The sequence below is a fragment of the Dermacentor albipictus genome, chromosome 8 (genome assembly GCF_038994185.2).
Source record: "Dermacentor albipictus isolate Rhodes 1998 colony chromosome 8, USDA_Dalb.pri_finalv2, whole genome shotgun sequence".
Lineage (NCBI taxonomy): Eukaryota > Metazoa > Arthropoda > Arachnida > Ixodida > Ixodidae > Dermacentor > Dermacentor albipictus.
The window spans coordinates 116,839,246-116,961,141 of record NC_091828.1 but is presented as its reverse complement, the minus strand read 5'-3'; the positions used below and the strand labels follow the sequence as shown (position 1 = coordinate 116,961,141).

Below are 121,896 nucleotides of genomic sequence, written 5' to 3'. Positions count from 1 at the left end.
TGCCTCTTCACTAACTACCTTGTTACACACTATTTCATTTAACATATTTTCGGTTTCTTTCACATCTTTGATTACTTTTTTCCCCTTGTGTTTCAATATCGTACTACCCCCCGGTTCGTAGCCTGTCCCCCGGAGTGTTTTTGCCCCTAAATAAGGGATCATCATCATCACAAACTTCCTACAGGTTATCGTCACGATTTTCTTCGGGTAATTCCAGTAGTGGGTAAGTGTTACAGGTTAGGAACAAGAAGACCGCGTCTCCTGGCCGATGCGGCCGATTGATCACACGTCTCGGTCAGCGACCCACCTCAACGCGACGACATTCAAGAGGGATACCGACACTGCAGCAACCGTTGGCGTCTCTCCGCTGGAGCAACAGCGCAACCTCTCAACATGGGTAAGCCTGCGCTTTTTCACGTTTGGAAACTAACCCCCGTATTCAGAAATGCGTCTTAACTTGAAGCTCATGCTTGACATTATATAACCGACGCCTGGTGCGAACGTGCCGAAGACGCTCATTGCGTTTCTTTTGGTGCTTCCACGACAGGCGTCATTTAAATCACGCCAAGCATGGGCTTCAAGTTAAGACGCATTTTTGAATACGGGGCTAAGTGTCCACGGAGCAAGTGTGGTACTGCCGCCATTCTGGCTGCCTTGGAAAGAATGTGAGAGAAGTCACGCGGTTCAACTTCGGAACGCGCACACGAACAATTATTGAGCTTTTTGTGGTGAAGTATAGCGCTGAGCTCGTAGCTCCTAGCGAATTGCGATCGCCGGAAGGCGTGCGTACATATAATGCATCCGAAGAGCGTCTTTACTATCTGGATATGTTGTCACGTGCTTGCACACTCTCCATCGTTCTCATTACTGCGCTGTACTTTTCACGCAAAGGACCAAATAAATTAAACGGAGAAATACGTGTCCCACAGGTTTGCGCGTTCCGTTTATTTCTGTCCTTCGCGTGAAAAGTACCGCGCAATTGCAAGAACGTTGTCGTACCAACTAGCTCAATTTAAAGCATCATTTATAGTTTCCATGGATACCATCTGCCGCCTTCATGCATGAGCCTCGAGGATGCTTTGTTTCTGTTATGCACACTTTTATTCGAGTTTGGAATGGCATTGCATAAAATCGTACCCTGGCTTACAATTAAATGTAGCCGAGAGTAGCCCGCAGTGCATCCACAGTATTTGTTCTCGTCGCTCTTGTCATTATCGTCCTCCTTGAACTTACTTGGGCTTCCAAAAACTGCGTCGTTGCAAATCAGCGAGACTTTAGGTGGGCCGAATGGCAATGCATGTGGTCACAGCAATGTGGTCACAGTAGCCTAATCGTTTCGTTGAGGAAAACACGCACTTATTTTTGCCGTTCCGCGACCATCGTCGTGTTTGTGCGTGCATCTGGCATGGAACAGACCGTGTCATGGATCTACGCGTAACTCAGACAAAAGCACAGTGCTAAAGTGTTTCTTGATGGTCACTTCTCGCAGTGCCTTTAGCTCAGCCGTATAGCGTAATCTCGAACTTCTTCAACAGGGCCTGACAGCGTTCTGGAGGTGAACTAAATCGGTGCGCCAAAGCAGCGATGGGCCTTAAAACCTATGGGAGAACAAGTACGTAACTGCGAAAATGTCTGCCTCTCCAATGTCTGCCGAAGCTGCCGACTATCCCTTGGTTGGAGCTTAACTACCACTTTGGCAAAGGCACCGACGAAGCCTTCATACGTTGTTTTAAGAAACTGACGTCACTGCGACTCCAAAGTTCGTTTCTTTCTTTTTCATGTTTTTTTATAAATGATTAGCTTGTGCACGCGTCCGTTCACATGATATTCTGACGACCTTCATCGCCATGTCACCATGAGGACTACGTCGTAGTAGTTTTACAGTGAACTGTAAAGATTGCACTATGAGCAAGGCACCACGCAAGACCAGAGAAGCCGTGCCCTTATCTGAACAATAAAGTCGTGCGCATGGTAAAATACCCATAACGTTAATTACCATCTCTGGGAATTTCACCACACGCTCGACGTTATTGGTCAAATGAAATTCCCGTAGAATTAGTGACTATTCCCGCAAATTATTAACAACCCAGACCAGCGTATACGTTACAGAAACGAGGTGGAATTACGATTTCAGCAAGATGGTAAAACGGGCTACAACTGGTTGGCATTCATCTTGCGAACTTTTTTGAAGGGCAACGCAAAGACAAAATAAAGAGAAATGACAGGCATGCGTTGCTCCACATGTGCGATCACTTTTTTCGCGTAATGTGTGAAGCCTGTTCCATAAATATCTCAATTGCGAACAAGCGCCTTGTCCTGTCGTTTCGCTTCAAAAAGTTCTCCAGATGAGCGATGATTTCGTCCCATCATAAGAGGACGACAGAGTGTCTCGAAATACGAAAGAAATGTTGGTTTCGAACTTGTCGTCTTCACACGGCAACAGTTCCCGTCTTCACGACAGCAATCGTGTCTTTGTGAGCAAAATACAGTATAAATTTTGTTAGACTTTACGCCAAGGACAATATAGCCTATGTTGACAAAATTTTCAAGCGCTTCCCTCATTTTATGTATGTATGTATGTATGTATGTATGTATGTATGTATGTATGTATGTATGTATGTATGTATGTATGTATGTATGTATGTATGTATGTATGTATGTATGTATGTATGTATGTATGTATGTATGTATGTATGTATGTATGTATGTATGTATGTATGTATAGTTAAGGCATTGGAGCGCAAACAAATCCACGTATAACAGGACAAGAAAGGGAAAGATTGGCATCCACCCGAATTGTAACACGAAGCTACAAAGGAAACCCATATGGGCTTCTCAGAGAGAATACCTCGCAGTTGAAGAAACATTCGTCCTGGCTCGTACCCATACAGGCTGCTCAGAAAGAAAACCTCGCAGTTGAAGAAAATTGGTCCTGGTCGGGACCAGGACGAATTTTTCACCAACTGTGAGGTTTTCGTTCTGAGAAACTTGTATGGGTTTCATTTGTAGCTTCGTGCTACAGTTCGGGTGGACGACAATCTTTCCCTTTCATGTACTTTTCCCCACCTTGTGGGCTTCCGCAGAACGGATTTGCAAAGACAGCACAAGCGTTTGTCCTGCACTGGTCTCTTTGTGTTCTTGTGCGCTCTTCAGTACCATGATTAAACACGATCAATGTAATCATTGTAACGTCTCAACTTTCTTTTGCAGACGAGGAATCAAGTTCAACTCCCCAAGGTGATTCTGATCTTTCCTTTTTTTTAAAAAAAAACGCTAAAGCACATCGTGCTCAACTGCAATGCATTTGAAATCCCAGTTGCGCCCAGTCCCTTTGAGCAATAGTGCTTGTTAGATAAAGTACTAGAATACAAAAGTCGGCCGACCGAAGCCAAGCAAAGGCTCGATAGGCAGTCGCCGCCAGCTCGAAGCATGAAAACGCAGTCAATAAGAAGCTGACAAAATTGTGGTGCTAAGCACAGTAAACGCAAAAATGTTGCTTTTCTTTCTCAGCTTACAGACCATTTGAAAAGAACAACTCTGCAGGAAAATTCAAAAAGGAGAGGAATGTAATAATCGCGAATATGACTCTAGTAAATGGAAATGTTACCGTACACTTCCGCACCTGGTATTTCTTTCCCTGTTGAAATTTCAAACCTAATTCACAAACTTTTATTCAAGGCGCAAACCACGGTCGTGCTAATATGCGCTTATTCCGATATAAAAATGTCTGACGGACATTTTTATCCGAGGTATCCGCTCATTCATGTTTATAAGGACACGACAGCGACGTTTGCATTTCGGTTCAACATTTGTTGTAAATAAAGTTCTGGGCAGCTTTCCAATAATCGCCCAATTAAAACAAAAAAAGGCATTCACAACATCTGAACTCACTCATAAAAACAACATCAAGATTCTGTAAACAGCACCGACGCGTCTGTTGCAATATATGACAGCCAATATTCGTACATGTACGACACAAAATCTGAAACACAAAGTTAATTTGTTACCAGACTTTCGCGAGGCGCTCAAAAATGGTGTATCCCTTGCGCGCAAGCTCTAGAAATTAATGTATCACTGTTGTCCATTTTAAAACAATTTTGACAGCTATGTGTTCAACAACTGCCGCATTTGTTGTTTGCATAGGTGGTTGATATCGAGCGCTACAGTTCGTGCTTCAATTTCTTTTTTCCTTCATTTATTATTTTACACAATTATTGTAAAAATGTCGAGCATCTAACAAGCTGTCAACAGTGGACTACACTCGCAACACTATGCGTATTTCAGCTTTCCGGCTTGAGAGGAAGCATCATTTCAGGGTCAACTAGGAGTTCGGTAATAAAGTGCTTTTAAAACGCAGAAATAGTGTTATGAGACAACCACTCAACTGGTCGTAAACTTGTGGGCGCTTTAAAGGCAGGGGTGAGAAAAGACTTGACAGGTGAGACGCTCACTTAGAACCGGTGTTTATTGGAAAGTTGTTAACGAAGGCAGTTGACAACTATTATGAACCACTCAACAGATTTGAATAAAGTTTGTTGCGTTTATGCGCTTACGAGACAAAATTGATTTCTATTGACCACGACACCTTTCATTTAGGGCATCGAGTTTTTATGAAAATTGTCAAACATCGGCAATATAAACAAAACTTAACCACGAAGTTTACAAATGAAGAAGTTTGCACCAAAAACAGATACCACAGTTCTGTAAACTGCATCGGTTCGAATATTTGAAGTGGAAGAATGTAATACATAAGATTACAACTCACGTGACATTGTTACAACGTTTACGAGAGTTTGCAAACTTCTACTCGCACGTTACATAATGATACTCTTCAAGGTGGCTTGCATTGCATCAACTTCGTCCGCTTTGAATGCACGAGTAGTTGGCGGTTGCGGAATTGTGACATTTGTCATCTACTGCTGAGTTACATAGTTGTGAACTTGATACTAGAGATTTTTTAATGTTTTCTAATTTTACAACATTTTCGTAAATCAATCGACGGCCTCAATTAAATATGTAGTTGCCACAGTCGGTAGGTCCTAACATTTTTTTAATGCCGTATATTTTATCGTATTTGGTGCACTGGAAGCCAGGCAAAACGGTTTCAATCCCGTGGGTTTAGATAGGGCGCACGAGGAAGGGCTTCCTCTCAAATTCAACAAATTCCATTCAGATAGCTTCGACAGCTGACGCGGGAGAACACTCATACCTTTCGCATGCATCTTAATGAAGAAATCGAAATCAATTCTTGAAGCACAAATCCATTTCAGAGTGGATGAATGTGGTAAATCTTTTCTTTTTTTATGTTTTGCACGTTATCCAAACAGGAGCCCATCGTGGACCGCCGGACGTTGACTGTAAGGCAGGGCTGACCACGACTTCATCGTAACATTAGTCGGTGCTGCATTTCTTTACCTAATCGTATTTCTTTTTTTTTTTCAGTGGATAGACCCAGGCGGTAAGGACACGTTGATACTTAGGCGTTTCGAAAATAACCTCGATGGCTGCCCTTGTTACCTATGGGCTGTCTAATAAATGCACAATCTAAAGAAAAGAGAAGTAGTATATATTGAAGCATAACAATTTGAGAGCTTAAGTGGGAAATCTAAACAAAATAGTTGACCAACACCGGGAAGCAGGCCCGTTGGTGGTGAATCGTTCACGTTTGGCTTAGGGGGACAAGGCTAGACGTCGTACATACTCATATAGAACGGTAACGGCGATTGCTCTAGAATACACTGTAGGCATGTCGACCAGTGAAGGTAACGCAACTCGCTCTTCTAAACTTAAAGCAAGACCGCGCGTTAGCGGTTTAAAGAAAACAAACTTGTGGGGAGCACGCGCCTCCATTTCCTCCCGCGTACCCGCGGCGACCCGTTCGCACGTGGCGACGGGTCGTGCCGGCGTAGACAGGGGAGAGAGCCACTACGCGACCTCCGTTTTTTCGTCGCTCCGATGACGCGCGTACTCCCCTTCTCCTACGCGGCTCACGGGAAAGGGAAACGTATGCGGCGGGCGAGGAGGACTTCCCCTCGCAACAAGGTAAAAAGGCATAAAAGCGCGCGACCGAGGGAGACTCCCTCTCTTGGGACGCCGACGCCTTGAACTGCCTGGACAGCACCTGCCGCATCCCGTGAGTGACCTCGTTTGTCTGACCCACCCAGACAACGAGGCAAGCCTTTTACTACTTTTACTGAGAGGACGTCCCTCTGCGAGTGTTTGATATTGCTAATAGCAATAAACGTTGTTACCGTTGACACCGCTGTTTGCCTTATTCGTCCGAACCCGGCGTAGCCGCGATTCCCGCGCTACGGGTTGGGAGTACCACGGAGCGACTGCGTGGGGCTAGATCCGGAGCTCGCCTTCAGCCCTAGCCGCACGCAGAGTGGAACCCCCACAAACTAAAGCAAACAAATTGTGCGACGCTACGAAACGAAGTTAAAATAAACGCTACAGATGCACACGCTATAGAGAGTTTGGGTTATGTTCTAGGAAGTGCGAGAAGCAACTCTTTGAAACACGAACACGCATTTCGAATTCGTGCAGTCGCCAGGGCTGGCACCACCTGCTGCACTACGCCGTCGTCGCTGTGGTTCTCCTGTGCTGCATAGTACTCGCCTTGGCCCTGTTAACAGGTGAGAAATATTCGGAGCGTTTTTATACTCAGAGCCGCGGAATGCCGTAGTAAACTAGGAGATGGAGACACGCCACGCGGGCAACCTTTGGAGGCCATATCTACGGGTGCAACCGTAGACCTTCGCGTTTTCTCTCGAAATACTCGGTACAACACGTGACCTTACGCTACGCAGCATCGCCGCGGTGCGTTTGGTTGGCGGTAGGGTTTAATCGATGGGCACTTGTTCGGGCGCTTTGCTAAGCGCTCGATGCACATTTTCGAGAGGTAAGCTTGCGAAAATTCAGTATTTTCTTTCAACGCAGAGATACCGATTTTTCTTTTTTTTTTAACGTATGTGACTGCGGCAGCCGCAATTTGCTGTCGCTCTCGTCTTTTCCGAAGAACGCGTGCCGAGATGGGTAAGACTGGCGGCAAACCCTAAAGCCTACGGTTACAAGATCACGGGTGGGGCCATTTATAACCATTATTTTTTTTTGCCTTCAACTGCACCGCCGTCACGCCTCAAATTAATTTAATTATGGGGTTTTACGTGCCAAAACCACTTTCTGATTATGAGGCACGCCTTAGTGGAGGACTCCGAAAATTTCTACCACCTGGGGTTCTTTAACGTGCACCTAAATCTAAGTAACGGGTGTTTTCGAATTTTGCCCCCATCGAAATGCGGCCGCCGTGGCCAGGATTCGATCCCGCGATCTCGTGCACAGTAGCCCAACGCCATAGCCACTGAGCAACCGCGGCGGGTGCGTCACGCCTCCTTGCGAGCTTTTCATCCTTCCATACATTCTCAGCGCATAAGGTCACGTGGTCCATTCTTTCCTCTTAACCAAAGCGTGCGCACGAGCGCGCATCTCTACATATAAGGTAGCGGAAGTGATCCCTAAAAGTGGTGCAGAGAAACTTGGGCAAATTGGTGTACATTCACGCTCGAACAACAGCGCTAACGCAGACTAGTACGAAGGAAACAAGCCTGGCTCGCAACACGGGAGCGCTCGTACTCGTTGTGAACCCTCCTACCTCGCGTCTTCGTCCTTGCCTCTGTTAACGCTGGTGCTTGTCTAGTGGGAAGCAGTCACGTGACTTCACTCGTAGGGCATCCGCTGGGAACGCGACAGCTGCGCTGTTGTTCTTCCTTTCCCAGCACTATATATATATATATATATATATATATATATATATATATATATATATATATATATATATATATATATATATATATATATATATATATATAACAATGGCTGATCATGGGAAACAATGGCTGATCAGGCTGATCTTTAATTCAGGTGACAAGAAAGTAGCCGTGTCTAGACCAAAGCGTCAGAGCACACCGGACGACCACCAACCCCCTGATATCCCTGGCCACGCACCGACGTCCACGGACAGCTCAGGAGCGACAAATTCCGATGCTTCGACACCGACCACTGCCGACTCGGACTCTACAAGTGTTTGGACTAATCCTCACAAGTTCTAGCGTTAATTAGTGCACGCCAGCACGCCGTTGTTAGTTGAGAAAGTATACGAGTGGGTTTCTACGCCACCCTTCATAAAAAATAAGCATAAAATGTACATATTCTCTATAAAATTGGTGTAAAGTGTGTTTCCTGTAAAATCGGTGTATATGCCTTATAAAATCAGTATAAGTGTGCAAATCGGTGTAAGTGTGTAAAGTGCCTCATTATGCACTTGTTTTCGTGATATGTTGTCTGGAAAGGAGAATTGTCGTTCACCTTACTGTACCACAAAGTTACTAAAAAAAAAAAACACCGATACGGGTCTTCAAGAAACGAAACCTTCCAGTTCAAAAAAAAAAAAATCGAAATGGGAATTAAGAGACATAACCAACGTCTCTTTCGAAGTGGTCTCTCTCACATCTGAGCTAAGCAATGAGGCTAACAGTTTACGGAACGAGGCCGAAACAATCGGCAACTCTAAGCACAGGGACATTGAACATTACAAGTAAGTTCAAATGAGTTTTTCTCCAAATGCGAAACCTTCTGAGGAACCCGCGCGGGTTTCCTGTGCAGCTTCCTGCTATAGTCGTGTGGGCGACAATTTTTCCTTTGATGAACCTTCGTTCAACTTGCGGAATTTCACAAAACTGATGTACTGTCTACGCGTATATGATGTGTATTGATGAAAGGCATGCAAGTTTAATTAACTCGTTTGACCTACTGTAACCTCCGGACTTACAAGCAGGTTGAGAGTAGGTAGTTTGAAGTAAATAATCATTAAAGCATGCAAGTCCATCGCTGATAGTGCTGTCTACATACGTTATCTGAAATTCAAGAGATTAAATAAAAGCCCTGTGTTGACATACTACGTGGAGTGCCTAAATAAGGTTTTGTGGAGGACCTTCGCACCTGCTTGGGATTGGGCTCCGCCCACTTCGCTCAGTGTTGGAATTATAACGGATATTCCACTAGATTGAGTGGATTGTTCATTAGTGTAAGGAAGAAATATGTATACATATGCTTGACGCGTGACATGCTTCTAGCTTAATTCGGCTGAAGTTTTCTTAGCTGATCTTTGGCGAAAAAAAAACTAAAAGAGCCATGGTGGCGAGCCTTCAAGGTCGCACGTAATTTGTCTCCACCCATTACCCCTTCTCTCGTTCTTTTTGTTAACTATTTTTTAGCTTAACAAACCTCCTCTAATATAGGTTTAAGGGTTAACCCCTTGGTTTTAAAGGAGTTTGGCTGTATTAGTAAGTTACGGTGCCGTACTAATAAAACACGCCACCTTTACCCTTTAGAACAGAGCTTATCAGCCAAAAAAACACGGCAATAACGCCTGTTGGATAACAAAGCGACCATTATATTCCCACACCGTCTCAACTTGACGCCAGGGATTTGGAAGGTGTTTAATCAGACTTCGTAAAACATGTCTAAAATGCGAAATACCTTGTATTGTAAAAAAGCCCAATGACAGAACTTAGCAAGCTAATAAATAAGTAAAAATAATAATAAACAAACTGATAAAATGAAAAGGTTAGCGTTCTATTCAGTATATGAGGGCACAACCACGCTTTAAATGAATAAATATGAGAGCTTTATGAAGGAATTTTGTATGAGAGAGAAGAAAAATTTTGCGCTGAAATTGCCGCACTTCTATCGGGGCTGAAGTAACAGGAAGTACGGTGGAGGACGAGGAGGAGGAGGAAAAATAACTTTATTTAGGTCCCGTACAAGGTGTTCCCACTTGCCCGGCTAGTCCCACGTTGGGACCGGAAGGTCAAGCCTCCTAGCCCTATCACGGGCATACTGAACAGCCAGGACTTGAGGGATATGATCGTGGGATTTATTCATTACTTAAAGCCTATTCCGGGAAATGCCAGGGCCGAGCTACCCTCGATACAAAGTACGTAGCGGTTGCATTCCCTTCCTTTGCATAGGATAATCTCCTGCTGCTCATGCTGCTCGCAATATAGACTTTTCTGAAACTGAGACGCGTTGCAGAACACTCGGGGTCCTTTCTATCACAATGCACCTCAACGTTCACATAAGCGTCGACGTCATGACGTGGACGATAACGCTGAAAAAAAGAAAGCGTGCCTTGAGTAGTACATATTCCAGACGGCGACTTGAAGCGCTTCGCAGCATGGCCTGAGAGATTCGCGGTATCGTGCGCGAAAAAAATTAACTAACGCTAGCAGTTTATATACTGCTATACTTTGGAGAGCCGTCGATGCCGTCGAGATGCGACGCAGTCCCAGCGCATGACGGCCACCAAGGAACATTGGGCAGTCTTCATCATCATCATCAGCCTGGTTACGCCCACTGCAGGGCAAAGGCCTCTCCCATACTTCTCCAACAACCCCGGTCATGTACTAATTGTGGCCATGCCGTGCCTGCAAACTTCTTAATCTCATCCGCCCACCTAACTTTCTGCCGCCCCCTGCTACGCTTCCCTTCCCTTGGGATCCAGTCCGTAACCCTTAATGACCATCGGTTATCTTCCCTCCTCATTACATGTCCTGCCCATGCCCATTTCTTTTTCTTGATTTCAACTAAGATGTCATTAACTCGCGTTTGTTCCCTCACCCAATCTGCTCTTTTGTGATCCCTTAACGTTACACCCATCGTTCTTCTTTTTATAGCTCGTTGCGTCGTCCTCAGTTTGAGTAGAACCCTTTTCGTAAGCCTCCAGGTTTCTGCCCCGTAGGTGAGTACTGGTAAGACACAGCTATTATATACTTTTCTTATGACATCCTTAAATAAACGTGAACAAAATTGCATATGCCAACCAGCCGCGGTGGCTCAGCGGCTATCGTGTGGCGCTGCAAAGCACGACGTTGCCGGGATGAAACTCAGGTCGCGGCGCTCCCGCATTTCGATGGGGGTCGAAATGCAAGAACGCCGTATATCCAAAATCAAACATTGGCTACCCAAAATCACATTCTTTGGGGGTGCGAGGGCTTACCCCCTCCCAGGTCGCTCCTGCCAGCTCCTTCACAACAGACGTGGGAGGAACTGCTCAGAACGCCAGATGAAAAAGTACAAAAAGCCCTCGTTGCCTGGGCCGAAAGGGTCGCTCCTCGTGAGAGGCCATCCTAGGACTCGGGCCTGCCAGATAACTGAGCAGAATGTCAATAAAGTTGATACCACCGCCACCGCATGTCCCGTGCCTTGGGGGCACAGTAAGGATCCAAATTACTCCACAATTCGTAGATGAAATATGTGGCGTAAAGCGACGATAGGATAAGTTAATTAACCTAGTTACTTATGCTAATCATTCAATTAGGGATTTGGATTTCGCGTAAAAGAAGTAATGGCTACCTTATCGACTTTTTTTTTAGAACATGGGTTAGAATTGTGCCATCTATATACCATTGGCAGTTCTTGAAGAAATCGGTGAAGCCAAAAAAGAAAGTCACCTTGTATAATTCTGTACTGCCTAAAATAGAGATCAGTGACTGGAACACATTTATTTATTTATTTTATTAATTTATTTATACATACTGCAGCTCCTTTATGGGACTATTGCAAAAGTGGGTTAGACAAAAAGAAGTCGTACAAAAAACAAGTAAACAATAACATATTAAAAATTCACAAGAAATAAGACAGATGACACAAATGAAACTCAAAATTATCACATGACGCTCCGCATACAGGTACCACCACTGCGAGCAAAAAAAAAAAGCGATTCGGCGGTGACATACGTTCCTCCTCGCCACAAAAGAGGCCAAGTTGATGAGTTTATCAACCGAGAAATACAATGAGTACCTATAAATAACGAAATAGCTGGTCGAAGGTTGTATCATCGACTTGTACAATAGTCACTGAAGTGGGTATAGCCCGAGCCATATACATTGGAGTTCGATAATCGTAGACGACGCATTTTCAGAAGCGATTGTTGTGGTCGTTGCCTCAAATCGCGGCCCGTACCCAGGAGGGAGATCGGCTACCTTGTTAACGCTTGGCTACGCTGATTCTCTATTTCTCTTTAATTATCCTCTACCTTAGCTCCACAATTATCCATTATAAAATATACAAAAATTAATATTTCACTACAAAATTTTAAAATTTTAGTTCAGAAAAGGCAGAGAGACAAGTGAAAGACTTACGCGAAATTCTGAGGTCCATTTTACCGCACTTCTTTCCTATCCGTTAATTTTTTTCTTTAACATTTCGTTTCACTTCTTCCTTGGCAAGACTGACTATTACGCATTACGCATTAAGTATTACGCATTCCTTCATCTCAATTGAGGACGAGTTATTTATTTTTGTTTAACTTGTTCTTATCGTAATACCGCCCGATTCTAGGCCTATCCCCCACCGTGGGTATGTTCCACTTTCCTAGGCAATCATCGTCACCGTCACCAACGTTAGCATCATCAAGAACAAGCAAGGCCGCAACCAACAACGCTTCCAAAACGATACATCGTGTTGATCCCAGTCAGTCATCCTCCTCCAACACTGCGACCGATTAAAAAAGGATCCACCCCAACACTGGCAAGAATTAGTGGCTCGCCTCTGAAAAACAGGGTAACGTCTCAGTATGGGTAAGCCGGCGCTTTTAGTGTTGTAGTTACCATAGGCTCATTCCATTGTCGACATTCCGGGTTCATGGCACCAAGTTAACCAAATCAAGTTATTAAGAGAGGTTTACGAAAAAGTGTCGCATAGAGCAAGGCAACACTGAAACCCAAACAAGTGCCAACTTTACTAAATTAGCATAAAGCGTAGCACTGCAATAAATGACCGGGAACACTGACGTGGACTGTATTAAGAAGACACTAAATAGTAGCAATATATCAGCTTATAGTGATAAAATACTCTTTCAAAAAAGTATTTGCCATAAGTTTGCCTTAATATGTGGTCTACCGGAAGATAAAACAAAGGAGACAATCTTCTTTAAAAAAAATCGCACGGTAACCACAGAGCCAGTGTGTCAATGTGACGAACGTCATGGATTTCAAACAATATATATATATATATATATATATATATATATATATATGGATTTCAAACAATATATATATATATATATATATATATATATATATATATATATATATATATATATATATTGTTTGAAATCCATGACGTTCGTCACATTGACACACTGGCTCTGTGGTTACCGTGCGATTTTTATATATACATATATATATATATATATATATATATATATATATATATATATATACATATATACATATATATATATATATATATATATATATATATATATATATATATATATATATATATATATATATATATATATATATATATATATTCGTATATGGGCCACAGCGGACCAGTAAGTGTTCTCGGAACTTGCAACGTTCAGTCTTTTAATTTTTTTTAGAATGCAATGTAGTCCATTTGTACCGACAAGATATTTACTAGGCCGGAGCCGTCACTAACATTACAGAATGCGGCCATCGAAATTAATTACGTCACGGTCAGCGGTTACGGGAACTTCAATGCGGTGCAGTCACCTGTCTCTCGTTTTTTTGCGTCCTTTTCTTTTCGTTCACCGTGCCTTTTTTCACAGTAAGAGTGGCTTCTTTGGTACTGTAGAAAGTTTACATGCCAATACAGCTCAAACACTTTTTCCCTTTAGTACATCAAGACAAGCATCTCGATTGTGACCCGCCGTGGTTGCTCAGTGGCTATGGTGTTGGGCTGCTGAGCACAAGGTCGCGGGATCGAATCCCGGCCACGGCGGCCGCATTTTGATGAGGGCGAAATGCGAAAACACCCGTGTACTTGGATTTAGGTGCACGTTAAAGAACCCCAGGTGGTCGAAATTTCCGGAGTCCTCCACTACGGCGTGCCTCATAATCAGAAAGTGGTTTTGGCACGTAAAACCCCATAATTTTTTAATCTCGATTGTGCAGGGAGCTATACAGCTGAGTACCTATATTGCTGCAGAGACCGACACTCGATACAACTTCCATGCGAAGCTCACTCAGCAAGAAACTTAAGAAAATGTTTTTTTTTATATTTCAATCGGTCATCCACAACAAAATTTTGCTGTCGCATCGATGACGTCGCTCGTTAACCTGACTTGGTTTTGTTGGTGCTGTCTGTAATGACTGAAGTCTTCCAGTGAAAATTCACTGTAACAGCTACTAAAAAAGAAAGAGGCAAAACACTCCACTGTTGAGAACTCAAGACACTGTCCTAACAGAGGCGCTCGAGAAAGGATTGCCCCGGAGTTTGTACCGATGAAGCAAATGTAATGTACGGGCAAGATAACTTGCTTTTCAGTCGGCTCCATGAAGATAACACATACACATTAAATGTTCACGCCGCAGCCTTGATCTCGTGGCATGTCGGTGGGTAATAATATTCCTTCTTCCATCAGCAATACAAGCCGCACACTGTGTCGTATCGCTGATGAAAGAAGTAATAGCATCAACTGACGTGAATGCCATGAGAACGAGGCTGTGGCCCGAACATCTATCATTATGTGTTATGTTTTTTTTAAATTTAACTATAAAAACATTGTGTAACGTTTATTGCTTGGAGAGTTGGTTGAATACTAGGGACGTATGCTCCCTTCTTCTTAAATACTTGTTTCCTCGTCAGACTAATAGGCATGCCAAAGAAATTCCTGCCACTATGAAAGTGACGTTAACCAAAAGATACGACAGACGTCGTTTTTTTTTTAATAGGCCTCACGATTAGGAAAGGCTCCTCTGGCTGGTAGGCAACTTCGCGAGCCGTAGAAAATATCGCAAAGGGTTTACTGTTACGGGCGTGATATGCGGGAGTTCGTAATATCAGACACAAGCGAACACGCGCCAATTAACCCTTTTGTTCACCCGCTGCATCAAGAAGCGCGTGTCAGCGTTCATTCGGCCGTCGTCTGCCCGAGCCCGAGGAGTCGATGGAGTGTATTTATCCCGAATACTCCCCACGCCCGTTCTGGCATTATACACGGTGAAGTGGGCTTTGGGATGAAATGACATTATTGTCACATTCACTGCCACAAAAGAGTTACACATTCACGAAGTTCAGATAAACACATTCGAAGTAGTAGCTTAGCGCAAATAAAACCACGGACACAAGGAAGACAGACAAGGACAAGCGCTTGTCCTTGTCTGTCTTCCTTGTGTCCGTGGTTTTATTTGCGCTAAGCTACTACTTCAAATATGGACGACCAACTAGCCCAACAGTCAACTCTTCAGATAAACTCACACTGGCCGATGAAAGCCAGCACGTCTATACAAAACAAGACGGGATGACAAAACATTCGTCCCAATCAAAGACTGAAAAATGTAATGAATAAACGCAAGCACGCGTTTATTCTCACGATAACGTCTTTTTATTTTATTCTGCAGGCGAGCGACCGAGCTCAGGACAGCCCGAAGGTAATTTGTTTTATTTGTTACTTTTGATTTGAAACGTCTTTAAAGAACGGACTAAGGGCGGTTCCTTGCTGAAACTAACGTAACAAAAACTTCTTATATTATTATCGCTTATACCTTTGCAACCATGCTACCTGCGCACCCTGCTTTGGTGCTGTTGTGTAGAGGAAAGAAGCCATATTGGCTGATCGCGAATGTGTCACGTGCGCAGAATGCGTCTTTGTGACGCCATGCGTGACGTCATTAGAGCTAAATCTAGTCTCGCGCGCCACGTTCCTACAGAGGCGTAGCTCGACAGCACGCTTGTTCATCCGCGCAGGAGTCACCGACTTTGAGAGCACGCTATGCCATAGATATGGGTATGATTTATCAAATTGAAATTGGTGCTCATCAGGAGTTCTAAGGCCTACAACTGTGCGATGTGTTGCAAAAACTGCACGCTTTTGCACTATTTAAAAAAGTGAAGCCGGTTTTACCAAATGTTATTTTTATTTATTTATTTATTCATTCATTTATTTATTTATTATACCTCAAAGGCCCCAGAGATGGGGTATTACATGAGGGATGGGCTTTAACAAAACAGTGATTCGAGAGCAGCCTTGAAGTGATGAGTGTCGGAGTGGTGCGTGATGTCGGCAGTCAGACCGTTCCAGTCCCTGGCGGTTTTCACAAAAAATGATCGTAGATGAGAGGTAGTCCGCGCCGGTGGAGGTTACACGGCTTTGCTGTGGTTAATGCGGCTGGACTGACGATGAGCTGGTAATACAGCTGAAATGTGGAGTGGTGAATGATAGAATTTGTGAAAAAGACACAGTGTAGAAATAAGACGTCGCGATTCTAGATTAGCAAGACCGGCACGGGATTTTAGTTCAGACACGCTTGCATGATAAGAATATTCAGAGTAGGTAAACCGGGCTGCACTGTTTTGGTTTTGAATTGAAACAAAAGTTCGGGAGATTTGGCGCTCCCGACGGGGTCGAGTCGAGCCCCCAAATATTGGCTCAGAAGTAGCGACCGTTTGGCTAGATTTGGGGCTGTCGGCAACCCGTTACAGACCTCCGCCGCCGTGACTCCCATCTATCGCCCCCTTTTCCACTTCCTTTCACGCGGCGCGGCGCACTTACGTGGAGAAGCTGTTCAGTCTTGAGCGCTGTGCCTTTCGTGAAAATCCCCGAGTTGATTATTTATTTATTTATTTATTTGTTTGTTTACGATACTTTCAAGGCCCGAAGGCATTACAGAAAGGAGTGGGTGAACGTAATACATTTGTACAATATACAAAGACATATTCAACGTGGCGTTTCATGAATGCTGGTTTTGAAGGCGTCGGTGTATACAGGATGGCTGCAACGGTGGCGGGAAGGTGGTTCCAATCTTTGCTCGTGCTAGGGATGAATGCATTACTACAAAGTTTAGTACGGCACACGAACTTTGAAACTGTGATGTCACTTCGCGCTTCTTGCTGGCTACTTGCCCCCTGTGGGGCGCCACGCGTGGGACGCGAAGGTTTCACGCTTGTGACTTCGTCTGTCTGTTGGGCTGAGTGACTCCTTCGAGAAAAATTGCATGTTTTCTTTTTCTTTTTTTTAATGCCTTAGCAGTAGGAGTGTTAAAGTGGGGAAAAAAAGTGTGTACGCATGTGAAGTGTGTCATGTGATAGAGGTAGAAGGGGCTGCTGAGCTTAGAAGAGCATATACATATATATATATATATATATATATTGGAACTGACGGTCGGCTGCTATACGGACCGCCGTCAATTGAACTTCTCTCCTCAAAAGAAGCAGGACGGATGTCGAGTGATCTGCTGAACAACGCAGTGCAATATGGTTAAGGCTGTTTAATTCGTGGATCCGGGACCTCAAAGAGGAGGGACACAATGAACTTCAAGAAGGGGGCACCAGCGAAACACAAAGGACGCGCACACAAGTAAAATGCGTCTTCACCGTGTCTAACACCTTCAACCTTTGGTATAAAGTTTGTAAAAACAGGGATAAGGTTGGGATAAGGTCCCTCAGAAAGGCTGGCCAACGTTTCGATAGGAGGACCTATCTTCGTGACGAAGATAGGTCCTCCAACCGAAACGTTGGCCAGCCTTTCTGGCGCATCTTATCCCAACCTTATCCCTGTTTACAAACTTTATACCACAGTGTGCTATTCCATCAGCCCCTTTCTTGATTTTGGACCTTCAACCTTTAAACCTTTGTGTTTCGATGGTACCCCCTTTTTCAAGTTCATCATGCCCCAACTGGCCCTAGAGCTTGCGCTAGCGCGACATAATGCCCTCGCATTTTTCTCGCATTTACCGCTAAATCATACCAGAATTAAATTTTTTTATTCTCAGCAGGATTCTCGCGATGCCGGAATCTAGTGAGGGCTTATCTGAAGTACGCACCACATTTCATAGAAAAGCGTGCAGGTGCCTCTCTCATTTCCTGTAATTTTTGTTCCTCCGCAGAAGGCACCGAACGTAAGCAGGCTGACGGCCATTCTATTTTGCTTTTTTTTTGCATTTTGCATACGCCGAGCTAATATTTTCCTGTGTTTTTTTTTCTTTTTCAGCGTATAGACCTGCGCGGTGAGTGTGCAGCGGCCAGTGAGACAGTTTATTTAAATTTTTAATTTTATATATACTGTCAGCCTCACACAGGCCATTACAGGGAGTAGACGTTTAGGTACACACAGGAGTACAATTTACAATGAATCCAACTATACATCAGTAATGACAACCGATACAACAGCATCCGACACAACAGACAACAGTTGAACAGCAAACAGTTGAAGATAAACTCCTGTTACGTTCCGGCTGCCTTACTTTGTGAAGCAACTGCCGCAACCACGTGCAGAAAACAGACAAGGAAGCCCGCAAAAGCACGGAGGAAATTAACTGTTACGCTTAAGTTAAATGTATAAGTAATAAGGCAGCGGGAAATGAAAGGGGACGAAAAGGCAACTTGCCAAGTGCGGAAGCCTAACCCACCACTTGGGCATTGTGTGCGAGGCGCTTAACCAATTAGTTTCCGGAATTAACTTCCTCGAGTATCTTTGTATGTGTGCGCGCGCGCGCGCGTGAGAGAGAGAGAGAGAGAGAGAAGAAACTTTATTGCTCAGTTAATCGGAGTTATGGCAGGTCTGGGTGGGGCCCTCAGTCCAGGGCTCCACTGGCTCTTGCGGCTCGCTGAGCTTGGTCCAGGAGGGCCAACTGGCTCCCGTGATCCTCGCTTGCGATAAGTGCCTCCCACTGCCGTACGAAGTCTGTGACGCGCGAGGTTTGCGACGGGAGTGTTGGCCGCCGCTGTTCGCAGGCCATGCCGGCGGAAACGTGACGCCGAAGTTGTCTTTATTAACTCCTAAATAACTCCTAAATAACACGTTATAATAAATTATAACGGATGCTAACAAACAATAATAACCATAATCTTCATCATGCGGTAAATATTATCTTGCCGTTTTATTCACGTCCTCGAAATGTACCCCGCTTTCCTTAGTCATCCACATTTCGGTGCAATATACTTCCAAAACTATTTGTAACTTCTTTCACCGTTCCCATGGCATGACACTCATGCGGCTATATAGTTTCAGAAGTCAAATTTCCCTTAAATTTTTGCGTTCTGCCTTGGAATGGGGGCGCCGCTGCAGGGATTCGAACACCCGACCTCGTGCTCCGTATATCCGCTAGTATATCGGCTGTGAAGTAATTAATTCAAAAGTTATTTAGCTAATTTTCTATAGTTTATTTCGCAGTTCGATTTCTTGCTCAAGAATAATGTCCGCCGCTTCGACTATTCCAACTCAAGGACTATATATAATTGCGCTATCTGCCAAAGGCAATAAAACCATTCTGCAAGATTTGAAGAAAACAAAAGAAAGAAAACGGCACCCCGCACATACGCTTATATTTGCAATTTTGTGGATAATAGGTTATGTAGCCGGAGAAAGAAGGGGCAGATAAACCTCGGATGAATTATGCATTACATGCCGAAAATAACGTCAGAGCTGTCCTTAGAGGGTTACAACTGCCCGCTCACACGAAGTGCAGCTCGTACCTCCTCGAAACACACAAGCGCGCGTCTCAACTCTGTGCAGTCAAAGTAAGTGGCGCCGTCTGCTGTACTACCTCGCCGTCGCTGCGGTTCTCGTGTACTGCGCAGTACTCCTCGTGGCCAGAATCAGCACACGTAAGAAATTTGAACAGTTATTTCTCGGTGCGTAAACGAGAGAAAAAGACACCCTCTTGATATACTGTGGTCTTGCATAAGTCGTGGCACAATACACCCTTTCAACTGTATACATAGTATGCACGTGACGTCACATCCGCTGCTGTCATCTGCTTCCGCTACCTTCCGCCATCTTGGGGTACCTTATCAACAGGCGCACGCATAGGCCTATAGGTATAGTGAACTAGCCCCTTTCTAGAACACCATACTATAGGTTCCCCAACATGGCGCTGCCATAAACCGGAAGTCGCGAAGTATCGTTGAATGACGTACGTGCCCATACTATGTATATCCGTCTGCTGCTTAGGTGGCGTTTAGTGGCGTTCCACATTTGACGCCACGGACGCGAGTGGCACTGCCTAACACTCCTCTTCAGTCCTCCATATTCTTTTCGTCCATGTCGTAGGGTGCGTTCCAATACTCGCCGTATAGATGAGAAAACAGACAGCAAAGTGAGCAGCGATAATCTTTAGTCTGCTTCCAATTCTGACCAAACCGGCAGGCAAGAGAACTTCGTAAAGATAGTGTCGAAGTCAAGTAAAAATCCAGTAACCTACACAAGTACCCCGCCGGATACTGTGCAGCACAAACAAGGTTACGGCTGATCAAGCTACCTTAAAAGCCTGCAGGGTGGTCGCTTGCACACCAGAAAAGACAGTAACAGTTTACTACGACTTCGCGTACAAGCCGCGTGTTTTTTTCATAGGTAAACTCCACGTGTTGAAATATGATGACAATATTGTGAAACTTCTTTTTATCGATACACATTGGCGTGATGTCCCAAAGGCGTCGTCCCAGTTTGTCGAAGTAGCTTCAATGCTAGGAAGAATCGGAAGACAACTGAAGTCAGTGACAAACCGAAGAAGACAGTGAAAAATAGACACCGCTGCCTAACTCCCAATCTGTGTGCATGCGCCAGCCAATAACGATTGCTCGATTCCGTGACTAGATCAAGGAGTCGAACCTCATTATGTACCCATGGGCGTTTCTCGGGAACTATTTCTTTTTAAGCGCGGAGGCGCAGAAGGTCGGTGGAGTACGGTTTTTCGGGCGGGACCTGCACGGAATTCTAAGGTTTCACATCATGCCCAGTCTCCCCGCGGAAAAAAAAAAGTTTTGTGCAGCTATTTCGGCATAGCACAGTGCCGACTGTCTGTCGCAGGAGTGGGAAGTACAATGACGTTGCGAAGATCAGAATAAGATATAATGAAAAAAAGAAGTTTACGACGAATGCAAGGAGTTCAGCAGGCGATGAAGACTGGACATGGCCGGTTAAAGCGTTACGAGAAAGTCGCGTCTATGAGTGTAGTACAGGGTGTGAAATGCATATTTGTAACGTGGTTAACTAAACGCAGTCCAAAATGGCGTTGTCGGAGTGTCCGAAGTCGAAGCGTGTATACCTTTTTCTGACGACGCCATTTTGATCAGCCTTCTGTTCATCGTGTTCCTAATATGAATCTACTTCCCTGCCAGAGGAGACGTCGTCTAATTTTATTCGATGCGAAGTGCGTTTTACCAGCGCTTTCCATTCGACGAGATTAACGGTACTTTTCATTCCACGCCCTGCTCATATTATTTTTTAGTTTTCTTTTTTCGCTGCGCTGCTCCCAACAAGCAAATAGAGGCAATGGCTGTTTGGACCAATGTTAATTGCAGGTGAAAAGAACGTAGCCATGGCCAGAAGAGAAACTACAACAACCATGGTTTCAACGGCTGCTCCTGCACTCACAGACTCAGCGGCAAATGTTTCCACGAGAACATTAACAAGTAACGTTCCATCGTTCTTTGGTGCAAGTCAGCAGGGCGTTGTAAGCGGGGGGAATACATGCGACTTCGGCCAATTCAGAGCAAGAGGATTGAGAGAACTTGAAAGAAAAAAGAAGACGGCTTCGAATTTGATCGGCCAACTAAATGCACGTTGCATTGTGCTGAAGTAACTCGCGTGCGATATCACGACCACCATCATTATCGCAATATTCATCAAAATTTACCATAACCTCCGCCTTGCGCCAGCTCACATCCTATGCCCGCAAATGTGCCGATTTCATTGCAGGCCTATAGTTTGCCGTCCATCAGCTCAAACTACACGTTCTCTAGAGAAGGCGATGGAGGCACGTAGAAAGGAACTTAATTTTGCCGTTTACTGGCGGTGATTAAATCTATCAAATGTGGGTCCAGGTTGCATCTGATTACGTGGTATTGATCGCGATAATTCAAGCACTGCGAATGGTGACGCGTCCCTAGCTTGTACAGTTTCACTGTCTAGTGACGTAGGCTAAGCTCACAGAGGCCAACAATCGGTTTTCCCTGTCGCTTCTATGTCTGTCCAGGTTTGCAAAGCGACGATTCGACATTATCTTCGGCATCAGCGTCAAGCCTTCGACAAGGACGAGGCGGAAAACGCGCCCTTCAAGCGCTACATCGAGTTTAACAAATTTATGAGTTCTCACCGTATATATGGCTGCTTGCGAGTGTCACAACAGGGAACTCGCGTGTGCCATTGCGCGACAGCCACTCAGGACGATTGACGGCGTCTTGCTCTTGTACATAAGTATAAACAGCAGCTGTTTATCTCTGCAATTAACGGCACCTGCCTTGGACATCATACTTAATATCGCGCTTTAAATGAATTTTTATTGCAGTAGCAATTATTAAGGACTCTCAAGGTGCCTTTCTGCAGTCGTCGCCGTCATGTTCCGTGCGAAGTACCAGGGCGATAACATCGTCGCCGCGTGCCATATGCTGCACGTGCGAGTGAGACCTTGCGAGGTGTTGGGCTGCTGAGCACGAGGTCGCGGGATCGAATCCCGGCCACGGCCGCCGCATTTCGATGGGGGCGAAATGCGAAAACACCCGTGTGCTTAGATTTAGGTGCACGTTGAAGAAACCCCAGGTGGTCAAAATTTCCGGAGTCCCCCACTACGGCGTGCCTCATAATCAGAAAGTGGTTTTGGCACGTAAAACCCCAAATATTGTTATTACCTTGCGAGGGTGAACAGACGATGGTGGCTCACCCTCGCACACGTTGTGCCGACCAACATAGGGACTTCGTTACAGTGTACTAGAATAGGTATGTAACTTCGTTACGAGCTGCATGCGATCGTGTCGCAAGCCATGGCCTCCGAGATCCGCCGCGACGGGCGCGGGGGCAAATCTCGGAGGCCATGCGCAAGCGCAACCGGTCTCGGGATTCGACGGCAGAGCGAGCCATGCCTGCCGACTCCTAGCCAACGGCGGCTGCCAACGGAACCGACACTACGGAGGCGGCCTTGCGGAAACATTATATTGTCGTCGTACGTTGTGCAGACCAACATAGGGACTTCATTACGAGCTGCATGCGACCGTGTCACAAGACATGGCCTCCGAGATCCACCGCGACGCGCGCGGGGGTAAATCTCGGACGCCATAAGTTGCGCAGCTTTCCGAGCCTCCGTGCAGGGGCGCCGGTTGCGGGCGGAGATAGGCGCCGCTCGCTCATTCGTACCGTGCCTCCCGAATCGTCGCATGCGGCAATACGGAACAGACATGCCGTACGACGGATGGCACGCAAAATCTCTATAGGTATCTCCTTGATTTTCTTGTGTAGAATTAAAGTAGCTCTAAAACCTCGTAGATATTCTAACGCGAAAGACGAGTCAGTAAGACGAGAAACTATTTACAGATTATATTTACAACAACGGTTGCAGCACTGACCGGTTAGATTCACACCGCGAGATCGACCTATAGGTGGCAGCACCGTCGCCCCGTTAGTGTGGATGCGTCGCCCGTGCGGTGTGTGGAAGTGTAGGGAGCTACTGTTTTCATTTCGCGATTCTGTGCCCCGTGCCCGCAGAAAACGCTTAATTTACCATCGTGAGATTTTGTTCGGTTCCGCAATGCAGCACATATCTCACAGAGCCAGGGATAAGCTTTCACTACTATCCCGTTGACGCGGCACGTCGCTGAGAATGACTCGTCAGGCTTCGGAACGGCAAGGAGCCTTCCAAGTATGCGATGGTGTGTAGTAAGCACTTCGACGATGGTGCGTTCAAGCGTTCGCTGACGAAAAAGGATGGCGAGTAGTCCAATATGATATCAAGTTTGGGAATCCTAATCGGCAATCTGGGCATTAATGTTTGCTGCATGCGTAGTTGCTGTGCGTGTGAAGATCGTTGCAGTCCGCGAAAGTTCGTGTCGGCGTGGCCTGGGATGCCAGTATATATGAGTTGCCTGTGCTTTTATATACTTCCACAAGTAAATTAACCGTGTGTCCACGCATGCAATTTATTTTATAAACTTCATGCGCCGCCTGCGCAGTGAATTCAAGGTTCGCGCTCAGCTGCGAGTCCGTTTAAACGACCGTCACCGAGCGTGACTAGTTGTCACGTTTTCCGTTGTCTTTCCTCAGCCACGGGAACTGTTCTCTGTGTTCAGAAGTGTAAATACGAGCACCGAAACACGGCAAGTGTGTACGCGTGATCTCGTACAGATTAAACAGTGTCGTTTCGCGAGCCAACAGCGGATGGTCCATTAAGCGATGAACGAACATGCGCGAGCGAATTTATTGCTACTGCTCATAATTATATATATTTTTCTCTCTTTTATAGGGGGGCGAAAAAAATTGAAGCCCGATGCACTGCATTCAAGCACCACTGCAAATTCAAGTGCCTACATGCGAAAGTAATTAAAGGGATCTAATGATTATGATAGGTTATAAAGCGACTCGAAAACATTTTACAATGGTAGTAACACTCTGAAACTAACTCGCGATTACGTAGGTCTGGCTAAAAACAAAAATTGATAAAGCAACATAAGTTCTCTAAATTTATCGCATAACGTAAACACATCGCAAATCAGCGAGTCAGCTTAGTGTGATGTAATGTAAACAAATCGCGATACGCGCCGAGACCAACTACATCCGAACAACTTGAGGCAATACTTTACCCTGCAGGGCATGTGCAGTTCAATTCTGCTATTTTTGTCTCGTCGGTCAAATTCAGGTCGACTCGGTGTGGGTCTTTACTGAGCGCGGACGACTGCAGCACGAATGCGATAACGTGCACAGGACCGTCAGAGCAGCAGGTGGAAGCGACGGCACTACACTCAATGATGTGGCCCGCCGCAACGACTTGGTCGCCTTCGACGAGGCACCTGACACCGTCCCTAACATGGTTGAGAATTGTGCTTAGAGGCAAGGGTGCTGTAAAACGGAAAAAGAACGCATGTTAACCTCACAACACGTTGAAAGGAGACGACCGCACATGGTGTGGTCGCGTTAAGCAATTGCTTTTCGCATCAGTACACTAAAAACGTACAGCGATTTACTTTGCGAATTTCCGTTACAAAAATGAAAGAATAACAGGTTGAGAGGTTACTAACCATCGAACAAACCGTCCTCGTCAACATCCATCGTGATTTCGCGAACTACGATCGCTGCACACTGCGGCTGGAGCGGCGACGGGCCACCGGCATCCACACTTCGGAGCTTCGTCACCTCGCCGCTAGGAGCCGACTCTGTTCGATCTCGAGGCGCAAAATTATTACAATATGTTTTTTGTACCAATCTCCTGACGTCAAATTTTCGTAACTGCCGAAGCAAGCATCGGGCGGTCACCCGCAGGGTTGTCTCAACAGACCAATCAAACGCTTTCTACGTTCATGGGCCACTTAATTGGCTCACAAGAGGACAGGAGCACGCTCAAGTGTAGAGGCATTCCATGGGGCCGAGCCACTGCAGTGAAAATCGATAACCGGGTGAAGAGGGTGGTGCTGGCATCTGCGATTGGTCCGCTTTCCCTTACTTAGCTTGCGGTGGCTCGTCGACAATCGCGGCGGCATGTAACGGAAGCTTAAGAATGACGCCGAAACGGATCTTCAGCAAAAAAAAAAAAAAGAGTTGGCAGAACGAGTTTGTAAACGTGTCGAAAGTGCTCGAAAGCGTTACATGGCCACGCAAAAAGATTGTATTACACGCAAATAAACCCATGCTCTCAAGCAGGTGCCAGTAGCCAGTGCCTGAGCGATCGGCGGCAGCAATCTTTTATTCCTTTCGGAGCGGGGCAGCCTGCGGGTATTCAGAAGTCAGTTTTGTTTGGCATATTAATGTATGTTACTGAAGTACTATAGCGCCAAACAGACGACACAAGAAGAAGAGACACGGACGAGCGCTTTCCGTGTGCTCGTCCGTCTGTCTTCTTTTTGTGTCCGTGTCTCTTGTGCCGTCTGTTTGGCGCTATAGTACTTCAGTAATATGCACCAACTAGCCCAACAAAATGTTCTACTGGAATATTAATTTATCTTTAACGCGTACATGTCACTTTGACGCGTTGAGTTTTCGCTGTTTTGTGACGTCGCGTGAGGCAGCTGAAGTGGATGCAGCCCGAAAACTTTTGACCAATAGCCGAGAGCCAATGGCCAAAAGGCGAATCTATTTTTCGGTCAAATCATGCATAATCAGTGTGTACACGCCATATCTGATTGAGAGCTATCGCGGTTTTCGTGACGTCGAGTCACAGGCAGGTGAAGTGGGGATGGTCCAAAAACTTTTTTTGACCGATCGCGGAGGGCTGATTGCAGAATTGCAATAGAAAATTTTGTAATAGTTTTACGTTATAGCGCCCCATGTGTGCATGGGTGCATCACAAGCTGGTAGTTAAGGCCGGAGAACGTCCGCAGCGAAACCACGCCGAGCGACGACATCGCACGCGCCGGCACTGCTTCGCCGTAGCCTTGCCTCACCGCGCCGTACCGGGGCCGCGCATGCGCAGATGAGCATCCGAGCCATGACGTCACCACGGGGGTATAAACGCAGCTCCACTCCACCGCCGCGCTGACAGAACAGCCGTCTCCGACGGGGAGAGATGGGGCGACAAAAGAGTCACTCCCGACACTCGAGAACGGATGCGACTTCGGTCCAATCCCAAATATCGCACCGGTGAAGCGGCGGCGAAACGTCAACGGGTTGCACATGATCCGACCAAGAATAACCTAGGTGGGGCCACCAGCTTCGCTATTGGCCCAGTCTTCGCGCCACAGTGCGGAGCTTCCCCATATTTATTTTTCAACGCTGTCTAAAAGGAATGCGTTGCTCGCAACTCTTGTGTACCGGAGCGGTCCGTATAACATCAAGCTTTACTAGTTTTTTGCAAGCAATATAAAGGACAGTGGTGCATGGCCTGAACGTATGCGAACAGCACCTTTAGAGTGTCGCCGTATACGTTACAAAGCGGTGACTGTACGCAGGCAAACAGGTGCGCTGATGGCGTTCCGATCATTATAAGCTGTTATCACTCTTCAGCGCTTTTTTCTTCCGCGTCGACCAGTTATGAACTGTGATCAAGCTTACTCGGGTGGCGGCACCGCCGCACCTTGAAAGCGATCTGCGATGCCGACAAGAGTGCCGACTGCTGATAGCTTCGTGCGCTATGTTCTCGCAGCTTACGGAGTCGAGGGAGAGCGTCCGCTAGCTCAGCACCATGTAGGCGGAGCCAAGGTCGACAGAAAAGAGAGAGCGAACGCCGGCTTTGGCGCTACTTTTATTTCATTTACAGATTTTACGGGCGTCCCCTTCTGGTTGGCTTGCAAAATATTGATGAGCGCAGCGGCGTCGATTCCAATCCTGATGCGTCACCGGGGTCACTGCTTCCCTGTATCATCAGCTCGACGGGGGATTTACCTACGATGAAGAATATCACAGTTCGCCGAAGACGCTGTGCCGCGGTTGCCTGTTAATAAAAGAGCGGAGGCATACTGTCACAAAGTTTTTCTTTTTTTTTAAGATTGGACTGGAACTAGCGCCTACGGTTCTACCTTGAGTACACTGGCTGTAGGATAGCACATCTTCCTAAAGTTGCCCATTGGATGAGATCTTCACACAAATGCCCATTTTTGCTTCTGCAGTACCCTGTCACTCTCTTCTCGCATGCTTCGTACAAAGACTCTCCTCTCACTAATTATACTAGTGCGGAACGAACATCCCTCAGCGTAGGCTCCACTTTAAGTGGACATTCTTGCCACTGCTATACACTAAACACTCACTTCATAATGCACAATTCCTGTTACGTGAGACACCTTAATCTTGTCTGAAGTTCCACTAATTGCAAAATTTCAGTAGAAATATTCCCATTAGTGAAAGTTACGTGGAAAAGACTGCTGGTGGGATGCCGCTGCTGTCTTACCAAATAGATGGCACAATTATTGAACAACATTGCCGCCACTTTGCTACCCTTACTCAACCAACCAAGGTGCAACCTGCTGACCTCGTTCAATATGAAATTAGTAAAAAAAAATTGTACCTAAATATCATCACTGCAAACAATGTCACCTATAGCCAATTTTTTTCAGTAAAGCTAACCATTCTTTCTAACTTTTCTATGCCTAATTGCAAGAAGCGGGTGGGACACTTTAAATATCTTAAGAGTTCAATAAATTCGGGTTAGACGACTATTCAGTTTCGAAGGCGAATCACACATCAGACACCAACTATTTGTATTCGTATTCGAAAACACGCTATTCTGTAGTCTCGAATATCGAAAATAACCAAGCATTTGGCAACAACCGATTGTTTAAATATGATAACTATTGTTCATCTGCTAAAAAATATGTGCCAGAAATTATCAGTAATAAGGCAACAGCAAAGTTTTTCGTCATGTTTTCCTTGCAACGGGCTTTTTTACGCGTCGCTAGGACGTACAGTCGCAGACAGAATATTACGGACCATGAAATCTAAGAAAAAGCTGAATATCTCCGCAACCTCACAACGCAATCTGGTATTTGCATTTTGGACCTTGACTAGAATATGCTAACAACGTTGTCGTGGGCAGTTTTACTGGTTACTGCTACAGGCTGCTCGGGAATTGAACATTTTCGGAGATCTCGTGGTCCATATTATTCTGTCTGCGACTGTACATGTCATTCAGCACATTGCTTTCCCCCACCGCTTTTAATATATTTTTTCTGCGATTCGCAGGCAGGCACCAAAGGTGTTGAGCGGCTACTGTTGCAGGTTTGTGAATGACAGTTTGATTTATTTCCGAACTGAAGCATTAACCTTGATAATCGGCTGCCTTTCTTGCACCATGTCTGTGAAGGCGCAGTGCCTGAATACACTCAGTATTCCCACTAAAATTATATGCACCTGCATTTTACTATTCGATATTTGATAATGAAACAGGAAAACTTGTAGCATTTAATTAATCGGCCCCTCCACGAAGGGTATGCTTCCCATAGATTCCAAGATGTGCATTCGATCTATGGCTCAGCTAAGACCCTCATCTTAATACGGCACATGTCGCAATTGGAACAGTTTGCGACGGAGTAGTTCCTCGAGGAATACGAGGTGGAGCATTAAAAGGACGCGCTTGACCGGCAGACGAGATTTTTGACGTTCGCGGATTGTGTTCACCGCTGTCGGTGAACTTGGAGACCAATGGCGCAAATGACCATTCCACCGATTCCGCAGGCACATTCAGTCTTCACGTTTGTAAATTGTGGACACGTAAATATGCCGTCTGCACGGTTTAAGAACGCACTCCCTGAAAAAAAAGACTAATTTGCATTTTACGTATTATATACTAAAAATCGGAAACAGAACGGAGCACCGATAGCAGCATTTTATGATGTCATGCGACACGTGGCAAGCGACTGTTTGAGACTCAATAAGTATGACTTGGCTACTTCACCGTCTGACATGATAGCATTGGATTGTAATTTTGACTATTCGAGAAAATAAAAACCCCTTTCCAAGCGTTTCTACCACTCATAGACCGGCCACGGCATCCACCGTTTGCGCGCGTCGGCGCATTCTCGGGGGCCCTGGAGCGGTACACGCCCGGTTCCATGCAATACCTCCAGATGGCACTCGCCTCCGCCGCATCGCGCCTCACGTAAGAGGCCGCGTTTCTACCAGAGAGCCTAGCGTTCGCGATGCATAGCGTTCGCGGCCAGCATTTCCCGGCAAACATTCGGTTACATGAGGTGCGAATTCAGAAGCGGTTCTTCTATTATACAGTTGCTAAATTAACAGGCGCTACTTGAACATTCCCAATATAAGAAATAGTATACGCCCTCGATGTTTTCTGCTTTTTGGGCTTATGTTAGGAATCACAAAATTACTGGACCGTTTCTCACGTCTTCTTTAATGTTCTCGAATTCGAACACAATGTCAGAAAGACGAGCAAAGTCACTTGGATTAAATGCTCTGTATAGCCACAATACGTGCTTCAATCTCTGGAAATAAAAGCCACCCATGCAGGAAATTCTGTCGTGTAGCCGTGCACTTTATTAAGCACTCTTTACCTGGTTATTAGCAGTTTTTTTTCGTTGGCTAACCCATACAAAACTGTGTCGCTACTATGATATAATCAGGCTGCTGGTACTAATGTTTGAAAATGAAAATACGACACTTGTTTGGGCAGCAATAATGTTGGGAGAGGACCTAAAACTACCTAATGCGCTTGCGAGACTTCGGATAATAGTGATGCATTATTTTTACCAGCCTGCAAAGTACCACATAGCGCTCGCTGAAATGTCAGAGCTGGTAAATGGGTTATGCAAGAGTAAATGTCGTTTGTTCCCCTATTTGACTGGAATTCTGGGCCTTTGACGAGGACCACCTATCGAAACATAGGCCAGCCTTTCCGAGGCACCTTATCCCTGTTTATAGCCTTTATAACACAATGTGCTATTCCATCTGACGGCCCCTCAATTATTTTGGACTATCAATTTCAACAGACATCTGAAACTCTCAACGTCTGAAACAGATGTCTGAAACGTTCCGCAACCATGGGCATCGATCTCCCCAGTCTGGTTTCCTGGAGTTATCTCTGCCTTTGTCAAGCTCCTGTCACTGGCAGCCAGAAATCAAAACATATGTTGCGACACTAGATGCCGCAGTATGAAGCGTTGCGATGTAGAAACCGTGCGTAAACACGACTGCACTAGTACAACACAACAGCACCAGCACACTGGTACCGATGTCCAAGAAATACACTCCACTGAGCCTGTGAGAATTCTCGTATAGATATCGTAAAGATTGCTTAGAACCAGAACCTTGCACACTATTTTATGCTCCTCAATTGAATAAAATTGAGCATATAAAAGTGAATGTGGCATTTGGGAAACTTATTGAAGCATGAAGAAGGCTAATATTCAAAAAGAAGGAAGAGTTACATATATCTTTCACTCCTATTGATGCAAAACGCATTCGTTTAAAAAAAAAACACACAATGGCTCTCCAGTGGATAGTTGTGGGTCAAAAAAAAAAAAAATAGGATGTTAGTTTTACACCAACCACCACAAGAACAATTTTGGAAGGTACTCTGTAAAAGAAGCTACGTTCTTGTGGTGGTTGCTGTCAAATATTGTTTTCATTCTTTGCATGCCAATAAGTCCATGTTAGCTTACCTTTGCAAACTGAACGCAGACCGCACACTGCTGAGCAAAAACCATCATATCTGGATGCTGGGAAGACACCATCTCTGCATCAAATTCAGAACAGCGCACACTCCTCAAGAATGTCAGTATGAGCCTGAAATGAAACCCAAGTGCAATTGTTCTGTCTTAGATTTTAAATGAATTTTGTCATTCACCACACAAAAAAAGCGATGCATGCAACAGTCCTCGATTACAGGGACTTTCAGCTAACTTCAGCCAAAGTTCAAAAATGTGGCGATACCCTCTAAGACGACGCGACCAAACGCATGTTGCTCACTTTTGTATGTAGTGCGTGACGCTATCTTGTTTTTTGCTTAATAAGATAATAACGATTAGTTAATCAACTTCTGAAGCAACGAAGCTAGGAAAAAACAATTCACATTAGAAAGTTGCAAAGAAGTTTGCAAGACATCCGAATAAACAGTTTGTCTTTCTATCTATTAGGTGTTGTTCTGCTTAATGCACATGCCCGCAAAATAATATACCACGTGACGTGCCCGATTTAGTGGTGTGAATATTTGGAGGCACTGCAAACGAACATAGTACGTAGTAGGGTGTGCTACCGCTTAACAGGCGACAGGGCAGTGACACAGGCATTGGCTGTGCGATTTACGCCACCCATGTGCTTCCCTCGCGGCTGTTCATGAGGGTGATGAGCAGATGCAGTGGCAGAACACCCGAAAAAGGCTATGTTCGTTTGTGCGCTGAACGTCTGGCAACATACCTTTTTAGTGGAATGATAGTACAATAGAAAGTAGTGCAGTGCAACCAATACTCGACGAGTTGTAACCACTGAAGATCGAGTTAGTCTATTTGCCATCTTAGAATACGAGAATATTGCAACCACTAAGCCACAAAGAGCGCTTCCATAATTAGGTCATGTTGAAAAGGAGACAATGCGAGCTATGTAAGACTCACGGTATAAAATTGTTTCAGGGCCATCCAATGTATTTAGTGTTAGGCTTCTTGCTGCGGCTTCTTGTAGCCGTTTCATTTGTGGAATAACATCACCGTATTTGTTCATGGACTGCTGTTCCTGGGTGCTCCAAAAATATTTTGTTTGAGGCGCAGCATCTCTGCTTCCGGCCCCCACCCCTGACAGTTCGGTCATTTTCTTTTCAATCACGCTCGCATCTCAGAGAATTATGTTTACCTCTATTTCATGGTGAAGAGCCTGTGCGGACCTTCCTGGTTGATGTCCTCTAAAATGTCGATGAGCTCATGGGCGCGTTTCCAGTCTTGACGCGTGACTAGTGTGACGCTTCGCCGCAGCATCCCGCTCGGCCAGTGCTTTCTACAATACACACAAACAAGTTTGTGAGGTCTAAGCGGTAATTCGGGACTTGCTTAAGCATTCCAAAATGGTTTTTGCATTAAATGACGTGGACAAAAAAAAAAGGAGACAGGATATTGTTTTCATTCTTTGCATGCCAATAAGTCCATGTTAGCTTACCTTTGCAAACTGAACGCAGACCGCACACTGCTGAGCAAAAACCATCATATCTGGATGCTGGGAAGACACCATCTCTGCATCAAATTCAGAACAGCGCACACTCCTCAAGAATGTCAGTATGAGCCTGACATTCTTGAACTGAACTAGTATGCATGCGCGCATTCAGAGCGCACTGTTCTGCAGTAAGCGATTTCTTTGTACGAAAACGAGAGGAAAGGCATGCTTGCATAATCTATATGGGTGTGTACAAAATATATTTCTCGTTTGCTGGCTATCAGGATCAATTGTTTGTCAACCCATGCTATAGCTATGTTTGTTCATCAACAGTTCTTCATTTGTTGGCCTTCCTGGGTTCCTTAGCTAACTCTACAGTAGTTCATAAAAGCGGTTCCTATGGCGTGTTGTTGAAATTTTGTGTAGTACAAATAAAAAATATGAATTCAACTGAATAGCCCGAATGCCCAAATATCAATCAGCATTTTAACGCGACAGCGTTAAGGGACCCCATGTCGCAGAAAATCCTGCGTTGGCGTCCATCGTAAAATACGCAGAAAAATCGTAAAGTAGGATTTATTGTATTTTATATTTATTGTATTATTATAGGATTATACAGTATCGTATTGTGCACAACGTACAGATAACATAGCGTCAAAATGTAGTTTGAATATACGAGAAAACAATTGTTATATGAAAACAACACAAAAAAAAAACACAAACGCCTTTTCTAGCATTTCTACCATTTTAGAGGGGCCATGGCCTTCCAGATTTTTGAAAGGCTATAAAGCAGCACGCCCGGTTCCTTGCAACATCGCCTTAGCCGCATTTCCACCAGCAAGGTCGCCTTCGTGCAGAACCTTTGCCGCCAGCGTTTCGCGGTAAACATTACGGTTGCATAGGCCGCATTTGCCGGGAAGCAGAAGAAGCACTCAGTGATCTTTGAATGCTTTCGCGTTCCACTTTTAAAGGCTTAGCTTAAGCGTCCTCCAAATTATATTTCTTTATTTTGAACAAATGTCCAACTATTGGACCTTAAGTCATGTTCCTACAAGAAAAGGGTTTCTTAAGGTTTAATTCCTTGCATAAAGCATTCTCGACATAAAGAGTGTCCCGATGAGGCTAGAATGGCCTCTAAAAGAGGGGTGTCGCATCGTGCAAAATAGACGTCCGCTGTAGCAGACACTAACCGATGGTGACGACAGGGAAACAGAGATGACGAGTGCACAACCAATGCAGGTGAATGACTGCCACTGCTCTGGGAGTATGCCTGCTTCCACTGGTGAAGTGGCTGCACAAACAAATTTGGTGCTGGTTGCTTTTTGCGATATGTGCAATATGCGAGTTCAGTTAGCCCCTATGTAATTACGAAATTTTAGTTCAGGCTAGTGGATGAAGCAGTTCATACGGGAGCTCTTGAAGGCTGTTACAGCGTTAAACCGAGGCAGCACAACACGCAACACACTTAAGTTTGTGAGAAACAAGGTGTTTTAGGTACAGTGCGCCACCTTTCACACTGGCCATGCCCTCCTTCACATGACAGCGCAACACGCAACTTTTATGAGTAATACATTCAATGTAATGTTGAATTACGTGACGCATACTCTTATACTAATACTAATAATATACTAATATTAAAATATAATTATAATATAATACTACTACTATAATATAATATACTACTATTATAATATACAATATAATAAATAATATACTAGTAAGCACTAATTTTCGGTAGCGAATGCGAACAGCAAGGAAACGTTATCTTTCCCCGGAGTCCATACTTTTGCCCGAATTTTAAGCTATTTGAATATCCCACATAAATTCGCATCTATCAAATTCGCATAGCCAGTTGAGCCAAGTAACATGCAGGAGGCCTACTTGCCGATAGTCGTCCGATGACAGGCAAAGCCGTGGTTGTAGAAGGCTCAGCAAGCTCCTTGACAGGTTCACAAGAAGCCTTAAAATTGCTGGTGGCAATCAACTTTCTGAAAATTTGCCTGCTCGACTTTTTGCGGACGGTACCTGTAACGGATGCATAAAAACCATAGGTTGCCATAAATAACAACCAAGCGAACCTACAGCTGACACGAAGGCACTTAAAGAAAACCCCGAGTACCGCTGTGCCAGACTATGCTACGGCCCTGTATTTGATAAGGATCACATGTCGAAGCTTTCACAACTTCGCTTTTAACACAATCCCGTTAAACCATGACCTACGTGCACGTCCCTCCACTCCGACTAAACCATATTTTCCCTTTGCTTGTTCCCCCTCCCTCAACACACCACACAAAGAGCAATATTTTTCTGGAAGGCGTAGAAGAAGCAATTGTATGCTATAATATAAATTTTAGGAATCTGTTTCAGGCATTCCTGGTACTGAAAAAGGCCACACCAGGCAGCAGCTATCTTGTTGCTCTGGAAATTCATCAAACGAGGCTCAAGCACTTCCAGTCACCGAAAACCTACAGAGCTTTTTGTTGATAAACACCATTTTGTACATCCATGAATAACTGCACTGCATTCAGTGGTCATGCTTCCAGTATACTTTCATAGGAACGTAACTATGATATTTGATCAAATTTTCTATTGCATTTTGTCAATACAATAAATAGGTGCCCTAGCTCATTTCCGAGAGCGGATGTGATATTTAACTAAACAACTGTAACTGACACTAAAAAAAAGTGCACCTGACACCATAATGCAAAGGGCTCTTCGTGGAGGACATCAGCAAACGGGTTTAGAGGCATCCGACCGATTGTAATGCATTGCGTATGTAGATTAGGACACGTAGAGTTGCCGATCTGCACGTAAACACTCTTTCCATGCAGACAAGCATACAGATGAGAAAAATGAAGGTCGAAATTTGAATTTCGCGCCGAAACCCCGACGCCGGGGTGCCACTGTGACGTCAGAGAATGTTTTTGTTGTTTTTTTTTACACTGGGGCCGTGATGGCTGAGTAAAGATTCCCGGCCTGTGCCGCTATATATTGAGGTAGGCCCTAGAAGATGCCATCAAAAGGCAAAAGGTATTTCGCTCTAAAGCTTTTTTCTGGTTTACCATGCATCTTATCGTGGTTAGAGTGGTGTTTTTGGTTTTGTAGAAAGGCAATTTACCGATGCAGAAATAATTTTTCTCTTTAGTTTCCCTTTAAGGAATATCTCGTTTGGACAATTGAACGATTACTGGTGCAATGTCTCAAAACTATCAGCTTGAAGACGTCAATATTACCGTTATTGTCAACATCAACAGTGTATATAGTTATGCCTAATGCAGAACCAATGTATCTCTCAGCCATCTCAGTTACTCTTGGCTTGGGCCACCTGACCTCACCTTACGCCTTCAAATTTCCCAGCTTCTCCAACCAATCAGCTCACTGAACTTCTCTTCACACATCCTTAATACCCCACCGCTGATACCACCAACCCATCTTCTGCCCGTTTGCTCCTTGTATCTTTGACAGTGCAGCACGTTACTAGTGAGACAATATGAAGATTTTCTCCTTATGTTTCAGTATGACATTACTTGTATCATGCATGCTGTATACTTGTTACTTGCTGTACTGTTACTTGTATCATGTGCTGTATACTAACCGTTGGGGGTCACCAATGATGCGGAGACAACTGCAACCCTCGCTGACGAGCAAATGACTGCGCACCTTCGCAGCATGCGACTGACTGGACCGCTTCCACCAACGTATACAATCCGTACAAGGACAGCAACGTCGATGTTACCGAGAAACGCTGTCTGCACACAGAATTCAGTGAAAAAAAGGGAAACATTGTCATCCACGCGAGTATAGCACCAAGCTGTAAAGTATTTAATTTTCAATGCTTATAAGAAAGAATGCAACAGTTTCACAGCATGACCAGTACTGAGAAATCAGGTGCTAGTTGCCTCGGTTAAGCTTAAAACATGTCTGTTCAAGGAACATCGAAACAATGAGCACTGCGGGTTATTTTTATAAACACTGTACTTATTGGCGATTTTGTCATATCAGCAAAAACACAGAAAAACACAAGGACTGCTTGTAATTGAAAAGCGTGAGGAAACCTTACTGCATAAGCAATCCGAACGTACCATTAAAACTTTCCAACTAATTGAGACTCGTACACTGAATGGACCAGAAAATGTCAGAGAGTACTGCTTGGTGTTGTTCAAAAGCCACAAAAACATAACTGAGACTGCAGCTGACTCAGTGCAAAGTTGAGAAGCATGGAATTTCATTCTGTTTTTGCTTGAAGTAAATTATCGAGATGGGGGTCTCACTCTTAAAATAAAAACAACAAAAATTTGCAGCTAACAGATATAAAAAAGTTATCTCCAGTTAAGAGCTGTTTCCTTTACATACGAAATGAGAAGTACCACCAGTGCAGAGTGCCTTTTCTTTTTTCTGTTTAACTGCCCGGCTAATTCAATGGAGGCTGAGCACGAATGGGATTATGCCCACATTGCCCACGGAGTGAATCAATTTTCATTTATTTAGTGAGAAGATTAGGTATTTTCAAATGAACACGCCATTTTCGGGCGCCGAAATGATCCGGAAATGTCAAGCCATGCGCACTTGTCAGTCTCGTGATGTTATGCACAGCTAACACCGAAAGGTCTGACCAAGCTTTTCAGCTCGCATTTCTTCCTGCCTGCCAAGACTGACGTTATTGTAGCACTGGTGCTTCTGAAACAAGTATTTTTACAGATTTAAGATTATCACGCAATAAGGTACGACGCAAGGAAAACGAATCAATGCACGCTGCTTTTGCTGCTTGCATTCTGAGCAACACCGACCCGAAAAAGATGTTCACATCCGCTCTTTTTCGAGGGAACACACTGCGAGCTCGTCACCTATGTTGTAGCAACAGTGTGGAAAGCAGAATTTCTGACAACCACATTTGTGACGTGAAGATTATATTCACAAACAAAAATCTGTAAACTTGTTGCTACTTTACCGCCGAAGTCCCCAGAATAAAATACCGCCGGACATCCAAAGCTGCACAGTGACTTCCTGCGAAGACAAGTATGTTAGATGGCATGGAGAGTACAGGCAATAAGAATTCCGGCATATCACAGCATAGCACATACCATTGAATGTTTTCGCAGATACCGTGGTTCGCAGGCATTAGACGTCTTTCAACAACGCAGCCATTCTCGCTGAAGCGGTAGTGGTTTGAATCAAACAGGGTTGTTATTTCCTTTAGTAAATCTGGCTTTAATCGAAAAACGTCACTGACAAGTTACGAGGCAGCGAAGTCAATGCAACACTCCATCAGACTGGCTAAGATCAAGCCCAGGAAAAGTCAGGACAAGGTCCAGCCTGCCTCCCAAACAATCCTTTTTTCCTTCTTTTTTTTGCCTGTCACTACGATCAAAACAAGCAGCTGGGTGGGGGAACATTCATAGCGATCGGGGAACCATTTGACGTATTGGTAGTTTTTGTGCTTCCAGAAGCATGGTCGAAGAATTGGATAAAATTGAAGTTGTGGTTTAAAATTCTACGAAATACAATCGAGACAGGAGGGACGTCAGTTCTTCCTGCACAATGTTGCGGGAACGTGTGGGTGCAGGTCAGCCAGACGTACGAGGAAGGCGCAGAAACAAAATAAACATAAACGTGGCATCTGCCAGGCGACTATATAATTAAGCAGTGCCCTCATGTCTTCCTTCTTCTCACATAGATGTGGTAACCTCAGGTACGGCGATATAGCTCAGGGCAAAGTGCAGTCACAGCCTTATTATTGCTCTATAGTATACGGCAATGGTAGTCATGACCCAGCCTGTGCTCAGCAGCCACAAGTTCAGCGAAGACAGGAAATGGACCACTTCTCCTGCAGGAATTGCCAACACGGACAGGGATGCGAGATCAGAGGCGTGAACCGACATACGAGCAACATTCACCGGCAGGGCAGCAAGAACAAAGCCCAGTTCACCAGGATTCGGATGGTGATGTCGGGGAGCGGCCCAACACTGACCCCAGCATTCCTTGTCATGTCTGGCCACTCCATCCGAGTCATCAACCCCATTGCGTTTGTGATTTTGCAGGCCAAATCCGCGCAGCGACCACGCTGACAGTCGCGCTTTCGGCCCCGTACGCTAAACACAAGTGCTGAGTCACGCACTTTGAAATACTTGCACTATGAAATGCCGTCCTCTTGCTACAACAATGCATGAAAGTACATTCCGGTATTCCGATGAAAATATTATACTGTATGTCCCACCATCGGCGTCCAGCCTTCGCACTGCAGCATCGGTGACAAATGAAATACGCACCTTCCCACTTTCTAGATCATTGAGGGCTTTTTCTCTATCCTTGTTTTAAGACGAGTTCACACCGCCGGCGGTCGACTATAGCCTTTGTGCCAAGAAGGACAATATATTCAGGTTATATAAAGCAGATCAATGAATATGAATTGAACAGTTTAATAGTCATGCACTTTCAATGGCTGGATAAAGCATAAACGATAATAGTAAATCGTATTGCAGAATATTTGGGCCACAAGACCGAAAGAAAAAATGTATATGATATGTTTAATGGCATGTTGGTGCATGTGTACTAAAAGCTAAAGAAATAATACAATTTTGGGGTTTTACGTTTTAAAACCACTTTCTGATTATGAGGCACGCCGTAGTAGGGGATTCCGGAAATTTAGACCCCCTGGGGATCTTTAACTTGCCCCTAAATCTAAGTACATGGGTGTTTTAGCATTTCATTCCCATCGAGATGTGGCCGCCTTGGCGGGGATTCGATCCCGCTACCTTGTGCTTAGCAGCTCAACACCATAGCCACAAAGCAACCACGACGGGTGAAAAGATTTCTGAAACTTGAAGAAGAAGTTTATTTACCACATAAGTAAACTGATATATACAAAGCGGTAGGGATGGCAGGATAAAAGCTGCCTAACGGCAGCTTGACTAGTCCCACCTCCCCATGAACAACAGGCAGCAACATGGCAAGATATTCGTAGTACATTTATCTAATTTACCTCTATTTCATGCTGAAGAGCCTGTGCCTAGCCCCCTCCTCGGCTTCACCTAAAATGTTCTTGAACTCGATGGATTGTTCAGTCTTGACAAGTCACTAGTGCGACTGCTTCGCCATAGTGTCTTACTCGGCCATTTCTTCCTACAAAACGCAAAAAGAAATTTGTCAGGTGAAAGTGATGATTTGGGAGAGTTGGTTAGGCATTCCTATGTAGATTGGAGTAACATTCTTAGGAATCATGATATAGGGGAACTGAATACTGCTATCAGCTGACGCAATCTTGGAATTATAAGGAGACGTCGAAGATGCAAGGAAGTATTAGAAGCACCTGTTATATCAGCAGTCATCCCAAAAGAGTCTTTGCACAGCTTCAACACCCGGATATTAATGAAATTCTCAACACAAGGAGAAGGCTGTAGGAGGTGTGTTTTTCGTAGGGTGCTATTTATACATACTGGTCGGGGTGAAAACATTTGGCAATTCTCGGATTTTACCCTAACATGCAGCACCCTAATTACACATGCAGGTAGGATATGACAATGTCTTTCGGTGGTCTACAAAAAGGTGCACAGCTAGTATGCCGAGCTGTTGATGCTTTTCCAAGTGCCTCCCAACGTTACACCTCCAACAAATGCTGTGCTATCAACTTCATCATGCGGGAACAAATATTTCCAAGACAATTGGAGATTTCAGGATCTAGAAATGTGCGCTCACTTATAAAATCCGACTAAATTTTCCATTTTCACGTCTGAATGATTCTACATTTTTAAGGTTTATGCTCTTTCACCTGCCACTGCAATATTCATGCTAGTTTGGTCAGCCTGAGTTCGCTGAACAATGCAGTTCATATGCCATTGCGAAATACGAGTCACATGTGAGCAAGACAAAGGAACAAGCCCAACTCGGCTTGGACAGTGGAATAAAGTTATCCGTAAGCCATATTTATTTCTATTTATCTAATTTACCTCTATTTCATGCTGAAGAGCCTGTGCCTAGCCCCCTCCTTGGCTTCACCTAAAATGTTGTTGAACTCGATGGATTGTTCAGTCTTGACAAGTCACTAGTGCGACTGCTTCGCCATAGTGTTTTACTCGGCCATTTCTTCCTACAAAACGCAAAAACAAATTTGTCAGGTGAAAGTGATGAATTGGAAGAGTTGGTTAGGCATTCCTATATAGATTGGAGTAACATTCTTAGGAATCAAGATATAGGAGAACTGAATACTGCTATCAGCTGACGCAATCTTGGAATTATAAGGCGACGTCGAAGATGCAAGGAAGTATTAGAAGCACCTGTTGTATCGCTTCAACACCCGGATATTAACGAAATTATCAACGCAAGGAGAAGGCTGTAGGAGGTGTGTTTTTCGTAGGGTGCTATTTATACATACTGGTCGGGGTGAAAACATTTGGCGATTCTCGGATTTTACCCTAACATGCAGCACCCTAATTACACATGCAGGTAGGATATGACAATGTCTTTCGGTGGTCTACAAAAAGGTGCACAGCTAGTATGCCGATCTGTTGATGCTTTTCCAAGTGCCTCCCAACGTTACACCTCCAACAAATGCTGTGCTGTCAACTTCATCATGCGGGAACAAATATTTCCAAGACAATTGGAGATTTCAGGATCTAGAAATGTGCGCTCACTTATAAAATCCGGCCAAATTTTCCATTTTCACGTCTGAATGATTCTACATTTTTAAGGTTTATGCTCTTTCACCTGCCACTGCAATATTCATGCTAGTTTGGTCAGCCTGAGTTCACTGAACAATGCAGTTCATATGCCATTGCAGTCACATGTGAGCAAGACAAAGGAACAAGCCCAACTCGGCTTGGACAGTGGAATAAAGTTATCCGTAAGCCATGTTTATTTCTATTTATCTAATTTACCTCTATTTCATGCTGAAGAGCCTGTGCCTAGCCCCCTCCTCGGCTTCACCTAAAATGTTGTTGAACTCGATGGATTGTTCAGTCTTGACAAGTCACTCGTGCGACTGCTTCGCCATAGTGTCTTACTTGGCCATTGCTTCCTACAAAACGCAAAAACAAATTTGTCAGGTGAAAGTGATGATTTGGGAGAGTTGGTTAGGCATTCCTATATAGATTTTCTTGCGCTAGAAAAAACGGACAAAAAAGGGGGGGGGGGGCGACACAGGACAAACGAAGGCATGCTTGCATAATCGAGACAGGGTGGTGCACCAAGTTAAACATCGTTTTCCCTTGCCGGCGATGATTATCGGATAGCCATGTTTGTTCATCGACAGCTCCTAATACGTAGGCCTTCCTGGGTTTCTTAATGTTACATTAGTTGATGAATCAACATTCTTTTTTCTTTGAATGGTACCGCGTTCTACCCTTAAAGACAAAGATTAAGCATCCCAAACGTCCAATTATGGGAACATATGCCATGTTCCTACCAGAAAGAGGTTTCTAAGGTTCTAATTTCTTGTGCTAAAAACACCCTCCACACACAAACACAATGTCTCGACGAGGCTAAAAGAGTGTCGCAACGTGCAAATCTACTTTTGCTGTAGCAGATACTAACCGATGGTGAAAGCAAGGAAGTAGCGATGAGTCCGCAACCAATGCAGTTAAATAACTAGCACTGCTCAAGGAGTATGCCTGCTTCCAATGGTATAATGGCTGTAAACACATGTCATCGTTTATGTGGGTGGACTATATGCAGTAAACCGCAAAGTTTCATAGCAAGAACGCAAAGATTGTTGAGCCAGTATAGGCACTACATCGGTACCGATAGGCACTGCTTTCATTTGCACAATCTTTGTGCTGCTTACTTTGGGCCTTGTGAAGAGCTGTTATTGACATGTTAAGCTCAAACCTAATCTCAGGTTTGTTGGATTAAAATTTGCTGAGAGAAGCAACAACTAGGTTATGTTACGGTAGCGGACAATTATGGTCCCTATGTTGACATGGAACATAGGTCTAGCACAAGTAGGGCAAGAATATGGGACAAGTTCAGATGTGTGGCGCATATGCCATTACGAAAGCCCAGTATCGCGCAGAAAGACAAGAACAGGAAAACAGTTCAAGAAAGCTTCAATCCAGAAGCTAAAGCGAGAAACGAGCTCACTTCGATAGCTTAGGTTAGTTTCCATTATGCTTGCAAATGAAGTGGTTCATACGGCATTTCGTAAAGGCTGGAACACACTAGTGGCAAGCAACCCGCAACGGCAATCCTGATTATCGCGCTGGCTGCAGGCTTTCTTCAGACGAGGGCGCAACACGTTACGACGACGTTACAGCAACCTTACAACAACGCAACGTTAAGGTGAGCAGCTTGCGTACAGTAACCACAACTTGCCAGTTGGTGCAGCATCGCATAGTTAAACAGCGTTGACAGGATAGTCTATACCGAAGTAGCTAGTATTCCCTTGGAAGTTACCACCAATTACACCCACCTATTTTATGCCACCTTTCAATAAAGCAATAGTTTTGCAAGAATGAACTTTCAGCAATTCCACAAGCTTTCCTTGCCGAATGAACGTGCACGAACAGCCGACCAAGCCGGCACTCTCCAGGTTCTGCTTCAATGCCATCGAATCTTGCACTAGCATTGAAAAAAAGAGAATGTTACCTTGAAAAAAAAAAAAGCAGTACGGGAGATGTTTTTTGTTCGTGTAAAGCCTACTTCTTTTAAGCCTAGATACCATACAAGTGAAGCAAGATAAATAGAGATTATGTCGACTACCAGCTTTCACAGCTTGCGCAAAATGCAACAACAGCCGATACTCATGCTGACAACGAATGCTGGAAGAAATTTGAGAAATGTTTAGAGAATGAAGAACGAATTCTTTGGCAAGAATTCAGTCGTCAGCTGCATGAACACCCGAGAGAGAGCTTGCCATTCAACTCACAATGTGCAGGTTCAGGCAAATCCAGAATCCAAGTAAATGGGTTGAAGCTGTGCGAGGGGGGGGGGGGGGGGGCAAGCCCGCAGCAGTAACCACGAGTTTTTTCGGGCGCAAATACGGCAACGTAGTGATGAATGATAAAACACTGAAAACAAAGTACCACGATATACGACCTCTGCTCTCCTGCAAGCCTTTCATTTCGTTCAGCGCTCTTTGCCTAAGCGCCGTGTGAATAATTTTTTCTTGTTTTGTTGCTATAGTTAGAAGCGCCCACTTGCGGCGATGGCGAAAACAAATTTGAGCTGCATTAACGAATGCATGTAATAACTCTCACAGTCAAGCACTGTTGTGATGCCATTTTTGCTTGAGCTTCTGTTACCCAGTGGTAAGTGACAGTCACTGCCATGCGCATATCTTCAGGAAATATTCACCATAAGTCCGACGATTTAAGGGAAGAAGGGAGGGAAGAAGGGAAGGGAGGGAAGAACGGCATCCAAAAGGGAGGAGAGAACCTCCTGTTCGCACTCGACCTGAAAGGGACCTTCAATAACATCTCTCACGAGGCCATTCTCAAGGAACTTAACGACATCAGCTGCGGGGAGTGCATCTTTAATTGTGAAATCGTCCCTGAAGGGCCAGACGGCAACCATCAGAATAGGCCCGACCCGATCTTATACGATCGACGTTCCGAGCAAGGAACACCACAAGGGACTCGATTCTTGTCAACATCACAATGCTAGCGCTGACCAAAGAGCTGCAGAAGATCCCGTACCTAGATTACGCCCTGTATGCAGACATCACGCTCCGAGCCACCAGGGCTCGCTTGCGCAAAAAGAGGCGACCCTTCAGGAGGCCACGATGGCAGTGGAGATATTTGTGGCAGCAAACGTGATGCGTTGCACAACTGAGAAGTCAGGTGATTCGGGTGCATGGAGGAGGAATCCACAAGTCCCCCCGGCCTTATCGACCTCTATCTAGAGGGCCAGAAGATGACGGAAAGCAATAAGATGAGGATTCTGGGTTTTGGATCCAGAGCAAGCTGAAAGCCACCATCGAAACCCTAAGGTCCGCCATCAACCAGATCTCGTGGATTATCTAACGAATAACAAGAAGCCGCAAAGGCATGCGAGAAGACGCTTTACCAATGGACGAACACTGCTGCTGGCAGCTCAGATTCTAGGCCGGAGGCTGCAAGAATACCATCAAATCACGTGGACGCCGGCCCACACAGGACTGGAGGGGAACGTAAGGGCAAACCCCTTAGCACGAGCGCTAATCAATGGAGCGGGACAAAACCAATCGTTTCATCAATCCCCACTCCTCAGCACTGAAGAGGCAGTAGCTCTGAATAACACATTCCCAAACCTACACATATACAGCAAAACTTACCTGTAATATCCTGTGTCTACTGAATTCTTGATATTAAGGTACGCTTGCTCATGTTGCAGAAAGGCCCAGGCATATTTAGCATGTAGTAACATGCCTGTCATTGGAAACAGAGAGGTGGAAAGGGGGTTCAGTCTCGGTTTCGAATCTGTTACGTCAGGGCGCCACTCAGCGCCCAAACGCTGTAAGTACACCTGCTGCGTTTCCCCTCGCTGGAATAAAGTTGTTCTTTTTCTGGTCCCCGACTTCAGCAGTCTGGCTCTTCGTCTTGGGAAGACGACGAGATGCCCACTTGCACACACAGATCACACATGAAAAAGAGTTCACAGAGTACAAAAAGTAGACAGAGCGAACATCTGTGTGCCCGATGGGACAGCACTGATGGGCCGGATGTGGGACCTACGGCATGAGGCCTAATCAGCATGGGCGCGGAGCGCCCCAAAAAAAGAGCCAGACTGCTAAAGTCGGGGACTTTATTCCAGCAAGGAAACGCAGCAGGTGTACTTACAATGTTTGGAGCTGAGTGGCGCCCTGACGCAACAGATTCAAAACGGAAACTGAAAGCAGACACAGGGTATTACAGTACCCACAGACATATCGCGGCATCTGCCCCTGGTGTGGAGACACACGCCCTACACTCTTTCACATATCGTGGGGATGTGGGGACAAACAAGCCTAGCACGTCATTTGAGCAGTGGGAGGTCCAGCTCACCGGCGATACCCTGGCGGGACAAGAAGCTCTCGTCCAGCAGGTACGTCGAGCAGCCATGGCCAGTGGGTTCTGGAATGAGGACACCACCCACTCGACTTGAAGAGCAACTACCTCGATGGTCCAAATAAGTGTTTTCACACTCCCCTTTCCACCTTCCCTCATCGCCAAGCAATTATCAAGGTTGTACATATGAAATAGCCCTGCTTCACCTCACTAATGCAGAAAGGTCAATTTTATAAACTTGAGGAATCTCCTACTGCCATTCCTAGTAGTGAAGAATGATACACTTATGCTGTCGGACATTACCAATTTTTGCTTTCAGGCAGCAGCCATCTTTGTGCTCTGGAAATTCATGACAGGAGGGCCAAGCACTTGTAGTCTCCAGAAAACTAGAAAACATGGTTTGATAGACATTCTATGTTCTACACACTACAAACATTTGCATTCTTAAATACCCGCACTGCGTTCACTGATCACACTTCCTGTATGCTTTCATAGCAACATATTTATGATCGTATACTTCTCTCACACAGCTGACTATTGTCGTATCAAATTTCCCATTGCGTTTCGTCGAGAAAAAGGCGCCGTAGTTCGTTCTCTATGGCTGATGCAATGCTTAAGTTAACACAATTGTCACTAAAGAATGTGAACCGGAGAGCATAATGCAAATAAAATGATCACTTGACTGTGCATACAAGGGAGCAAAAAGAGTAGGAGGGGAAAAAGTAGGGAAATATAAGGGCTCTTTGTGGAGGACTTCAGCAAATGGGTTTAGAGGCATCTGACCGATTGCAATACATTGCGTATGTAAATTAAGACACTCAAATCTTATCGTTTCCCTTTTCCTTGCATAATAGCATATAAGCGGTCGTACGGATGCTGTGAAAAACCTCTGCTTTGAAACAAGGAGACACATATTTACTCTCACAACAAACATCTTATCTCCTTGAGCTATATTTAGCGCAGGACACGTAAATACACCGATGTGCCAAAAAAGAAGCACTATCAAAATTGGGCGAAAAAAACGTTCTTTGAGCGATTATTGGTGCAACGTCACAAAATTATATATATTGTATAATATATATCATTTATTATATCATTTATATATATTATATATATATATGTTTATGCCTAATGCATCTCTAATGCCTAATGACCAACGCATATCTCAGCCATCTCTGTTACCCTTGGCTTGTGGCGGCCTCTGGCCTCACCTTACACATGCTTTCCTAGGTTCCTATGCATGCATTTCTATGCATTTCCTAGCTGCCCCAGACTCCGTTTCTGTTCATTTACACCACCGGTTATCCCCCAACACATCTAGCCAACATTTTTACTCTTATTTTGGATGATATCTTACTAGTTACTCCTACACTCGGTAATTGGCAGGACTCATTCACCAACAGAAAAGCCAAATGCCCCTCACGATGGTTAGAGCACACCACATCGTCTTTTCAGCGTCTGCTTGCCATCATGTCAATGCATGGTCCAAGGTTGCTGCATCGTTATAGCTAAGGCTCTGGCATTGTAACCCTGAGCTGTGTTTACACGAATGCTACAACGGGGTTTCGCTTCATCTACACGCGTTGTTTTGCAGTTCCTTGCAGCCCTTTCTAGTCGATAATAAAGAGGAACGTGCTTATATATGGTCATCCGTGCTGCAGTGTCGACTCTGTGCTTAATTGGCATTAGCTAGCCACCTCATCACGCACCGCAATAGAGAGGAGCACGAAATTATGGCCGTAGCGAATTAGACATGTATAGCGATCCGTGCTGTCGGCGTATCAATACTGCTAATGAAGTGGCGCCATCTGCTAACTTAAAACCACACCTACGACTCGGCAGCACCTCTGTACTCCTATATCAGAGTGAAAAAGAACAGCTGATAACGAAGACAAAACGCATGTTTACGGAGATTGCCAAGTATTTCTTGCGATCCAGTCGGAAAGTCACTAACACGGGCAAATCGGGGTAAAAGTGGGTACTCTAAGCTGTATTGGCACTGCCACATTGCTACGCACTCATGGTTAGGCTGGCTCTTGCTCACGGTAAGTGACACAGTACTTCGCGGTATACAACGTGAATGCGCAAAGCTTGTCACACATCGCTGTAATCCTGCCAAGAATCAGACAGTCACACCCGTAGCTATGCACAGGGATATTGCCCATGTGCGCCAAGGATCTTCGCAAGTGCTGCATGTTTCTTGTGGGATATTCGCTACCCCGCTTGGCTTTCAAATCAACTACCATTATTTTCTCCAAATCGTAGGAGTATCGTGCTCAGTGTGCTTTGTACTAACCGTTGGTGTCCCCAGTGATGTAGCGATGACTGCAATACTCGCTGACGTGCAAATAACAGCACACTTTCGCAGCATGCGACTGACTGGCCCGCTTCCACCGATGTATACAATCCGTACAAGGACGGCAACATCGGTGTTACCGAGAAACGCTGTCTGCGCACAGAATTCAGCAAACAAAAGGAGAACATTGTCATCCACCCAAGTGTAGCACCAAGCTGTAAAGCAATTTACAATGCTTATAAGAAAGAATGCAGCAGAGTTTCGCAGCATGAGCAGTACTGAGAAATCGGGTGCTAGTTGCCTCGGTTAAGCTTAACACATGTCTGTTCAAGGAACATCGAAACAATGAGCACTGCAGGTTATTATTATAAACATTGTATTTATTTATTTGCTATTTCGTCATATCACCAAAAACGAACATGATGAAATGCAGAAAAGCAGAAGGACTGCTCGTAATTAAAAAGCATGAGAAAACGTTACTGCATAAGCGATTCGAATGTGCCATTAAAATTTTCTAAATATTTGAGAAGCGTACAGTGAATGGAGCAGAAAATGCAAGGTAGGTGGGGGCAAAAGAAGGTTTTCATGTCAGAGAACACTGGTTGGTTTTGTTCAAGAGCCCCAAAAAGATAACCGAGACTGCAACTAACTCAGTGGAAAGTTGAGGAGCATGAAATTCCTTGCCGGCTTCGCTTGAATTATCGAGACGTGGGTCTCCATCTTCAAACGAAAACAAAAAATTTGCAGCGAACAGATATCAAGAAGTTCCTGTTTAGAGGTGTATCCTTTACATAAGGAACGAGAAGTACCACCAGTGGCAACAAGCATTATTTCTCTTTTCTGTATAACTGCCCAGCTAATTCAATGGAGGCCGAGCACGAATGGCATTATGAGATTGCCCACATTGCTCACGGAGTACATCAATTTTAATTTATTTAGCAGGAAGATCAATTATTGGTGCACAAACGCGTAAGAAAAATTCAATGAAACCTCAACATCCTAGAGCAACACCTAGAATGTTATGCTGAGGTCAATATTTTAAGGTATTTACAAATGAACATGCCATTGTTGTGCGCAGATATGATCCGAAAATGTGAAGCCACGCACACAGGTCAGTCTCGTGATGTTATGCACAGCTAACACCGAAAGGTCTGACCAAGCTTTTCAGCTTGATTTCTTCTTGCCTGCCACAACTGACGTTATTGTAGTACTGGTGCTTCTGAAACAAGTCTTTTTACCGATTTAAGATTATCACGCAATAAGGTATCTCCAGTACGACGCAAGGAAAGCGAATCAATGCACGATGCTTTTGCTGCTTGCATTTTCACCAACGCCAACACGAAAAAGATGTTAACATCAGCGCTTTTTCGACGGAACACACTACGAGATGAAGCTTATATTCACAAACAAAAAAGTGCGTAAGCAAACTTGTTGCTACTTTACCACCGAAGTCCCCGGAATAAAATACTCTCAGACATCCAAAGCCGCACAGTGACTTCCTGCGAAGACAAGAAAAGTATGTTAGATGGCATGGAGAGTACAGGCAATTTCGACATATCCCAGCATAGCACAATGCTTTTGCAGATACCATGATTCGCATACATTAGACGTCATTTGACAACACACTTATTTCTCAGTAAAGTAGTGCTGGTTTGAACCACGAAACGGCGCCAATGTGAGCCGTATTTCTTTTAGTAAATTTGGCTTTAATCAAAAAAGGGTAACTGATAAGTTAGAGGTGGACTTTTACAGAATACATCCCCAGGTCTGACCAAGTTTCATAACATTTCAGCAACCAGGTAGCTAAGCCAGTGCAACATGCCGTCAGAATGGTGAAGATCAAGCCCAGGAAAATTCAGGACAAGGTGCGGCCTGCCTCCCAAAGAATTCTTTCTTTGTTTGTGTGTTACTGCCGATCAAAACAGGCAGCTTGGTGGGAAAATATTCATAGCGATCGGGGAACCATCCAACGTACCGTATTTACTCTCATAATGGTCGCACTTATTTGGCAAAAAAAAATTGAAGCAAATTCAGGGGCACGATCATTACGCAAGTGCGATCATTAGGCGAGTATGTAATTACAGTATTTCGAAACAAGCAGCTCAGTGGGGGAATTTCATAGTGGTCGGTGAACCATTGGACGTATTTCTAGTTTTTGTGCTTCCAGAAGCGTGGTCAAGAATTGGGTAAAATTGCAGTTGTGGTCTAAAATTCAACGAAAAACAATGGAGAGAAGCGGGACATCCCTTTTAGGAAAGAAGCAGGTGACTGACGTCAAGCAAGCTCCACCGGTTCTTCCTGCATGATTGTCAGGGAACATGTGGGTGCAGGTCAGCCAGACGGGCACAGAAACAAAATAAACAAATGTGGCATCTGCCAGGCGACTAATATATAAGCAGTGCCCACGTGTCTTTAGCTTCAGTCGGCACCGTCTTCAATTCACATAGACTTGGTAACCTCTGGTACGGCGATATAGGTCAGGACGAAGCGCAGTCACAGCACTATTATACCTCTATAATATATGGCAATGGTAGCTGGGACACAGCCTGTGCTCAGCAGCCGCAAGTCCAGCGAAGACCGGAAGTGGGCCGGTTCTCCTCCAGCAATTGCCAACCCGAACAGGGATGTGAGATCAGAGGCGTGACCCAGCATGCAAGCAAAGTTCACCGGTTGGATGGAAAGGATGAAGGCCAGTTCACCAGGATTGGGACCGGTGAGGTCAGGGCATGGCCCACCACTCGAACGCCGGCATTTCTTGCCCTGTCGTGCCGCTCTATCAGAGTCGTCAGCCCCGTTGCATTCGTGGTTTTGCAGGCCAAATCCGTGCACCGACCATGCGGGCAGTCGCGCTTTCGGTCCCGTACGCTGAACACAGGTGCTGAGTCACGCTCTTTTGAAATCCGCGCACTATGAAATGCCGTACTCTTCGTACAAGAATGTGCGCACGTGCACTTTGGTATTCCGATGAAAAGATTAATCGAATGTGTGTGTCCCGCTATCGGCGTCCAGCCTTCGCGCTGCAGCATCGGTGACGAATGAAATACACACCTTCCCACTCTCCAGGTCATCCAGGGCTCTTACTCGATCTTGTTCCAATACGAGTTCACACATCAGGCGGTAGACTATACCTAGAAGGACAATATATTCAGGTTACATAAAGCAGATAAATGAATACGAATTGACCAGTTTAATATTCATGCACTTTGAACGGCTGGATAAAGCATATCCTATAATAGTAGATCGTACTGCAGAATCTTTGGGCCACGAAAAGACCAAAAGAACCACTGAACCACTCGCATAAAGGGCTCTATGCGTTTTACAGCGGCGAGTCGCGAGCTTTTGAAATCCGCGCACTATGAAATGCCGTATTCCTGGTACAACAATGCACTCAAGTACCGGTATTCCTATCAAAATACCAATTGAATGTGTGTGCCACACCCATGACAACCATGCTCCGCGCTGCAACATCGGTGACGAATGAAATACGCACCTTCCTTCTTTCTAGATCGTTGACTGCTCTCTCGCTGTCGCTTTGCCCCCAGTCACCATGTATCGAGTGCCAGTCCAAGCCAGAAAAAACGAGTCAACACGTCAGGCAGTCTATGGCCTTTGTGCCTAGAAAGACAACATATTCAGGTTGCATAAAGCATATAAATGAATACAAAATCACCAGTTAAGAATACGAATTGACCGGTAATAAGTCATAAAGACAAATGTTTAATGACATGTTTGTGCCTACCGAAAATGAAGCTATCACGTCTGAAAACCTGGAGGAACATTTTTAGGAATCAAGATATAGGAGAACTGAATACAGCGATCAGATGACGTTGTCTTGGAATTATAAGGCGACGTCGAAGACAAGAAGCGGCTAGACTAGAACGTCTAGACTAGACGTCGAAGACTAGAAGCGGCTCTCGTAGCCACAGTGATACCAAAGGGGTCTTTCTACAGTGTCAATGGCCGGATGTTAACATAAGCTCAACCCAGCGCAAAGGCAACGTAGGATGCGTCATCTTTGTGGAGTGCTTTTCTGACGATGCAGAGTGCAACGCAGCTGAATCGCCGCAACCAGAATGACCTCGCATCGACCACACTACAGTAAAAGACAGTCTTCATCATCATTATCATCAGCCTGGTTACGCCCACTGCAGGGCAAAGGCCTCTCCCATACTTCAACTACCCCAGTAATGCACTAATTGTGGCCATGTTGTTCCTGCAAACTTTTATCTTATCCGCCCACGTAACATTCTGCCGCCCCCTGCTATGCTTCCCTTCCCTTGGAATCCAGTCTGTAACCCTTAATGACCATCGGTTATCTTCACTCTTCATTACATGTCCTGCCCATGCCCATTCTTAACGTTATACCCATCATTCTTTCCATAGCTCGTTGCGTTGTCGCCAATTTAATAGTACCCTTTTCGTAAGCCTCCAGGTTTCTGCCCAATGCGCGAGTACTGGTAAGACACAGCTGTTACGTACTTTTCTCTTGAGGGACAATGGCAACCTGCTGTTCATGATCTGAGAATGCCTGAATCTGTGCCTGAGAACACCCTGTGAATAGTATTTAGGAGATCGTATCTCCCTGCCTGACGCCTTTCTTTAGAGATTTTGTTGCTTTCTTTATGGAGGACTACGGTGGCTGTGGAGCCACTATATATCTTTCAGTATTTTTACATACGGCTCGTGTACATCCCTATTCTGTAATGCCTCCATGACTGCTGAGGTTTCGACTGAATCAAACACTTTCTCGTAATCAATGAAAGCTATATATAAGGTTTGGTTATAATCCGCACATTTCTCTGTCACCTCATTGATCGTGTGAATATGGTCTAATGTTGAGTAGCCTTTAAAGAACCCTGCCTGGTCCTTTGGTTGACAGAAGTCTTAAAAGGTGTTCCTGATTCGCTTTGCGATTACCTTAGTAAATAGAATCAGGGACACCTTAGGCTTGTCAACCAAGACAGTGCCTGGTGCTCACAGATGAGTAACGTCAGTTGATTTCTTTCCGCATGAAGACTACCGTTGGCCTTACTGAAAATATAGCACCACTGTTTTAAAAAAGACCAGGATGAAGGGCGCAGATTTCGGCACACGGGTACCAAGAATCGTTTCGTACATTTGAGCAACACGGACCTATTGAAGGATTTTGAAGCATTTGAAGCAACACGGACCTGCTGAACCAGTTAAGTTGACGTATCTGCGGTGCCTATAGAAACGAGAGTTCAGAGAAGCCTGGAAAGCAGTGAGATGAGCGAAGGCAAACTTACGGGCCAAATTACTGCCATGGTAATTTTCTCGGACATATGCAGCAAGAGAATGTGCACTACGCGGCAGTATGGTTTCCAGGGGCAGGACAGAATCCAGACAAAATAGTAAACAAAAAGCAGCCACACTACTCATGGTGGGATGGATTATAAGTAGGGTCCTACGTTTCCGGGTTTTATGTAATTTTTTATTTGAGGGTATCTCGAAGATAAATCGCGGCTTACTTATCCAGTAGTTTTAAGTTCGGAGTCTTCATGGTGAACTATTAAAAGAATTTAAAAGAGGCCGTGCTTTGCTTTTAGACGCATCTGCAAATCCTCATTGCCGGGTATTAAAAAAAATTGATAGGAACCTCTTCAACAAAAAACAAATTGAGAGTTTGGTGATCTTATCATTTGTCTGCGCTTTTCTTAAGCCATGTTTCGCAGGTAGTGTGATATCCTTGTTAGCGTATATTGCACACAGCAAGCATTTCTGTATCCATCCTAGACCTGTTGGGCTTTTCATGCTTGCCTGTTGTCCTGCTCTACTGATGCTAACTAGACAATTAAATCCCTTTTTTCCACCTAGACTAGTTAAGTACAATTAACAAGGTACAAGCATGTCCTTACATTCATTCTACATTTTGTTTATGCATTACATAAAATATTGAGTTCCGCACTTCCATCAGAAAAAAAAAAATTGGCGTCACCTACAAAAAAGAGCCAGTTTCCTCACGGTAGGGGAAGCGTTAACTGCGGCCGTGGGTGTAGCCGTCATCGAGGCGAGGGCAAAGTAGGCCAACAAATATAGGGAGGAGCGAGGCCCAGTTAAAACACTTTTGCAGCTGTAGTAAGTGTATAGCAATGGTGGCCGGGGCGGAGCCCGTGCCCCGCATGTCCACAGATGACCCGAAGTGGTTCTGTTCTCGGGCATGAAATAGCAGCACGAACAAGAGTGGCGAGATCGGCTGCGTGACCGGACATACGACCAAGGACCACCGGCAGGAACGAAGCCCAGTTATCTAGGATCAAGACCAGTGATGTTGGGGCGTGTCCCGCCGCTCCGTCATAATAGTCCGCCGCTGTGCACTCTGATTTTGCAGGTGAAACCCACGCAGCAGCCACCCGCACAAAGCGCCCTATATGTTCAACAACGCTGAGTCGCGCATTCTTAAAATCCGCGCACAGTATGAAATGCCTTATTCCTGGTACAACGATGCACACACGTACCGGTATTCCTATCAAAATACCAATCGAATGTGTGTGTCACACCCGTGATGACCATGCTCCGAGCTGCGGCATCGGTGACAAATGAAATACGCACCTTCCCACTTGCTAGATCATCCAGTGCTCTCGCTGTCGCTTTGCCCCCGGTCACCATGTATTGAGTGCCAGTCCATGCCATAAAAAACGAGTCCACACGTCAGGCAGTCGATGGGCTTTGTGCCTAGAAAGACACTATATTCAGATTGCATAAAGCATATAAATGAATATGAAATGATCAGTTACGAACACGAATTGACCGGTAATAGGTCATAAAGAGAGAAATGTTTAATTGCATGTTTGTGCCTACTGAAAATGAAACTATCCCATCTGAAAACCTGTAGGAACATTCTTAGGAATCAAGATATAGGAGAACTGAATACTGCTACCAGATGACGTTATCTTGGAATTATAAGGCGACATTTAAGACAAGGGAGAACTAGAAGCGGCTCTTGCAGCCACAGTGATGCCGAAAGAGTCTACAGTGTCAATGGCCAGATGTTAAAATGAGCTCAACACAGTGTGAAGGCAACATAGGATGCGTCATCAATGTGGGGTGCTTTCCTGACGATGCAGAGTGTAACAGTGGAATCACCACTACCATAATGACCTCGCATTGGCCACGCTACACCAAGAGACAGTGTCTGGTGCTTAAAGTTGAGCAACGTCAGCTGATTTCTTTCCGCATGAAGACTACTATTGGCCTTACTGAAAATATGGCAACGCTGCTTTAATAAAGGCCAGGACGAAGGGCGCAGATTTCGGCACCCGAATACCGGGAATCGCCTCGTACATTTGAGCAACGCTACCTGTGAAAAGTTCCGTCCAAGTCAACTCGATCTCCTTGTCTATGGGTGGTGTAACCAGACTGTTTTCCGAGTAGATAAAATAATTTTCAGCTTCGCACAACACGGACCTATTGAATCCTATTGAACCAGTTGACGTATCTGCGGTGCCTATAGTAATGAGACTTCAGAGAAGGCTGGAAAGCCGTGAGGTGAGTGAAGGCACACTGATGGGCCTAATTACTGCCATGGTAATTACTTCCCGGGCGTATGCACATAGAGAATGTGTACTACAGGGAAGTATAGTGTCCGGGAGCAGGACAGAATCCTGGCAAAACAGTAATAAAACAGCAGCCACCACTTCTCATGGTGGGATGGATTATAAGTAGGGTCCTTCGTTTCTGGGTTTTATATATATTCTTTATTCAAGGGTAAACGTTTGAGGCCATTTTCAAATAGAAATCATGGCTTTCTTTCTTGTAGATTTAGATAATTTAATTAAAGTAAAAGCAGTTAACAAAGGCTATGCTCTTCTTTTGGACACAGACATTCTATTTGAACAAGCTGAATTACAATTTTGTAATAATGGCAAAGTGAGGTCCTCGCAAGTTATGTGACAAACGCATCTCTACAAACCCTCATTGCTGGGTATTAAAAAATTGATAGGAACCTCTTCAAAAAAAAAAGAACAAATTGAGAAGAGTTTGGCTATCTATTACATAATTTTTAAGCCATGCTTCGCAGGTGGTGTAATGCATCTTTTTTTAACTTAATATCCTTGTTAGCTTACATTGAACACAGCACGCATTTCTGTATCCATCCTAGACCTGACGGGCTTTTCATGCTTGCCTGTTGTCCTGTTCTACTGGGTGCTAACTACTTAGTCCCTTTTTTCTACCTAGATTAGTTACCGCGGTTTACATAATCGGATGTAGGGTAAATGCGATTTAATGCGGGATTGTCGTATTGCATTCGAAAGCAGCCATGAAAAAGCAACAAGGTTTCTTTCATTTAGGCCCTGCTTGCGCTGAATATACTATATTCTCACATACGCCAGTTTTCGCTCCAGTGTTAAGCAAGAACGAGGTAGGCACCATTTACCATTTAAGTACCATTCAATATTATTTAATATTGTTTATTTAATTTTATTTTTTATTTTAGGCACCATTTAATATTATGAACATAATATCATGTTTTACAAGTTAGCAAACTGCTATGACAAATTGGGTTTGACCCGAAGTTGATGAACCGATCCCAGAAAAAACCGAGCATAGCCTTTACGCCTAGAAATACAATATATTCAGGTTTTACAGGAAAACGCAGGGCCCTAATTATAGGTGAAGGTGCATCATAATGTCTCCAGTTCCTGTGGTCTACAGAAATGTGCACAGCTAGCATGCCGAACTGCTGACATTCCGCGAGGTACGTCCCAGCGTTACATGAAAGCAATTTCAAATAAATGCTGTGCTGTCAACTTCATGCAGGAATAAATATTTCCGAGATAATGAACTGCATATCTCCCAATCTGGAATGTGTGCGCACTTCCTAAATCGGGTCAAGTTTTAAACTTTCCCGTAGGAATATTTGTACATTTAAAGCTTTCCAATCCTAATGGTCTTTCACCTGCCCCTGCTATGTTCTGGCTAGTTAGGTTAGCATCAGTTCTCTGAACAATGCAGTCCATACGCCATCGTGGAATGCGATTCATGTGTCAACAAGGCAAATGCACAAGGCCATTTCAACTGGACAGCAGAATAAAGTGGCTCCTAATCCACCTTCATCATCATCACCAGCCTAGTTACGCCCACTGCAGGGCAAAGGCCTCTCCCATACTTCTCCAACTACCCCGGTCATGTACTAATTGTGGCCATGTTCTCCCTGCAAACGTCTTAATGTCATCCGCCCACCTAACTTTCTGCCGCCCCCTGCTACGCTTCCCTTCCCTTGGAATCCAGTTCGTAACCCTTAGTGACCATCGCTTATCTTCCCTCCTCATTACATGTCCGGCCCATGCCCATTTCTTTTTCTTGATTTCAACTAAGATGTCGTTTACCCGCGTTTGTTGCCTCACCCAATCTGCTCTTTCCTTATCCCTTAACGTTACACCCATCATTCTTCTTTCCATAGCTCGTTGCGTTGTCCTCAATTTCAGCAGAACCCTTTTCGTAAGCCTCCAGGTTTCTGCCCCGTAGGTGAGCACTGGTAAGACACCGCTATTATACACTTTTTTCTTGAGGGATAATGGCAACCTGCTGTTCATGATTTGAGAATGCCTGCCAAACGCACCCCAACCCATTCTTATTCTTCTGGCTATTTTAGTCTCATGATCCGGATCTGTGGTCACTACCTGCCCTAAGTAGATGTATTCCCTTACCACTTCCAGTGCTTCGCTACCTATCTTAAACTGCTGTTCTCTTCCGAGACTGTTAAACAATACTTTAGTTTTCTGCAGATTAATTTTCAGACCCACCCTTCTGCTTTGCCTCTCCAGGTCAGTGAGCATGCATTGCAATTGGTCTCCTGAGTTACTAAGCAAGGCAATATCATCAGCGAATCTCAAGTTGCTGAGGTATTCTCCATCAACTTTTATGCCCAATTCTTCCCACTCCAGGCCTCTGAATACCTCCTGTAAACATGCTGTGAATAGCATTGGGGATATCGTATCTCCCTGCCTGACGCCTTTCTTTATAGGGATTTTGTTGCTTTCTTTGTGGAGGACTACGGTGGCTGTGGAGCTGCTATAGATATCTTCCAGTATTTTTACATATGGCTCATCTACACCCCGATTCCGTAATGCCTCCATGACTGCTGAGGTTTCGACTGAATCAAACGCTTTCTCGTAATCAATGAAAGCTATATATAAGGGTTGGTTATATTCTGCACATTTCTCTATCACTTGATTGATAGTGTGAATATGGTTTAGTGTTGAGTAGCCTTTACGGAATCCTGCCTGGTCCTTTGGTTGACAGAAGTCTAAGGTGTTCCTGATTCTATTTGCGATTACCTTAGTAAATACTTTGTAGGCAACGGACAGTAAGCTGATCGGTCTATAATTTATCAAGTCTTTGGCGTCCCCTTTCTTATGGATTAGGATTATGTTAGCGTTCTTCCAAGATTCCGGTACGCTCGAGGTTATGAGGCATTGCGTATACAGGGTGGCCAGTTTCTCTAGAACAATCTGACTACCATCCTTCAGCAAATCTGCTGTTACCTGATCCTCCCCAGCTGCCTTCCCCCTTTGCATAGCTCCTAAGGCTTACTTTACTTCTTCTGGCGTTACCTGTGGGATTTCGAATTCCTCTAGGCTATTCTTTCTTCCACTATCTTAATGGGTGCCACTGGTACTGTATAAATCTCTATAGAACTCCTCAGCCACTTGAATTATCTCATCCATATTAGTAACGATATTGCCGGCTTTGTCTCTTAACGCACACATCTGATTCTTGCCTATTCCTAGTTTCTTCTTCACTGTTTTTAGGCTTCCTCCGTTCCTGAGAGCCTGTTCAATTCTATCCATATTATAGTTCCTGATGTCCGCTGTCTTACGCTTGTTGATTAACTTAGAAAGTTCTGCCAGTTCCATTCTAGCTGTAGGGTTAGAGGCTTTCATACATTGGCGTTTCTTGATCAGATCTTTCGTCTCTTGCGATAGCTTACTCGTTTCCTGTCTAACGGCGCTACCACCGACTTCTGTTGCGCACTCCTTAATGATGCCCATGAGATTGTCGTTCATTGCTTCAACACTAAGGTCCTCTTCCTGAGTTAAAGCCGAATACCTGTTCTGTAGCTTGATCCGGAATTCCTCTAGTTTCCCTCTTACCGCTAACTCATTGATTGGCTTCTTGTGCACCAGTTTCTTCCGTTCCCTCCTCAAGTCTAGGCTAATTCGAGTTCTTACCATCCTATGGTCACTGCAGCGTACCTTGCCGAGCACGTCTACATCTTGTCTACATCGCGCAGAGTATGAAGTCTATTTCATTTCTAGTCTCACCATTCGGGCTCCTCCACGTCCACTTTCGGCTAACCCGCTTGCGGAAAAAGGTATTCATTATCCGCATATTATTCTGTTCTGCAAACTCTACTAATAATTCTCCTCTGCTATTCCTAGAGCCTATGCCATATTCCCCCACTGACTTCTCCAGCCTGCTTCTTGCCTACCCTGGCATTGAAGTCGCCCATCAGTATAGTGTATTTTGTTTTGACTTTACCCATCGCCGATTCTACATCTTCATAAAAGCTTTCGACTTCCTGGTCATCATGACTGCATGTAGGGGCATAGACTTGTACCACCTTCAATTTGTACCTCTTATTAAGTTTCACAACAAGACCTGCCACCCTCTCGTTAATGCTATAGAATTCCTGTATGTTACCAGCTATATTCTTATTAATCAGGAATCAGACGCCTAGTTCCCTTCTCTCCGCTAAGCCCCGGTAACATAGTACATGCCCGCTTTTTAGCACTGTATATGCTTCTTTTGTCCTAACCTCACTGAGCCCTATTATATCCCATTTACTACCCTCTAATTCCTCCAATAACACTGCTAGACTCGCCTCACTAGATAGCGTTCTAACGTTAAACGTTGCCAGGTTCAGATTCCAATGGCGGCCTGTCCGGAGCCAGGTATTCTTAGCACCCTCTGCAGCGTCACAGATCTGACCGCCGCCGTGGTCAGTTGCATCGCGGCTGCTGGGGACTGAGGGCCGGGGTTTGATTGTTGTATTCATATAGGAGGTTGTGGCCAAGTACTGCACCAGGGTGGCCAATCCTGCTCTGGTGAGAGTGCGTTACCGGTTCTGGTCACCGGGATCAGGCCGCACTCCAGGCCTGTTTGTGCAATTTTCTCAACACACGGTTCTTTTTTTTTTGTATTTTCCGGTGGAAAATTGCGCGGCACCGGGATTTGAATCACGGTCCTCTTGCACTGGAGACGGATACTCTACCGTCCCCGCAGGAGTTATATTAAAAATTAAATTATGGGGTTTTACGTGACAAAACCACTTTCTGATTATGCACGCCGTAGTGGAGGACTCCGAAAATTTCGACCACCTGGGGTTCTTTAACGTGCACCTAATTCTAAGTACACGGGTGTTTTCGCATTTCGCCCCCATCGAAATACGGCCGCCGTGGCCGGGGTCCGTTCCCGCGACCTCGTGCTCAGCAGTCTAACACCATAACCACTGAGCAACCACGGCGGGTCCCGCAGGAGTTGTACGCCTCATTTAATCTAAAGTGGTGCCCTATTAGATCAGTCAAAGTGGACAAATCCGAGCTCGTTTATACCGTCTGGATGGCACTCGGCTGGAGAACTTTTATGACCTGCACATGTGTGGACATAATTGAGGATATATATTTTTTTTAGGAGGGTTTTCGTACAGTAATAAAATGAAGGAAAAGACATTAAAATAAAAAAAGGGACATAACATGTGATTTGAACTCATGACCCTTCAATGTTGCCCGGAAAGGTAGCTCAGTCGGTTGGTTCGTCAAGCCACCGGTAACTTTCAAGCGCCAAAGCTCCTGCTCCGAGCCCCATACTTATGTGGAAAGGGACTGATGTCCGCGACAGTCGATTTCTTCGAATTTCTTGGAAAAATGGCCGCCAGAGGAGCAGCGTGAACTCGAGCGGCTTTAGAGACTAGGAAAACTGCCTTAAAATATTTTGACTTGGGGGAAAGCTTCGTTAACAAACTATAACACGGCAATCAGCACTCGAATACGACGAGAGAAATTATTGAGACGTGGAAAATTCCCTTGAAATAAATCTGGTTTGCGAGACAAATGCTTGTATGTATTGAACCTCTTAAAAGATGAGGGGGGGGAGGAAATATGCGCTCACCGAGAAGGCATCGACAGCACGAGACCACCACCGGGCTCCTGACAGAGATCCACCTTAAGACGATGGAAATGAAACGACTATGATTTATAGTGATAAGAATCCAGCCTGCCGTTTGCAATTTAGGTGGCGAAACCTGGCGGTGCAATCTTGGTACTTCAGATGTATTCTACGAGATCACTGTACTTAATTATTGCTTAAAATTGCAGTTGGTATATTTTTTGAGACTCATGCTTGGCTACGGCAACACAGTTGAACTCTGGATCACGTGTAAAGGCATTTCGTTTTCGACTCTATTCGTTTCCTTTTGATTGGTTAAATATCAAAGTAGTTTGTCAAAAAACTACGAAAACGCAAAGCTGTTGTGGCAGAAATTTAACAATTTGGAAAGCTTGAAACGCAGGAACATCGACTTGATAAAAATCAATAATGCCAGCGTATAGTAATCGTTATCACGCTCACCTATCACCGTCTTGAGCAAGCTTCTAATAAATGACAACACCCTCACTGCAGATCGAAACATGATAAAAAATTTTCCATGGCGTTTTCCGCTTTAGCATTTCACGATTACACTCTCCAGCATGTAACTGGTACAACATGGTAATTGTTTTTTTAACAGGTTTTACATAGCACCTAAGCATAAATTATGCTCGAGTTATATGAAACTAGACTTCTTACGCATTAACAAATTTTGCATAATGGTAGTAGAATGGAAAGTCGTATAGTGCAAAGAAACGAGTGTTAACTTTTGCAGGCAGGTCAAATTAGTCTACATGCCATCTTAGAATACTGGTATTATATCGCAAACACTAAGCCACAAAAAGCGCTACCTTTATCAGGTAATGTTAGATTTGCAGATCAAGTGTACCGCAAATATGACAAGGGCATGACACGAGTTATGCAAGGTTGTCGGAATAAAATGGACTATATGCCATGTGCTATTATACTAGTGTAGTGCAAAGGCAAATACAACAGATGTTAGACTTCTTGCTGTGGCTTCTTGTAACCATTAAGATTCATTTGTGGCATAACATAGCGTTGTTTGTTGATGGAGTGGTGTTCCTGTGTGGCTCTTCAAGCCTCTCTATACAATGTTATAAAACATTGTTCGCGCTGAGGCATCTCGGCTACCGCCACCCCTGACAGTTCGATCATTTTTATCTGAGCTACGCCGGCATCTCGGAGGATTATTTTTACCTCTGTTTCATGGTGAAGAGCCTGTGCGGACCCTCCTGGTTGGTAACCTCCAAAACGCTCTGCACGGCCAGTGCTTCCTACAAGACGCACAAACGAATTTGTCAGGTCAAAGTGGTGATTCAGGTGACTTGCAAAGCATTCAGAAATAGTTTTTACGCTAGAAGACACTTAACGGATATATAGAAACCACAGGTTTCAAAAAATAACAATCAGGCAAACCTACAACTGACACGAAGGCACTTTGTACCGCTGTCCCAGAGTATGCATACGGCCCCTTGTTTGACAGTAAGCATGACGTGTCAAAACTTTTATCCATTAAACCATAACCTATATGCATGTCCCTGCACTCGGACTAGTCCCTATTTTTCCCCCTCCATCAAATACTACAGAAGCAACAGCGTGTTTTATAAAAGACATACTATGGTATGCGCACTTTCCCAGCTCGCTGTTCACAGGTAGGCGATTGCTTCGTTGGAAAGCGAGAGGAAAGGCATGCTTGCATGATGGATAGGAGTGGCCACATGAAGGTAAACAACGTTCTCGCTTGCCGGCTATCATTATCAATAGTTTGTTGTTCCACGATAACGCTATATTTATTTATCGAACACCCTCTAAAAGAGGGCGTGTCGCAAAGTGCAAATCAACGTTTGCTGTAGCAGATACTAACCGATGGTGACAGCAGGGAACTAGTGATGAGCGCGCAGCCGATACAGGTGAATAACTGCCACTGCTCAGGGAGTATGCCAACTTCCGATGGTATAGTAGCTGTAAAAACATGTCAACGTTCATGTGGGTGGACTATATGCGGTGAACAGCAGAGTTTCATAGCAAAAACGCGATGACTGTTGATGCAGCATGGACCGATAGGCACTGCTTCCACTTGCGTGATCTTCATGCTACTCACTTCAGACCATGTGTAGGGCTATTATTGACACGTTAAGCTCATACGTAATCTCAATTTTGTTGTATTATTTGCTGTGAAAATAAAAAGCTAGGTTCTGTTATGGTAGCAGACGATTATGGTCCGTATGTTGACATGGAAAAATGGTGTAGCACAAGTAACGCAAGAACATGGTACCGCGAATCGGACAAAAACAAGAGAATAGTTAGAGTATCTTTGATCCATGGGCCATTTTAGATTACAAGCATACCGCAAACACGATGGTTAGAAACGAGGTTAGGCTAGTTTCCATTGGACTAGCGGATGAAGTGGTTCATACGGGATTTCGTAAATGCTGTGGGACACACTAGTGGTAATCTTTCCGCAACAGAAATCTTGTCTGACGCGCTGGCCACACCTTTCTTCACATGATCTGCAGAAAGGCAGAGGATGATGAGGTGATCGGCTTGCGAACTAGTGGATATAAAGAAGTAACTCGTGCGATGGTGCATTAATTCTAATGGTGCAGCATTTCCGCAGGCTTTGTATACCAAAATAATGCATGAAAGCGAGCCTGCTGCCGGAACAGCCGGAACAGCCGGCCAAAGCCGCACTCTCCATATACTGCTTCAATGCCACCGAATCTTGCACAATCGCAGGTGGAAACTGCTGTTTTATGCAGCACACGATACGTTCAACCTTGGCATATCGTTGTGCACTCTTATACCGGAACGTAACGCGAATGGCCGAGTGGCATTCGGGCGAAAACTAGCACCTGGCTACAAATGCGATACACTGATGCACGCACTGGTAATACATTTTTACGCTTACAAAAAGCATTTGTTTAAGGATTGATTTTAACCCGCCTTGCTTGCTGAGTGGCTATGGTGTTGGGCTGCTAAGCACGAGGTCACGGGATCAATCCCGGCAACAGCGGCCGCATTTCGATGGCCGCAAAATGGGAAAACACCACCTTTGGAAACTGAACTTGGGCAGTGGAAATGAGCAAGACAAAAAAACTGAAATTACGTTTCTGGTGTCCTTAATGTCCTGTAAATTTGCACTACACGAAAAGAGGTCCAACTAGACCTTGAAAGAATTAACTTTCGATCACGTCATTCCGCTCATTTGGTGATTACTAGGTTATGATCTGCTATCATTTCTGACATTCCTTAGCAATTTATTCCATGTTATGTTCAATTACATGATGCATAGTCTTGCATTTCTTTCATATAAGACGCACAAATTTTGGGTAGTGAATGCGAACAGCTAGGAAACCTACATTCTCCCGATTCCATGCTTTTGCCTGCGTATATAAATGTGCAATCAACAAATTATGAAAAAGAAGTACCATGCAGGAGGCCAACTTGCCGATAGTCGTCCTATGACAGCGAAAGCCGTGGTTGTAGAAGGCTCAGCAAACTCCTTGCCAGGTTTACAAGAAGCCTTAAAATTCCTGGTGGCAATAAACTTTCTGAAAATTTCCCTGCTTGACTCTTGGCAGACAGTACCTATAACGGATATATAGAAACCATAGGTTTCCAGAAATAACAATCTGGCCAACCTACAACTGTCCCAGACTATGCATATGGCCCTGTGTTCGACAGTAGGCGTTACATGTCGAAACAAATTCCCATTAAACCATAACCTATGCGCACATCCCTGCCGATCCTAGACCCTATTTTTCCTTCGCTAGTTCCTCTCCGTCCAACACACCACAAAGGAAGCAATCTTCCACTGGAAGGTTGTAAACATGAGAAGGCCCTCCGTCACATTACTATTGTAGAAGCAATTGTATGTCATAAATTTTAGGAATCTGTTTCAAGCATTCCTAGTATTGAAGAATCATTTGTATTGTGTGTTGCACATTCATGAATAACTGCACTGCGTTCAGTGGTCCTGCTTCAAATATTCTTTCATAGGAACGTATTTATGATCACATACTCCTTTATAGAATTTTCTATTGCATTCCGTCAAGAAACTGGTGCCGTAGTTCATTTCCGAGTGCGGATGTGATGTTCAACATAACAATTGTCACTGTCGCTAAAGAATGTGCACCTGACACCGTAATACAAAGGGCTCTTCATGTATGTTAGGACACTTAAAGCTACCGGTTTGCATGGAAAGGCATCCAAAGCTTATCGCTTCCCCTTCCCTTGCAGAATAGCATTGTCAGTGGTCGTATAGACTCATTTTCTCTCGCAACAAATGTATCTCCACGAGTCATATTTAGAGCAGGACCTGTAAATACACCGATCTACAAGCACGAACTCTATCCAGATTGGGGGAGGCTGCACTCATTGAACGCTTACTGGCGCAACGTCACCAGCTTGAAACAGTCATTCTCATTATCGTCACTATCGGCAACTATTTATGCCTAATGCACGACCAACACATCTCTCGGCCATCGCGGCTACCCTTCACTGAGCCGCGATGAGCAACACTGAGCAGCACTGAGCAGCCCACCTTGAAATCCTGGCACTATCATAACTAAATCCGGGCACTACAGTAATGAGACTTCAGAGAAGCCTGGAAAGCAGTGAGGTCAGCGAAGGCAATCTGACGGGCCTAATTACTGCCATGGTAATTACTTCTCGAATGCACATGGCGAGGGAATGTGTACTACATGCAAGTATGGTAGAACAGAATCCTGGAGAAATAGTAAATAAAACAAGAGCAGCCACCACTTCTCATGGTGGGATGGATTATAAGTAGGGTCCTTTGTTTCCGGGTTTTATGTATATTTTTCTATTAGAGGGTTAACATTTGAGGGCGTTTTCCAAGTGAAATCGTGGCTTTCTTATTCGGTAGTTTTAAGTTCGGAGTCTTCATAGTTAACTACTAAAATCATTTAACGAAGGCCACGCTCTTCTTTTGCACACAGACATTCCATTTCAACAAGCTAAATCACAATCTTGTAATAATGGCAAAGTGAGCTCCTCTCAAGTTATGTGACAAACGCATCTCTAAAAATCCTCATTGCCGAGTATTTAAAAAAAATTGATAGGAACCTCTTTAACAAAAAGAAAAAATTGAGACTTGGCCATCTATTATTTACAGTCTTTGCGCTTTTTTTTAAGCCATGCTTCGCAGGTTGCATGATGCTACATTGAACAGAGCAAGCATTTCTGTATCCATTGTAGACGTGTCGGGCTTTTCATGCTTGCCTGTTGTCCTGTTCAACTTGGACTAGGTACCGCAGGTTTACATGATGGGATATGCGGTAAATGCGATTTAATGCGCAATTGTCGTATCGCATTCGAAAGCGGCTGTTAAAAAGCAACAAGGTTTCTTTCATTTAGGCTCTGCTTGCGCTGAACATACTATATCCTATACTCCAATCCAGTCTTAAGCAAAAACGAGGTACCATAAAAACCGGAATAAAGGTCGAACTTTTTTTCAAAAAACCATCGCGAAAAGTCGACCCTCGACTTATATACCGGACATTGGCGGAAAAACTACGGAAGTCTTGCAACAATGGGCGGATGAAGTAAACAGCCGCCTTCGCCATCATCATCAGCGCGGCGTTGGTTTTTTTTACCCTATGGCGTGGCGACATTGTGGCACCGGCATTTTGCGTTTCCACTGTCGCAAAGTTATATTAATTAAAGGCTGCATTTTCATTTTGTTTCAAAATGAGCGGAAGCCGACGTCAATTCACCGTCGCCTTCAAAGCCCACGGCAACCTGGCGGCAAAGTTTCGAGAGGGACGGACGTAATTACAGAGAGCAGTAATCGCAAAAAAAGAGTAGTGGCTATTCCGTATATTCATTCAGTGTCGCACAGGCTTAAAAAAGTTGCTAGTAGATATGATGTTAATGTTGCTTTCACTGCTCCCAATAAGCTAGGTAAGATATGCGCTGCCGTACAGAATAAAAAGGAGCGGGTTAAAGGCAAAAAACGAACAGATATTTGTCCAGTGAAGCACAATAAGAACAACAGTTTTACTGAATGTCGTATGGGTGTGGTTTATCAAATTCCCCTTAGCTGTGGCCAGTTCTACGTAGGGCAAACGGGACGGTGTATCAATCAGAGGCTAATGGAGCATAAAAGGTCGTTAACCGGTGGATCGCCTTCTAATCTTTCGCTACATTGCCGAGATTGTAACTGCAAGCCAGAGTTAGATGAATGCGCGATACTGTACAGGCATAAGAATGAAGATACGCGTCTTATGGTAGAGGCATGGCATATCTATAATGGTGGAAGTGCGTGCGTGAGTCAGCCTTCGATTACTTTACATAAGGAAGAGATGAAGTGCCTTAACAGTTATCTCTCACGTAGACCAGCACGTGTTCCCGATTGACACGTGGTGTTACCATTCCTGAGCGTGCGCAGATGAGTTTTGTGTCTTCTTTCATTTTTCGCCTCAGTGCTCCCTTCAGTTGATAGTCGGCGTTCGTGTTGTCCACTTCTCTACTCTTGTGTCCTGTCTGCACGCCTCACTTCTATTTTGCATTATTACTCCCCCTGGGTGACAATAATTGTGATATCCTGGAAATGTTGGCGAGGAGTGGCCGGGAGCACGAGATCTCGCACTGAATTACCCACATTTTCCTGACCAGACAAGTTCCAGGTGCGTGGTCTTCCCACGTAGGTGTCGCGGCCGTATTTGGTAGCCTCCTGAAATGCTGCGTAGTATGAAGGCTGTTTCACATTCAGACAGTTTTTGATGACTGCTTTGAGTCAGATTTTCCAGATCAGCAGGTTAAAGTAATCCCCATTTCCCTTCAGGTTGTGGTCAACCTTGTATACCTCGTTCATGTCAGATTTTACAGGAACAGCGCGAGCCCATCTTGAATATACGCCAGTAAGCGTATTATTTATCAACCCTGACAACATTCAATGCCTGCTCCAAAGCTCTTGTCTTGCAAGTGGGCCCACAATATGTCCCAACAGGTCACGAGGCTTCTTTTAAACGTCCGAACTCTTGTGTCTCATGCCAGACTTGTCCTGTGCTTCGGAGGTAAAATGTGACATTCTCTGACCTCGCGTCCTAAGGCTGTCAAAACAGTACCCTTTTATCGGCATGAATATTTCCGATGAAAGAACATGAAGGGTTGCAGGCTTCAGCGCTCAGAACAGAAAATGTTCGTAGCACTCGGAGACTTGAAAACAGGCAAGTCAAAAGCGGTTCGACTCAAATGGCATCGTTACTGATCTTTCAGAGACAATTAGCCCCTGCAATAGCGCTCGTGTTAATACAGTGTTGTGCAAGACAAGAACCCCGCATATAGGGTGAGGTCAGTACTTTACGACACTCCACTCATGGCCTACTCACCTTCTGCTGGCAGGAGGGAGGGAGGCTCTGAAGAATGGAACCATCGCTGACGAGGACGTAACGGCACTGCACGTGCGATTGTCACAGAATTTTGGAAGTGGTCCTCTGCCGCTGTGCAAACGAAACGACAACATTCAAGTAGTTGCACACAGCTTTCAACAAATGTTGAGAGAGCAGTTTGGCACTGGTTGTCATATTGAAAATGGGTGTCTAACAGATGGTGTCTACAGCACTGTGGTATGCTCCCTTGGTGTAGAGTTCCGTTTTCTAAACATTGCTTCAAAATGTGGTTGTTTTTCAAGATTACGAATTTTAGCAGTACTTACTTGAAAGTTGGCTCAACGCAAGAGTGGAATCAGGTTTCTCTCATATGCAACAAACATTAGGCCAATCGGTTTGTCGTAAGCTAGAAAGGCGGGAAACTGGGGAAACATATTTGGGCGATCCTGACTGACCACAAGATCCAGAAAAGGGTAGCAGTAGTAGTAGTAGTATAAAACTTTTAAAAAAAATCACATTCAGGTCCAGTGGGTGGGCTGACCTGCCCGACCACGGCATCCAGAATGGGGCAGAAAGTTAGAAAACCCTACCAGCCTCATCGGACACGGATTGTATAAGCGACATCGTATCCTGGAAATGTTGGCGAGGAGTGGCCGGGACCATGGGTTTGAGCTCGTGATAAATTATTCTGGTCCATCCTATCAGATCGACCAGAATCTGTTATGGCTATCAGGGCGTTATTTAACATGCACCTCAGGACCTCAACCCTAACGTGTAAAAATGCGCGCTTACGTTCATCGTTCGTTCAGAGCCGCCTGCAAATCTAAGAGTGATCTTTCTTGTCCTGCAAGTTAATTCAAATTTTACAACACTAGGTAAAGACTGGGAAGCTGTTTTCTCAATCTGCTGATCCAATGTTCTTACTTTTCTATATAATGTACAACCTTATTCAACATTAATTAATCCCAAATCATTCACTGATGACTAAATGTTTTTTTTTTTTTTACTGTATGCACAAAGTCCTCCACACATTCTGTCACCACCACAGAAAAATTCAATTAAGTAGTGCATTCCTTTGCACTTGTGACCGCTACTTTGAATGAGCACTGTTCACGCCTGCCGAATTCCTGCATTAACATTTCGTTTTCGAGAAACACTTTATTGATGCAAAAACATTAATAAATATCGGTACTGCACTGGGTACAAATTATTACTTCACTGCTATTTTGGATATTTACTAATTAAAATAAATAACTGCACTATTTATCTTACCTACCATGTTACACAATGTCAGAACACCGACATCCCGAACGGCACAGCATATTTCTGAAAGAACAAGACAAATTGCTTTGACTGCGAGCTTAGCAGCTCAAACTAAACGTTCAACAGCATATCATAAGAAGCCAAAAACAAAGACACCGAGGACAACACAGGGGAAATTACTCGTACTTAATAACTGAAATGAAGACTGTGTAAATTAATGAAACTGGACAAAAAACAACTTGCTGGAGGCTGTGGAACGATCCCACGTCTTCGCATTACGCGTGCGATGCTCTACCAAATTGAGCTACCATGGCACCATCTTTCCATACACTCTACTGGAACTAACCTTTGGAGTGTTAGCCAGTGCCACCACTCAGAAACCTTGGCGGCGGATGTGGGACATCCTCTCTACTGCAGGCGTCATGAGTACACGACCTATTTGGGTGACGTCAACTGTCAATAAACCTGTGGTGCTACCTGAAGGCATTACTTGTATTTAACAATTGAAATAAAGTAAATTAATGGAACTGAAAGTCGATAAAAAAACAAGTTGCCGCTTTCCAACTGCCCGCTTCCCTTCGTCGGAGCAACGGTCGGAGCAAGGCGGGATCCGTGATCATGTGATCCAACTTTGCACGTCAAAACGATTGCAGCACCCTTATCTCCCTGGTGGGCCTCGCACCCAATAACTAATGGCGGGCCCATCCGTCGCCTCATACGACCGAGCTCGTTCGTGAAGCAGAGATAAAGCGGCCACGTTACGCCAGTGACACCGCGGCAGCGAGACAGCCAGCGCCTACGTTGCACCGGCATCAGGTGGTTCCGGCCCGCAAGGCACAGCAGCAACGTCAACTTGAACACCGGCGCCGCACATTTAAGCTTCACTGGTTTACCATCAGTACGGAGGCACATGGGCGTTTCTTTAAGCTTTTAAATAGCCCCTAAGCTAAGGACGTGTGCACCGGTTGGTTTCTAGAACGAGAGTCCCAGCACGCCGTACAATTTTTTAGAGAGCTGTGCTGAAAGAAAGCTTAAACATGCTTCAATTTATAGTACTTTTTTTACGTGGTCAAAAATTTTGTTGCAGTTGGCCTTTGAGGCGGACAAGATGACAAAACAAGCTAACCTCATTCGGATACATTACACCATCTTAGAATGCTGGTATATCTCAAAATTACGTTTAGTGAATCAAGTGTAGCGCAAAATATGGCAAGTGCACGACACTAGTCATGTACACCGTTGGCAGAATGAAACGGTTTTGGCAGTAAAACGGTAATACGAAGTATACTATTAGGCTTCTCTGTGTGGCTTCTTCTAACTCCTAAGCCTCCTTTGTGGCAAAACATTGCCTTGTTCATGGGCTGCCGTTCCCGTGTGTTGATACAAGGTTAAATGAAAGCTTCTTCGCGCTGCTGCACTGCAGCTTCCGCCCAATCGCCACACTTATCTCCGACAAACTATTTTACCTTTCTTTCGTACGGCAAATTTCAGCCAGCACAGCTTGATTGGCCTCCTCTAAAATGTTGATGACCTCAATGGGCCATTTCCAAGCATGACGCGTCACTATTGCGACTGCTTCGCTGGAGCATCCTGCTCGGCCGGCGCCTCCTACGAGACAAATTTTTCAGGTCAGAGCGGTCATTCGGATGAGCTGCTTAAGCATTCCTATACAGTTCTTTGCTCTAGAAGACGCAGACAGAGAAAGGTGGGTACAATACAAACGAAGCGCTGCCTGCAACGCAAATATTTCGAAACAAAACATGCGCATTATATAGAAGACATTGTATGGTATGCGCACTAAGAGCGCACTCTTCGTCAGTTTTGCGATTCCTTAGCAGGAAAGTGGGAGGGAATTCGCATGCTTGCATAATCGATACGGGTGGCTGCACGAAGTTAAAACATTGTAGCGTGCCGGCTATCATCATAGTTTGTTGTTCCACAATAGTGTCGTATTTGTCACATTGACAGCTCTTGAGATTTATGCCTTCCTGGGTATCTTGACTAAACTCAAATTAGTTGATGAAGGTGACACTATGTTCCTGTTAGAAAGGTTTGCAATATTCTAATTCTTTACATTTATTAAAAAACACCCTCGATGCGCAAAGATAGTGTCTCGATGAATGTAGAAAACCCTCAAAAAGAGGTGTCGCGTTGTGCAAATCGACGTTCGCTGTAGCATGTACTAACCGATGGTGACAACAGGGAAGTAGTGATGAGTCCGCAGCCAATGCATGTGAATAACTGCCATTGCTCACAGAGTATTCCTGCTTCCCCTGACGCAGGAGTCTGCACAGAAATGTCAGCATTCATGTAGGTGGACTGTACACAGTAAATACCAAAGTTTCATAGCAAAAATGCGAGAGGAACAAATTTGGTGCTGGTTGTCTTTTAACAACAAGTATGATTGTTTAGCCAACATGGACCGATATGCACAGCTTCCATTTGCATAATCTCCATGCTACTTATTTCCCACCATGTGTAGCGCTATTACTGACACGTTAAGCCGAGACCCAATCTCAGTTTTGTTGCATTATTTCGTTGTATTTTTTGTGTTTTGTAAAAATGTTCTGTCATCGCCTAGTTTGTCTATTGTCTATTCCAAACGGTTGTTAAAAAATTTTTTATGCTTGCGGCATAATTTGATCGTTATGCCAGTTCCAAGCACCAATATAGTGGACCGAAAAGAAAAGCAAAATGCTGGGAAAAATGACAGCTAGGTTATGTTACGGAGGAAATGACTGTGATCCGTATGTTAAGGAACAATGGGGTAGCACAAGAAAGGCAAGAGTGCGAAGAAGACAAACACAGGAACAGAGTTGAAATAGCTTCCATTCATAAGGCACTTGACATTGCAAGTGTACCACAAACACTAAGGCTAGTAACAAGCTAACCTTGATAGGTTAGGCTAGTTTCCACTATAAGCTAGTGGTTGAAGTGGTCTGTATGAGATTTTATAGAGGCTGGAACACACTAGCGGTAAGCTACTCGCAACGGCAATCTTGCCTATCACGCTGGGCACATCCTTCACATGAAGGCGCAACATGCGATTGACAACTCACTTATTTTATGTCACTTTTCAATCAAGCAATAGCTTTGTAAAAATCTTTTCTAAGCTTGTAATGGACTGTCTCCAGTTATTTCCCACTGATTATGGCAGAATTCTGGGCACGCGATGGTGCACCAGTTCAACATATCCATAAGCATTCTGTAACGAAAACTGGCGAAAGCCCGCAATCTGCAGCTACTGCTTCCATGCCACTAAATCTTGCACTATCGCGGCCTGTGTTTAATGTAGCACATGACGCGTTGCAACTTGGTGTATGCTCGTGCACTGTTATACCAGTGTGTAACACGTATGACAGAGCCACACTTGGGCGAAGCGCAGCACCTGGCCACAATTGCCATGAAGCGACAGCGTTAGGGACCTGTGTCGCGAAAAATCCGGCGTCGGCGTCGCTGGCATCACTCTTGCAAAAAGAATTTCGAACCACGCATGCCCAACCATACAGGCTCTCAGTATGGTGCAATGAAGTTACTGAGCTAATTCTCAATGTAAAACACGTGTAAATATCGTAAACTACGACTTACGCACAACCTATAGACATGATGCATAGACCAGATACGGCGTCCGCCATTTCCACATACCAGCGCGTAAATATCCCAGAGTTCGCCCGCTTCCTTGAAACACTTCCAGATGGTGCTCGCATCCACCGCATCGCGAATACAGGGTAGGGTTTTAAGTGTGACGGACAGACCACATGGGAAGTGGGAAGCCGGCAATCGACCATTGACTATGGAGAGTCCAAATTTGAACACTGAACAAATAAGTCGAGGAAGAACTTGGCTGAAATCGAGAGTCCAGGAGGAACTTGGCAACTGGCCAAGCAAAGAGTGGGAATATAGTAACTAAGTATAATAACCACCAAAATACGGGAAGAGAAGCAACATGTTGGAAAAGCAACATTCAGCGATCGCTTCTCGTATCTCTCTGTTCCATTACCTTAAGGAACAGGGAGATGCTGAATGGCAGATATCCAGAGTGCCCAGGCAGGCAAAAAAATGTGCAGCTGCTGCAGGATAAAGTAGCCACAAAATGGGAAATGTGCCCGGAGAAAATATCTATGGTTGAAATACTGTGCAACAATAGAAGAGGCATGAAAGAGAAAGCCGAAGAGAAAACTCTGAAGCGCACAGCCACAGGGCTACAAAAGGTTTCCATTAGGCTGATTATGAATTAGGACCAAAAAGTAAGGAACCTCTCTTGAAAAAAGCAGAAACAATTCGCAGTTGCGCCCGAAAGGCGAAGCACCAGTTGCGATAGAAGTAGATGGCTGTTCGAAGTAAGGATGATAGTTTTATCGGCTGTATAAACTTGTAAACATTCGGTCTAAGCTTGTCTCAACGAGGATGTAGAAAGAAAGACGCATAGGCAGCACTGTCTGTGTGTCTGCTTTCTACATCATTGTTCAGTAGTGCTTGCACATTCTATCATGGATTCAAACCAACTAGCCTGTCAACTTGTTTTAACCTTCTCATGCATACAGGCCTCATATGAGGACACATTTATCCTGCTATGAAGGTCGTCCAGTTGCTTGCAGCGAGTCACTAGCCACATGGTGTCCTCATTTGAGGACCTGCCAAGGTTTCTAAACTGTTACACAGATGGCGCTTGCTGTCTATGTTTTTTGAAGTGCCAGTCTCTAAAGGAGAGTAGGCTTGTTCGAGGTCACTGAACGTTCGTAGAAAAGAAAAAATAATTGCTCGACAGGCTATGGTGCTCTTGGACTGTAAAAAATATCTGCGCGAAGAGCAACTTTTGTATCCGATTTTGTTGCCGTTTTTTTCTTGGCTATGGGCTCGGTACAAGGAAAAGAAGAGGTGTCCTCAATTGGGGACATTATGCATGAAAAGCGTAGCCTTACCTGCAGCGCCACCAAACAAAAATGTACCCACAGAAAGCCAGACCTGGGCTGAAAGGGCGTGTATTTTCGCGCGCTTTTCGTGCACGGATGAGGCAGCTTTTGCGGGAGTTTTTGGGTATGTATATAGTTCCCCATTTCCGTAGACCGTGGGAAAAACGATATTTTTCTAAGATGTCTTCAAAGCATGGACTGTCCAGAGAGGAAATCGATGCTCTTTTGGACCTCTCATCTGACTCTGATGACGATTCCGACGCAGACGATTGGGAGCAACTACTCACCGACCTTGACACATCAAGCAGCTCAGAAGAAGAGAGTGATGACCATGTGCGTGCTAACGGCGCTTCAACAAGCTCTGCTGCAAGGGCCCCCTCGAAGACATCTGCCGCGAGAACGGACAGCACAGTGTGGATTGCCAACAAAGACGACTATGCAAGAAAGCCTCCCGATTTTCTTGGTGAGCATAGGGTCAACATGCACGGTACACTTCCGATTGACTACTTCCTCGCCTAATTTCCAGACTTATTGCTGGAGCACATTGTTTTTCAAACAAATTTGTATGCAGTGCAAAAAGGCAAAGATAACCTACGGTTCACTTTGCCAGAGCTAAAAGTCTTTCTTGGCATGTGCTTGGTAATGGCATCAAATACCCAAGAATGAGAAATTACTGGCCCACAGAATCCGGCCTTAGAATGGACATTGTCGCCGATTCAGTGCCTGTAAAACGTTTTGAGGAGATTCGAAGATTCCTTCACTTCAACGATAAGACCGACACTCTAAGCTACCAGAATGACCGCTTGGCTGGGATGAGGCCAATCATTGATGCACTCAACGAAGCATTTTGCTCGGCAGTTGATTCTGAGGAATACCAATCCGTACATGAGATGGTGATACCATTCAAGGGGCGCTCCTCCATAAAGCAATACCTCCCAAGTAAGCCGAAGCGCAGGGGCTTCAAGGTGTGGGTGAGAGCAGGAGTGTCCGGCTACATTTATCGCTTTGAGGTATACCAAGGGGCAACTGGTGGGTGAGCCAAAGTTTCAAGCGAATTTGGTATGGCCGGAGACGTTGTCATTAGGTTGACCGAGGAACTCTATGGCCCTCCTCCGAAAACTCAAGAGAAGGGATATGGTTTGTGGGACGTGCCGTGCAAACCGGCTGCAAGGAGCAGATAAGCTAAAGCCCTTGAAGGAGCTCAAAGCAGATGGAAGGGGAAGCACATCAATTTGCACCTCAGCAGACAAAATCACAGTGACAAGGTGGCTGGACAACTCGCTTGTTCATGTTGTTTCCAGCTATGCAGGACGGCGGCCCGAAGGCACTACCAAAAGGTACAATAGAAAAGAGAGCAAAGTAATGGATGTCACCAGGCCGTACTCCGTGGAAGTTTACAACAAACACATGGGTGGTGTTGACCTCATGGATTCCTTGATTGCAAGGTACAAAAATGATGTCCAGAACAAAAGGGGCTACTTGAGAATGTTCTTCCACCTACTAAATGCAGCAGTTGTGAATGCCTGGATTGTGTGGCGGTGGGACAAAGGTGCGGAGCATTATATAGACCAATTTGAGTTCCGAAGTCGCGTTGCCGAGGCACTCATATTTCGCGGCGAAGCAGCACAGAGCTCGAAGCGACGAGGCCGGCCATCCAACGATTCTTCGCCAGCACCTATAAGAAAGAGTGCTCCACCATGTGGCCCTGGAAGAGGTTGGACGGCGGGCGCCATTTCCCAAAGAAGAGCGACCAAAAGTACGCCAGCCGCTGTCGAAGTCTCGCCTGCCGCATCAAGACAAGATACCTCTGCGGTCGCTGCAACGTCCCTCTTTGTCCCGAGTGCTTCGAGTCCTTCCACAGTGCATAAGTGGAATGTGCAAGACCGACTGTCAGCATTTCAATTTGAATTGAAATTGTTTCAGTGTTCCAGTATGAACGCTCAATAAGTTTTTGTTGCATATATTTATTGTGTACTTAAACCAGAGACTAATGTCGGCTTACAGCATGTTGTCCTCATTTGGGGACAGATCGGAAATGTGATACAGAGACTCTTGATTACTTGCAATAAAATTTTATCATAATCTTTGTGGCCTGTAGTAACACTTTTAAGCAAAAAATAATTTTTTTATCCTCTGGATTTAATTCATGCATGAGAGGGTTAAGTGAATTAACTAGCACGGTGTCACGCGCGCACAGGTAAACATGGACACACATCGCTCGATGACAGTGGAAACTGTATGTGAAAACGTTGCTGTTAGGAATCGAGGCAGCGGCCGGGAGCCAATTCTCCGTCCAGCTGCCGCTTCAACACTAACGAAACGTCGAAAGCACAGCGCATACGAAGCTACCGGCACTATGCACCCTCTGTATACAACGCAGATTGCTTTGATGGCGAGACTAGCACGGGCACGCACTTTATCCTCGTCGCAGACCGCTTTCAAGATACAAGCGCCGGCAACGCATCCGTACGGCATCTACTGTGGTGTCCGCAATTCGCGTGGTAAACGCAGCGGTTGTCTCCACTCCGTATGGAGGGGCGGGCGAGGAGGATATGCAGGCACTGTAGCAGCCTGAGAAGAACGCCCCTCCTCCCTAGCCTCACCCCTGCCTTGCACGCCACAGGAGAGGGCACGCATCTGCACTGAGTTCCTTGCTCGCGCACGCGAGATAGCAAAGCGTTCACTGGCTTATCCTCACACGTTGATATCAACAAGGAGTGCCCTTTATCCTCACTGCTGTTTATGATGTACATGGCGAGGATGGAAAGGGTGCTAGAAGTAATATCGGGTTTAATCTCTCATGCAAACAGGCAGGTACCGTAGTAGAGCAGCAGCTTCCAGGTTTATTTTATGCGAACGACATTGTGTTTCTAGCTAACAAGCAAATTTAAGTGGTTTGCAACGTCTGGCTAATACACGTGCAGAGGAAGGGGAGAATTTAGGTCTGAAATTTAGCATTGGAAAATCAGGTGCTATGATATTTAATGTAAACAGTGAATAGACAGTGGCAATACAGGGCCAGGAAATTCTTCGGGCAAAAGAATATAAATACCTTGGTATATGGATTAAGGAAGGTAATAGATATATGGAAACGCAGGAAATAACAGTAAACAGGAAGAGAGCCGCAGCCATAATTAAGCACAGAGCACTAGGGGATACAATATGTACGAGGTGCTCTCGGGTATGTGGAAAGTGTAACTGTTCCAGGACTTAGTTTTGTAAATGCGGTCGTTTGCTTGAAATCAGGGGTACAATCAGAAGAGTAGAAGACTCCAGAAGAGTAGACATTTGGGCTGGTTGGTCCACGATTACTAGCAGTAAACAGCGTCAAACACACACCACAGCGCTGTGGTCCGTGTCCCTCTTCTCGTACTGTTGTTTAGTACTGTTTACTGCTCGTAAACGGGACTCGACTGCACAGTCAGTGGGACGCCTCGCATTGGGCACTCACGGGAAGGCTACAAATGAAGTTGTGCAGGGTGATATGGGCTGGACAAGCTTTTAAGTGACCGAATTGACTATGAAGAAGGAAAAACTTTTGATTCACAGTGGAGGAAAGGAACTAGGAAACTTACCAGCAAGTATGCGGCCTGTAGGGTGGGCAACACAGCAACAAAGAACATCTCATGGGTGCTGGCAATGGAAAAGAAACCTTCCATAAGTAACGAAATCAGGAAAGACACAATTTGTGATAACTCAAAGGGCAGCTCATTACTTTTTCAAGCGAGATCAGGATGCCTTAGAACACGTACTTATAAAGCGAGATATAAGGAAGTAGTATGTGCTTGCTGCACTAAAATTAGGAAAACGATGGAGCACATTGTATTAGAATGTGAAGATATTTGGCAAGCGGTCGATTTGGAATTCAATCACTGGCCTCTTTGAAGCCCTTGGATTTAGCGAGAGCAAGGGGAAAGTAAACATGTCCGCAAAAGAGATTATTAAGAGGCGATTGGAAGATTCGTGGAAGTAGGCAAACGACAAACAACGGAGGCGTACAAAAACGGAAACGTTGTCATGGGAATTAATCATGTTTTATTCCTTTTTTACCATAGGTTGGGCATTAGGCAATAAAGTAAGAGCTTGGTGGTGAACCCCACCACCCCATTCAAAAGGGGACGCTCATACCATCCATCCATACATGTATCCATACATTCATCCATCCGTCCATCTATCGCGGCCCATGCAAGAGGTCACGTTTCTACCAGAAAGCACACCTTCGTGCATAGCGTTCGCCATCTTTGTTTTCAGGTAAACATTACGGTTACATACGCTGGAGTTGCTGGTAATCGTGAGAAGCATTCAGGAATCTTGAATTCTAATGTGTTCCACTCTTACTAAAGCTTAAGTGTGCTCCAAATTTTTGCATCTTCATAAAGTACTTGATAAGGCATTCATTTTGTTTTTCGTTCCTTTCACCCTTCGTCATACTGTTATATGAAGTAAGCTTGGCACCTTTTGCATGGACAAAGAGAATATTACCAAGAAAAAATAAAGTGCGCGAAATGCTTTTCATTCTGGTAAATCCTATTGTACGAGACGCCATAACACTGAAGCAAAATAAATTGGCAATAGATGAAAGAACAACTTTCAGAGCTTGAGAAGAATACAACGACACCCAATACTCGTGCTGACAACGAATTACACGATGCTTCAAGAAATTTGAGAAAAGTTTGGAGATATACGAAATAACTATTTTGGAACAATTCGTTCGTCGTCTGCTGCCTGAACGCCGAAAAGACCGCTTGCAATTCAACTGATAATGTGCACATTCAGGAAAATGTAGAAACAGAAAACTGCTTGTGGCTGTGTTGCGGACGAGCTGGCAGTAGGCACCACGAGTGCGAATCCATTTTTTTCTGGCTGAAGTATGGCCACGTACCAATGACATGCCACCATTACCGACAAAACAGCGAAAACAACGTACTACGAGATACGACCTCTGCTCTCCTGCTCTCAGCATTTAAGAAGTTCAGCCGGTGATTTGCGAACGTGCAGGTGATGCGCTGCAAGCCTTTGATTTCATGCACCACTCTTTGCCCAAGTATAGCGTGAATAATTTTTTTCCATATGCGTTTGCTGCGTGCTACAATATGCGGGCATCATAGCTGTTCACGCTCTAAAAGGAGGTCAATGTAGATGTAGATATGCCCGCATATTGTATCACGCAGTAAACGAATATGGAAAAAAATTATTCACGCTACACTTGGGCAAAGAGTGGTGCATGAAATCAAAGGCTTGCAGCGCATCACCTGCACGTTCGCAAATCACCGGCTGAACATCTTAAATGCTGAGAGCAGGAGAGCAGAGGTCGTATGTCGTAGTACTTTGTTTCCTGTGTTTTGTCGGTGATGGTAGCGTGGCTTCATTCAGGGTGTCTACCAAGTTTACATATTCAAATTCTCCGAGTTTTCCAGGTTTTCCCCGAATTTGAATATATTTGAATTTGAGCTATTTATACCAACTGATAGCAAGCTCAGTGGTATGAGGCCCGAATTTGGTCACAATTGAGAGTGTCTTTTCAACAGCTCGTAATCAACCTCAACTTTGCTGACATACTCTCAGCCCACGCACGACGCCTCAGCATTGCGTTTCACTGCTTTATAGAGTATTTTGGTTTTTATGAGGGACACCTGCATCTCGGCATCAGCCAAGAGTGTTTTTTAAGCTCAAGCTCCTTCAAAGAAACGCTCGCATACTTTCATTCCCTGTTCGTTCCTCAATGTGTCTGTCCTTTCTGTTCTCGTGCTCCTTTTGTCGTGCGTTCACACTACAGACCATTTGAAGCATACTCTTGGTCAGTTTACAGTCAACGTCCATTTTCGGACCCGGGCCGTGAAAACTTCCAAAATATCAGGCAGTCCGAAAAAATAAATGTATATCTTTTACTGCTCTTAAGGGCTCAAATCGACACAGGCACGTCTGGAAAAGGTCTTAATGCCTGTTTGGCATAGCGGTGCTCCTACTGTGAAAGGAGAGGGCGGGTGCATAGAGTTTCCTACAAAAATTACTAGAGGGAACTCTGACGCTGCAGTCGTTGTTTTACCATGGGAATGATGGGAAGTACATGGATTTGTCTGATCTTCGTGCTTGTGGATTCAGACGTTCTTGTGGCTTTGTATACTACGCTATATAATCTTTATTTTGGCGCAATCTATATTCTTCAAAGTGCAGAAGACGCCGGGAATGCATACAATTGCTATTAATTGCAACAAGTGAGCTTGTCCAGGTGGCCAAATCGAAACGCGCCAAGCGTCTCAAGGCACTGGCATGCCCGCGATAAATTCATAAAGGCGTTTCATTCGCTTGTCGATACATGCGTCTGTGGCTTAACGGTTTCAATATCAGGCTTCTGTGCTAGAGTCTGTGTTAGAATCCTGCCATCGGGCAATTTTAATGATGTTTATTTAATTATTTATTGCCCAATATACTGTTGAAAATGACGATTTACAAAGTCACAAAGCCGTCTGAAGCCAAAAGGACGAAGTTTAGGCAAATCCATGTACTTCCCATAATTCCCATGCTGGGACAACCACTCCCATTGCAGCTCCCGTAGACACTAGCACCAGAGTTCCCTCTAGTAATTCTTGTATGAAACTCTATGGGCGGGTGCACGCATGTAAAATTAAGGAATACATACTACGTCTCATGAAAATTGCCCCTTCCTACGCTTGTTAAGCTTCACTGCAATACTTTTGCTAGTGCTTCACTGCGTCAGACATCTCTACTGACGCGAAACTAACTTTCAAGAACCAGCATTATGGAATGCGCCGTGCTTTCCAAGCTTCTAAGCCAAAATTATTGCTGACAGCAGAGAAATGAAGAAACACGGCACCGAACGGCAAGGAGCTCAATAGCAAACGTCGAAGCAGCTAGGCGTAGCATTGCCGCAGTCGTCGTCATGGCTGCCAGCGGATCTGCGTGCGATAGCGCCGGTTCGAGGAGGCGAGGTAATCAAAATGGCAGTGGTGGTAGCTTTGATTATTGTTTCGGACCTGCGGTCATGCAGATCACCCGGAAAATCGGACGGCAAAGAGTTCTTGCGTCTGAAATTTCAGACGTTCTGATACATTGACTCTATGGGGTACGTGGTGGTGCCACGAAGCTGTCCAAATTATCGGGCATCCGGAAATTCGGAGCCCAGCCAATCACAACTTCTTGCAGAATACCTTCCAAGGTGCAGCAGTTCAACATTTCCGCAAGCTTTGTACGCCCAAGCAATGCGAAAAAGCATACAGAACATCGACATACAAACATCGCTTGGATTGCCACGGACAAATAAGTCTTGCCGCAATAATACAAGCATAAATTGCTTTTGTAGAATTCTGTCACCAAGGGACCGTGTGCTCTCACGGAATTCAGCTAGTGAGGGTTCTGCCTGTGCGTACGCTGCTTGATGTGGGTAATGAGGAGTGCAGGAGTATTGTACCGATGCTCTACACACTAATGCAACTTCTGAAGGGAATTCTGATGCTATTTAAGTTACCAAAAGTTATCAATATGGGTGTCACCCTTGAATACTGAAGTATAAATGAGCAAGACATGGAAAAAAAACAATGATATTTTTGGCTACTTTAATATTGTGTTCTTTTAAAATGCGTCAACATGACACGTACTACATTTCTTGTATATCTGACGCGCTAATTCTCAGTAGCGAACTCCAACAGCGAGGAAGCTTTCTATGTTCTACAGTGTCCACACTTAAGAACTTTATAAATTCACGGTAAAGAATTTATAGAAGCATAACCAGTCGAGATAAGTACCATGCAGAAGGTCACCTTGCCGATAGTCTGATGACAGGCAGATCCATGGGTCTATCTGCTTGACAGGGTTAAATGAAGCCTTAAAATTGCTGGGAGCAATGAACTTCGTGCAAATTTTTCTGACTTTTTGAAGATGGTACCTGTAACGGATATATAAAAACCATGGGTTTTGAGAAATCATCGGGCAAACCTACAACTGACACGAAGGCACTTAAAAAACCCCCGAGTTAGGTTGCAGTCAGTTTGCAAGGTCAAAATGCAATGCTGTCCCAAACTATGCATACGGCCCTGTTTTTTACTGTAAAGCAGCATGTTTTGAGAAACTTTACAACTTCAGCGCTTTTATTAAATATCTTGTTAAACCATAACCCTATGCGCACACCCCTCTACGCAGACTACACCTTACTGCAATGGAGCAAGCACTTTGTGAAGGCCACCAGAAAAGGGGCTTAGAGACACCCGACCGAGTGAAAAACATTGCGTTTGTAGATTAGGACACGTAGCACGTCAGCGGTCGTAGGGACGCCATTGAAAACCTCTGCTTCGAAATAATAAGGCTCTCGTCTTGCAAGAAATATTGTTTCTCCATGATCCCTATTTAGAGCAGGACACGTAAATACATCGACCTGTAAAAATATTATGGGGACTAGGCAAGAACACGCTCCTTGAGCGATTCCTGGTGCAACGTTTCAAAATCAACATCTCAAATCAACACCGTAGTTATGCCTAACGCCGAACCAATGCACCTCTCAGCCACGTCGGCCACCCTTGGCTTGGGCCATCTGACCTCACCTTACGTTTTCAAAGCTTCTCCGCACTGCCTAGCTCAATGCCGTCCTAACTATAGTACGCAACTGGATATCCCACCAATGCATCTTCTGGCTGACATCATTTACATCTTCACTAATTACCTTCTGCACTTTCTAATTTGCAGAATTCAATAGTAAATAAAAAGCCGAATGCCCCTCGAGATGTTCACGCACGCCATGTCATCTCAGCGTCCATTTACCATCATGTTGATAGAAGGGCCATGGTTGGTAGATAGGTTCAGGCCTTGTAGCCGTAAGCTGTGTTTACACGAATGCGACAACGGGGCTTCGCCTAATCTACAATTTTTTTTCAGCAGTTCCTAGAACCCTCTCTGTTCAGTAGTAAAAGGGGAACGGGAATGTCGGCTCGGTGCCTAACTGGCATTAGCTAGCCCACATCATCGGGTATCACACTAGAGCGGAGCAAGTAATTATTGACACAGTGAACAAAAAATTCAGTGCCCTTCCACTGCCTGAATAAAGATGCCCAGCGAAGCTGTGTATGTGGGCCCCTTAACGCCTAGTTCACCTCTGCCACGGGTCGGCCGGTATTGCACTACCTTTGGGATCAACCCACGTAATTCAGGATCGGACCATGTATGGGGAGTGCTTAACACCTGCTTCACCTCTGCCGTGGGTCGGCCCGGTATTGCACTATCTTCGGGATCAGCCCACATATTCGAGATCGGACCATGTATGGGGAGTGCTTAACGCCTGCTTCACATCTGCCGGGGGCCGGCTCAATGTTACACTGTCTTCGGGATCGGCCAACGTATTCGACATCGGACCACGCATGGGGAGTGCTTTAACGCCTGCTTCACCTCTGCTGCGGGTCGGCCCGGTATTGCACTATATTGGGGATCGGCCCACATATTCGGGATCGGAGCATGTATGGGGAGCGCTTAACGCCTGCTTCACCTCCGCCGTGGCTCGGGCCAATATTGCACATTCTTCGGGATTGACGTAGTAGTTCTGCGGAAACCCGCAAGGTGGAGAGAACTAATAATTAAAGGGGGAATCAGACATCCACCCGTTCGTAGCAATTGCTACAAAGGAAACCCATACGGGTTCCTTGAAAGGAAAGCCTCAAAGTTGAAGAAAAATTTGTCCTGGTCCGGGACTTGGACCCAGGACTGCCGCCTTTCCAGGGCAGCCGCTCTACCATCCAAGCTAACCAGGTGGCTAGCAGATGGCAGAGGGAGTCGAATTTGCCAACAACACGAAAGGAAGGCAAGTGTTTGAGCTAGTAGTGCTGGGGAAACCCGCAAGGTGGAAAGGAGTAATTATTTAAAGGAAAATCAAACATCCACCCTTTCATTGCAATTCCTACTAAAGAAGCCCATACAGGTTCCTCGAAAGAAAAGCCTCAGAGTTGAAGAAAAAGAAAACCCGGACCAGGACGAATTTCTTTTGTTTCGAAGAACCCATATGGGTTTCCTTTGTAGCAAATGCTTTGAACGGAAGCACTTCAATTATGTACACCCAGTTCCGTCTTCACGCTATTGGCTAGTTGCTCATAGCACTTCCGGGCGACGACCGACGAATTCTAGATTTGCAGAACCGCGTGATCTGTTCTCGCAACGGCCCGATCTGTCGCACGAAGCCGCCGGTCGTCGCTGTCGCGCACAAAATTGCTCTCATGGGGTTTAGACTTAATCCGGCCAATAATAAAGTTAGTGATGTAACTATATAATGATACGCAAGGATATTGCCTGTATGCGGCTCATTTTCTACAGTGCTGCATGTTGTTTGTGTTATTGGCTACCCCGCTTGGCTTTAAAATCCACACCCATTATTTTCTCCTAGTCTTATAGAGTTTACATTACTCGTAGCGTGCTCAGTTTGCAATATACTAACCAATAGTGTCATCAATGATGAGGCGATGATGGTAATCCTCGCTGACGTGCAAATGACTGCGCACTTTCGCAGCACGCGACTGACTGGCCCGCTTCCACCGATGTATACAATCCATACAAGGACGGCAACGTCGGTGTTACCGAGAAACGCTGTCTGCGCACAGAATTCAGTGAACAAAAGGAGAACATTGTCATCCACCGAAGTGTAGCACAAAGCTGTAAGTAATTTACAATGCTTATAAGAAAGAATGCAGCAGAGTTTCACAGCACGAGTAGTACTGACAAATCGGGTGCTAGTTGCCTCGGTTAAGCTTAAAATGTCTGTTCAAGGAACATTGAAACAATGAGCATTGCGGGTTATTTTCGTAAACATTGTTATTTATTTGCGATTTCGTCATGTCACCAAAAACGAGCATGATAAAACGCAGAAAAACAGAAGGACTGCTTGTAATTAAAAAGCCTGAGAAAACTTTAGTGCATAAGCGATCCAAACGTGCCATTAAAATTTTCTAAATATCTGAGAAGCGTACAGTGAATGGAGCAGAAAATGCAAGGTAGGTGGGGGCAAAAGGTTTTCATGTCAGAGAACACTACTTGGTGTTGTTCAAGAGCCACAAGAAGATAACTGAAACTGCAACTCAGTGCAAAGTTGAGGAGCATGAAATTCCTTGCTGTCATCGCTTGAAGTAAATTATCAAGACATCGGTCTCCATTTTAAAACGAAAACAACAACAACAAGAAGTGTGCAGTGAACAGATATCAGAAGTTCTCTGTTTAGACGTGTTTCCTTTACATAATAAATTAGAAGTACCACCAGTGGCAACAAGCATTATTTCTTTTTTTTGTATAACTGCCCGGTTAATTCAATGGAGGTTGAGCACGAATGGCATTACGAGATTGCCCACATTGCTCACAGAGTAAACCAATTTTAATTTATATGGCAGGAAGATCAATTATGAGTGCAGAAACGCATAAGTAAATTTCAATGAAACCTTGACATCCTAGAGCAACACCTAGAATGTTATGCTGTCTACATTTTAAAATATTTTCAAATGAACACGCCATTTTTGTGCACAGAAATGATCCGCAAATGTGAAGCCATGCGCACTTGTCAGTCTCGTGATGTTATGCACAGCTAACACCGAAACGTCTGACCAAGCTTTTCAGCTTGCATTTCTTCTTGTCTGCCAAGACTGACATTGTAGTACAGGCAATAAGAATTTCGGCATAACACACTGCGAGCTAGCTGAAGCTTATATTCACAAACAAAAAACTGCGTAAACTTGTCGCTACTTTACCTCGCAGACATCCAAGGCCGCACAGTGACTTCCTGCGAAGACAAGAGAAGTATGTTAGATGGCATGGAGAGTACAGGCAATAAGAATTTCGGCATATCACAGCATAGCACAATGTTTTTGCAGATACCGTGATTTGCATACATTAGATGTCATTCGACAACATACTTGTTTCATAACAAATTTCATAACATTTCTGCGACCAGGTAGCTAAGCCAGTGCAACATGCCATCAGATTGGCGAAGATCAAGCCCAGGGAAGTTGAGGACAAGGTACGGCCTGCCTCCCAAGAAATCCTTTCTTCCTTCTTTCTTAGCGCGTCACTGCCGATCAAAACAAGCAGCTTGGTGGGGCAATATTCATAACGGTCGGGGAACCATTTGACGTACCGTATTTACTCGCATATAGATCGCACTTCTTTGTAAAAAACAACTGAAGCAAATTCAGGGGTGCGATCATTACGCAGGTTAAATTTCCCACGAAAAGAATCATCCCGCATTTGCTGCGGGATGAGAAGCTGGAGGCTGCCGCTGTAAGTGTGGGACACCAAAACAAAAATAGCAGCCAGTGGAGCAGAAGCAGCTCTTGTATCCGTAGTGATACCAAAGGAGTCTTTGCACAGTGTCAACACCCGGGTATCAACATAACCTCAACGCAGTGCGAAGGCTGTAGGAGGTGTGTTTTTTGTTGGGTGCTTTTGTAAATTTTGGTCGGGTTGCAACACTGGTGATTCTCAGGTTTTAGCCTAAATTCAGCACCGTAATTATATGCGTGGGTGGAATATGACATTGCCTTTCGGTAGTCTTCAGAAACGTCCACAGTTAGCATAATGAGCTTCTGACGTGCGTGGTGCCTCGCAGCGTTACATAAAAGCAATCTCAAACAAATGCAGGACTGTGAACTTCATGCAGGAATAAATATTGCAGAGATAGTTAGCTGGAGTTTTCAGTTTCCCCGTCTGAATGATTCTACATTTCAAGCTTTAATTCCAATCGCAATGCTCTTTCAGCAGCCACCGCTATGTTGAGGCTGGTTAGGTTAGCATCGGTTCTCTGAACAATGCTGTCCACATGCTATCGCGGAATACGAATTGTGTAAACAAGACACGCACAAGGCCGATTCAGCTTGGACAGTGGGATAAATTGTTTGGGAAGAACAACTACTGTGAAAATGCGCTTTGGCTAAATATGCGACGAGTAATTGTTTTCTAAGTGCTTTTAAATAACACTTAAGCTGAAGACCTGTGTCCCAGTTGGTTTCATTAGGACATAAATCCCAGCACGCCGCGTTTGAGATTTATTAGTCGGCCGGAGGCAGCTGCGCTTATCATATGAAACTAAGACTTCCAAAATGGTCGAAGTTTCGTAACAGTTGGCATTTAAGACGAACATGACAGACAGCAAGATAACCTCGCTAGGATACGTTAGCGAATGAGTGCGACTCATATGCACTTCTAGAGGTACGATAGTACAGTGGAATGTAGTGCATTGGAAACAATACCATTGGAAACAATACAACACTAGTATTCCGGAAATTTTGAACGGACAGGACCCGAGTTATGTAAAGTTCGCGGTATAAAATTGTTTCTATGCCATTTGATATCATACTAGTGTAGTAAAAGCACAAAGACAACAGATGTTAGGCTTCTTGGTGTGGCTTCATGAACTTCTGATAATGCGTGGCCCTTCGAGTCTTTCTATACAATGTTATATACATTGTTTGCGCTGACGCATCCCAGATACCGCCACCCTTGACAGTTTGGTTATTTTCTACACAGCCACGCTGGCATCTCTGATAATTATTTTACCTCTATTTCACGGTGAAGAGCCTGTGCGGACCCTCCTGGTTGGTGTCCTCTAAAATGTCGATGAGCTCATTGGCGCGTTTCCAATCTTGAAACGTCACTTGTGTTACTTCGCCGCACCATCCTGCTTGGCCGATGCTTCCTACAAGACACACAAACACATTTGTCAGGTCAATGCGGTGATTTGCGCGAGTTGGCAAAGCATTCGTATATAGTTTTTTTTTTTGCACTAGAGAACACCGAGAAATAAAGGCGGGAACAGGACCACTGAAGTGCAACTTGCAGCTCTATTTCGAATTTCGAAATGGAACACGCGCCTTGTATAGAAGACATACTACGGTATGCATACTTTCAGAGCAGACTACGCTTCAGGTAAGCGATTTCTTTGTTGGAAAGCGGGAGGGAAGGTAACTCTTCAGATGTAGGCCTTGAGATGTAGCCTTTACTAACATTACATTAGTTGATGAAAGCAGTTGCTATGGCGTGTTTTTGAAAGCTTGTGTAGTACAAATAAGAAATACGAATCCAATTGAATAATCCGGACGCCAAAATATGTATAATTGACATTACCATTACATTAGCAGTTATACAATGTTCCTGATAGAAAAATTCCAATTCCTCGCGTTAAAAACACCCTCGAAACGCCCTCTAAAAGAGGTTCGCAACATGCAAATCGACGTACACTGTAGCAGATACTAACCGATGGTGACAGCAGAGAAGTAGCGATGAGTCTGCAGCCAATGCATGGAACAACTGCCACAGCTCAAAGAATATGACCGCTTCCTTTGGTGTACAGTCTGCACAGACACATTGTTCATGTGGGTGGACACAGTGAACAGAAAAGTTTCAGAGTAAAAACGCGAGAGAAAAATTTGGCGCTGGCCGTCTTTCTGCGACTCCCGTATGATTGTAGAGCCAGCATGGATCGATAGGCACAGCTTGCATTTGCATGATCTTGGTGTTACTGAATTAAGACCATGTGTAGTGCTATTATTGACCTATTAAACCCATACCTAATCTCAGTTTTATTTTTATTTGTTGTATTTTATTGTGTATTTCAAAAGTGGTCTTTCATGAGCGTCTCGTTTTGTCTATATAGTAGAGTGGTTTATGTTCGCGGATTAATGTCGTCCATTAATGTGGAACGAGCTGAGAAAAAAAGCAACAGCTACACTATGTTATGGTAGCCATGATTGTGGTCTGTATGTCGTCATGGAACAATGGTGTAGCACAAGCAAGATAAGCACATGGAACAAGTTTAGATATGTGGCCTGTATGTCATTGGGGAATCTTACTTTCGTATTCAGAAATGCAGCTTAACTTGAAGCTCATGCTTGACTTATTTAAATGATGCCTGTCGTCAACGCACCGAAGTAAACGCAATTAGCGTCCTAGGCGCATTCACGCCAGCCATCACCAAGATCAAGTCAAGTATGGGCTTCAAGATGTGTCTTTGGATACGGGGGTTAAAGTAGCGCGAACAAGACAAAAACGAAAAAGGGTTCGACTAGCTTTGATGCTTTAGGTCATTTTCGATTACAAGCCCACCGCAAATGCCAAGGCTTGAAACGAGCCAACTTCTATAGTTTCTTTAGGACAGCGAATGAAGTGGTTCATACGGGATTTCGTAAATGCTGGCAAACACTAGTGGTAAACTTCCGGCAACGGCGCCCCGCGTATCGCGCTGGCCACGCTGGCCCGCCCACTACGTGCGCTTCCATCCCCTGCACAAAGGTGAGCGGCTTGGGCACAGTATTGGTGTCCAGGGTAACCGTAAATAACCAGTAACTAGCAACAAACTTGCTAGTTGGCACACCATTGTATAGTTCCCAGCGTAGATGGGACAGCCGAACCTCGTTTAATGAAATGGTATGCAACAAACGAATAAATATAACGAAGCACCTTTGCCTTCGAAATTACTAACTAAAATTAGGCCGACAATGTACCCGATATAATGAACTAGATATTCAGGGTGTCTACCAAGTGGGCATTTTCAAATTCCCCCCAGTTTTCCAGGCTTTCCCCGAGCACCTTTGCAAGATTCCCTGAATGAGCCTGAACTTTGTTTTATGTCAAGACAGACTGATCGAGCAACATCTATTTTATTTAAAAAGAAAACCGAGGGCACAGTGAAAAAAATGGTAATACCCATTCCAAATTGAGTCTAACATTTTCACATACGAATGAAAAGGAGATGCATACATAAGTAAATATTTTTGAATATGAGGTATTTCTATGAACTGATAGCAAGCTCATCGGTACGAGGCCTGAACTTTCTTTCTCCAGCTGGAAAGTCAACCTCAACTCGTTCTGCAAATAATGTACTCTACCACTCCTTTCTGTTGTTCCTGCCGGCCTTGAAAGTATGTACAATAAATAAATAAATAAATAAACTGTCCTGACATACTGTCAGCCCATACATAACATCTCAGTGTTGGGTTTCCCTGCTTTAAAATTTTGGTTTGAATGAGGGACCCCTGCATCTCAGTGTCAGCTAACATGTTTTTTGAGCACAAGCTCCTTCAAAGAGGTGGTGGCATGCTTCCTTTCCCGTTAATTCCTCAGTGCGTCGGTCCTTTTCATTTGAAACATCCTCTTGGTCAGTTGTACAGTCAACGTACGATTTTTCGGACTACCTAGGGGCCGCAAAAACATCCGAAAGATCAAGCAGTCCGAAAAAAATGAATGCATGTCTTTAACTGCCCTTAAGGGCTAAAATTGCCACAGACACATCCGCAAAAGCTCTTAAGGCCTGCCAGTACGCTTGTTAGGCATATCGGTGCTCGTACTGTGGCAGGAGACGGGGGTGCACACGTGTATAATTAAGGAATACATACTGTGTCCCGTGACAATTGCCCCTTCCCACGCTAGTTATCATTCACCGTGTAACACTGCTGTGCTAAGGCAAAGCTAACTTTCGGAGACTGGCATTACGCAATGCGCTGTGCTTTGCGAGCTTCAAGTCAATCGCGAGGATTACAAATGCAGAGCCGGTGCCATTGCTGACAGCAGTGAATTCTTTCATGAAAAACACAGCACCGCACAGCAAGAAGCTATAATAGCAAACGCAGAAGCAGCTAGGCCTAACATTGCCACGGAAGTGGCTATGGCTGCCAGCGGATCTGCGTGCGAGAGTGCCAGTTCAAGGCGGTGAAATTAATCAAAATGGCGGCGGTGGTGGCTTTGATTTATGCCATTTAAGACCTGCAATCAAGGTAATATACATTGACTATATGGAGTATGTGGTGCATGGTGCCGCAAAGGCGTGCGAATTATCGGGCATGTTCGAAAAATTGGGTGTTTGGAAAATCAGTCGTTAACTACTCTGGCAATACCTTGTGCCGATGACACGGTGTCAATGACGATTCATTGCAACTTGTCTGTTACTGGAGCCAGCATTAACATGACTTGCGTTCCCTTTCAATAAAGCTACAGCTAATTTTCCCTGATAAAAGCACAAATCCAGAGTTTTCCCCGAGTATTTCCAGAATATTCAAATTCCCTGAGAATTTCCAGTTTTTTCGGTTGGTAGACACCCTGATATAATAATGAATAAACAGCTTTGTTTCTCACTGTCCTCGTGTGGATTCTGTATCGGCAAAAGGGAACTTAATTGCTGCCTTACCCTCCGACATCCAAAACCGAGCAGCAGATTCCTGCAAAATTAAATTTTTTAGAATTTTCAAAAACCGCTATATAATCTTAACACACGATGGTACACAGTGAACGGTATTCGCCCTTGCATAATAAAGCAGTCACCGAGTAGCAGCAATTAATGCCCCAATTTATTGCAATCACGGCTTTTCGGAAGAGAAATAAAAAACGACACAGGCGGTGTCATTTTTGTGTTCTCTTCCACTGTCCCCTCTTTATTTGCGGTTAATATGATATGCACGGCTTTTAGGTTACGTACAGAAACAATGCGATCGTACACGGTAATCCAAAAACATACATCGGTTCGATTATCAAGGACGAATAGGTCTTGCAGCATTAATGGAAGCCTAAATTGCTCATGTAGGATTTTGTCACGAAGGGGAACATGTGCTGTCATGGAGTTCGGCTGCTTCATCCAGGTAATAAGGAGTGCAGGTGTGTCGTACCTATGTTTTGCACCTATGTGCCACCTCTGAGAAGAATGCAGATGCTATCAGAATTGCTGAAAGTTATCGAAGATGCGTGTCACCTTTGGAAACTGAACTTGGGGAATGGAAATGAGCAAGAGTGGAATTACGTTTCTGGTTTCTTTATGTCCTGTTAATTTGCACTACATGAAAAGAGGTCCAATCACAATGTTTTCAATGCGTCACTCCGCTCATTTGGTGATTAAGAGATTAAGATCTGCTACTCTTTGAGATTCCTAAGTAATCCATTCCATGTAATGATGAATTACATAATGCATACTTTTACATTTATTTCATATGTGACGCACTAGTTTTGGGTAGCAAATGCAAACAGCGAGGAAACCCATGGTTTCCTCAGTCCATACTTCTTGCCTGCGTTCTAAGAAATTTCAGGGTCCTATATAAATTATACAAGCATAGCCAGGCGAAACAAGTACCATGCAGGAGGCCAACTTGCCTATAGTCGTCCGATGACAGGAAATCCATGGCTGTACATGACGCAGCGATACCCGCCAGGTTTATATGAAGCCTTAAAATTGCTGGTGGCAATCGGTACCTGTAAGGCATATGTAAGGCATATATATATATACACCATTGGCTTCCGGAGTTAAACCACCAGGCAAGCCTACAACTGACACCAAGGCAATGAAAGAACCACTTGAGTACCTCCGACAGCTAGGTTGCAGTCAGCTTGTGAGAAAAAAAATGTAATGCTGTTCCAGACAATGCATACGGCCCTGCGTTTGACAAATATTTTGAAACACAATTTCAGCGCTTTTAATAAACATCCTGTTAAACCATAACCATGCGCACGTCCTACTCCAACAAGACCCCATTTTCCCTTCGCTTGTTCCCCCCACACATCACACAAGTAGCAGTCTTCGAGGTTCCAAACACGAACAGCCTTGCTTCACTACAATTGTATCTTCTAATATAAATTTTAGGAATCTGCTTCAGCCATTCCTGGTAGTGAAGAATGGCCCATGATATAAGACCTCTGCTCTCCTGCTCACAGCATTCACAGAGTTCATCAGTGATCCGTGAACGTGAAACTATATTGCTGCAAGCCTTGCACGAAATGCAAGGCTTGCAGCAATACAGTTGCACGTTCACGGATCACTGATGAACTTCGGCGTAAACTAGCTCATGGTTTTTCTTTTCTCTGTTAGGCACTGCCGTGTAAGGTCACTCGTTGACTGAGCACTCCATACTCGCACCTCATGCTACAATAGTCACACTCGTGCAACCCCTTCAGCCCCTCGTCGTCGTCTTAACAGGGCTGACCCACGCGCTCACGGTATTCGCGATACATTGAAATGGCGAGGACCGGGTTCTAGTCAATTGTACTCCCGCTGGGTGACAAGAAACAGATCGGCCTGTCGTCAGGTTAACTCCTGTTAGGCTGGTTATGGCGTAGAGCTAGATAAGTGGCAAACTGGGGAAGAATGTGTGGGTGGTCCCGACTGACCACAGCCTCCCCTCGGGGCAAAGAGATGGGACGCCCAAATTCGTCATCTCTCGTTGGACACGCTTGTGTAAGCGAGATCGAAAATGCGGCATCCTGGAAATGTTGGCAAGGAGTGGCTGGATACATGGCTTCGAGCTCCCGACGAATTACATGCGTCAAATTTTCTTGTGTTCAAACGAAGGTGCCGCAGCCATATTTGGTAACCTCATAAAATGCTGCGTAGTATGCGGGCTGTACTACATTCAGACAGTTTTTGAAGATTGCTTCCACTAAGTCAACTTTTCCAGATCAGCAGGTTAAAGGCATCTCCAGTGCCCTTCAGAAAGCGGTCAACCTTTTATAACTTGTTCATGTCAGATTTTACAGCAAGAGCGGGAGCACATCTTGAATATATGCCAGTAAGCATATATTTATCAACGTTGCAAGATTTGACGGCTAGTCATATAGTATGAAGCACTCGCAGTAATATATTGCCTTGTTTGAGTGGCAACACTATATATAGGGTAAGGTCAGTAGCTCACAATGAACACTACATTCATGGCATCCTAACCTTCTGGTGGCAGGAGGAAGGTTCTGAAGAATGCACCAATGGCTGACGAGGACATAGCAGCACTGCACGTGACCGGCTCCCCTGGTGAATCCTGAAGGTGCTCCTCTGCCAGTGCACAGTCTGCACAGAAACGACAGCACTGAACGAAAAAGCCACCTCATAAGCCTATTCTGTGATCAAGGTAGTAGATACTGACCATCAGTGTCACCACCACTTACAAGCAGACAGCGGCACATGGAGGATATATGTAAGCAACCCCACTGTGTGCACTGTTACTCTCTCCATTCTCAAATGAAAATTCTTCACTCACGTTGTAAATAAATCCCTCAAGCTTAATTGTTTTGCGATAAGCAACACCTCATCCCCACCCAAGTCCGCTGAAGCCCATGGCTCGTCGTACTCTGCCATGAACAACATAGTGACGTCAGACGACAAGAACATAGGAATAGCGAGCATCGAAACGAGGCATTCACCCCGAAAAATGCAAGGCATTCGTAACTGCCCACTTGGTCTCAAAACAAGTATGAAGCAATATTTACTGCACGTCTGGCTTCCGTCAAGTGCGAAAAGTTCAGCTTTCACTGCACTTTTCCCCACGTGCTGTGGCGCCCCAAATCGGGGAGCACAGGTTTCTGACGTATATGGTTGCTTATTCCAAAGATGAAGAGACGTACCGAGTTCATGGCGTGTTGCTGAGAAGGCCCAGAAGGCGCCCGTAGTATGGCGCCACGAAGGTGCCATGTCTTGGCAAACAGGTCGCCAGCAGTAGATGGACCAACTCTCCCAGTGAGCTGCTAGATCCTGCATTTATTACAGTGGAATTGTGTTGTAACAGAACTTCATGCTACGATCAAGAAAAAATGATACATAGCAAGACAAACACCTTCCGAATGTCTGCTTAGGACAAGACCTGCTGGAATACGAAGTAGAGAGTTCTTGAATCTGACTATTTTACATTTAGAGAAAATTAGTGCCATCCGTTTGATGACCGCTTTCTGCCACACATGCAAGTGACTAATCGGTGGCCCGCTTATTGTTTTATTTTTATTTTGTTTTATTCCTTGCACCAATGGCTATCCTGGTAGATGTAAACTCTGATGGCCTCTTGGACCAGTACGTATTTGACGGTTACTGAGGGGCTTTACACGGTTCATGGCCAGTGATGATCCTGGCAGAGAAAGTATTTTCATTCTGTTTCATGCAGTGTGTTAATTTAAAAGGAATGTACTGCTGGAAATATTTTTGTCTACAAGATTTATCTCACAAGTCTTCGAGCTCCCACAAGGAGCTATACAATAAATACTATAGCACCCTTGAGCGTGACAGTTTGTTCCCTGGGTAACATCCTAATAACTGAGGCAAGAAGTTGCAAAAAACAGCAGGCTCAGCTTGCATTTGCGATGAGAAAAGGTGTAAATGAAATCCGAGCATGGAAGTGCTCTCTCGGCTGTCACTTGGGAGTTACCTCGCCGCAAAACAAAAAGTGATTCGGTAAATGAATACCGAATCAGTTTCTTTTGATAGACAAAAAGCAGGGAACAGGGGGTGCATGAAAAACTGGCTGCACGCGTAATGCAAGGATTCGTCTTCACATTACGCTTGCATGCACATATTACCGTGCTTCAAGAAATACAGCTTGATGCCGTCAGTCAGGGTTCAAAAGCCGACGATTCCCATACTCCCTAATGTGCCTTCACCCACTGTCTTCATGCTTCCGCTCAACAACTTCTACTAGTCTAGAAGGTCTTGTGCAGCTGCACCCTCCTCCACCGTTTTCTTCCTCGCTCCCCTGGCTTCGCTATCGCCATATTTTCATCTTTCGCTGCGCTCGTTCGCTCGGCTACGCCACGAAGGCACGCCGGCGCTCAACGCAGGAACGGGCGCCTAAAAGCTGCACTGGAAAATGTTGCAAAGATTGCTTTGAAGACCTACCAGCGGATAGTCGTCTTCGAGGAAGAAGCCGTGTTCGTGCCAGAGGTCGAGGTGGAGGCAGTATCGGTATCCTCCACATTGCCTTCAGGATGACCTTGGTATGGTTCTCCGACTGATAGCTGACTTCGGACAACGAGACTCTTGTACGGTGTGCCCGCATGCGGGACAGCCGTCGCCACTGGTACAGGGCGCACGCCAAAACGCAGCGTCCTATAAAGGTGGTGAGGGGCATGCTTAAAAAAAAAAAACTGCTGGCAAATTCTGTCTGTAAGACAAACCACAATAGCTTTATTTTGTAGCAGTCGTTCCACACTCTTATGTAAAGCAGTAAAGAGGAGACACAAGGTACAGTTCCGCGCATGACATCAAGTGCGACATGCACTTCGCTATCAACAACCATGCCCCACTAGTAGCCAACAGGACTGAACAGTTTTCAGCGTGTTCCGACAAATGGAACAGCCACCTTTCGCACGCGTTCACATGTCATATCGCATGCCACATTGTGCCATATGTGTCGTACATCAGAGGGACCTTAAAGAGGAACACTAATTTAAGCAGCATTTGTGTATCACGCGTCTACGGTACTAATGAAGTTATTCAAACCACGAAAGGAAAGCTCGGTAAGACAGAAATGACAACAAAAAAATGTGGGCTCCCCCATAATATAGAATTGGTTGGAGATACTAGCCATAATCTTAAAATGAGTGGGCATGTTGGCAACGGCACATCCCACCACATCGTACCCCGCCTTAGTGTACATTCATCCACATGGTCGCAATAGTTTCCTGTCGCAGACAAGCCTAATCTCAGTCAAACAGCCATCCGTGATGCGGCGGACGCCACCAGCTTGGACGCTGCCAGACAAGCCGTACGCGCATGGACCTCGTGGACCATGACGCTGAAAAGAGCATACATGACTCTTTCTCAGCGCCAATACATGAGAGTCAGGCGCACAGTGCTCTGTATCTGCCTTTTGAATGTCGCTATTGGAAATGACAAATAAAACTTCAGCGTACTGCAAGTTACAGCTTGAGGGATGTCGTGAACATACATTTGGAAGAACTCGGAAGGAACTGTAACTTCCTTGGGAGGTAACTAATGTATGTAAGGCGGCCTTGACGGGTTGCCCGAATGATCTCGTTTTGTTCGCACAACTTGCCTGACGTTCTTGCTTCAGTGCCTGGTTAAAGGCTCCGGCTTTTGGCTCAAGGTCACTTGAAGGTGGCCAACAACAGGAGCTGAAAGCAGTTCATGCTTCAAGTAGCTTCAAGTAGCTATTTGTGTGTGTGGCATATCTTTGCCACACCTTTGAGTGCCATCTGTGCGGTTTAACCGAGCTCAGATAGGCATAAACAGGCCTGGAGTGCAGCCTGATCCCTGTGACCAGAACCGGTAACGCACTCTCACCAGAGCAGGATTGGCCACCCTGGTGCAGTACTTGGCCACAACCTCCTATATGAATACAACAATGAAACCCCGGCCCTCATTCCCCAGCAACCTGTGACCAGCAGAGGGTGCTAAGAATCCCCGGCTCCGGACAGGCCGCCATTGGAATCGGCATATACAGTGCTAAAAAGCGGGCACGTCTTGTGCTACCGGGGCTTAGCGGAGAAACGAGAACTAGGAACAATATACTGATGGGTGACTTCAGTGCCAAGGTAGGCAAGAAGCAAGCTGGAGACAAGTCAGTGGGGGAATATGGCATAGGCTCTAGGAATAGCAGGGGAGAATTATTAGTAGAGTATGCAGAACAGAATAACAGAACAGAACTGGCCACCCTGTATTGTATGAAACCCAGGCACCATGCTTTCTAAAGAGCTGAACTAAATGATGCCATGCAGAAAAAAGAGAACAAAAGCGCACCTGACAAGAGGCCATATTTTCAAGAAGATCCACACCACAAAACACACTAAAGACTACAAATGTGTTGCCTTTGGAGTACTAAGGAGAAGATGAAACTTCAACAGCAGTTTTCTCAAAAGCTTTTTTTTTTTTGTCTTTCTCCTCAGCTTTTGGAGCTGATATCTTTGTTTCTGTGGGGTCTAGTTTACAGTGCGAGTCGCAACATTCTTCTTTTTCATCTCTTTTTTCTAAATATATGATGTGGCTCATGTGCCTCATGTGAAGGTAACACAAAAAGTGGCAATACCAAAATTTGTCCTGCCAAAAAATTAAACCAAGAATATCGCGACCTTGAGCATGCATTTAACTATGCTATCTACACTCAACAAGCCTTTAACTGCATTTTTAAGCCCTTAGGCCTTCCAGAAGAAGTAAGATTCTGAATAAAACTAATAACATTCTCAATCTACTGCAAATTTACACACCGTGAGATCCGAGAAAATGCTGAATATCTGCGCAGCCTCATCACGCAGCTCCGAATTTGCATTTACGGCCTCTGCCAGTGTATGTGAACATTGTAATGTTCGCTTTTACTGACTACTGCTACAGGCTGCTCGGCCGCTACAGTACCGGCTGCCATGACAGCACATCCGCAAAGTTTTCTCAGCTCCATTTAAGTTTTCCGGCAACGCTCCCTCTGTATGCCGTGCTTGCTTGCATAAAAAAAAAATTACGATAACCGTATTTACATGAATGCGAAAGAATGCGACAGTGGTGCATATTTCCTAGCGCATCAGGAGTAATGCGATGCACCAGGGTTTGCATGCATGTGCGTTACCCGTATTGTGATAGTGGCGGCACACGATGTTGCACATCGAAGGCAAAGCAGTGCTTCCAGTACCATACCGGGCAAGTCGGTTCACAGTCCGGCAAGTGCAGCAAATCCGCAGCAAATTCACTTCTCCAAAATTCCCATGCGATGCGATCGCGTTTACATGCACTGCGAAGTCGACTTGCTCCTCAATCCAGACCTGTCTGGTGCATTAATGTTACACAATATCCTAGCGTCTCGTTTCCATGGATGGGTTGCGCTAGAAATTTGGTCTGATGCGATGCGCCACTTGTCGCGTTCACATAAACGGGGCTATTGCCGAAGCTGCCTGCTGTGATCCTAATTTACCCGAATTCTTTTTCTTGGTCACGAGCAAAAAAAAATCGCAAATTAGTTCTCTTAGTCTATGGAGATACGCTGCTTTAATACTGCTAGGCCTAGAGAGGCCACTGATGTAGTGAAGGGTTCATTTCAAAGAGGAGTACTTCAATTCGGGACATACTGCGTATTTAACCGACTTATATAACAAGGACGCAAGAACACAAACCATAGAAACTGCATATTTAACCGACTTATATAACAAGGACGCAAGAACACAATACATAGAAACTGCAAACATAAATACAACACAAACACATATATACAAACAAACACCCAAACAATTAAACAGATATATACAGCGCAGGTCTTGTGTATGTGTTCTTGCATCCTCTTATTTGCGCCAACTAAACTTGTTCTGTGCCTCTTTTCCCCTAGCAAGTGGCACCATGTGACTGCAGTGCAGGGTGCATGCATGCTCTGAAGCAAAACCTTCAGTGCAGTGCTGACAGACGCTAAATGCTGTGGCGCCATCTGTTACATAAAAATTGACAACCTTTTCCGCGTCATTGCAGTCCCTCAGGGCATCCGGACATAACTGTTAGTGGACATACCGTCCGAAGCCATGCGCTTAGGCTATGTCGGAGATGTTTTTTGTGAACTTACCGATATGGTTTAAAAGATGCATTGCCCACCGCCGAGAAAAAGCCATTTGTAGAAGATGCAGGAAAGATGCCGTTTGGGCGTCCAATACAGAACAGTGCATAAACCCCGAGAACGAGTGGCGATGACCTGAAAAGAAAACAAAGTATACTTCCTTATTATGAATCAAGTTTCAAGTCTCTAGTCGTTCGAGAAAATTACAAGCAATTTCAATCAATATTTAAATCTCGTGACACAACATAAAGCGAAATCAGAAGGACGCTAGCAAGTAATTACTCTTTTGTAATCCAGTGACTGCAAAGCAGGGTTTTCAATTTCATGAAGTCGCAAGTAGCTAGCGACTGTATAAGCTCCCCTTCCTGCATACCTTTAGGGGTACGAGGACACAACCAACAATAATCCTCAGGTTTCTGGCTTTTTTAAAAATTAACTTACGTTAAGATCACGCAGGAGCACTACAGGCAGCCACAACAATCGAACAGCCTTTAACGAAGTACTTATTCTGTGCAGAGCGCCCGTCACTGTCTTACATCAAGCGCCTATGTCTAGTCACTCTGCCAGGTCACGCAGTGAAAGGAGGACCATCCAACTGACCATTGGAAAGAACGCGCCGGACAAATATGTGCTTCTGCGCTTCCTCATGAGCCCCAACGTCACCACCCGGGTACTTAAGTGGTTCCTTGACTGAGAGCGGCATCACACAGGAGCAGTCCACGCAGCCACAACAATCGAATGGCCTTTAATGATCTGCACAAAATATCGTTACTTAAGTAATCATTACTTAGGCTGCCGGACTGCTCCCTACTGTGTGCGCAATATGAGTGAAAGGCTCCTACGACCGTTAAAGAACTTGCTAAGGCTTTGGTAGACTTGAGAAATATGAAATGAACACGACCTAATGAGCTTGATAACTGAGCTGGACTCTGTAAAACAAGCAATGAACTTCATCAATGAACGCTTTGAGGCATTTTGAGCAGAAATGCAAAAACACTAAAGAGCGAAATAACCAAAGTTAAGGACGACAATGGGGAAATAAAAAACAACTTGACTTCGTCGAAGGACAAAGAGAAACCAATCATTATAATAAGATTCCACTCTCGCAAACTGAGGGATCAGGTTCTCAGAGTGGCAGAAAAGCTGAGGCTGAAAACGTCCACCTTACGATTCAAGGATAGCTAACCAGCGTTCGTGAATGAACACCTTTGTCCAGCAATTAAGATACTTTTGGCAAAAGCGTTGATTGCAAAAAGCAAAAAAACTGGAAGTTCGCCTGGGTGTCAAACGGCAAAGTGTTAATGCGCTTCGAGGGTTCTGCACATGACATGCGCAGAGGACCTCGATAGAGTACAGTAACCCATCAAGACGATTAATAATGCAGAGATTGAAAGGGCGTGGCACAAACAAAAACATATCAATGCTCCATTGCAATATCCGCAGCATAAAGAAAAATTTCGACCAGCTACTAATCTATTTGTGACAACATTAATTTCAATACAATATCACAGAAACATGGCTACTCTTACTCTTTATTTCCCTTAAGGGACCCTGAAACGGTTCGGTCAAATTTGTAGATGTGTAGGGTACAGTTACAAATAACATTCACACCACAATTTGTGCGAAACGTCTCATATTAAGAGCTACGTATGATTACAAGTTACCCTCCTCCATAGCCATGCATTTCGTTCGCCTAGTGATTGGGGCTAAGCACCGCCTTCACTGCCTCTGCATCATGGCACATCATGTCAACTTCTGGTTCTCTAGGAGCGCGTGCACGAAGCCTCTCCAAACTCTCTGCCAGCTGCTTGGCAGTCGACCCCAAGTGAGAGCTATCGAAGCAGTGTGCATTGTGAGCATTCTGTTGTAGCGCCAAACGTCTGGTATTCCGGTAACCACAAGCTAGCTGGGCGTTTCGACGGAATGGTGGAGGCATAAACTCAAGCTGATGAAGGAACTTTAGCGTAGACATACGTGAGCTGCCTGTTGTGTCTCCACAGTCCAGCCACCCGTTGGCGCAGAGCTTAACAAAGAGCTAATATTGCTCTAACCAAGTGTAAAACATTTTAAACATTTACAAAAACAATGTGTTAACAATTATACTTCTGCGAAAATTTACACCAGCAGCAAAGAATACTTTTTGTTACTGCTACTGTCTGTGGTTGAGCTTTGTGCCACGATGTCACACCTTGACACATTGCCAGTTGCTACATTTGCAGTCCACAACGCAACAAAGTCGAACCATAGTGCTCGCGAAAAGACAGACCGACTTTGACCACGGAGCTCTCGTCAAAATAGAGCACGATGTTAACACAAGCACACGACGCTTGCTGTGTGTCGGAAGTGCTTGGTTGCAGTGAGAAATTCTTGTGCATTCTCTTTCTCTTACTTTCGTTTTATAGAAACAAATTAACATTCCAACTATTACGAACATCATTTGTTGACCATAAAAGTGGAAAAATCATCAATGACGCACTCTGGGCAGTCAATGATCAGAAGGACCTACTCTAACGAATCCGTCCGTTTATAAAAAATCGTCGAAATCGTTTCCGGGTCCCTTTAAGAAATTGTTTCAAAAAGGTAAACCAGTATCCTAAAGACAGCCTCACTACTTTTCTAACAGTTTACGTTAGACAACACAAGCTGGTACATTGCATATTAAAAAAAATTGCTATTTGAACTTACTTAACGTATTACGAGGAAGGGCCAACAGGAAAACATACGATCGTGCTGCACGCAACCGATCGTCACAGCCGGTGTTGTGCTTTGTGCATCTCTGTCACTGGAATAATCTGCGTAAAAAAGGACAACAATGAAGTGCGTGACCTATTTACACCATGCAGCACTGTTTAGTGCCATTAACGCCACCGGTGATATAGCGCAGCTCGTTTGGACGCAATGCCTCTATCACTATTTAAGTCACCATGCGAGAGAGACGCTGCACGAGTTTGAGCAAACTTGAATAAATAATAGTGCATTCGAAAACTCTTGTACTGCACACACTATCGTATGCTGGTGCATTCACATGAACTAACATGAGTTCGAACAGCTACTAGAGCACTCTACTAGGCCCCCTAGCTGAACAGCAACGGTTAATAGCGGCAGCCGCCTCAAAGTGCTTTCCTTGCTGAGAATACACCAACTTTCGCCCTATACGTACACGTCCATTCACATGCAGCAAAGATGGCCCACCGAAGGTCTAGTGAGTTGGCAGAAAGTGCTTGTTTGTAATATATTCGTAATGTTCGTTATAGCCTAATGGCACACAAGGCAGTCAGTCATGTGGGAGCAAGAGTTTTAACGTGAAAGCGCTAAGGGCCCTGTGTCGTATAAAATGTGATGTCGGCGACGTTGTATAGCGAACAATCATTCCGAACCACAACCACACAGGCCTTCCTGACGCAGACGTGTTACTGGTAATTGCCTCAAAGTAGGATGCGCCAGAAAATAGTGACATGCAACATGAACACAACCAGGAGACACGATAGCATCGAATTGAATTTGAATATACGAGAAAACATAATTCTGTTATGCAGAAAACAGTTTCCTGTGCTTCTACCATTCATAGAGTGGCACGCTGTGCTCGGTTCCTTGCAACCCTAGATGGCACTAGCTTCCATGTATCTGCAGCCCACACAGGAGGTCGCGTTTCTACCAGAAAGCTTGCACGCTCGCCTTTGTGCATAGTGTTCGCCGCCATCGTTCCACGGTAAATATTATGATTGCATAAGCTGCTATTGCCGGGAAACGTGAGAAAAGCAGCCGGGGTTCTTTGAATGATACAGCATTCCACTCCTAAAGGTGAAGCTTAGTCCTTAAACTTTAGTTAAAGCATGTTAGTTCAAGGTATTAACGAAATAGGCTATTATTTTTATTACTAGGAAAACAACAGTCTAATAATAAAATACTTGCTAATAGCTGCTTGCTATTTGCCAATACGCGAGCATTAAGCCGCGAATTCCTAAGTATGTTCCTGCATGGTCAGCGAAATATAAGAGTCCTAGAAACTTGGATATGTCCAGTCCTTGGCTCCTTTGTAAATCCCTGCCGTCATATCGACCGATAGATAAATAACCGGACATGAGGAGAGGCTGTCAAAATCGCTGACGTCGTGGCAAGTTGTGCAGAAACTTCCAAGTAAGCGTCACCGCCAAGTCTATCTTAAAATACAACGCTGGCCTTTCACCAGCACTATTTATTGCACACCAGCGCTTCTCACCAACTTCGAGATTTACGCACACAACAATTGGTCAACCATATTAATTATTACCATCAAATCATATGAGTCAATATGAGTATGCCATGCAGCATACTAAGTGCAGTTGAGCTTGTTAACAATACCTCGAATAGATTTCCAATATAATAATTTTGTACCTTTATACGGATAGGTTAAGGCAGACAAAGGGCAGTTTCTTTTTCTAGCGTATGATTAAGGAATCATCTCCCGACTCAAACAATCCTTGTCACTATCTATATTTTGGCAGGAAGTTTATTTTGGTAGAAAGTATATTTTGGTAGGAAGTAGTTGCTACTATTTTAAACTTGTTTGTTCAGTTCCCTGATATTCCTGTAAACAATATTCTATAAATTGTAATATATTCTTGCTTTAGCAGTACGTTTTGTATTATTTTCTGCATTATCAAAATTATGTAACGATTCCCTATTACATGTACTATTAGCTTTAGAATAGGGGCCCCAGTAGTTTGGGGCCCCAGTAGTTTGGGGCCCCAAAGAGCTTTGCAGGTGTTAGCGTTGGGGCACGCAAGGAAGAGTTTTAAAATAGGGCTTTGCATTTGCGGATAGCGTCTTGCACTGACAGCACCACAAAGGCATCAAAGAAAAGCTATTAGAAATAATTAAAATATACCATTTTATGATAGGAATAGTAATTTTGACTTGCATGTATCCACGTTTACTTACAATTTAGAGGTTATTCTGTAAGCAGCAGATAGTTGTGCTTAGTTTTGAGCAACCCAACTTTACGTGCCTTCAACAGCCTAGTTTAGCCATGTTAGGCCTACGAGCCATAAAATCCACAATCGAATTTGGTATTAGCAGCGTCTAATGAATCATTCATAACACACGCTAAATGAGAGAAAGCGATAACCGCAGTCACTTCTAGCTAGCGAACTTCATGCGTTACCACGAATCGAACCCAGTTTGGTGCTAGGTTAGAGCCGTCGCATCGATGGGTGCCGCCATGTTTGCTGACGCAAAGCTTTTGGGGCCGCTATTGGGGCTCCCACTAAGTCAGTGAAATAGCGTTCCCAACGCAAAACCCAAATGCAGTTTGCATCTCGTGCATGCCGATTGGCTTCGACGCTATTTCTTTGGGACCCAAAAATGTTTGGGGCCCCTATTCTAAAACTCTCTTATTGTTTATTTTTTTCTTGCGATGCTTTCTTCTTCTCTGCTGCTAAACAATGTTTCGTTTTCTTTAGTGCCTGATAGGAGGCTCCCTTAGAGCGTTGTGCTCTGGGACCTCCTCCTGTATATTCATTTATGTATTACACTTATTACAGCATCACTTCTATACTGATTAATAACGTAAACTGCGCCGTCACCAATTCCGAGGGTGGCATTCCCACCTGCAAAGCTTCTCTGCGATTACTTCACTGTGATCATGTAAAAATAGTCCCGATGAAGCGAGAACACACACTTCGTGAAAGATTAGCATCAAAATGTCACGATCCAAGCTAACTGTAGCAAGAAGCTCACTCACCACTGGTGACAGCAGGCAGAGTCCGATGACTGCGTTCGCCTTGAGGTCGTGACCTTGAAGCACGCGACTGATTTCCACTGCGGATGGCTAGTGTACGTCGCGGCCTTGAAGTTTTGAACCTGGCAACGTCAAGGAAGGCCACCTGCACACAGTATTCAGCAAAATATAATGCTAAGCGCACCAAAGCGAAACCTAGCTAGTTGACACACCATTAGAGAGAGTTGGACGAGTAGTATACATGTGAACAACACGAAAGAATTCAGAAATGAAAGGAGTGATAAAGATAAGAATACGTCACCCTGTCATTGCTTGAATGTGTCATTGGAATTAACCACTGCGGATGAAGATATATGTGGATGCGGATGAAGATATATCCTAATCCATTATACACAACGTAGACATAACCACTGTTAAATATACTTCATAATACTGCCCAGAAGCACCATCCTCATGCCATCTTGCACATGGACAAAGTAAGAGTATCCTCGGGATCTTTCATATGGTAAAAAATAGATGTTCAATGAATTTTGGGGTGTTTGAAACTCACTTTATGGTTCCTTTTCGTCATTTGTTGCGATGCAACAGTCAACACCAAATTGGTGTCAATATTCCGGAAGATTCTTGCCAAGACGAATAAGACACAGTCATGCAGCAGACATATCTGGAGCGAATGCGTTGGGTAGGGTTTGCATCCTCGTCGGTAACCAGCGAAGCGTACTATATCCATCCGCCCAATTGTAATAAGAGGCATTGTCGCAAAACCCAGATCTAGCATGACATGTAAAGATACCAGTCTGCACGTAAAAAAAACTGACTAGGCATCACGAGAATGCACTATGTGAAAGTATTTTTGCAGCGTCAAAACGCATCTAACCATTATCCTTAAGAACAGTTATCATCATTAAGAACGGCGTATTTATAACCACAGCAGGACGAGGCCTGCAAAATTTAATTACCCTTTCTTTGCACAAGATGGCGCATCCTTATGCATGCAGGCTTTCATAATTGTGTTCATTCCCTAATTTTAATACATTACCATTCATTGCCTCTAATTGAATACTACATTGGCTATGCTCGTTTTGTGAAATCCACACCGAAGATTTTCTCGTAAGGTTGAGAGAAAGCTTTAGCTCTGGGCTTCCTGTTTAAATATATCGGAAAGGCGAAATAATTTTCCTCGAACACCACACACGGTTTTCTGAGGTTTGAAAGAAAAAGGTTAAAATCTAGTAATTATTCATGCGAAATTTCGATTTCAGTTTCAATTTTTTTTCTAATAATTGCAATTAATTGCATAGGTTAGAAAAACTGAACAATGAAAAACTATATGGCAACTGTGCAAACTACATTTAGCAAGTCTAAATCAGAATAAACTGACTTATGTACTTCTGTGAAGTATGTTAGAATTGGTTGAATTTACCTTCTAACAAACCTCTCTAAACTATTACAGCAAATGTGCCTACTATAGATGCTCTATCGGATGCAGGTCACAGAACTGTGAGATATGTATATGGTGCAGTATGGTGGCGATCTGCATATGGTGCACATTTTCGGCAATATATATATAAACTGAAAATCGCAAATAAAGATTCCGCTTCCTGCAACAACTGAAGTTTAACGCTTTCTGTCAAATACAACAGATTCAATACAAATTGGTACAGCGGTTTATCTGAGCAAAATGTGTTCTACATGCGTTTGAAAACGTGACATTGGAGTTGGGCCCAAGCTAAAAAACCTCCTCAAAAGTCTGATTTTTGTTTCTGTAATCAATGTAGTAGATACTAACCCTCGGTGTCGCCATAGATGCAGCCATGTCCGACGAGCAGAGCTGCAGAGCACGCCACTCACAGCGACAACGGGTGGACAGAGGGCGCTCCAATCGATGTGCCTACGCCGCAACGTTCTGGTCATTCACGTACTTGACCTCTGCACAGGATCCAGGCAAAGGAAACAATGTCATCCAGCAGAGTGTCACACAAAGCTAGTCTAAGTACAAAGAATTCTGCTCAAGGAATTTGTCGAAGTTTCGTACAAAGGACACCGCGGAGAAATATAGCCTTAGCAAGTTAAAGATATGGCCATTCAGGCAGCATCAAAATATTGAGCAAGCATTTCTGTAAACTTCGTTCTGCTCATTTTTCTTTTCGCAATTTCACCATATTGCGAAAGACAAACACAAGCAGCACTAGTAATTCATATGCATGAGAAAAGCCAGAGGAAAGAAAATGGCATCAATCCCGTGTCACCAACCGCCACGTACCATGACCACTTTCAACTTTCACACATTGAGGATATATGTAAGCAACCCCACTGTGTGCACTGTTACTCTCTCCATTCTCAAATCAAAATTCTTCACTTGTGTTGTAAGTAAATTGCTCAAGCTTGTTTGGAGCTAAGCAACATATCGTCCCCACCCAGGTCTGCTGATGCCCATGGCTCATCGTACTCGGCCGCCTAGGACATAGCGACGTCGGACGACAAGCACAACATACAATTAACTAGCATCGGAACAAGAGGTATTCACCCCAAAAAATTGCAAGGCATTCGTAACTGCCCACTTGGCCTGCAAACAATTGTGAGCAACGTCTAGTGCATATGTGTAGTGCATATACATGTGTTGTCTACATCTAGTTCTATAAACATGCAAAGGGGTTATGGAAAACGGGATTTTTAAAGGTGTTCTGCGATCGATTTCCACACGAAATGGTAAATACATTTCAAGGCATAAAAGTATTTTGATGTCCCTTCCCACTTCGTCGATTTCTATAACATCAACAAAGGAAGAAGACATCCACAAATGTTTTCAGACAGAGCATAAAGGTACTCAAGCAGGGCATTCCGTTCTTTCTAGCTCACATTTCTATGAACACAAATAAATATTTCTATGCCTATCGCTATTTCGTCAATGCCTGTAGCTACAGAGAAAAACCTGGTGCTGTCGCGGTTAGTCGTAGTGCAGTACATGTACACCATGGCGCCAGGCATGCAGGAAAAAGTTCCTGTGAATTACAGAGCAAGGTAGGACAGAAATTGTTTTCGCATTTCAGTTTCCCTCTAGTAACGAGGTGCTTTTCCAGAGAGCAACCCACCGTCTTTCGTCCCCAGCTGCGGCTCCGCGTTCGTTTTGCCGGTTAAGGTCTAACTACACGCACGCGTGGCGGTACGCGATAGATCGCCGCCCACGCGCGTCATGCATGCGCAGATGCTACATATCGTACGCGTCGGAGCTCAGCGCGAGCATAGATGACAAAATATCGGTGCTCTAGCTGGCTGCCTGAAAAAAAAAATGGCTGTGGCTTAGCTGTTAAGCCCAGGATTGCGAAGCATACTAGCCTTTATTTTAGTTGTTGAACCACTGTTTAGCCTGGTGAACTGCTGTTGCTTGGCTATATTTGGTTCGGCTAGACGAAGAAACAACTCATGCAGGCGAGCGCACGAGCTGAGACCCGGCTATGTAGCTACGAGGCCGCAAGCGAGCGCGCGAGTTGAGCCTCCGCTTTTGCAGCTGTCATGACGTCATATGGTAGCTACGCGGCCGCGCACGGCGCACCAAGGAAGAGCGTGGTTGTGCGGCTAGTATGCTTCGCATGAAAAAAAATCCGACAAGATGACTACCAAGGCGGAAATGCCAGCCAAGTGGACGCGCGCGAGGGCGAGCTTTCGCCGCGAAGCGTTCGTGAATAAGTTGGGCATTTTACACAGAGACTGAGACAAGATACCAAACGTAGGAATGGGCACCCAAGAGCGGTGCTCTAAAAAATCGAGAGCGCCGTATGCCGTTGCAACGCGGGTGGCGCCTCATAACACAACCGCGCGGTGGTAGCAAAACGCGTTTAGCGCAGTTACACAGCAGGTGGAACGCCCGTTTGACCGCTACTAACCCATATGCTGACTGCCTTGGTAATATCGATCAAAATAAACCGACGTTTCGCAAGCGCTCAAGATGGCGGAAAGTACATGAACTGATTGCAGTGTGGGTCCTTCGTTGTTCCTTGAAATGCGTGCCGACTGTCTTTAACGGATGCCGTGATAACCATTTGGGAAGACGATCTAGCTCCTCTGCTCTCATACTCGGAATGTGCGCCTCTATCCAGAGATGACGCAAGCGCGACGGCACTCTTCCGGCTAACGAAGGGTCACACAATAGGAATCAAGGGTGGCTACCTGCACTACGAATTATGCGCGAAAAAACATGTAGTCGTTAGTTGACGCCGGATGCGTCTGCTTCCGCGTTCTGAGAAATGCGAGCCGCGTCGATATGGCTTATAGCAAGCACTCCGAAGCTTCCGACGAGTTTTCAGGCGTTCCGCGCCTGATCTTCACGCCATGCTCATTTCGTGCCAAACTAGGCTGAAATGTTTGCCACCGTGAATGGGTATGCACGTGCAGCTAGCTGTGCAAGACTGCGGATGACGTTAAACTACGATAAAAGAGACACTGCCATTAAGCTTAACAACCGTAAGCGGCGCCCGTACAAATAAGTGCATAAGACACGCGCCAAGGACTTCTAGAGAGTTGCCTGGTTTAATTTGCATGCTTTTAAATGTATGTATACACTTGCGCGCAAAACTGGAATCAGTATGCACGGCAATCAATTTAGTCGGAACGGGTATTGGAGGCGCTCCATACTCCATATGCCCATTTGCGGAATCGAAAATATTTGCCGCACTTTCTAATCATGCCAAAACCAATATTTTACGCAATTTCACTTCGCCTTCCCTGTCTTTAGAAACCAGCATTGAACTTCTGTTGCTTGACTAGGGCTGCCTACCTATAACAGAAGAAATACATAACGTTTTTATATCGTTTATCCGAGACGAAAGAAACAGTTTAGAGATGAATGAGACAACTTCGCTGGTAAAACGTCGTATATGCCTACTAATTCCCGGCTTACTTTTTTCAGAAGGTCTAGAACAGCTCTTCAAAACGTATTCGAAAAGATGGTCATGACATGGGGTTGGGAAAGACAATTCCTTTGCCAGGGCTTTTCATATACGATTTCTAAACGTAATTAAGACGCTATCTAGAAGCTGATCTAGAAGTAGTCTTGAAAGGTTAACGATAATCAAGCTCGTTTTCGCGGCTTCAAATGAATCGAAGCGCCGGTGTCTAGTGCTACTAAGCTCCTGGCGCAGTGCCAAGCACTGTTGCCTGCAGAGGCCGACGCATCCTCGACCAAGTCACCTGACGCATGTCCACGAAAATGAATTCGCAATGCCGCTTTGGTGTGCAGCAACAACGTTTATATACAAAATGGGAATGACATCCCGCTGAGAAATGGGCGCGTGTTGACAATCGGTCAGGTCAGGATTTTTGTGCGAAGAGCACATGAAACGAGCGTATCACAAACCAACACTTTATTGCAAAAATAGTACTTATGCAAGGTTTATGCAAAATATATGAGAAATGGAAGGTACATCTAATTAAAAGCACATCAAGAATCACTAAGGCTACCAGAAACAAGGAACTGGAAATTGATCCACAATGGCTAGGACATGCATAAGCGAAATGGTAAGTACGCATACAATCACGAACAGCAAGAACGCGAAGTGTGCTAAAGTTTCTTATTTTGCCCAGTAAAGAGCACATGTTATGAGATGAATATACTAGAGTTATTTATAAATTGATGTCACAGCAACTGCAAGAAGCAGAATGAAAATGCGACTTTAATCACATGGTATCTGCCTACAAGCTATGTTACCAATAATCTAGAAGCTTGAAAAGAACACAAAAATGAGTAACGACACATACGATCAAAAATCAATACTGTGACAAAAATGACAAAAGGACATGGTACGTCAATCACGAAGCGGCGCTATCTTCATGGGAAGAATTTCTGACAGTTGCTTGCCACGCATGCCAGCACCGATCGGCGAGAGAAGGCAGAGCACGCTCTCCAAGCCAGAAACCAGCGCATTAACGAGAGTGCTCGTAACTGGCATGTGGAGAGCTCTCTGCGGCATTAAATGGCAATATTACATGAACTCTAAAGCAGCAAGTGCTATGTATTTTTAGCCATCAACTTAATGAACCGACATCCCTAAATGCCTAAGAGGCTCCTCCGTTTGACGTACGAGTGGAAAATTTGTTGCACACAAGGACCAAGAACAGCGGATACCCTGCTGCGCGAAGTGCACGAAGAGCGCACAAATCGAAAAAACCGCGCGAGCGCTTCCGAAACTCCATGCTTACACATGGCACACGCACGAACTCGGTCGAGGCCGCGCAGCGCGGAGACCGGCACCAGTCACAAACAGCAAAATATACTGACTATCTGGAGCAACAGGATATATTACGCCAAGGGGATTCACGACTCACGAGCGCAGTATCCACTAGGGAGTTATACATAGTAGTACATGCGGTATCCGATCGCGAACTACAGAAAACTATAGCTTCAGAAGCAGCGAAAGCTATTGCTAACATTCCGAGGCGCCGAAGAAAATCGAATTCGGCCGACTCGTATGAGACAAAGTTCCTCCTAAGACCATGAAATAACAGTCACGTGGGATAAAATGGGCCAAAATACAATCGAGGCTGAATCGCAAGCGATAATAGCACGGTGTAGTTCACACAATATTCTATACGAGTGCGCTGTAGGCCAAGGCACGGAGGGCACGGAAATACGACGGGCACTTCACCTCATGTCTTGCGCTACCGTACTCGTGATGAACATTAACAAAGAGCCCGTTTGTCAGTTCTCTCGTCTGCAACATTCTTGCTAAACGGAATAGTGAAATACCACAGCGACTGGTGTCTAGAGGATATTGACAATGTGCGCAGAATTGGCATTCCCACCTTTCTTCACATCCTGCAAAACTTGCTACTAGTTTCACGCATGACGGTCGATCCCGATGCAAGGCACACAAAAGCAACATTTCGTCTCGAACTTTCATCTTAATACTGCTCTTAACGCCTTAATAACAACGCCACTGAAAATGCTGTCACATGGCCATAGCGACATGACAATGATACTTGAAGAGCAAATTAGTGCCCTCCACTTGGCGCTCTCGAATGAAAAACTCCAGCTGCTCTTCAAATCAAGATTATACAAACAAATCGCTGCACATGCAGTGCCAAGTAAGACAACAAAGCACAATACTTACTTGGCAAAGGACAGCGCGACCAAAAACAGAGAAACACACGACTGCTCGCACGCGTGAACTATGCACAGACCGCTTTCACACGGTAGGCAGCCTTGGCCACAATTCAGCTGCTCTCCAAATTAAAATCACACAAATCGCTGCACACGTAGTGCGAAGTACGACAATAAAGCACAATACTTGCTTCACAACGGACAGCGCAACCGAAAACCGAGAAATGATGGCCCCAACGAGCCCAATAGCGGAACTATACAGACAGTTTTCACACGGCAGCCATCGGCAGCCACAGCGGCCTTCGCCGCACGCTTGGTCATGTGACCGATGTGATGACTAGCGATGACGGTATCGTATCGCCACCTTGCGTAAGGTTGGATGGTTGGATTGCGTTGACGGCATGGTTGACGGCCTGTCTGTTGATGCGCCGCCGCGCCGCCGTGAGCGCTTGGTGTGCGCGTCGGCGTGTCGTGTGCGTTTCTGTGTATCGACTGTGGATCATGTCGCGCTGAGCCAGACGCCGCCCTCTCTTCTGTTCTTTCGCGCGCTTGCTCGCTTGCTAGATATGCCGCTCCGACTCAAACTGGGGCAGTGAGCTGGTCGTTCCCGTTGTGCAGTTCGCAGGCCTTTCATTTCGGACGCCGTCAGTGCCACATCATGGTGGTTAAACGGTCGGCGCGACTCACAATGCGTGATCACACCAAGCTATGCGCCCAAGCGTGCAAGACCATACCGTTGAGTCCCATGAATATTAAAGCGAATAGCTTACTTTCTCCGGCTGTTTTCATGCTTGATAAGAGGTCAGTGGTCGGTCGCAAGTATACTGTTGATGGGCAAGGAACACGTTCGTTCGTTCTTTTGATCTCTAGCCAACTATATTTCGCTCGCTCCCTTTCGTTCCCTCGCTCGTTCGGGCTATTCGCTTGTACTGACATTCATCGACGGTGGTTCCTGCACATATGTATTTGTATACATTGTGCTCACAGTAGAATTCACCGCAACACTTTGCAAGCTATCGCAAGCTATCCTGCTTGCGACGTTTTTATTGCGTCGAGTTTGGTCAAAAACCTGTTTAAGACGTTGAATCCATTAATACGACGTTTTGAAGACTGTGCTACGTGGGTACACATACGTGTCTGAATGTTTCACCAGCATGCATAAACAACTCCAAGTCCATTATCGTCTCAGTTATTCAACTTAGACAAAGCCTCACAGTCTCATAACTACCAACCGGGTTACGAAGACGACGCCATGTGTACGACGTCTCATGCGTCAACTCAAGCGTCAACCACCGAAGGACTCCGGTCAAGTCGCGAGTACATCTCTCCCTGACGAAGTGGCAGTCACAGCGGCTGCGTTTAGGACACGTAATTTCCTTCGCTCTTAAAAAACGATATACCGACCACCTTCATGGTCACGCAAGAGGCATATATGCGAAGAGAAATCCTCACAATGTGTACGTTGATCTGTCGGACCGTGACGCCCTCAGTACCAGTCGAAGTTATCGAAGCTGCGTCTCTTGCCTGTCCCTGTTCTCATAACCGAAGTGTTCATCGGTAGTCTGATCTCCGTACCCTCGTCGGATTTCGCCTGCAACCCGGAACAGCCGACGCAGCCAGTGTGAGGACCCGTACGCGTCCATGGTCGTTCATGCTCGTTCGCTGGCCACGTCAGAAGAACGCTGGCAGGCCGGACGCTCGAGGCGAGCGCGAACCCCGCAGGCCCCTCGACGCGCATGCTCACCGCGCGGTCTCCAGAGACGCGCAATTAGCAGCGCAAAAGACGACGAGGCCAAATGGACGCGCGAAGCACGCACACCATCATGCTCCCTTCTATCGGCTTTGCCGGCTTTTCGCAGCATCTGGAATAAGCGTTGAACTCGCGCACGAGAGCAGCTGTGCGCATACGATACCGTGTGCCGGATACGAATCAAGCTTAATTCAACGTTCACCGCGTTTTGTGACGCCTTCAGCGCATTGCTAAACTTCCTATCGCTTTCAATACTCGCCTTCGAGCGAAACTGCCTTTTACAGCGAAGCTGTTTATGCGCACCCCCGCTGTGCCGTCGTGGTCGGACTTCGCTTAAAAGGGGCCACGTGAACTAGAGGGAGAATAGCAAGGGGAAAGGGGTTGGAGTTACCACTTTCCGGCACTTCTTTCCGAAGAAGTGCCGGCAGCCACGTTAATCGTCAAATCAATCCAACCAATCGTCAAAACGATTGCAGCGCCCAATACACGGAGCTTTGGATTAGTGGTTCCGCACATTCCATCCCAGCTACAACTATGGGAAGACCAAGAGTATGGGTGCTATAACTATTCAACTATTCAGCTATTCCAAACTTTTCCATCCGATTTCTGTCATTGGCCCTCCTCGATTGGCCAAAAGCTTTTTGGAGCACCCCTACATCACCTATCACGCGACGTCACGAAGACCGCGATCGCTCCCCATCTGATATGACTTGCACACGCTGATTTTCGACCAGCCACCTCAAGCTAAGTAAGGGGAAGCGGACCAAACGCAGACGCCGGCACCACCCTCTTCATCCGGTTATCGATTTTCAGTGCAGTGGCTCGGCCCCATCGAATCCCTCTACACTTGATTGAGCGTGCTCCTCGCCTCTTGTCAGCCAATTAGATAAGAAAAGCCGCTCAGCGTAGGCAACGTTATTTCAAGCAAACAGAAGTGACCTATGAACGAGGAGCACGTTTAATTATCTGTTCAGACAACCCTGCGGATGACCGCCCGATGCTTGCGTCAGCGGTTACGCAAATTTGACGTCAGGAGATTGGAATAAAAACACGTTGGAATAGTTTTACGTTATAGGGCGCATAGACTGCTTGCGAAGTTTGACTTGCATGGTGTAACACTCGGTGTAACTAACACAAGTCTCGCTGCTCGGCCACTTTCACGGACTGGAAGGTGGCCGGTGGCTTCTAGTTACTTCTACGCTTCCATTCTTGTTGAAACGCTCATGCTATGGTGGGTTGGATAGCTCATAAGACGAACTAGACGCTGGCATCAGCCCACTCAATATTCCAGCGAGCTGGAAAGCAACTGTCGCACCGCGCACTTCCTTGAAACAGCGTTCCTCGGTGCAACTAGACGCGCTATACAGTCAAGCACCGGCACGTGAACGCAGGATACAGAAACGTTCTGCATCACTAGACACTGGCAACACATTTCAAAATAATTACGCGCACAGTTCACGCCGCGTTACCACCGGTGGTACTGAACATCGACCGAGTGACCAAAGGTGTAACGAGCCATATTACTGGGGGAAAATATAAACGTGAAACAAGTCTTGAGAAGAGTATGCATACTCCCCCACAAAATTTCTGTTGTGCATCTGACTCCGCTATTCTCAGCCGATCTGTGTGGAAGATACTTTACAATTCGCGATTATGATGAAAAGATTTTACTAACAGGAAAAGGGGAGGGGAGTTAGGAAAAGGATGGTCGGATTCTAATTCCAGAATTCCGTTGGCTGAAGTCGCCGCCTCGGCCCTTTCCACGAGGGCTTGCTACGCGAGATTCAACGTACGACGCTAGAACGGGACGCGCATACAGCGTCCCGGGTCACGCCGTTCTGGCAGTGCGGCAACTGTATTAAAACAGTGTGCTATAAACGCTGCGGCTAGCAGGAAGCGACGACGCATCCGGTACTGCGTTCTCGCGAAATCTCGCGAAAATAAAGTAACTCTGAAAGTTATAGAGTCCTAGAATATCGCCGTTGGTTATTTGTTCCTTCCATGCGAGGTCGCCTTCTCTTCTGCTAGCTCAACTTCAATTGTTGCAAAAATATTTAGCGTAGGCAAACTGGCTAAGCGTCCCAATCTCCTGCAAACTAAAATTTGGCAGGCCTGTTCTATCTCGGTAAGTACAAAATTGCCAACCGCCATTTCTTACTCGAAATTATTCGATTATGCTTCGCCGCGGCAGCCCCGGACTGCGCGAGACGCTGCTTACGTAACGCTTATTGGCTGAAAGGGCCACCTCGGGCTGTCCGGGACTATCGGGGAAGGATAATCGCAGAGGTACACTGCAGCAAAGAAATCCACAAGTAGACAAGAACCGGGAACAAGTCTGCAAGGCACGGAACATAAAGATTCAGGAAAATCCATTTCCACCTTGTTTGCCTCTCAGAAACGGCACGCTGGCGATGTCCAAGAGTTCAGACATCAAAATCTCGGGTGGCAATTTTTCACTGGTACATCATTTAGGGGAACACAATGATGTACGATCGTGTACGCAATAATCAAGTATCACTCAATTTCCACCCCACAGTTTCTCGTTTCAATATTCCCAAGAGCAGGGGTGAAGAATAACCTTTTGAGCGACGTAAATGTTAAGCGCACGACGTCGCGGAGGCCCCGTATAGACTAACAAAGCGTTGACGATAGCAAACTGGCGCGTCATGGAGGGTAGAAAAATACAGGATGGTGCATTACGTCACGCAGCGAGCCTTGGCAAGCGAACGCTCCGTGAGGCCACAGTGGTGGTCCAACACGTGACCTCTTGAATCGAGATCACGGAGCTAGAACGGAGATTCTGCCGAGACGTTCGGTACCCAGTAGCTACGCCAGTAGTTTTTTTTTTTTCAGTACGCGTTCGTTCGGCTGCCCTGCCGCCTGCTCAGCGGGAACGCTAAAACCAAACGCGCATTTTGATGCGCGATGACGTGCTGGGCCACCAGGTTGGCTTCAAACGCGTTTCGGTATGCTTCGCGCCCACCTATATATATATTTTCTTCCGTGCGACTCACCGTAGTCTCAATTTTACACTTGCGCCCATGCTTTTCGACGCCGCGAACTGCATAGGTGGCAACGCGCACTTGCGTCTTCCAGCCGTGCTTTGGTAAAATCACGTGCAGCCGCTCTGGAAATGCGTCTCATCAGCGTCTCCATCACGGTCTTTAACGCCAGACCATTTTGCTCTCAGCAATGACGTTTCTATTATGGATATCGCGAAGAATCCGGTGAAGGGAGCCGCGTTTCATTTCTGCTCGAGAAAAATTGGAATAAATGTACCATTTCGCACGTCTGCTGAGAATCATAGTTCGTGAAAGCTTTCCCTGTTGCCGAGCAAAGCTTGTGATAAAGACAATTTACTATAAATTTGGTGTCTAGACACCTTTAAGAGCACTGGGCAACGTGGCCGGGTGGCCGGCGTCGAATGTCCTCCCATCCGCTCTCGCCGGCCACCTTCAGTAGTACCTGGAAATTTACTTTCCATCGCATCCACAGAACCGGAAGCCCTTTCGGTAAATTGAGGAAGGGAGGCAGGAACGCGAAGAGAGATGTCAAGCTTCAGCTTATACGCAGAAGTAGGGTTAAAGAAGCCGCGAGAACAAGGCAATATGGCGTCGCCAAAGATGGCCGTAGACAAAGAAAGAAGGCTTAGGCCGACGCCAGCCGAAGCGTTCGAAGAGACCTCGTAGGCATGCGCAGAAGCAGTAAATGAAGTGACGGAGATATGTAACGTTGTCACTTACGAAAGCTGAGGCACGGCAGGTTCTTCTACATAGTCCTCGTCGCCGTTCTGTAGCCTTGCAACCAAAGCCGCCGACGGAGAGGCCTAGCGTCCGAGAGGATGACGCAGTCAGGTTGGCGGAGCCGCTTCTACGTGGTGAGAGGGTCTGTGGGGTCTGGCCAGCATGGCGTTTATTCGACTTATATAACATTTCAAGGACAGGTGCCATCATGCCATTCGCTATCACACAGGTGGCGTGATCAGACCTGATTGGTAGTACCAATGCCTTTGATAGTGAACAGGTGGCGCGGACACACCTCATTGGCCAATTGAATTCATACAAACGCACAGACATTGAGGTCGTGACTCCATCATGCGGACATCGCAGATAACAATGGTAGCGAGTCCTACTTATGACACCAGAGGACACCAGAGGCACGACACTACAGTCGCCCTCGAACGTGGAACCATAGAGTTGCACACCTAGATGGAAATCTGGCGCCACCGTCTACGGCAGATTCCTAAGGGGCGCTGTGCTGTCATTGGAATGATGGTATACGCGTTTCCGAGGCTTGTGTTGGCTGGTGTTGTAAGAAGCTTCGTCTAACACGTGGATACGACTACACAAATGACGCATTCTTAAAGTACAGTCTTCATAAAGGTTTTCATTCACGCATATTACAACGCAGCAGCGCCAGAGTTCCCCCTAGGTAATATAGTGAGAAACTCAATGCATGGAACCGTACTAACTGTATGCGTGGAACAGCACTGTACTTGACTGTGGTCAAGTGGACCGAATAGCGCTCTTTCTCTGAAGTGCCGCGTGTGGAAAAATTGTGCGAAGGCGCTGCCAGCGAACTGTGGTTGGGGCGGAGACGCGTTTCGCGGCAGGTTCAACGAAATTTCGCACGCGGACGCTGAGACCGATTGCGCGCGTACGCTCTTGTAATGCGGGTTTATTTCATCTGCAAATTTATATTGACACTTTTTTCGCTACGTATTGATATTGGATGCGTGGGTTATGCAACATGAAGTCTTCAATTTCGCTGTCGTTGTCAAGTGCGTCATCTGCTAGCGAACGCGCGTTCGTTGCGTGGATGCTAGCGGAAATCCAGTTTTTGTCGCAGAAAGTCAGTGCAGTAAAATTTTTTATGGGTTTACTTGCTTTGGTGCGCCGGCAGATACCTGTCGGCCGCTACGAATTGTAGTTTTTATCCAGGTGAATCGTTATTTGTAACACTGTTTCCTGAAAGTAACACGTAATTTTTGCCACAGAAGCCGCCCATCTGCAACATGAAGCTACGTAAGAAAATTTTATTGATATGGTGTAATTTTACGCGCGCTTCTTGTTAGTGGAATATTGACCAGGCATGATGATCAAAGCAAACAATATTGTAGTAAAATAAACCAGTAACTGCGTGGCACGAAGAGATGCAGATGACCAATTTACTTCTGGGTAAATCTAAGGGCACAATATAAGGGCTTACATATATACCCCCGACCTATATGTAAGGGAAAAATTATGAAGTAATACATATGCGCTCATTGATAAGTGGAATCTCCCGACCGGAATAAGCGTATTTTTTTTAAAGCTACGCGAGCCCCAGGTAAACCAATCGACTTTGCGAGAAAAGGAATCAAGGCAATTATTGGTCGTTCATATGAAGAACAGTATTAAGGAAAAGAGATTGCCTATGCACTCAGACTGAATCGGGGAGAGCGGAAAGTCTTCACCAATGTCATCTCTGTGGCTTGCTTGGCTATCGCCTTCAACTTGCCAACGTGCCAGCAATGTGCCAATGAAGTAGAAACATACGTATATAATCTAATCGAACATTGCATCCGACTCTTTTCAATTTGTTAAATCGCACGCTTAGGCTCGACAAAGAAAAGTTTCAGTCGAACATTTAGTAGTAGAATAATTAGACGAGTGGTTTAAACAGAACGTTAATAATTAGTCATATTTTGTAGTGCTAGCTCACAAATGAAGACAACCGTTCTTCGAGTCCCTATGTGTTGTTCGCTACCTGCTTGAAAATAAATGCATAGTTTACAAGACCACACGGTGACATAAAATTGTTATGCATCTTACCTTGTCTGAATGTGTTGTGTGGAAAATATCGACACAATTTGCCAAGAACCAAGGTGTCAGGATCCCATCTTCTTTTGAATTTCTTCATCAGCATTTACTCCGGCTTATCACAAAAGAAAGTAAACAGCATCGGCGATGCGCCTGAGACCTCGAGGGCTATTTTATAAAAGAGAACACTGCCAGTTGCGACCTTACGTACAGTTGAGAGGCGGAAATTCATTGTAAAATCTGTGTTCACGTAGATCGAGTTTTAGCCTCCTTCATTTGGTACTGTTATTTCTCTCTTAAATAAAGAAAACATCACTAGAAATTCAAGAAGATAAATCAAATACACATTTTGCGTGTATTCAGCTCAGTATGAGAATCGAAGGGATTTTCAGCTTGACTCAATAGATTTCTCTGTTTACAGTTATACAATTAAGCGCTAACGAGGTAAATATCTACGTCGAGATTTCCTATATATGTCGGAATTATTTTTCAGGGCGTTAATCACAGCGATATTTATAAACTTTGTTTGATGTAACAGTACGTTTTTTTATGTGTGAACAGGGCCTGTGATCACGGTGTGAAGCCGCCATCTTTAAAGATCTGGCAGAACCAATCTGACAATGACAGTCGATGGTATTGCGTTAGTATTAAGAAAATATAGGCACACGACCTATTGCCACGCTCGGAACGAGTTATATGTGAGGCGCGTGCTGCAGCTGGACTCCTTTTTCGCGCTTCTCTACGAACACTCGGCGCCCTCTAGCGCCGCCGCCGCAAAGCCTACGGTGGCCTCCGAAATGCATGGCGCACCGGTGCATGCTAACGCTGTGTATCGCGTCATGCGGCAACCGGGCTCCTCTCTCGCGCTTCTTTATGGGCACGCTGCGCCATCTAGTGGCGTTACCGATAAGTCGGCACAAGGCCTCCGAGACCAGAAGCGCGGCGCGCCGGTTCCAGCGACCGCTGATAATTTTTCCCTCGATTGTCACACGCTCATTGTAACATAATCAGTGACCCAAGTTGGCGAGAGGTTCATACCCAGGGTGTTCACGGCGCAGCTCGCTAAAGCGTTGGTGTGAAAGGCGTTCGTTGAAAAGTGGCACCTACCCACTGCAATTGGGGCAGAGCCTGCTAAGGCACCTAGATGCGGCCCTTGAGGAACCCATGTGACGTGGGTACTCAGCTTCGCAGAAATTTAAGGGATCCTTTTTTGTCATTATAGAGCGGTACATTGCAAGTGGCACATACCTAGTTAGCCAAGATGACGTCAGAGACGTTCATTGAACACCGGCATTGAACTAGTGGCCCATGTCCAGTGACTCAAGATGGCATCAAACACGTTCATTGAAGACCAGCACTGACCGAGTTGTACGTACAGAGTGCTCCAAGAGTTTACTCGAACTGGGGTACCAACCCGGTACCGCACCTACAGTGCCTCACGTAGGAGTAAGATAGCTTTGTTGAAGATAAGCACGTATGGTCGCACTGGCACATATTTTGTGACCAAAGTTCATCCAATGGTTGGTTTTGAACACTGTTATTTTCGACCAGCAGTCTGATGCACTACCCGTTCCACCACAGACTACTCAGGGACTCAAGTAGGCGGGAAAACGGTTAGATACACACATAGATATATACATATGCAGGGTGTCCCATCTAACTTGAGTCAAGATTTCAAAAATGAAAGGAGCGTCGGAAGCGAATTGAACCGAACGCACATTATTCGCACTGGTCTACGGTAACTCGCTTTTTCTCGTAATTAGCTAATTAATTAGGTTTAATTATCCAACTTTTTATTTATTGGCTGAGGCCCCAAGTTTGACACGCAGATTTGTAGAGCAC

The 121,896-nt window shown here is 45.0% G+C and overlaps 3 protein-coding genes and 1 long non-coding RNA gene across 30 annotated transcripts; 2 read left to right on the top strand and 2 right to left on the bottom strand.

Annotated features, from left to right (window-relative positions):
• The first annotated feature begins 209 nt into the window (after positions 1–209).
• On the top strand, positions 210–8,246 carry LOC135910302 (uncharacterized). Of its 2 annotated transcripts, XM_065442350.2 has the most exons (7): positions 210–397; positions 1,536–1,612; positions 3,211–3,237; positions 5,328–5,357; positions 5,443–5,458; positions 6,547–6,635; positions 7,921–8,246. In XM_065442350.2, the coding sequence occupies exons 2-7, from the start codon at positions 1,585–1,587 to the stop codon at positions 8,106–8,108; spliced, it is 378 nt and encodes a 125-aa protein (XP_065298422.1). In that variant the 5' UTR covers positions 210–397; positions 1,536–1,584; the 3' UTR covers positions 8,109–8,246. The 2 variants fall into 2 exon arrangements, with proteins under 2 accessions (XP_065298422.1, XP_065298423.1); XM_065442351.1 differs by lacking the exon at positions 1,536–1,612.
• Positions 8,247–12,464: 4,218 nt separating this feature from the next.
• On the top strand, positions 12,465–22,245 carry LOC135910344 (uncharacterized). The gene is made up of 7 exons (XM_065442392.2): positions 12,465–12,638; positions 15,432–15,461; positions 17,916–17,927; positions 18,020–18,035; positions 19,544–19,635; positions 21,331–21,441; positions 22,005–22,245. Exons 1-7 carry the CDS (start codon positions 12,635–12,637, stop codon positions 22,103–22,105), a joined length of 366 nt encoding a protein of 121 aa, XP_065298464.1. The 5' UTR covers positions 12,465–12,634; the 3' UTR covers positions 22,106–22,245.
• Positions 16,029–25,720, bottom strand: LOC135910346 (uncharacterized). Its single transcript, XR_010567025.1, has 3 exons — positions 25,033–25,720; positions 24,598–24,853; positions 16,029–16,226 (listed from the first exon to the last, which is right to left on the bottom strand). It is a non-coding gene; the product is annotated as an uncharacterized lncRNA (long non-coding RNA).
• A 1,425-nt stretch (positions 25,721–27,145) lies between these two features.
• LOC135910341 (uncharacterized) lies at positions 27,146–118,214 on the bottom strand. Of its 26 annotated transcripts, none has more exons than XR_011508091.1 (39): positions 117,997–118,177; positions 107,197–107,336; positions 105,411–105,552; positions 102,374–102,480; positions 99,698–99,823; positions 96,040–96,249; positions 94,782–94,908; positions 94,108–94,227; positions 92,547–92,645; positions 88,669–88,765; positions 87,972–88,110; positions 86,168–86,199; positions 84,871–85,023; positions 82,205–82,344; positions 78,017–78,074; positions 71,716–71,814; positions 70,995–71,136; positions 69,542–69,591; positions 68,266–68,376; positions 64,339–64,498; positions 62,775–62,872; positions 62,108–62,184; positions 54,353–54,475; positions 51,273–51,397; positions 50,831–50,910; positions 49,226–49,281; positions 47,783–47,935; positions 45,484–45,552; positions 41,404–41,543; positions 40,477–40,616; positions 39,513–39,652; positions 37,482–37,537; positions 36,129–36,282; positions 34,415–34,558; positions 33,724–33,824; positions 32,540–32,613; positions 32,240–32,380; positions 31,057–31,180; positions 27,146–27,377 (listed from the first exon to the last, which is right to left on the bottom strand). XR_011508091.1 is itself a non-coding variant. In XM_070524241.1 (37 exons), the coding sequence occupies exons 17-23, from the start codon at positions 71,774–71,776 to the stop codon at positions 54,369–54,371; spliced, it is 561 nt and encodes a 186-aa protein (XP_070380342.1). In that variant the 5' UTR covers positions 71,777–71,814; positions 78,017–78,074; positions 82,205–82,344; positions 84,871–85,023; positions 86,168–86,199; positions 87,972–88,110; positions 88,669–88,765; positions 91,594–91,624; positions 92,547–92,645; positions 94,108–94,227; positions 94,782–94,908; positions 96,040–96,249; positions 99,698–99,823; positions 102,374–102,480; positions 105,411–105,552; positions 107,197–107,336; positions 117,997–118,214; the 3' UTR covers positions 27,146–27,377; positions 31,057–31,180; positions 32,240–33,824; positions 34,419–34,558; positions 36,129–36,282; positions 37,482–37,537; positions 39,513–39,652; positions 40,477–40,616; positions 41,404–41,543; positions 45,484–45,552; positions 47,783–47,935; positions 49,226–49,281; positions 50,831–50,910; positions 51,273–51,397; positions 54,353–54,368. The 26 variants fall into 26 exon arrangements, 14 of the variants coding, with proteins under 14 accessions (XP_070380342.1, XP_070380349.1, XP_070380343.1 ...); XR_011508090.1 differs by having other exon boundaries at positions 32,540–32,596; positions 34,419–34,558; XR_011508089.1 differs by having other exon boundaries at positions 32,540–33,824; positions 34,419–34,558; positions 117,997–118,200.
• Positions 118,215–121,896: the final 3,682 nt, after the last annotated feature.

Excerpts from the sequence above, each read along its gene's own strand:
- LOC135910302 (XM_065442350.2), top strand. The coding sequence starts at position 1,585 with ATGGGCCTTAAAACCTATGGGAGAACAA. Across the intron at positions 1,613-3,210 it reads TAAAACCTATGGGAGAACAA|ACGAGGAATCAAGTTCAACT; the intron begins GTACGTAACTGC and ends TTTCTTTTGCAG. Across the intron at positions 6,636-7,920 it reads CGCCTTGGCCCTGTTAACAG|GTGACAAGAAAGTAGCCGTG; the intron begins GTGAGAAATATT and ends TCTTTAATTCAG.
- LOC135910344 (XM_065442392.2), top strand. Across the intron at positions 19,636-21,330 it reads CGTGGCCAGAATCAGCACAC|GTGAAAAGAACGTAGCCATG; the intron begins GTAAGAAATTTG and ends TGTTAATTGCAG. Across the intron at positions 21,442-22,004 it reads TTCCACGAGAACATTAACAA|GTTTGCAAAGCGACGATTCG; the intron begins GTAACGTTCCAT and ends ATGTCTGTCCAG.
- LOC135910341 (XM_065442374.1), bottom strand. The coding sequence starts at position 37,652 with ATGCCTGCGAACCACGGTATCTGCGAAAACATTCAATGGTATGTGCTA. Across the intron at positions 33,825-34,418 it reads CTGTCATCGGACGACTATCG|CCACTTCACCAGTGGAAGCA; the intron begins GCAAGTAGGCCT and ends TTGTTTGTGCAG. Across the intron at positions 32,381-33,723 it reads TTTCCCTGTCGTCACCATCG|AAAGCACTGGCCGAGCGGGA; the intron begins GTTAGTGTCTGC and ends TGTGTATTGTAG.